Here is a 122,517-nt window from a genome sequence, read left to right as displayed (position 1 = left end):
CGACTAAGGCTGGGTTTCAAACGTTTCACAAAGAATGCCTCTTGACCCCTCTCTCAAACCATTTCTTCTCTCTGGTTAATATTTTAACTTCCTTGTCCAAAAGGCTATACCAGCACCGCAGAGAGGTGCTGGTATAGCCTTTTGTGTAAAGCTTGCTTTGTTTCACACTATGTAGTGTTTGTTACAGTTTTCCTGACATCTGATAGAATACACTACATTGCTCTGTTTGTAACTAGGGATCATGTCCTTAGGGTGAACTAATTTCTGTCTCAAGGTGTTAACCGGTTTCAAGTAAACTGGGATTTGTGCTGTCTGAAGATCCTCTGTAGTTTTTCCCCCTACTTCCTGCTAAATAAGGGAGAGACACTCCTCTTCTTCTTGTCTCCGTCTCCTGTCTATCTGGTCTCTTTGTTCTCTGGGACTTCTGCACTTTGTCCAGGACCATCGTGGGTACCCACATACTGTGAGGGCTTTCCGGACACGTTGTTGCACGTAGCCCTTCCCTCTGCAGTTGTGGGCACCTGTAGGGCTCTGTGTTGAAGTGCTTGATCACCCCGAGCTTGTGTTCAAGGGGATGGTTGGAGCTGAAGAGCAGATATTGGTCAGTGTGAGGTGGTTTTCTGTAAACCCCTGTCTGGAGCTGCCTGTTCTCTCCAATCGTAACATCACAGTCCAGGAAGGCTAAATGGTTGTTTCTGGCATCCTCACGTGTGAACTTGTTATTGGCGTCCACGGAGTTGATGTGTTCTGTAAGTCCTCAACTTGCTGTTGCTTGATTTTGATCCATCTGTCATCAACATATCTGAACCAGTGACTGGGAGAGTTGCCCGTGAAAGACGTCAAGGCTGTCTTCTCCACTCGCTCCATGTACAGATTTGCCACAATGGGGGATACCGGAGACCCCATCTCCCAACCATGACTCTGCCTGTAGTAATTCCCCCTAAACAGGAAATACGTGGTGTTGAGACAGATTTCCTGTACTGCCAGATTTCCTTGCTTGCCTCTACTGGTGGTTGGCTCTCACTGCGGTATTGTATCACTTCCTGTTCCGGAGCACAGCGGTGTTTTGCTGTATCTGTTAGCTGTTTAATCTGCACAGTTAGATGGATCTAGTTACCTAGATAACGATTTGTTTCACAGTGTAATCTTCACGTGCCTTAACTAAAGCACTCCCTCTGCTGAATCACCTCTAAATTATTTACACATTATTCACTTTGTGTGTTTTTAGGAATCTGCTAGCTTAGCGCAGCTACTAGCTCTTAGCCGATTTAGCATGGCGGCTTCTCCTGTCTCTCCTGCTCTTTTCTGCTCTGGGTGTGAAATGTTTAGTTATTCCTCGGCCTCCTTTAGTAGTAATGGTACTTGTAATAAGTGTAGCTTATTTGTAGCTTTGGATGCCAGGCTGGGCGAATTGGAGACTCAGCTCTGCACCGTGTAAAATTCTACAGCTAGCCAGGCCCCTGTAGTCAGTGCGGACCAAGGTAGCTTAGCCGCCGTTAGTTTCCCTCTGGCAGATCCCGAGCAGCCGGGAAAGCAGGCCGACTGGGTGACTGTGAGGAGGAAGCGTAGTTCTAAACAGAAGCCCCGTGTACACCGCCAACCCGTTCACATTTCTAACCGTTTTTCCCCACTTGACGACACACCCGCCGAGGATCAAACTCTGGTTACTGGCGACTCTGTTTTGAGAAATGTGAAGTTAGCGACACCAGCAACCATAGTCAATTGTCTTCCGGGGGCCAGAGCAGGTGACATTGAAGGAAATTTGAAACTGCTGGCTAAGGCTAAGCGTAAATTTGGTAAGATTGTAATTCACGTCGGCAATAATGACACCCGGTTACGCCAATCGGAGGTCACTAAAATTAACATTGAATCGGTGTGTAACTTGCAAAAACAATGTCAGACTCTGTAGTTTTCTATGGGCCCCTCCCCAATCGGACCGGGAGTGACATGTTTAGCCGCATGTTCTCCTTGAATTGCTGGCTGTCTGAGTGGTGTCCAAAAAATGAGGTGGGCTTCATAGATAATTGGCAAAGCTTCTGGGGAAAACCTGGTCTTGTTAGGAGAGACGGCATCCATCCCACTTTGGATGGAGCAGCTCTCATTTCTAGAAATCTGGCCAATTTTCTTAAATTCTGCCTTACAGAAACCTGGGTTACAGCAGGATGAATATGTTAGTTTAAATGAGTCAACTCCCCCGAGTCACACTAACTGCCAGAACGCTCGTAGCACGGGCCGAGGTGGAGGATTAGCAGCAATCTTCCATTCCAGCTTATTAATTAATCAAAAACCCAGACAGAGCTTTAATTAATTTGAAAGCTTGACTCTTAGTCTTGTCCATCCAAATTGGAAGTCCCAAAAACCAGTTTTATTTGTTATTATCTATCGTCCACCTGGTCGTTACTGTGAGTTTCTCTGTGAATTTTCAGACCTTTTGTCTGACTTAGTGCTTAGCTCAGATAAGATCATTATAGTGGGCGATTTTAACATCCACACAGATGCTGAGAATGACAGCCTCAACACTGCATTTAATCTATTATTAGACTCAACTGGCTTTGCTCAAAATGTAAATGAGTCCACCCACCACTTTAATCATATCTTAGATCTTGTTCTGACTTATGGTATGGAAATTGAAGACTTAACAGTATTCCCTGAAAACTCCCTTCTGTCTGATCATTTCTTAATAACATTTACATTTACTCTGATGGACTACCCAGCAGTGGGGAATAAGTTTCATTACACTAGAAGTCTTTCAGAAAGCGCTGTAACTAGGTTTAAGGATATGATTCTTTCTTTATGTCTCTAATGCCATATACCAACACAGTGCAGAGTAGCTACCTAAACTCTGTAAGTGAGATAGAGTATCTCGTCAATAGTTTTACATCCTCATTGAAGACAACTTTAATGCTGTAGCTCCTCTGAAAAAGAGAGCTTTAAATCAGAAGTGCCTGACTCCGTGGTATAACTCAAACTCGCAGCTTAAAGCAGATAACCCGTACGGTGGAGAGGAAATGGCGTCTCACTAATTTAGAAGATCTTCACTTAGCCTGGAAAAAGTCTGTTGCTCTATAAAAAAGCCCTCCGGAAAGCTAGGACATCTTACTACTCATCACTAATTGAAGAAAATAAGAACAACCCAAGGTTTCTTTTCAGCACTGTAGCCAGGCTGACAAAGAGTCAGAGCTCTATTGAGCCGAGTATTCCTTTAACTTTGACTAGTAATGACTTCATGACTTTCTTTGCTAATAAAATTTTAACTATTAGAGAAAAAATTACTCATAACCATCGCAAAGACGTATCATTATCTTTGGCTGCTTTCAGTGATGCCGGTATTTGGTTAGACACTTTCTCTCAGATTGTTCTGTCTGAGTTATTTTCATTAGTTACTTCATCCAAACCATCAACATGTCTATTAGACCCCATTCCTACCAGGCTGCTCAAGGAAGCCCTACCATTATTTAATGCTTCGATCTTAAATATGATCAATCTATCTTTATTAGTTGGCTATGTACCACAGGCTTTTAAGGTGGCAGTAATTAAACCATTACTTAAAAAGCCATCACTTGACCCAGCTATCTTAGCTAATTATAGGCCAATCTCCAACCTTCCTTTTCTCTCAAAAATTCTTGAAAGGGTAGTTGTAAAACAGCTAACTGATCATCTGCAGAGGAATGGTCTATTTGAAGAGTTTCAGTCAGGTTTTAGAATTCATCATAGTACAGAAACAGCATTAGTGAAGGTTACAAATGATCTTCTTATGGCCTCAGACAGTGGACTCATCTCTGTGCTTGTTCTGTTAGACCTCAGTGCTGCTTTTGATACTGTTGACCATAAAATTTTATTACAGAGATTAGAGCATGCCTTAGGTATTAAAGGCACTGCGCTGCGGTGGTTTGAATCATATTTATCTAATAGATTACAATTTGTTCATGTAAATGGGGAATCTTCTTCACAGACTAAGGTTAATTATGGAGTTCCACAAGGTTCTGTGCTAGGACCAATTTTATTCACTTTATACATGCTTCCCTTAGGCAGTATTATTAGATGGCATTGCTTAAATTTTCATTGTTACGCAGATGATACCCAGCTTTATCTATCCATGAAGCCAGAGGACACACACCAATTAGCTAAACTGCCTTTTACAGACATAAAGACATGGATGACCTCTAATTTCCTGCTTTTAAACTCAGGTAAAACTGAAGTTATTGTACTTGGCCCCACAAATCTTAGAAACATGGTGTCTAACCAGATCCTTACTCTGGATGGCATTACCCTGACCTCTAGTAATACTGTGAGAAATCTTGGAGTCATTTTTGATCAGGATATGTCATTCAATGCGCATATTAAACAAATATGTAGGACTGCTTTTTTGCATTTACGCAATATCTCTAAAATTAGAAAGGTCTCAGAGTGATGCTGAAAAATTAATTCATGCATTTATTTCCTCTAGGCTGGACTATTGTAATTTATTAATATCAGGTTGTCCTAAAAGTTCCCTGAAAAGCCTTCAGTTAATTCAAAATGCTGCAGCAAGAGTACTGACGGGGACTAGAAGGAGAGAGCATATCTCACCCATATTGGCCTCTCTTCATTGGCTTCCTGTTAATTCTAGAATAGAATTTAAAATTCTTCTTCTTACTTATAAGGTTTTGAATAATCAGGTCCCATCTTATCTTAGGGACCTCATAGTACCATATCACCCCAATAGAGCGCTTCGCTCTTAGACTGCAGGCTTACTTGTAGTTCCTAGGGTTTGTAAGAGTAGAATGGGAGGCAGAGCCTTCAGCTTTCAGGCTCCTCTCCTGTGGAACCAGCTCCCAATTCGGATCAGGGAGACAGACACCCTCTCTACTTTTAAGATTAGGCTCCTTTTTGCTAAAGCTTATAGTTAGGGCTGGATCATGTGACCCTGAACCATCCCTTAGTTATGCTGCTATAGACTTAGACTGCTGCGGGGTTCCCATGATGCACTTAGTGTTTCTTTCTCTTTTTGCTCTGTATGCACCACTCTGCATTTAATCATTAGTGATTGATCTCTGCTCCTCTCCACAGCATGTCTTTTCCTGGTTCTCTCCCTCAGCCCCAACCAGTCCCAGCAGAAGACTGCCCCTCCCTGAGCCTGGTTCTGCTGGAGGTTTCTTCCTGTTAAAAGGGAGTTTTTCCTTCCCACTGTCGGCAAGTGCTTGCTCACAGGGGGTCATTTTGACCGTTGGGGTTTTTACGTAATTATTGTATGGCCTTGCCTTACAATATAAAGCACCTTGGGGCAACTGTTTGTTGTAATTTGGCGCTATATAAATAAAATTGATTGAAATTGATTTATTTCCAAGAGTTTGGTCCTTTCAAGTAGAGACATCCTTCAGCAGCCTCACAGCTGAGATGGCCTCAGCAGTGGGGATGCAGGTGAACAACGATGTCACATCATGACACCATAGTTTCATCTACCTCCAGCTGTAGGTCCTTGATCTTGTTCACAAAATCTTGTGTGTTCTCCACATGGTGGTCTGAGTTACCCACTAGAGGAGCCAAAATCCACTTGAGGTACTTGGCCAAATTGTACGTGATGGAATCTGTGCCACATACAATAGGCCTGAGTGGCACGTCCTGTTTGTGGATTTTGGGGTGTCCATAGATGCACGGAGTGGCGTCCCCAGGGTACAGTCTGTAGTATGTCTGCCTGTCAATGAGTCCTTCTTTCTCCAGGTTTTGGAGGTACCTAATGATTTTCTTCTTATAGCCGCTCGTGGGGTCTCTCTTCAGACGTTCGTATGTGTTGGAGTCACTGAGCAAGTTGTTGATCTTGGCCTCGTACTCCGATGTGTTCAGGACCACCGTGCCTCTTCCTTCATCAGCTGGCAGGATAAGGATGCTTTGGTCCTTTTGCAGTGCTGACAAAGCTTTCCATTCTTCTCCTGTGATGTTGGACGGAGGAGGCTTAGCACTGTTCAGCACTGCTGTGACTCTTAGTCGGAGGTCCCCAGCTTCTGACTCTGACAAACTGTTATGCTTAATGGCTGACTCTACTGCAGTGATGTAATCTACTGTCGAATATGTTTAGGGGTCACTGAGAAATTTAGTCCTTTAGCGAGCACATCCTTTTCTGTCTGTGTAAGAACCCTGTTGGAGAGATTCTTTACCCAATTTTCCCTGTTGTCACTAATTTGTCTGGGTGTATCTTTAAAAATACTCCCACTGAAAGTACGCCTTTTCTGCACTAAAAGGTTGTGAAACTTCCTGATTTGCCGCTTCTTACTTTGTAAATGCTCAGCCATTTGAATTTTAACTATGAACTTTGTGATCTTATTATGGGCCTCTTCCCCCACTAAGGTTTCTAACATTTTGTGCAGACTATCCAGATTATTTTGGAGGTCTAATATTTTAAAATGAAGTCTTCTAATTCTAAGACCCAAAATCCTCCTGGATCTTTTCTGCTGTGTGACCTGCTTCTAGTGCCTTTTGCTTCATGCATTTGGGAATAACCTTGTTTTGTTTGCATCTCAGGTTAAATCTTAAGTGGTTTCTAAAGTTAGCTATCTTTTTAGCAGTCTTTTCCAGCTTATGTACCAGTGCCAGGGCCTCATGCCCACAGTTGGTCGCAGTGTTTCTGTGTAGGCTCTCAGTTGTCCAGGTGGTTTCCATAGTAGAGAAGCTTGAATCTTCGACTGGATTGGGTTGCTTGACGTGAGGACGTTTCGATTCAAATCGCAGAAGCTTCCTCAGCTAAAATTCTTGCTCTGGAAGTCTGACTTCTGTCTGATTCTTGTAGAGAAGAATAAAACAGAAGCCAACAAAAGCTGGAGTTTTAAACCTAACCAGACCCCTCCTACTGAGAGGCAGACTGCTATAGGCTAGTGACTAAACAATAGCTCTAATTAGCAACTATTGTGCTGTAGTTAGCACACCTAATGGCAGGACAGCTGTCCCTCTAATGATGGGATGGATGCCTTTCTGATGGCTCCCTTGATGACGTGAATGACTCATTACCATGAACAAAAGACTGAAACTCCTTTGACCTGTGTACCCCATTGTAAACAGGGGATAAAGTGTGTCTCAGACCCCCTCCCCGGTTAAGGCTGGGTTTCAAGCATTTCACAAAGAATGCCTCATTGACCCCTCTCTCAAACTATTTCTTCTCTCTGGCTAATATTTTAACTTCCTTGTCCTCAAACGTGTGGTTAGTGTCTTTAAGGTGGAGGGGAACCGCAGACTGAGGTCCACTGGTGCCCTCTCTGTGGTGCTGGTATAGCCTTTTGTGTAAAGGTTGCTTTGTTTCACCTATGTAGTGTTCGTTACAGTTTTCCTGACATCTGATAGAATACACTACATTGCTCTGTTTGTACATGATCCCTAGTTCCCTAGTTCTGGACCCACGCCATTCTACTTCATTATACATGTTTTGCTGAATTTATTACCACCCTTGAAAAATGTCAGCTACCTCTTTTATAAACACTACCAAATCTAAAACCTGTGGATAGTGTTTATAAAGCCCCCATCACACATAGCAAGGATGTGCCGGAGTCATGCCCGATATGGCAAATATTTCCATAAGCCGACGCAGTCAGGAGGAAAAGAGGTGTAGTCTGCAGTGTCGAAGCACAGACAGACTGCCTCGTCCACACCTGTCAGATCGCTTCCAGAGTGCATGCTCAGTAGTGTTCGGAATAATAGTAGTGCTATGTGACTAAAAATATTAATCCAGGTTTTGAGTATATTTCTTATTGTTACATGGGAAACAAGGTACCAGTAGATTCAGTAGATTCTCACAAATCCAACAAGACCAAGCATTCATGATATGCACACTCTTAAAACTATGAAATTGGGCTATTAGTAAAAAAAAAAAAGTAGAAAAGGGGGTGATCACAATAATAGTAGCATCTGCTGTTGATGCTACAAACTCAAAACTATTATGTTCAAACTACTTTTTTAGCAATCCTGTGAATCACTAAACTAGTATTTAGTTGTATAACCACAGTTTTTCGTGATTTCGTCACATCTGCGAGGCATTCATTTTGTTGGTGTGGAACCAAGACACCCATTTCAAGGGCATGTCCTCTTCAGCATAAGGCAACATGACCTCTTCAAGTATTTTGACATATCCAAACTGATCCATGATACCTGGTATGCGATATATAGGCCCAACACCATAGTAGGAGAAACATGCCCATATCATGATGCTTGGACCACCATGCTTCACTGTCTTCACTGTGAACTGTGGCTTGAATTCAGAGTTTGGGGGTTGTCTCACAAACTGTCTGCGGCCCTTGGACCTAAAAAGAACAATTTTACTCTCATCAGTCCACAAAATATTCCTCCATTTCTCTTTAGGCCAGTTGATGTGTTCTTTGGCAAATTCTAACCTCTTCTGCACGTCTTTTATTTAACAGAGGGACTTTGCGGGGGATTCTTGCAAATAAATTAACTTCACACAGGTGTCTTCTAACTGTCACAGCACTTACAGGTAACTCCAGACTGTCTTTGATCATCCTGGAGCTGATCAATGGGTGAGCCTTTGCCATTCTGGTTATTCTTCTATCCATTTTGATGGTTGTATTCCATTTTCTTCCATGCATCTTTTTGTTTGTTTGTTTTTTGTCCATTTTAAAGCATTGGAGATCATTGTAGATGAACAGCCTATAATTTTTTGCACCTGTGTATAAGTTTTCCCCTCTCCAATCAATTTTTTAATCAAACTACGCTGTTCTTCTGAACAATGTCTTGAACGTCCCATTTTCCTCAGGCTTTCAAAGAGAAAAGCATGTTCAACAGGTGCTGGCTTCATCCTTAAATAGGGGTCACCTGATTCACACCTGTTTGTTCCACAAAACTGACGAACTCACTGACTGAATGCCACACTGCTATTATTGTGAACACCCCCTTTTCTACTTTTTTTTTTAACTAATAGGCCAATTTCATAGCCTTAAGAGTGTGCATATCATGAATGCTTGGTCTTGTTGGATTTGTGAGAATCTACTGAATCTACTGGTACCTTGTTTCCCATGTAACAATAAGAAATATACTCAAAACCTGGATTAATCGTTTTAATCACATAGCACTACTATTATTCTGAACACTACTGTACATGGCACCAGATCCATATTGAGGTTCCCTCGGGGCCACTCAAATCATTTCAAATCCTGTTTTACCATCATCAGAATATGTAAATTACGGTTAGATGGTTGCCAGATTGCACATAGACCACTGTCAGATAGGTGTCCCATCTCGACGGCACCCAGAGGGTTTTGAACATGTGCATCACACTCGGGCCACCGGCTGATTTTGACCAACTGTGTCTACTTCCGCAGATGGCTGCAAGAATGTTTTGGAACTGAAATCTGACACCTTTCAGATGTGCGCCGATTCATAAGTAAGACGCCACTCTGCGTCATTACGGCTATGTGTGACGGGCGTATAAACATTTTAATTTTGACAATATCTAGGCCAGCGTGGCCTTCTGCTCTGATGGCACATCATGATATTTAAGCTACAGTGTGTAGGACATTGGCGTGTTAATTAGCAGAAGTGGAATATAACACTCATGGTTATAGCCTGAGCCACGCCACGCATTCTGAGCAGACTGCAGCACTGACCAGTTCTTACTCTGTTCCATACAGAATAAAATTCCTAGCACAAAGACCATCCCGCATCCTGCTCACCTCATTAAATAAAATACAAAACCGAGTCGAAGGGTTGCTTGAACCAGCCAGTTGTAGTACAGTGCAACTGAGCCCCGGTTACACATACACATCGCTTATCTTAAGAGAAAACCAAATCCCAGTCACCAAAGAAGAAGAGCATGAAGGGAAATGAAACAGTGACTGGTGATGGCATTATGCAATTTGCAACCTCACCAGTAGAGGACAGTAAATCCTACACCCTGTAGCTTACGATTACCCCCCACACACCCGATATACTAATCGTATATCGGGTGTGTGGGAGGTTTTGTGTAAGAGTAGTTCACAATCACACACAGATTTAGTTTGTCAATGATATAATATATTTGTGAGGATACTTTTTAACAAAGACATAATCTCGCAAAGGGAAATGGTAATTAAAAAAAGTGTGACATTCAGAAGAATCAACTCTTTTTTCACCAGGAACACAGCGGTAAGAATTCAAGCAGGAGGATGTGTTGCATTAATCCAGTTCGTAGTGAGATTAACCCGTGATGATGACGGTGTCTCCGGTACGGGCAAGAGGACGTGCAAACTTGCCCCGACAGACAGTACGGCTGCTGCAGCACACACGGTGAGGCCTCGTCTGAAGAGCAGCTGATTGGTGGATAGATGCCCACGCTCCATGCGGGGGGCCACATGCCCGCACTGTGTGTCCGAGCTCAAGTCACGAGTATCAGGGCTCACAGAGACGTCGGCGTCCATATCCTGCAGAGTTTTATTTTGTCCCGTTCTTTAACTGACATGTAAGAACAAGTGCTCTCAGGCAGTGATGTCGAAAGAAGACACCATAAACCTGTCCATACTGTCCACTGAAGACTCCACTCGAGCTCAGTATAACGGACCACTTACGTGCTCGCTGTGTGCCATCTGGTCAGCAGTGCTGTTAGAGGAAACTGCGCTTAATGACGTGGTGTTTGTGTTTTTCTGAGCTCGTTTTACAGCCTGCAAACAAACATACAAGGGTGATTCTTTAACTACGGGCACTATTGGCCTTGTAAATGTAATTTCCACCACACCATTGCCTTACAATATAAAGCGCCTTGGGGCAACTGTTTGTTGTGATTTGGCGCTATATACATGTGCTCTGATGTCACTGTTTATCTCCATAGAAACTACCCAAACAATCTTTCATACAAACTGTTTAAAGGGACATTACAGTGTTGTGGTGGAAATTACGGCAATAGTGTGGGACAAATACATTTTGTTTAAAAAAAATCACAACAGTTGTATGACATTGAATTATGTTTTGATTATTTTACTGATATTTTATTCAGAGATATTTTAAAACATTAGAAAAAACGTTTCTTTACCATTCATTTTTATCATTGAAGATCAAAAGTCTGGATGTGGGACAAGCACAAAACGGCAATATTTGCATATAATGATGCTGAAAAAAGGTGAAAAAGTCATCATAGACTACTAGAACAAATTTCTCAACACACTTTCATTGTAAAGATAACTATAAAAGTGTGAAATTTCCCCTTTTTTCTGTTTTTCATACAATATGATCAATCAATCAATCAATTTTATTTATATAGCGCCAAATCACAACAAACAGTTGCCCCAAGGCGCTTTATATTGTAAGGCAAGGCCATACAATAATTACGTAAAAACCCCAACGGTCAAAACGACCCCCTGTGAGCAAGCACTTGGCGACAGTGGGAAGGAAAAACTCCCTTTTAACAGGAAGAAACCTCCAGCAGAACCAGGCTTAGGGAGGGGCAGTCTTCTGCTGGGACTGGTTGGGGCTGAGGGAGAGAACCAGGAAAAAGACATGCTGTGGAGGGGAGCAGAGATCAATCACTAATGATTAAATGCAGAGTGGTGCATACAGAGCAAAAAGAGAAACACTGAGTGCATCATGGGAACCCCCCAGCAGTCTAAGGACATATCCTGATCAAAAATGACTCAAAGATTTCTCACAGTATTACTAGAGGTCAGGGTAATGCCATCCAGAGTAAGGATCTGGTTAGACACCAGGTTTCTAAGATTTGTGGGGCCAAGTACAATAACTTCAGTTTTATCTGAGTTTAAAAGCAGGAAATTAGAGGTCATCCATGTCTTTATGTCTGTAAGACAATCCAGCAGTTTAGCTAATTGGTGTGTGTCCTCTGGCTTCATGGATAGATAAGGCTGGGTATCATCTGCGTAACAATGAAAATTTAAGCAATGCCGTCTAATAATACTGCCTAAGGGAAGCATTAACCTTAGTCTGTGAAGTAGATTCCCCATTTACATGAACAAATTGTAATCTATTAGATAAATATGATTCAAACCACCGCAGCGCAGTGCCTTTAATACCTATGGCATGCTCTAATCTCTGTAATAAAATTTTATGGTCAACAGTATCAAAAGCAGCACTGAGGTCTAACAGAACAAGCACAGAGATGAGTCCACTGTCTGAGGCCATAAGAAGATCATTTGTAACCTTCACTAATGCTGTTTCTGTACTATGATGAATTCTAAAACCTGACTGAAACTCTTCAAATAGACCATTCCTCTGCAGATGATCAGTTAGCTGTTTAACTACCCTTTCAAGAATTTTTGAGAGAAAAGGAAGGTTGGAGATTGGCCTATAATTAGCTAAGATAGCTGGGTCAAGTGATGGCTTTTTAAGTAATGGTTTAATTACTGCCACCTTAAAAGCCTGTGGTACAAAGGATCAAAGGACATAAGTGCCCGTAAGTCTAAGAATCACCCTCAAACAAAGACTAAACGTGCAGCTCTGCTGATCCAGATCATGGGAGGGTTTTCGCCAGCAGCTGACCTCTTCCGTCATTCTCTTCCAGTTTAGCTTGAAGATGACGATGATGTAGAAGGTCGACTACAAGCAGACGCAGATGAGGAGACCCAGCCAATAACCTGTGGAGAAACCAGCAGGGTGGTCTTCACCAATGGAGCCTGTACTCGTGTTAAAGGGGTCACGTTGCACTAAATCTGGTTTTACCTTTTGCACTCTTTGATAAATGTATGCCATTTATATAGCACTTTTCCATCTGCATCAGATGCTCAAAGTGCTTTACAATAATGCCTCACATTCACCCCAATGTCAGAGTGCTGCCATACGAGGCGCTCACTACACACCAGGAGCAACTCGGGGATTAAGGAGATTGCCCAGGGGCCCTTAATGATTTTCCTGTCAGACTGGGATTTGAACCAAGGATCCTCTGGTCTCAAGCCCAACGCTTAACCACTGGACCATCACCTCCCATGATTGTGCAGTTGCCAACATTTGGGCGTGAAATGGTTCATTTTAGGTTTCTGTAACGTATCCTATAACTGCTTGCTGTGGAAGACACGCCCACACCAGGCTGGTTTCCATAACCCTCCAAATGGCACAATTAAACACAAACACAAGCATTTCAATAAAAATTTCACATATCCTTAAATTTGAAAAAGCCATATTTAGCAAAACTGCAATACACAGACTTTTTTCTTTTGCTATTATAGGTCACATGATGTTCAAAAGAGATGACATGGTACATATGGACAGAGTAAGAGATGGAGAGCTTGTTTAAAAAGTCAACAGAATGTCGATATTTAACATGACTTTACCCTTCTGTTGGCTTGACTTTCGCATTCCAACGCTCGACGGAAATGCTTTCATCTTGCTATAACATTTTATCAACATTATGAAAATGTCAATTAACTTTTGTGGAAATCTAATTTAAACCCAGCTATTGTCTGTGTGAAAGATGGAGAAGTTTTCCAAAAACTCCAAGAATTTTGTGATTGAAGTACATCACTGTTTTATACCAGCGCAGCAGAATGTGTCCTGGTTAGTACTTTGATAGGACACAGTTTAGGAAGACCAGGATCTCCAGGTGAAACAGATCCCAATGTGGATCTGAGCTGGATTAAGTATTGTGACCCTGAACAATCGGAAGCAACGGAAAGACAAACATCAACGATAACATTAAGAATACACTAACGACTAACTACATGATGCTATCCAAGAATAATGCAATCCAGCAGCCTGACTAATGCAGTCATTCCCAAATGTAAGTACACAGTGGCCCACTTTAAAATCAGAGAATCTTCTGCAGCCCATCTAAACATCTATCACAGTTGTGATAGATGTTTAGATGGCGTTTAGATGTTTAGTGATTCTGTGATCTGTACAGTAGTGTTCAGAATATTAGTAGTGCTATGTGACTAAAAAGATTAATCCAGGTTTTGAGTATACGTATTTCTTATTGTTACATGGGAAACAAGGTACCAATAGATTCAGTAGATTCTCACAAATCCAACACGACCAAGCATTCATGATATGCACACTCTTAAGGCTATGAAATTGGGCTATTAGTCAAAAAAAAAAAAGTAGAAAAGGGGGTGTTCACAATAATAACAGCGTGGCATTCAATCAGTGAGTTTGTCAATTTTGTGGAACAAACAGGTGTGAATCAGGTGTCCCCTATTTAAGGATGAAGCCAGCACCTGTTGAACATGCTTTTCTCTTTGAAAGCTCGAGGAAAATGGGACGTTCAAGACATTGTTCAGAAGAACAGCGTAGTTTGATTAAAAAGTTGATTGAAGAGGGGAAAACTTATACGCAGGTTCAAAAAATTATAGGCTGTTCATCTACAATGATCTCCAATGCTTTAAAATGGACAAAAAAAAAAACACAAAAAAAAAAGAGAGATGCGTAGAAGAAAACAGAAAACCATCAAAATGGATAGAAGAATAACCAGAATGGCAAAGGCTCACCCATTGATCAGCTCCAGGATGATCAAAGACAGTCTGGAGTTACCTGTAAGTGCTGTGACAGTTAGAAGACGCCTGTGTGAAGCTAATTTATTAGCAAGAATCCCCCGCAAAGTCCCTCTGTTAAATAAAAGACGTGCAGAAGAGGTTACAATTTGCCAAAGAACACATCAACTGGCCTAAAGAGAAATGGAGGAATATTTTGTGGACTGATGAGAGTAAAATTGTTCTTTTTGGGTCCAAGGGCCGCAGACAGTTTGTGAGATGACCCCCAAACTCTGAATTCAAGCCACAGTTCACAGTGAAGACAGTGAAGCATGCTGGTGCAAGCATCATGATATGGGCATGTTTCTCCTACTATGGTGTTGGGCCTATATATCGCATACCAGGTATCATGGATCAGTTTGGATATGTCAGAATACTTGAAGAGGTCATGTTGCCTTATGCTGAAGAGGACATGCCCTTGAAATGGGTGTTTCAACAAGACAATGACCCCAAGCACACTAGTAAATGAGCAAAATCTTGGTTCCAAACCAACAAAATTAATGCCTCGCAGATGTGAAGAAATCATGAAAAACTGTGGTTATACAACGAAATTAATGCTGTGAAAAATAACGCATTATTAACGAGTTAACGTGGAACAATTTTAATAGCGTCAATTTTTTTATCACAAGATTAATGCACGGCGGGATCCAGTGTAAAAAAGAAGCTACACAATAAGCGCATCATATATTTCTATGAAGCGCGCACTGTTGTCTAGCTGTTGACCGAGAGAACAATGAACGTTGCAGGCAACATCTTAAATGGAAAGTTTAGCTTTAAAAGACTGGAGGATGGGTCATTTGATAAGACCAAAGTTATCTGCGCGTATTGTCGGTGTGAGCTGAGTTACCATCGTAGCACGTCTAGTTTGAAGTACCACTTGCTAGCTAAGCACAACGCAGATGCAGATGCAAAGCCTCCGCCTCCTCCTCCACGTGAAAACCAGATGAAAATGGATGCGTTTCGGTGCAGGCACATGGATGCCACAACTAAAAACAAACTTACAGCAGCCATAGCCAAATGGGTTGCCACTTCATGTAGGCCTGTTAACATTGTCGAAGATGAGGGTCTGATTGAGATTATTCGCATCGCATCGAACGACTGGACCTGCGAAGCTCCTTCCCGAGCCACTGTCATAAGCCGCATAGAGAATTTGCACGAAACTGAGAAGTTTAAGGTACAGCAGGCGTTGGGACAGACAAATACAGTTGAGCTAACGGGAGACTACTGGACATCCCTCAGTAACGAGAATTACATTGGAGTCACAGCACATTACTTCTTGCCACAGTGGGAGCTTCAGTCACATGCCTTAACTATTCTGAAGACAGAAGAGAGACTCTTTGCTGACACTATTACAGAACATTTCTTGAAAATAGCCAGAGAGTGGAACATTGAGCATAAAGTTGTCTCCCTGACCACGGATAGTGCCTGTAGCAAGATCTCTGCGTCCAGGCAGCTCCCCTTTGAACACATGCCATGTATCGCACACAGTGTGCACCGAGCAGTCACCGTTTCTCTCCACAATAGCCCGTTTGACAGCGCGTTAGCAAAGTGCAGAAAACTTGTGGGACACTTCAAGCACAGCCCAGCAAATGCTATAGAGCTTGAGCAGCAACAACTCGCACACAATCAGAAAAAAAGAGCCGCTCAAACAGGAAGTATGTACACGTTGGAATAGTACTCTGGAAATGATAAAGCGAGTCCAGTGCAATGCTGCACCTCTGAGAGATGCACTGGCCCTACACTCTACGAGCATCCCCATGCTGACAGCTGCTGAGCTGGAGAAACTGAAGAAGCTTGAGGCTGCGTTGGAGCAGTGCAGGTATATATATATATATATATATATTTATCATTTTGTGTGTATAGGCCTATCTGATTCTTTAATAACCATAATAAGTATATATATCAATAGAAAAGATAATGTGTGTGGTTATGTGTGTGTGGGTAAACAGTGTTCATGTTGTGTGTTGGGGGGGTGTGGCTGGACATTTTGGTGTTCTTTTCTTTTCTTTGCTCTCCAGGTGGTATGAAAACTGATTTGTCTGTGGAGAAGGTGCTGGCTGAAGAATCCTTCACCCTCATCAACAGTATGTGCAGCACCTGTGGATGGTGCTCACGTGCAGCCTTAAAGACTTTCAGCTGAAGCACATAATGAGATGGCGTTCTGCATTCGTGCAGCCTTGAGGACTTTCAGCTGAAGCAGATAATGAGATGGCGGTCTGTATTTAAGCTTTATGTAAATGAGCAGCTTCTCACAACAGGTGGAGGATCAGTTGTCCGCACGCCACAGCAGTGAGAAGCGAGCTGCACAATTCTCATCACAATTCAAATATACTGCGTAACAAAATACCAAGTTACTATCAACAAGTAGTCAAACAATTAATCACCTCTGATGTGTGCTGACAGCATGTGTCCCTCACCCTTCCTGCTTCACAGGCACGATGTGTCAAACCCAGCCGTGGTCCTCAGCATCTCACAAACGAACATCACAAGGTCGAGTTCCCGGCAATTCTGCTTGAATCACACATGGCTTAAATGCAGAACGCCATCTCATTATCTGCTTCAGCTGAAAGTCCTCAAGGCTGCACGAATGCAGAACGCCATCTCATTATCTGCTTCAGCTGAAAGTCTTTAAGGCTGCACATGAGCACCATCCACAGGTGCTGCACATATTGTTGATGAGGGTGAAGGATTCTTCAGCCAGCACCTTCTCCACAGACAAATCAGTTTTCATACCACCTGGAGAGCAAAGAAAAGAAAAGAACACCAAAATGTCCAGCCACCCCCCCCCCCCCCCCCCCCCCCCCCCCACCCCAACACACAACAGTTCATGTCTTTGTGTGTGACATATTTTTCCTGTTCCCTCCTATTACTGTAGGCTGTTTGCCTGGTGTCTGCATGTGTTTGAGTGTGGGAATGTGTGAATTACAACACTAAGGAGTTTCTTTATATTATTGCAGGTATGTGTCTGAACTTCTGGGAGGAGAGAAGTTTGTTTCTTGCTCAGTGGTGCTGCCAGCATTATGTCATCTGTCCCAGGTGATGGATGTCAATGAGGAAGACTCAGCTTATATGGTGAAATTTAAGGAAACCTTCACAGCAGAAATGAATGATCGCAAGGAGAAGACCAATATCACATGGCTGAGAGTTGCGACAGCACTTGACCCAAGGTTAGACTGTCACCTTACATTTTTTTTTTTTTAAATCATACCTGTACCTGTGCTTGTTTGATCTAGTTTCATGTCACTTAATTTCCAGGTTTAAGGACCTAAAGTGTCTCAGCAAACCTGACAGGGTTCATGTGTGGGAAACTGTCCGCACCTTGCTTCAAGAGATGGAGATGAATGTACAACCGGATGAAAAATTCACCTCTGAGCCAGCTACGAAGAAACCAGCTCTCATGATTGCACATGACTCTTCATCTGATGAAGAAGAGGACAATATTGAGCGTTGTATAGAGCGCTACAAGGCAGAGCCTCCTATTGGCATAGAGGACTCTCCCCAGAAATGGTGGTTCACACATGAAGCATCACACAGTGAGATGGCCTGTCTCGCACGCAAGTACTTAGCAACACCTGCCACATCAGTACCATCAGAAAGATTGTTTTCATTGTCTGGACATGTTCAGAAAAAACGAGCTTCCCTGTTATCTGAAAATGTCAACAGACTTGTCTGTTTAAGTAACTGGCTCAAAGCAAAAAAATAAGTACCATAGGCTTTTAGGTTGGTTTACCTGTTGGGAAGCTGAGTTGATAAGTGCAGTATAGCCTGACTGTTAGTATAATAAATTTAAGAAAACAGGTTTAACAGCATTATATGCTAAGTTCAAGTTCCCAATAATAAGCACTTTGCCATTTTATTTTAGATCACCCTGTTTTTGTGGGGCTGTTTTTGTGACTAAATATAATGTGTTTTTTTTATCCGTTTATTGATAGTGTTACTTCAGATTTGAATAACTGTAACACATCATGTTGTGGTTTGCAATAAAAAACATTTACGCACAGCATGCCTATCATTTTCTTATGTTGAAAGCAGAGACTAAAATGGGCGATTAACTGTTAGAGTAACTATGACATTTATCTGATTAATGCCGATTAAAAATTTTAATCGATTGACAACACTAAACTAAATACTAGTTTAGTGATACACAGGATTGCTAAAAAAGCAGTTTGAACATAATAGTTTTGAGTTTGTAGCGTCAACAGCAGATGCTACTATTATTGTGAACACCCCCTTTTCTACTACTTTTTTACTAATAGCCCAATTTCATAGTCTTAAGAGTGTGCATATCATGAATGCTTGGTCTTATTGGATTTGTGAGAATCTACTGAATCTACTGGTACCTTGTCTCTCATGTAACAATAAGAAATATACTCAAAACCTGGATTAATCTTTTTAGTCACATAGCACTACTATTATTCTGAACACTACTATATATATAAATGATTTGATAGATTTGAAAACTGAAGATGTTTTTAATGACCTCTCCCAGCCCAACTGCAGTACCGTCACCAGCCCACCAGGAGACTGCAACCCACGCTTTGGGAATCACCGACAGACCGAAAATGTGCCCAAAATTGCTATGGTCCCATGCTGCATGGATGGAACGATGTCAGAACACAGAAATCCATGAATGTCAACGGAAAAGCTGAATATAACTTTTTCCCTGAATAATTACCTAAACCTCGGAGCTTCACAACAAACATTAAAACCATGCTCATTGGAAGGCCGATGCCATAGTAACCCATTATTATTATTATTATTAATATACAATTGCAAGAAAAAGGTAACTCACCACAAGACCATCAAATAAATGAAGGATGCAGTAAACATTCATCAAGTTACAGATCAAACCGATGATCTTCCTGAAATCATGTCTTAGAATTACAATTCTATCAGCAGTGTGCTCGTGTTGCTGTAACATTAAGAGTTGGTGAAACGTGCGCGCAGCTGCAGACTCACTGATCAGAGGAGAAGATGAAGCCGATCACTGTTTTAGTGGAGCTGAGCAGCTGACCTTCAAGAAGTGCAATGGTGACTGCAAAACAAAGGCCTGGAGTCTGAGGTAGGCAGGCAGGCAGCTCTTAAAAAGGAAACGAGTGAGGGAAGCCACCAAAATACCCATGTGAACACTGAAGGAGTTTAGTCTGCTGTGGCTGTGACTGGAGAAACATTGTGCAACAGCAAAGGATTTTCATGCAATAAAACATTAAATTCTAGGCTGGCACATGGGTGAGCACATCATTTGATTTTAGTTACAAAAGTTAGAAGTAAAATCAGTTACCTCATTATCTCATTTTAAGACCCAATCTTTCACATACACAACACAGGATATGTAGACCTCATCAGTTCTTACCAGAGGTCCAGTCATGCTCAGGATGTGCTGAAGTTCTTCTCTGTGGGTTTGAGGGACCCGGTGCCATACCCACCTACAGCAGGAGAGCTTGGCACTGGAGGTCTCCATGGCGACAGGATGAGATGCCATTGCATGTCGTTCTGCTACTGACGTTGTCTCCAGGATGTTGTAAAGGGTGGAAATATTGCTGTGGTCACAGCTGCCGTGGAACTCAGCCAAGGCCAGCTGAAACATCTAACACTGTGAGAAGAGACAAGAAAAACAGCCACCAACAGAGAAAAGCAAAAGTTGCCATAGGAACAGTCATTTTTGTGCACTTTACTCTAAAAAAATCTTTATTCTAATTTATCTGAACATTTAATTCAGATTTTTTTAACTACATATAGTCGATCATTCAATAATTTGCCGAATATGAATCAAAGAGGATCTCTGATAAAAAATATTTGTCTCAATATGAACGTTACTTGAGAAAGAAAGGATAATAATTTGTTTTAAAACTTTGAAAAAACAAATAGTGAGACTTATCATCCTCTTTATATGTGTGTGGCGTAAGAGCTCCCGTTCGTCCATTCGGCGTAGGAGCAACTTTGGTGCATATAAACTGGACAAACCCTCTATGATGTCACCCGTAGCTTTTCTCAAAAGCTGGTTTGAAGATCAAATGGGGCATTTCCAAATGTCATCGTCTTATGAGTGTGTGACTCTGCCCACGTGGGTAAGAAGAGCAGCAGCTAAAGCTGACAGGCTTACTTTATGATTCTAAAAGCTTTTTTTTTTTTTGGGTGGGCTGGGTTGTAGTTTTCTTAACAGGTATCTTAGGTGCAGGTGTGAATAATTATTACCAGCATTCTGCCTCAAATAATGGAGTTAATTTAATTAATTTAATTTAATTTATAATTTAATCATCTTATAACGCGCCAAATCACAACAAAGTTGTCTGAAGGCATCTCACACAGAACAGTTCAAAATAAAAATTTAAAATAAGTGAGTAAATAAAAATAAAATTCAAATACATAATTAAAAACATGAGTAAACTAATAAAACATAAAAAAAGCTCCATCTTTCATTGTGCCAGCTCGAGTTTGTTGGTGATGGGGCTGTGCAGTGGCCATGTCTCGCTGCCATATGTTATCACAGGTAGGATGTACTCGTTCATTACTTTCCTCTTGATATTTTTGATGTTGTCTACCTTCCCAAATGCTGTCCATCCTAATGCGATCCTTCTTTTGATCTCAGGAAGAAGGTCACCATCTCTTGTAATTGTCTGACCCAGGTAGACATTGTCTGTCCACCTCCTCCATGGTTGTGTTGTCTACAGTGACTGCTGATGGGGTGACGTTCTATCACCAATCTTTCATGCTTGGGCACACTTTCCACCACCTCATCTAACTCACTCCAGAAATCTTCTCCTTCATCTTGCACCCTGCCTTGGGGCATATGCACTGATGATATTTACCATCACCGCTTCAATTTCCAACTTCACACTCAACACCCTGTCAGACACTCGCTTCACCTCCAACACACTCTTAACATACTCTTCCTTTAAAATGACCCCAACACCATTTCTATTCCTATCCACACCATGATACAACTTGAACCCACCGCTTATGCTCCTGCTCTTACTTCCCTTCCACTTGGTCTCTTGCACACACAATAGGTCTACCTTTCTCCTCTCCATCATATCAGCCAGTGCTCTCCCTTTTCCAGTCATATGACCACCATTCAAAGTCTTGACTCTCACTTCCACCCTTCTAGATTTGCTCTTCACCAGCTGTCTGTAGACATGTTATCCTTCTCTTCTTCTTCACTCAGCAGTATAGTCCAGTCATTTTATGAAAAAAAAGGGGTCAACCCGGAACAAATTGCAACAGAAATGAATTTGGTGATATTTGAAACCTGAAACTGTTTTATAAAACATACTAAAAGTCTAGAAAGATAAAAAAAAATTGGGAACACTCCCAAAATCCAAGATGGCTGTCCGAAAACATGCAAAAATTTTGTTTTTCCAAAATAACTCAAAAAATATCAATATTTAAGCACATAAATGTATTGATGTTAAATATAAACTTGGGTATTGTGGACATTTTGAAACCAAAATTATGTCTCTATCTGTAACGGTTCTTGAGATACAGCCTATATGTAGTTTACATACATTTACATACATTTTACTCTTACATCACTTACATCATTATCACCAGATCAGGGTCGGCAAGAGGGGGTCTGTTGCTCAAAGGTCTCCCCCTTCTGCCAGCAGACTCCAAAACCTTGTCTTTTAATGCAGAGCCTAGGACATTCAGCAAAGGGTGGACCTGTGTCAGGGGGCGACCCCTCTCTGGCAGCAGGTTTACAAAATACTTTGCATCTTTTAATGCACCACACACATGACAAATGGGGAAGGAGGGGAAGGGGAAAAAAAGAAAAAAAAAGAAAATAATAATAATAATAATGATAATGATAAATTAATAAAAAAGTTAAGGTAATTCAGTTAATAAAATAATAAAATGAATGTAGCATAATTGTTGTGTGCTGGGGTGTTTGGCTGGCTTGGTTTTTGTTTTTCTGTTTCTCCCACCAGGTGGTATGCATTCAGGACTGAGTGGCTGAGCATCAGGACCTCACCCTGAACACCTGAGGCTTGTTTTCACGTGCAGGTCATCAGGACTCACAGCTGTGGTGTATTCTGTCTTGATCAGAGCTTGCTGCATTTAAACTTTGAATGCACAGTGTGTGATTGCCAGAGACTCGACCTTGTGAGCAGACGTGTGAGATCGACGTCAAGAGAACAATCTCACCATTACGGACGCAGAGACCGCTCCAGGTTTGACGCCACAGTCTGTGAAGGAGGATTGGGTGAGGTCTCACGCTCTTCAGCACACTTCCTGAGGTAATTTGGTTTTGGTGACTTTTATGAAGTAATGACAGTAGATTTTGTGTCCCTCACACCTTGTGTTATTGAGCTGTCACATTATGCAAATTGTGTAATCAGTTTCTGCTGCAGTGGAGATGTGAACTGAGTTGTTCCGTGCCTGCAGGGTGAGAAGCTGATATATATATTTAAGCCAGGAAGTGTTTGCTGATTGTGTGCACCTTTGAGCTGTGTCTCTCTGGGTGGAGAGTGTTGGACTCACCTCATGTTTTCTTTCTTCAGACTCGGTTTGTCGCGGCCACCTGGGGGGTGTCGGCGGGGTCCCTGGGTCCGAACTGCTGTGGCTCCGGACCATTTGCGCCGCTGAGAGCGCGCCGTGTTTTCACCTCACCAGACCGCGGACATTTTTGGTTGTTTATCACTGCACTCATTATGATTATTAAATTCTGTTATCTTTTGAACCGTGCTCTGCTTATTTCATGCTGGGTCGGTGGTCCGAACGCGTCCGACACATAAAAATTGTGTGTATTTTGTGTATATATATTGAGACAGAATTAACATCGACACACACAAGAATAGTCCTTTTTAAATAGTCATTTTCTGAGTAAGTGTATATTTATGTGTTAGCGGGTATGTACGTATATATGCACGGCTCAAGCAGAGGGTCACCTCCTAGAGCCTGGTCTGCTTGAGGTTTCTTCCTAAGAGGGAGTTTTTCCTCACCACAGTTGCCTAGTGCTTGCTCTGGGCATCGGCAGGGTTAATATGGAGTGACTTGGGCCACGTTTGTTATTTGGCGCTTTATACATAACATACTTATACATGAATTGAAATGTAATTGAATATTGAAGTGTATGTCTGTTATGTAGTGTGTTGTGAATTTGTGTATATGTTATGACTGTTATAATTGTTGGACTCATTCTAGCAGGGGTGGGCATTGATAAGCTTTGCTTCTGCCCACACCCTTTCGGACTCACAGGCTTGTTTATATAACATTCATATTATTGGTATGGTTCTGTTCTTTCGGATTTGTGTGTGCCGAAAAATCCATACATACACTCAAGGATGGCAATTTGGTTTGTGTCCTATTACATTAAAAATATTGCAGTTAAGGCCCATAAATATATTGAAGTTGAATATAAACTTGTGCATTGTGGACATTTTGGCACCAAAAAAATAGCTGTAGCTATTACCGTTTTTGAGATGTGGTATAAAAATACATCTACAATCGACAAAAATTGATGAAATTGAGCATTGTTATGTTGAAAACTAAGTACCATTTCTGAAACGTTCATCTAAAGAAGGTAATCTTTTTGAGTCAATATTCACTGGAATATGAATAGAGAAGTTACTCATATTATGTATAATAGAGTGGATGTCAATGCACAAACCAGGGCCCACTGGTGACACCACTGCTGTGTGGGACAACCTGGAGAAAGCCTCAATTCTCTCAGATACAGGCGCTTTTGTGATAAGGTTGCAACAAAGACAACTCATGTGCAGCCACAGTGTTTGCCACCCGCTTCGGCAGCTGCCAAGTTTCATAGTCTGTGGAAATTGTGACTTGCTGTCTCTACTGGTGGTTGGCTCTCACTGCGGTATTGTATCACTTCCTGTTCCAGAGCACAGCTGTGTTTTGCTGCATCTGGTTAGCTGTTTAATTCTGCGCAGTTAAATTGATCTAGTTAACTAGATTACGATTTGTTTCCCACTGTAATCTTTACGTGTCTTAACTAAAGCACTCCCTCTGCTGAATCACCTCTAAATTATTACACATTATTCACTTGTGTATTTTTAGGAATCCGCTAGCTTAGCGCAGCTACTAGCTCTTAGCCGGATTAGCATGGCGCTTCTCCTGTCTCTCCCCGCACTTTTTCTGCTCTGGGTGTGAAATGTTTAGTTATTCCTCGGCCTCCTTTAGCAGTAATGGTACTTGTAATAGTGTAGCTTATTCGTAGCTTTGGAGGCCAGGCTGGGCGAATTGGAGATTCGGCTCCGCACCTTGGAAAAATCCTACAGCTAGCCAGGCCCCTGTAGTCGGTGCGGACCAAGGTAGCTTAGCCGCCATTAGTTCCCCTCCAGCAGATCCCGAGCAGCCGGGAAAGCAGGCCGACTGGGTGACTGTGAGGAGAAGTGTAGTCCTAAACAGAAGCCCCGTGTACACCACCAACCCGTTCACATTCTAACCGTTTTTCCCCACTCGACACCCGCCGAGGATCAAACTCTGGTTATTGGCGACTCTGTTTGAGAAATGTGAAGTTACTAACACCAGCAACCATAGTCAAATGTCTTCTGAGGGCCAGAGCAGGTGACATTGAGGGAAATTTGAAACTGCTGGCTAGGCTAAGCATGAAAGGTGAAGATGAAGGTGACAACATGCCATTGCAAGAATGGGGAAGGAAAGTTTCTGATAGTCAGGTTGTCCCAATCATGACTGACTTGCAAGCAGCACCAGATTCTCTTCTGCATGCTGTGAGATGTAACTGCATACTGACTGTAGTACATTGCGATGTACATGTCGCCAACTTAATTGCTCAGCAGCGTGTGGCAACTGCAGAGGTACAGGGGTGTACAAATGCAGGCCAACTCAATGATAACCAGGATGATGAGACTGAAATTTGAACAAGTAAAATTTCAAATGTCATGATGTACACAATACTGATTTGTCATGATGTACACAATACTGATTTCACCTGAACTTTATTATTATCATGCTTCATTGGTTTTAACTGTAAAATTAGTGTGTGATTACATCTGTGTCATTAAAAAGTTAGTGCAGCTGACAAGCACTAAGAATATTATTATTACATTCTTTAAAATTAATATTTCAGAACAGTTACTTGGTTTCATAACATAATTTCACCATTTTTAGCCAAGTGTAGATGGCATATGTGCTGTATCTCAAAAACTGTAAGAGCTACAGCCATTTTTTGGTGCTAAAATGTCCACAATACACAAGTGTATATTCAACTTCAATACATTTCTGGGCCTTAACTGCAATATTTTTAACGTAATAGACACAAACCAAATTGCCGTCCTTGAGTGTATGTGAACTGCAAATAGTAGTATCTCAAGAACCGTTACAGGATAGAGGCTTAATTTTAGGTGTCAAAATGTCCACAATACCCAAGTTTATATTAACATCAATACATTTATGTGCTTAAATATTGATATTTTTTGAGTTATTTGGGAAAAACCTGTTTTGCATGTTTTCGGGTGGCCATCTTGGATTTTGGGAGTGTTTCTTGATTTTTTATCTTCTAGACTTTTAGTATGTTTTATAAAACAGTTTCACCAGTTCAAATGCCAACAAAATCATTTCTGTTGCAATTGTTCTGGTCAACCATAAAATGACTGGACGAGGAGCCCAATTTCTGCCGGCACCATGTTGGGCAATGACACCAGTGGCGACTGTTGTTAACCTGGGCCTGGACCATTCTGCAATTTGATTTGTTATCTGCATCTTTAAGACGAAGTTGTTGTTTTGTTTTACACTAACTTGGGCAAATGTCAGTTTGAGGCAAGTTGTCTCAATGACTGGTACAACTTGTCAAGTGATATAACAATATATATATATATATATATATATATATATATATATATATATATATATATATACACACACACACAGTGAGGAAAATAAGTATTTGAACACCCTGCGATTTTGCAAGTTCTCCCACTTAGAAATCATGGAAGGGTCTGAAATTTTCATCTTAGGTGCATGACCACTGTGAGAGACATAATCTAAAAAAAAAAAGAATCCGGAAATCACAATGTATGATTTTTTTAAATAATTTATTTGTATGTTACTGCTGCAAATAAGTATTTGACCCCCTACCAACCAGCAAGAATTGTGGCTCACACAGACCTGTTAATTTTTCTTTAAGAAGCCCTCTTATTCTGCACTCTTTACCTGTATTAACTGCACCTGTTTGAACTTGTTACCTGTATAAAAGACACCTGTTCACACACTCAGTCAATCACACTCCAACCTGTCCACCATAGCCAAGACCAAAGAGCTGTCTAAGGACACCGGGGACAAAACTGTAGACCTGCACAAGGCTGGGATGGACTACAGGACAACAGGCAAGCAGCTTGGTAGAAGACAACAACTGTTATGATTATTTATTAGAAAGTGGAAGAAAAACAAGATGACTGTCAATCTCCCTCGGTCTGGGATTCCATGCAAGATCTCACTTTGTGGGGTGAGGATGATTCTGAGAAAGCTCAGAACTACACAGGAGGACCTGGTCAATGACCTGAAGAGAGCTGGGACCACAGTCACAAAGATTACATTAGTAGCACATGATGCTGTCATGGTTTAAAATCCTGCAGGGCAGCAAGGTCCCCCTGCTCAAGACAGCACATATCCAGGCCCGTTTGAAGTTCACCAGTGACCATCTGGATGATCCAGAGGAGGCATGGGAGAAGGTCATGTGGTCAGATGAGACCAGAATAGAGCTTTTTGGAATCAACTCCACTTACCATGTTTAGAGGATGAGAACAATCCCAAGAAAACCATCCCAACTCTGAAGCATGGGGGTGGAAACATCATACTCTGGGGGTGCTCTTCTGCAAAGGGGACAGGACGACTGCACCATATTGAAGGGAGGATGGATGGGGTCATGTATTGTGAGATTTGGCAAACAACCTCCTTCCCTCAGTAAGAGCATTGAAGATGGGTCATGGCTGGGTCTTCCAGCATAACAATGACCCCAAACACACAGCCAGGGCAACTAAGGAGGGGCTCCGTAAGAAGCATGTCAAGGTCCTGGAGTAGCCTGGCCAGTCTCCAGACCTGAAATCAATAGAAAATCTTTGGAGGGAGCTGAAACTCCAAACCTGAGAGCTCTAGAGAAGATCTGTATGGAGGAGTGGACCAAAAACCCTGCTGCAGTGTGAGCAAACCTGGTTGAAAAACTACAGGAAACGTTTGACCTCTGTAATTGCAAACAAAGTCTACTGTACCAAATATTAACACTGATTTTCACAGGTGTTGAAATACTTATTTGCTGCAGTAACATACACCTAAGATGAAAATTTCAGCCCCTTCCATGATTTTTAAAATCGCAGGGTGTTCAAATACTTATTTTCCTCACTGTATGCATATATATATATATATATATATATATATATATATATATATATATATATATATATATATATAAATCCCTTGGAGAGAGAAGGAAGCTTAACTCCATCAAGCTCCACCTCAACAGAAAGCTGACAACTGTCATGCAACCTCATTTTATTACCACCAAAATACAATACTGATCCAGTTCTATTGCGCCCTCAGTTTCCATAACACACTGTTCATGCACTGCACTGGAAACAGCTGAACACATTCACAACAGACACATAATTCAAGGTCTATTTATTATTATTATTAATTTTCTTTGATATACGAACATGATACTAACAGGCTTTATAATGTGAGTGGTTCATGATCAGGCACAGTTACCTGTCAGTCACATTCATGATGTTCTGTGATCACTGTCTCTAAACAACTTGGAGATAAATGGATATAATTAGAAAGCGTACCTTCACTGGCTTGAGAATGCATCGGGGTCACTCAGGAACAGCGAGAAGAACTGGCACAGGATAGGGAAGTGTGGGATGAGCTGCCACCGGATAAGCAGCAGAAAATGAATGAATGAATCTTCTCTAGACCAAAATGAGCCAACACACTATATTTCATGATGCCACAATCCCAAGAAAAATCAAATAAAAGTACAAGAAAGCAGGTTAAAACTTATGATGTTATTTCTCTGAGAGCTTTTAATTTTAAAGTCCTTCACTGTAATTTGACATGAGGGGAGCTGAGTAGTTGGTGGACTGATTAACTTTACTTCATCCATGGCAGCAAGCGTGTGAAATGGCAGATCCCTCCGAGGGACAAATGTTGTCATGACAGTCCCTCGGTGGTGAGGAAGCTGGGACAAATGTACAAACTGGGAAAAAGGTGAAGTACGGGAATTTATGAAACACACACACACACACACACAAAAAAACACCACCATGTCCATTCTGTGCCAAATGTAATAAAAAAAATCAGATTGTTAATTCCCAGTCATTTGTACATACATAGCAACACAAAAAAGTTCATCCAAAGTGTGTGTGGCTTGTTATATTCCTGAAATAACTATTTGAAGGATGTTTAACTTTGACAAAAAATCCTCTGCTCGCCTACATGTTTGTGTTTTTAAAGAATCGCTAAATCTGAGAATGCCGCCACTGTACCATAGTTGTTATTGTTATCAATATTATTGTCAGAGTCTGTTGTCTTTGTTCCCAATTAAAAAGGGGGGGGGCATTACTTGCACATTTTGCATTTATTCTTAACAGTATGACCAACCTGTGATTAATACAAGAAACATATAAGAACAAAAGAAAAAAAGTTATGGAAAGTACACTTAAGAATTCTCAGAACAGGCATCATGGATGAAAACGTCTCTGCTTAAAAAAACAAAGTTCACGTCATAGATCATCTACACCTGTTATCCTGATTACAGCTCTTTGAGGCTGTTTGCTGAACTTTGATTCTGGATGTTTGATCCCGAACTTTAATTGTGTGTTGATATTTAATCGTAATTCTTCATTTTTGACCCTGACCTTTGATCATGTTGATCTTTAATCCTGAATACTGCTCTTTGTTCCTGACCTGTGAACATAATGGCATTTAATCCCCAGTCCTGATCAAATCCTGAAATACCAAAAACAGAAAGATCCGCACCACCACAGCGCTCCCATGCAAAAAAGCTTTATTAGTAGAGACGTGACGTTTCAGGCAAACTGCCCTTCCTCAGACACCAATGATCTTGATCCTGACCTTTGATAATGATGAAATTTTAATCCTGAGTGCTGAACTTTGGCACAGTCCTTAGATCACGTTGACCTTTGATCCTGATTACTGATATTTGATCCTGACCTTTGATCATGATGACATTTATTCCTAAATTTTAATCTTTGACGCTAACATCTGATCATTTTGATCTTTAATCCTGAATACTGCTCTTTGTTCCTGACCTGTGATCATGATGGCATTTAATCCTCAGACCTGATCATTGCTCCTGATCTTTGATCAGTATGATATTTAATCCTGATTCCTGACCTTTAATCCTGAGATTTGATCATGATAACATTTAAACCTCAGTCCTGATCTTTGATCTTAAGCGTTGACTGTTGACATGTAATCCCACTTGATGATTTTTTACCCTGATCTTTGATCATTATTGTTGACATGTAATTCTCCTTCCTGATCTTTGCACCTGTTGGTCATGTTACCCTTCATTCTAATTTCTGCCCTTTGATCCTGACCTGGATTGTTGACCTTTAGTTCTGATCACTGCTCTTTCATCCCGATCTTTTATTGTGACACTTGCTATTCATGGGGAGGTGATGGTCTAGTGGTTAATTGTTGTGCTTGAGACCAGACGATCCTTGGTTCAAATCCCAGCCTGAATGGAAAATCACTAAGTGCCCTTGTGGAAGGCCTTAATCCCCTAGTTGCTCCCAATGTGTACCGAGTGCCTTGTATGGCAGCACCCTGACATTGGTGTGAATGTGAGGCATTATTGTAAAGTGCTTTGAGCAGCTGATGCTCTTTGATCCTGACCTGTGAGATCACAATTTTGACATTTAATTTTCAGCCCTGATCTTTGATCCTGATATTTCATCATACATGGACAAGTAAAAGCACAGTAATCGTTCTGCTGATTACTGTGCTTTTATCCAGACCTTTCATCCTGAGTGCTGACCTTAAGACCTGAACTGATATTGTGAATGGTGCCATTTAATCCTGATAACTGACCTGATTGCTCATATTTGATCCCAATAACTGAACTTTGATCCTGATCTGTTTGAATTTTAATATCCTGATCTTTGACTCTGAGTATTAACCATCACTCCCTATGCTGCCCATCTGATCCTAATTCTTGAAATTTGATTCTGAAATAGAATGAATGTATTCAGGATCAAAGTCCAGCATTAAGGATCAAAGTCAGGATCCACCCACTGAATTAGAGCACCTCAAAATTTTAATGGGTTCACCCTTGGCTCATACATAAATGCTTTACCAAGTTTTTATAAATTTTTGCATATGCATGCTAACGAACAAACCAACCAACAAACAGCGATCAGATAACTTCTTTGGAGGTTGTACAGAATAACTACACATCGGTTAAATTTGATCCATAATTATTAGTATTGACAAAACGCTGGGTTATTTAGTTGTCTGACACATTTTTTGTTGTAAAATAATTGATATGATCATAAATTGAAGCTTTTCATTTTTTATGTATGCATTTGCATTAACACTGAGTGGTGAATTGTATCAATGCCCAAACATGTAGACACCAGAGGTTCTGAGTTTAAGAAATATATTAACAAGTTTCTCGAGGTTACCCCGTTTCTTATTTCTGGACCAGAAGTGAGAACACAATCTGTTCAGGAGAACACGTGGTGTTAATTCAACCCATAGTAGCGTTGGACTGCAGGATCTCTGGTAAGGGCACAAGAACACGCATACAAACACCCACAGCCAGGATCGCCACGGCAGCACCCGCAGTCAGACCTCGCCTGAGGATCAGCTGGTTCACGGCCACGCTTCCCCTGATAGACCACCTGTCCCTCCTCTGGGACGTCAGCACTCATGGAGATGTAGCCGTTAACTGACTGTAGGCAGAGAGAGAATCAGACATCCCTCCTTTTAGAATTCATGTTTTAGAACCTGTACTGCCAAACGCGGGCAGCGTTTTAGGGCACTCACTAATGAATCAACTGTGAAGCCATCCAAGAAATGTTCACTGTTGACTGTGTTAAACACTTTCAATATAATCCACTCACATTTAGTTCTGTCAGTTATGCTACCACACCAGCGGATAAGCAAAAAATATAAAAATGTCATCATCTGGCCCTTTAGGGCCTGTTGGTATAGTTCTGGACCCTGTTCCTCTGCCTTGCTCTGGGTCTTCTGCATTTTTTTCATGTCATGTCAAATTTCCATGGTCATGCTTTGGTTCTAATTGGTTTTTCATTTACTCTCTGTGTATCATTTGTTTACCACATTTATAGTTTTTCTTTACTGTTTATTGTTTTGCTTCCAGTCTTGGTCACTTTCGTTGCTTTAGTCTTAGTTTTGTTCTGTTTTTCACATTTATTGTTTTATGCTTTAGTCACAGGTTTTGTTTGTTATTTATCTTCTTGTGTTTCTTATCCGATCAAGTTCCATTTGTTATTTATTGCACTATTCTATAACCTCTTATTTTGTTTGCTTATCGTTCATTTTCTTGTTAGTCATTTGCCTGTTTGCCACTTTATCATTTATTGTATATTTAGTGTATCACTTATGTTTTTCATATGTTGTTATCTGTTAATTCCATTTTTGCCACCAGTGAGTTCTAGTTTAGTCGTTGCTTTTATTTTTCTCATTGTGTTTGCACTCAGCCTTTCACTGTAGTCATTAGTTGTTTTTCCCTTATACTTTAGCCACTTGGTGAGTTCTGTCTTACTTAAGTTTATACCTTTTATTTCTGTGGTTTTCAGTTCTTTTTGTCTCTATTTGGTTGTGGGTGGGGACACTTGCACTCTTCCTCACACCTGTTTCACATCATGCCTGATTACTCTCCTGGTATTTAAGCCCTCACTTTCTCTCTGTCCCCTGCCAGTTTGTTGATTGTGTGTCACATCTTTGCCTATTGTCATAGTCTGTTGCCTCATTTTTTGGACCTTGCTTGTTTGTCTCGATCTCCGCCACGCCGTGAACCTGACCCCAGCTTGTGAAGTGAACTATGAATCTGCCTCTCATCTGTCTGTCCGCCCCGCTGACTGCCTTATTGTGTACTGAACCATTGCCTCTTTTTTGATAAAGCCTATTTTTACCTCTGCATCTCAGCCAAGGAGTCTGCATTGTGTGTCCTACCACTTTCTGTGCCACGCCACACCCAGCCATGACAAAAAAAAAATAAATCATTTGAAAAGAAATGCTAGTTTTTAAGTCTTTTGCACAATAATTTAGTTTTGGAGGAGGAGTCCAGCTTGGGCTTGGTGCAACTTGGCCTTTGACATTTTCGAGAATTTTTTACCTGTAAGTCAGACAATTTACAATTAATACAAGAGTAATCCAAGATTTCTGACATTCGCCAAGGGTTGACAAGGACTCAAGGACAAGAACTTGGAGCAGGTTTCTTTTTTGTTGGTAAAAAGGACAGTTCCCTTCACCCCTGCATTGATTTTCGGGGCGAAACGCCATAACAGTCTGCAACCGGTACCCACTACCCTTCCTTGATTCAGCATTTTGCTCTTTGCATGGGGCGACCGTATTCACAAAATTGGACCTGCGAAACACCTGTCACCTGGTGCGTATCTGGGAAGGGGATGAGTGGAAGATGGCCTTTAACACACTGTTGGGACACTGAGTACCTGGTCATGCCCTTCGGCCTGAGCAATGCACCAGCCACATTCCAGGCGCCAGTTAACGATGTGCTGCGTCACTTCCTCAACCGGTTCGTATTCGTCTATCTAGACGACATACTGTTTTTCTCTCCAAATCCTCAAACCCACACTGAACATGTCCGACTCGTTCTCCAATGGGTGTTAGAGAACCGTTTATTCATCAAAACCGAAAAGTGTGGGTTCCACCTCAACACTGTTTCTTTCTTGGGGTTCGGGTTCACAAACTTCTACCGGGGTTTTATCTGCGGGTTTAGTCAGATTGCAGCTCCCCACACCGCACTCACGTCCTCCAAATCCACCTTTCAGTGGACACCTCAGGCAGACGCTGCTTTTACTCTGCTGAAGAACCGGTTCGCAACCGCACCGATTCTTACTCAACTGGACCCAGATCGCCAGCTCGTTCTCGAAGTAGATGCCTCTGACTCTGGGCTGGGTTTGGTCCTGTCCCAGAGGTCAGAGAAGGAGAACCATATACATCCGTGCACTTGTTTTTCACAGCGTCTGACCCCCACTGAGAGAAATTATGACGTGGGTAACTGGGAACTCCTGGCAGTTAAACAGGCACTAGCCGAATGGAGACATTGGCTGGAGGGGGCCGCAGTTCCATTCATCGTTTGGACAGACCACCGTAATCTAGAGTACATTCAGTCTGCCAAACCACTGAACTCCCGGTAAGCCAGGTGGTCGTTGTTTTTTGGCAGATTTAACTTCACCATTTCTTACTGACCAGGCAGCAGGAACACTAAACCGGGTGCCCTATCCCATCAGTTGTCATCATCCAAAGAACCACACAACACTCCAGAGACCATCCTTCCCTGATCCATGATTGTGGGGGTGATGACCTGGGATGTTGAGCGAGCCATCCAGGAAGCCCTCACTCAACATCCGGATCCTGAGGGAGGGCCGCCCGGTCGCCTTTTCGTTCCTCCCGAGACCAGATCTCAAGTACTTCAATTCTGCCATTCATCCAAGCTGTCCTGCCACCCCGGGGTTCATCACACCCTGGAACTCCTTCATCGCCGCTTTTGGTGGCATAAAACAGTTTATACAAGCTTACTCAATCTGTGCCAGGGGCAAGACTTCCCACCAACCACCCGCTGGACTTCGACAAGCTCTCTCGATTCCCGGCCACCCATGGTCTCACATCGGGGTGGACTTCGTCACCGGACTTCCTCCATCCCAGGGTAACACAGTTGTCCTCACAGTCGTGGTTCGGTTTTCCAAGGCAGCCCACTTTGTGCCCCTGCTGAAGATACCATCAGCCCAGGAGACCACTGACCTTGTTGTCCTCCACGTGGTCCGGCTGCATGGCATACCCCAAGACATCATGTGACCGAGGGCCTCAGTTCATGTCGCAAGTCTGGCGTAGCTTCTGTGCCGATTGCAAAGCTCTGCCGAGTCCACACAAGACGGAAAGAAGAAGTAATGTGGTCATAAACCTCCATTCATTCTACCCAATTTCGCCACAGAAAAGAAAGATCAAGACGGACGTAAAAGACGGACTAAAATTGTAAGTTTCTTGCACATATTTATTTTGTCAATATCCTGAAACCGTGTGCTGTTTTTGTGCATCGGCGTATGACTGTAATGTCGCGCCATGAATGACGTGACACGTAATATTGCAAAACTGACATGTTCTATAAACAAACTGCATGCAAGCACATATTGTATGTCTGTCAACTTATCAAAACAAACATGACACCAAAGAGGTTATGTGAGACTCACCGTCATTGTCGTCATTATGAAGCCAGAGGAGTAGCGATTTCTCATCCCTGCTTAGCAAATATTCTGCAATATCCACAATTTCAGTCTCTGGACTTTGTCTAACCATCTGTCAGTTGCCTTCAAGGGGTCAGAAATTTGTTTGTCTCCAACTATCAACAAGGACCGGTCATTTTCGACAGCAGCGCGCTCTTCCTCCTTTGTCGGCACTTCTGTACCGATGCAGCACACACAAGCACAACCAGCTCTTCTTTCCGCTTCTGTCCACTGCTGTACGGAATCCTGGTTGTAACAGGCAATCTGCGGAGCTTATAAAAACACTTTAAATTGTCAACTTTCCAGCGGTTGAAATTATCCAAATCACAGCACTCCTTGCTGCTTTCTGCAGCCATAGCTTGTGGGTTGGTAGTCGAAAAATTTAGCCTACCCATACTGCACCGCACGGCCTGAGATGTGCACTTCGCTTATTCCCAGGTATCCTCAGCTACCGGACTCTCTCCCTTTGAAGCCTCCCTAGGCTAACAACCTCTTCTCTTTACTTCACAAGAAACTGAAATATCCATCCCTTCAGTACAGCTCTACCTCAGGAGGTGCCGTTGGGTGTGGAAGATCTCCTGTTCTGCCCTGCTGAAGACCCGGACCCGGACGCAGGGCCATGTTGACCGGCACTGGACATCCACCCCCGACTATCAACCTGGGCAGGAGGTTTGGCTGTCATCGCAGGATATTCCCCTCCAGACGGACTTTCCCAAACTGGCTCCCCGATATATCGTTCCTTTTGTGGTTGACCGTGTGGCAGTGGTGGGCACAGTTCAGCTAATCCGCTAACCTCTAATTACTGAAGATAATGTTTTCATTGTCGAATTAGCTTTTCAGATAACTTTGGAAACCATCATCGAACCAATTATCTTCCGATAAGTTTTGGTCCTATAATTTTTAGACCCCTAACATTTTTGCAGATGTAGCTTTTTGTAGTAGATGCGTAGTTCTATCCTCTACAAACAAAGAAGAGCTGGTTCTAGAAGAAACCACTCTGTCCTCTGCAGGCAAAAGAGAACTGGTCATAGAAAAGAAAAAATACTCATTTCTTTTGAGCCCATACTAATACGCTGGCAATAGCACCGAAGTTATCCAGAGGCATACAGTTTTAACTTATGGTTAAAATTTTAACCAAACTATTTTTGGACAAGTTATTTAAATTAATGACACGTCTGAAGTTTTATGAAGTGAAAATATCAGATATATGTTTTAGTTTTAAAGTAATGCACTAATTTTGCAGATTTTTGTGTGGACATAGTGTGTGCGCAGTGCATTATGGGTATTCACGACAGAAGAAATGCATTTGAGACGCTCTGATCAGGCTCCACACGGACAACAGCATTAAACTCTTTGTATATTGTGCCTAAAACTCTGCTTACCTGCCGGTGCTCCTCCACCGACAGGTAAGCTCTCAATCATACAGGCTGAGTTAATGCAGTCAGTTTAATTATACTCCTGTCTTTCATTCAGGCACAAGGAACCACAGTGTGTGCGGTGCACGTTCGAGTCGCCACCTCCTATAAAGGGGCTGTTGCTTTGTCCATATTTTCATTGGCCTTCAACAGCTGTGCACATTGCCTTGCAGAGGGTGGTTGGTGCACTGCACGGGACTGACTTTACCTGATCTGATTAATAAGGTGGAGTAAGGGTTTATTCCCTTGCTTTAATTTTATGCATGTTTTGGTTGTTCTTTTGTTGCTTATGATGTTTTTGTTTGCAGTGTTTGTTTGTATTTAATTTGTTTTTTTTCATTTGTGCCTCAGTCGGGCCCTTGCTTGGCCAATATTAATCAGAATAAAAGGTAAACAACTTAACTTTGTGCTAAGTGCAATATTGAAAAATTGGTTAAAGGTGAATAACTTAACTTGGTGCTAAGTGCAACATAAAAACTGGTTATAGCTGAACAATTTGAGTTTGTGCTAAGTGCAATATTAAAAGGTGAACAATTTAACTATGTGTAAAGCACCATATAATGCCTGATGTGTATGTGCCATATAAAGTTGTAGAAAGCAGTGTCATGAAATGTGTAATTTGTGAAATGTTTTATATATATTTTAAATCAATTTGAAAGAATAAATCTACCTTGTGATAAACACACCTCTCTGTTTCCCGTACCTAGCGCAGCCTTTTGTAACAAACTGGGCTTTGAATGGTCCCGGGGCCATATCCCCGGGTGGTGTTGTCGGTCCTTTTCTCTTAAATTGAAATTAAATTATAGTTCGTTTTTAATCAGAATAACAAACAAATAACAACCTTGCCCAACTCGACTCCAGCACATTTTCATTCTAACGTCGTACTAACAGCCTCCAGACAGCTTACAGTGCAGTGGATTTGTTTTGTGTGTGTGTGTGTAGATGTGTGTGTGCTTAGGTGTGAGCGTGTGTCTAGGTGTGTGCAGGTGCGTGCATGTTTGTGTAGGTGTGTGTGCAGAGTGCAATGGTACCAAACATATGGAACCAAATTTGCACTCTAAATGCAATGTAATACAAATGGGACGAATAATCCATGTCATGTGACATGCAAAGCACCAATCAAATGACAAGGATCCACTCAGCTAGTTATATAAAATGCTACAGTGACTGACACCGAACAGAAACAGCAAGAATGAAATAATCAGACAATCAGAACCAGAACAATGACATACAGAGGAACTGACAAAACAACTGGAATGAACTAAAATATAACAAATGCGGGATAGCAATAAATGACAAAGACAACCCGAGTCTGAGGGGTGGGACCGTGCCACGTGGGGCTGACAGAAGTCACGTGCAGCTGTCAAGAAGACTGAGCACGGCTGGAGCACAGGAGGGAGAGACGAAGGGAGAAAGACTGCACATGCGCACACATAGATGAGGACGACAAACGGAGAAACATCAGACCCGCTCCCGCACGAGCACGCACAAATGAGGAGGACAATGGAGGAATGGCAGACCCACGCACACTCACATTCACCCTTACGCCGAACACAGACGGAGAAGTCATGCCACGCACACGACTGACAGCATAATGACAGGTGACGAAACTCACATAGAAAAACCCCAGAGATAACATAAAGAACAGAGCCTGAACCAAAACCCCAACATCTGGAGCAGGTTTTCATCCAGGATGTCTCTGTACATTGCTGCATTCATCTTTCCCTCAATCCTGACTAGTCTCCCAGTTCCTGCTGCTGAAAAACATTGCCACAGCATGATGCTGTCACCACCATGCTCGGGATGGTGCCTGGTTTCCTCCAAACATGACACCTGACATTCACTCCAAAGAGTTCAATCTTTGTCTCATCAGACCAGAGAATTTTGTTTCTCATGGTCTGAGAGTCCTTCAGGTGCCTTCTGGCAAACTCTAGACAGGCTGTCATGTGCCTTTTACTAACAGTGGCCATTCTACCATACAGGCCTGATTGGTGGATTGCTGGAGAGATAGTTGTCCTTCTGGAAGGTTCTCCTCTCTCCACAGAGGAATGCTGGAGCTCTGACGGAGTGACAGTCACCTTCTTGGTCACCTCTCTGACTAAGGCCCTTCTCCCCCAATTGCTCAGATTAGACGGGTGGCCAGCTCTAGGAAGAGTCCTGGTGGATCCGAACGTCTTCCATTTACAGATGATGGAGGCCACTGTGCTCATTAGGTCCTTCAAAGCAGCAGAAATGTTTCTGTACCCTTCCCCAGATTTGTGCCTCGCGAATCCTGTCTCAGAGGTCTACAGACAATTCAACTGACTTCCTGCTTGGTTTGTACTCTGACATGCACTGTCAACTGTGGGACCTTATATGTAGACAGGTGTGTGTCTTTCCAAATCATGTCCAATCAACTGAATTGACCCCAGGTGGACTCCAATTAAGCTGTAGAAAGATCTCAAGGAAGATCAGTGGAAACAAGATGCTCAATTTTGAGCTTTGTGGCAAAGGCTGTGAATACTTATGTACATGCGATTCCTTAGTTTTTGCAAAAAATATCAAAAAAGAACAAAACTTTTTCACAGTGTGTAGAATTTTAAGGGGAAAAGGAATTTCATCTATTTTGGAATAAAGCTGTAACATAACAAAATGTGGAAAAAGTGCAGCTCTGTAAACAGTTTCTATCATGTTTGACAGGCAAGACGGGCTGGACACAAGTGCAGGATGCAGGTACACAGCTCAGTGGAGTTAAAGCGTTTACTCAGTTAACAGGCTGGAGTCGGTGCACAGAAAGGCAGTCCAAAAAGAGCAACAGTGACAAAATCATCAGGCTTAGATGTGGTCGAGGTACACAGGCAGGTAGCCAAAAACATGATGAGGCAAACAAAGGAAGGCAAGGAAATACAAGATACTGAGCTGGAAAGAGACACAAGGCGCTACAATCAGGTGAGGGAGTAAGGCAAAATGAGGATCTTAAATACACCCAGGGGCAGCACGGTGGATTAGTGGTTAGCACTGTTGCCTCACAGCGAGAAGGTCGTGGGTTCAATTCCCGTGGCCTTTCTGTGTGGAGTTTGCATGTTCTCCCCATGTTTGCGTGGGTTTCCTCCAGGTGCTCTGGTTTCCTCCCACATCCAAAGACATGCGGGTTAGGTGGATAGGAATCTTTAAAAAAAATTGTCCGTAGGTGTGTCTGTGTTTGTTTGTCTATTTGTGGCCCTGCGACTGGTGTCCTGTCCTGGGTGTACCCCGCCTTGTGCTCTATGACTGCTGGGATAGGCTCCAACCCCCCTTGGACTAAGCGGTAGAAGATGAATGACTGAATGAATACACCCAGTTGATGAGGTGCAGATTGAAAGCAGGTGTGCGGAACACACCAGAAGGAGGGTATGGCCAGAGAGAGGGAAACACCCACCACCAAGAGCCAGCAGAGACAGACAAGAGAGAAAGTGACAGACAGACTCAAACAGAAAAACCCCAGCAAGAGAATAAACAAAACAGAAAGAAACTGAAAAAACACAAAGCCAAGAAGTAAAAGTAGGCAAAACTCAAATCCTGACAGTTTCCAGATGCACTGTATATGCTGCTGTTCACACACACACACACACACACACACACACACACACAACACACACACACACACACACACACACACCACACACACACACACACACACACACACACACACACACACTGCCCCCTGTCTGCCCTCGACTGTGCTTTAATTAAAGTCAGTTAAAATTGTGGTCCACTATTTATTCCGTTTTTTGTTGTTGCTGCTGTTTTTAAGGTGTGTAATGTTCAGTGGGGGCAATAACAACACTTTCCAGAAAACCTTTTTGAATTTTAGTTTAACGGCCTGTTGTTAATGCACATTTCTGATTTACAATTTTCACAAATGATTTATCATATATTTTTGACAAAGCTAGTATAGTGATGTATGCAGATGATTCAACCATTTATACATCAGAGTGCTCACACAATGATTTAGAAGCTGCTTTAAATATGGAACTGCACAAGGTAGTTGAATGGGTAACATCCAATAAGCTAGTGTTAAATACAGTAAAGACTAACTGCATGATTATTGGCTCCAGTCATGTTATTATGAAACACCCTGTATTAAACATTAAAATTAATAATACGAGACTAAATCAAGTACAGGAGACTAAGCTGCTGGGTGTAATGGTAGACTCAAAATTATCATGAAAGAACATACAAATAATATTTTGTAAAAATGGGTAGGGGTATATTGATTATGAGAAAACATGCAAGGTTTTTAAGTTGTACAACATTGAATTATGTTATTAAAGCATTATTATTAGTATACCTGGACTATTGCCCAGCAGTTTGGTCAAATGCCGCTGGAGAAATGATAAATAAATTACAGATTGTTCAAAATAGGGCTGCTTGTATAGCACTTAAGTGCAGTTATAGGACTAACATCATGACAACGCATACAAACTTAAACTGGCTGTTAATTAAAGACAGACTTTTATATTCACTTTTATATTCACTGTTGCAGCTAATGGGAATCCAAATAAATAAACAACAATAAACAACTGAAAACAAGCACATTTAACCGCTTGGTGTCCACCCCTGCCCCAGTCATTGCTTTTAATGGACAATTTTTATTTTAAACACGGGAAATCTCCTAATTCTGCATTCAGCTGTGGTCATTAATCATCCTTTGTTTATGTGTATATGCAAGACTTTTCCCATATTTTATTACACCTTGGATCAGCAACTGGGGGGGGGGTGTTGTACAACCTAGGCTGCCTTTATTAGAGAGAGTGGAGACATGACAAGTCAAAAAAAATCAGTCATGTGACTCCTGGTGCCATCTTGGGTTCAAAATAGCGTTCGCTGTTTATCTATCATCATCTAATAAAAGATGAACAAACGCAGAACAAACACTGGCCACCACTCCAAAATACACCTACCATGTGTTGTTGACATTTTGTTTGCCTCATGAAAGACACGTGCGGTTGTTTTTTTGTTTTTTTTAGCATTTTCTTTGCTGTTAGCACAGATTAAGATGGTGTCCATCTCTCAATGCAGTAGATCAGTGGAATCTGGTAAATGTGGTTTTCTTGGCTTCACTTTTTTGTGAGATGGTCCCAAATAACTCATGGGTTAATGCAAGAGGGAACACTGAAATTTGATGTTATCAAATATATCTTCTTTTATTAAAAGAAATATACACTATAAACAGAACCATGAACAGAATCATCAGGATTCAAAAGGCATTCAACAGTGAAATTTGATGTAATCAAATTCATCTTCTTTTATTAAACAAAAGAAACCTAAACTATAAACAGAACCATCGGGATTCAACAAAATCAAACAGAAAAAAAATAGGCAACACAATAGACTTCCTATTCAAGAAGTACTTTTTCTGGCCCACCATGTAGTATCCAGAAAAACAAAGTACATGTATGTCACAGGTGGATAATTTTATACGCTGTAAAAACTTCACAGCAAAGACTTCCCCAGACTGTCCCGAAAGGTCTTTCCGATAGAGGTGGGCGGATCGATCCTAATATCGATAATATTGATACCAATGCTGGTATTGATATTGAACGATCCTCGTGTAAAAAGATCGATACCCAAGCTTTTTTCTCTCCTGCATGCACTGACTGAAGTCTACTCTCTGTCTGTAAGAGCAGCACTGCGCTGTGTCACACAACAAGGCGCAGTACACCCACCCTCTCTGGTCTTTTGTTGTTGCATTGTCACATGGCTCAGCAGCGCCAGCCAGCAGACATGCAGGTAGGCTCAGCCTGGCCTGCCCACTCAGTGCTCTCCTCGAGTCAGCCCTCGACCTCAGGAGATTTTAAGTTGTGTTGAGTGATATTTTTAAACTAAAATGTTGATTGTGATAAAGTATTTTGTTGTCACGTACAATGTTTGGCGAAATTCTATCGTAGGTCTTGGATCCTTTGGATCTATGAAGCTTATCGTTATCAGTATTGATATCGGCGATATTGGGCCTGTATTTACTTGGTATCAGATCAATACCAAAATTCCCGGTATCGCCCACCTCTACTTTCCGAGACCTTTCGGCGCATGCACATTGGTACGTCAATCGTATGCTAATCGCGTGAATGACGTAGTGGGTACTGACTTTGTGATTGGCTGAGAATTTACATACCAGGAGAAACAACCTATAAAATACTCGCTGGTTGCAATGGCAAAATTATCTTCTACTATTGCCGCCAAGGGTTGTAAAAGTGACCTTGTCTATTAATTAATTAACTATTGTTATTACTATTTTTTAAGAAGCAGGGACAGATGCCTTATTCCTTCTTTCTTTTTGTCTTTGTTAGATGTAGGGAACAATCCCAAATCACTACACTTTGAAAACAAGAAGGGGAAAAAAAAATCTATCAACCCCTCCCCCACCTCCACCCCAAAACAAACATACAACAGCAAGAAAACCCCCCAAAAAAGTGATCAAGAACGTGCAATATTTCCAGTGCTTTGGAATTCACAATCTCGCTTATAATAAGCAGATTTGGCAACATAAAGATGCCGCCACACCTCTTTGCGTCGTCATTTAGCGCCGCGTGTGTTTGCAGCTGATCTGGAGTCAGTTCGCTATCACGCGGATCGTTGAATCAGCAAATCAGACGGCGCTCGCTCACAGCAAACTGACGTCAGATCGGTGAACGGGGACGGAAGTGGGATCCCGGTTGGCGCGTTCGTGCAGTCAGTTGGCGCCTCAGCGACGTTTAGCGGCTGTTGTCTTCGGTGGTGGAGCAGTTTGCCGTGTTCTGCTGTATTTAAGTAATTTATTCTCTTTGCTGCTTAATAAACTCATCATCGAGCGACATGGTGAGACTGTCAGAGGGAGCGATATCGGTAAGACTTACCACGTTTTTCATTGTGCGAAAGTGCCGCAGGTGGAAATAATTTACTGCAAGTTTTGTGAGGAAACAACTCTTTATTATTAATGTCGGAATGTTTTGTTTAAATATTGTAGCGTTAACGTATTAACGGGAATCTTCGTGGCTGTGATTGTGGTGACTTAACTAATCTTAAATATTTTACGTATACGACCATTTTCTTCAACTTCCACCATAGATTTTCAATTGGATTAAGATCCGGACTATTTGCAGGCCATGACATTGACCCTATGTGTCTTTTTGCAAGGAATGTTTTCACAGTTTTTGCTCTATGGCAAGATGCGTTATCGTCTTGAAAAAATGATTTCATCATCCCCAAACATCCTTTCAATTGATGGGATAAGAAAAGTGGCCAAATGTCAATGTAAACTTGTGCATTTATTGATGATGTAATGACGGCCATCTCCCCAGTGCCTTTACCTGACATGCAGCCCCATATCATCAATGACTGTGGAAATTTACATGTTCTCTTCAGGCAGTCATCTTTATAAATCTGCGTGATGATTTACCCTCTTTTAAGAGTTTGATAATCCTCTCCTTTGTTTCAATTGACATCTCTCGTGTTGGAGCCATGATTCATGTCAGTCCACTTGGTGCAACAGCTCTCCAAGGTGTGTTCACTCCTTTTTAGATGCAGACTAACGAGCAGATCTGATTTGATGCAGGTGTTAGTTTTGGGGATGAAAATTTACAGGGTGATTCCATAATTTTTTCCTCAGAATTGAGTGATTCCATATTTTTTTCCCTCTGCTTGGTCTAAAAAAGTAACCGTTACTGACTGCCACAGTTTTTTTTTTTCCTGATTTCTTATAGTGTTTCTTAAAGCCAGAAAGTTGCCATTTGAAATGACTTTAGTTTTGTGTCATGTCTGTGATCTGCTTTTTTTTCTACAAAATTAAACAACTGAATGAACATCCTCCGAAGCCGGTGATTCCATAATTTTTGCCAGGGGTTGTATAATTTGAGGACCACTGCATTGTTTTGCACTTGTATTTTGTTGTTGCCAAATAAAACATGTACTTGCCCCGTTTACAACTTCTAAATACCTTTTATTGAAAAAGGGTCAAAATCCATTTGATATAACTTAATTGTTTAAAACAATGTGGATTTAACTGCTTTTACACAATTTGGTTGGACATGTTTCCAGTGTTGGACATTGGGTCCAACACCGGTCCAGTCCTCTACCGCAAATCATAACCTGTAACTGTAAGCATTTGACAGAAGTTGTCGACCAAAATGACTCAGAATACAACCCCTGGCTTACTTTTTTAGACCAAGCAGAGGGAAAAAATATGGAATCACTCAATTCTGAGGAAAAAATTATGGAATCATGAAAAACAAAAGAACGCTCCAACACATCACTAGTATTTTGTTGCACCACCTCTGGCTTTTATAACAGCTTGCAGTCTCTGAGGCATGGACTTAATGAGTGACAAACAGTACTCTTCATCAATCTGGCTCCAACTTTCTCTGATTGCTGTTGCCAGATCAGCTTTGCAGGTTGGCGCCTTGTCATGGACCATTTTCTTCAACTTCCACCAAAGATTTTCAATTGGAATAAGATCCGGACTATTTGCAGGCCATGACATTGACCTTTTGTGTCTTTTTGCAAGGAATGTTTTCACAGTTTTTGCTCTATGGCAAGATGCATTATCATCTTGAAAAAATGATTTCATCATCCCCAAACATCCTTTCAATTGATGGGATAAGAAAAGTGTCCAAAATATCAACGTACACTTGTGTATTTATTGATGATGTAATGACAGCCATCTCCCCAGTGCCTTTACCTGACATGCAGCCCCATATCATCAATGACTGTGGAAATTTACATGTTCTCTTTAGGCAGTCATCTTTATAAATCTCATTGGAACGGCACCAAACAAAAGTTCCAGCATCATCACCTTGCCCAATGCAGATTCGAGATTCATCACTGAATATGTCTTTCATCCAGTCATCCACAGTCCACGATTGCTTTTCCTTAGCCCATTGTAACCTTGTTTTTTTCTGTTTAGGTGTTAATGATGGCTTTCGTTTAGCTTTTCTGTATGTAAATCCCATTTCCTTTAGGCAGTTTCTTACAGTTTGGTCACAGACGTTGACTCCAGTTTCCTCCCATTCGTTCCTCATTTGTTTTGTTGTTTTTCTATTTTTGAGACATATTGCTTTAAGTTTTCTGTCTTGATGCTTTGATGTCTTCCTTGGTCTACCAGTATGTTTGCCTTTAACAACCTTCCTATGTTGTTTGTATTTGGTCCAGAGATTAGACACAGCTGACTGTGAACAACCAACATCTTTTGTAACATTGCGTGATGATTTACCCTCTTTTAAGAGTTTGATAATCCTCTTCTTTGTTTCAATTGACATCTCTCGTGTTGGAGCCATGATTCATGTCAGTCCACTTGGTGCAACAGCTCTCCAAGGTGTGATCACTCCTTTTTAGATGCAGACTAACAAGCAGATCTGATTTGATGCAGGTGTTAGTTTTGGGGATGAAAATTTACAGGGTGATTCCATAATTTATTCCTCAGAATTGAGTGATTCCATATTTTTTTCCCTCTGCTTGGTCTAAAAAAAGTAACCATTACTGACTGCCACAGTTTTTTGATTTCTTATAGTGTTTCTTAAAGCCAGAAAGTTGCCATTTGAAATGACTTTAGTTTTGTGTCATGTCTGTGATCTGCTTGTTTTCTACAAAATTAAACAACTGAATGAACATCCTCTGAGGCCGGTGATTCCATAATTTTTGCCAGGGGTTGTATAATCAGTTTCAGATCAACACACAGACAGGAGGAACAGCAACTTCAGTTGTTGATTCTGTGGTTGGACAACATTCCGTGCTGTCTTCGTCTTTCTGTCTTCTTCAAGGAGCCACCCAAACCCCAGTTTGTCTTCCCTCACCACATCCGTAAACCTCCCTTCAGCCAGTGGCTGCATCCTCAGCATCCTTCTCCTGAGATACCCCATGTTCCGAAACCATCTTAATCAAGCTTTTCAACCTACCATCCCTGGTTTTCAAGACCAGGCACCTAAGTGGCTCTATTCTACTCTTTTTAGATACTTAGATATACCTTAGTATACACTAGTAGTTCTATCTTAGAATTGGAATGTACAGTGGCTTGCAAAAGTATTCGGCCCCTTGGTATTTCACACATTTTAATTTGTTTATGGCGTTTCAAATACAAAAAGTACATCAGGCTTCTCAATATAAAAATTTCTAAAATTGTTTTCCTTAGACTCAAACTGAAAACAAATCTCTACAACTTGATATAAATTAATTAAAAATAAAAAAGCCAAGATGATGGGTTGCATAAGTAATCAACCCCTTTTGTATAGTACCTGTAAATAATCAGTTTGATTGCCAGTTTTCTTCAGACAAGTCAGGGGATGGATACATGAGCATTTCCAAGTTAATGAATACAACCCCTGGCAAAATTTATGGACTCACCGGCCTTGGAGGATGTTCATTCAGTTGTTTAATTTTGTAGAAAAAAAGCAGATCACAGACATGACACAAAACTAAAGTCATTTCAAATGACAACTTTCTGGCTTTAAGAAACACTATAAGAAATCATGAAAAAAAGATTGTGGCAGTCAGTAATGGTTACTTTTTTAGACTAAGCAGAGGAAAAAAATATGGAATCACTCAATTCTGAGGAAAAAATTATGGAATCACCCTGTAAATTTTCATGCCCCAAACTAACACCTGCATCAAATCAGATCTACTCGTTGACATTGACCCTATGCCATGACATTGACCCTGTGTCTTTTTACAAGGAATGTTTTTGCAGTTTTTGCTCTATGGCAAGATGCATTATCATCTTGAAACATCCCCAAACATCCTTTCAGTTGTCCAAAATATCAACGTAAACTTGTGCATTTGATGATGTAATGACAGCCATCTCCCCAGTGCCTTTACCTTACATGCAGCCCCATATTATCAATGACTGTGGAAATTTACATGTTCTCTTCAGGCAGTCATCTTTATAAATCTCATTGGAACGGCACCAAACAAAAGTTCCAGCATCATCACCTTGCCCAATGCAGATTCGACATTCATCACTGAATATGACTGTCATCCACAGTCCATGAATGCTTTTCCTTAACCCATTTCTTACAGTTCGGTCACAGACGTTGACTCCAGTTTCCTCCCATTCATTCCTCATTTGTTTTGTTGTGCATTTTTCGATTTTTGAGACATATTGTTTTAAGCTTTCTGTCTTGACGCTTTGATGTCTTCCTTGGTCTACCAGTATGTTTGCCTTTAACAACCTTCCCATGTTGTTTGTATTTGGTCCAGAGTTTAGACACAGCTGACTGTGAATAACCAACATCTTTTGCAACATTGTGTGATGATTTACTCTCTTTTAAGAGTTTGATAATCCTCTCCTTTGTTTCAATTGACATCTCTCGTGTTGGAGCCATGATTCATGTCAGTCCACTTGGTGCAACAGCTCTCCAAGGTGTGTTCACTCCTTTTTAGATGCAGACTAACGAGCAGATCTGATATGATGCAGGTGTTAGTTTTGGGGATGAAATTTACAGGGTGATTCCATAATTCTTTCCTCAGAATTGAGTGATTCCATATTTTTTTTTCCTCTGCTTGGTCCTAAAAAAGTAACCGTTACTGACTGCCACAATCTTTTTTTCTTGATTTCTTATAGTGTTTCTTAAAGCCAGAAAGTTGCCATTTGAAATGACTTAGTTTTGTGTCATGTCTGTGATCTGCTTTTTTTTCTACAAAATTAAACAACTGAATGAACATCCTCCGAGGCCAGTGATTCCATAATTTTTTGCCAGGGGTTGTTATGTCTTGAACTTTATTTGCATCAGAAGTACAAATAATATGGCACTCTATGGTAATCTGTGTGGAGTAGACAGTTCTCAAAAACTGAGTGACTGTGCAAGAAGAACAGTGAGGAAAGACACCAGACAACCCAGAAAAAGTTTTGGAGAAATTGTGCACAGTGCCGATTCTGCATTTTGTATCTCCAGTTATAAGCTGGCGATACAAGTATAAGCTTCATCTTTCAGGGTCCCAGCATGCAACACATGATGGCATAATTGCAGTCTCAGTGGTTACTGCATTCTCCATGTTAAGTGGCGTTAACGTGAACATGTTTTATCAATAAAATTTGTGTCCGAAGAACAGGATGGGAACACTTGCATATTCTTGGATGTCAACAAACTTTATGAATGATGTCCAGGAATTTAATTAAGTTGAACTTGCAGAATGTGCTGTAGAGAAAATGTTTTATCACAAGTTGTGAATGGTTTTATGTTTGTGTGTGTTTTTTATCTATAGTAATCCTCATAGGGTGTGTCTAATGTCAACTATATGAGCTTTAAAAATACGAGGTCTGTTAGAAAAGTATCGGACCTTTTTATTTTTTTCAAAAACCTGATGGATTTGAGTCACATGTGCTTGCATGAGCCAACCTTGAACCTTCGTGCGCATGCGTGATTTTTTTTCACGCCTGTCGATTGCATCATTTGCTTGTAAGCAGCCTTTGTGTGAGGATGGGTGAGTCTCTCGTTGTTTTTTTCTTTGCAAGGAAATGGCGGAACGACTGGAGCAGCGTGACTGCATCAAATTTTGCCAGAAACTGGGTGACAGCCAGGTGGAAACCTTTCGGATTATTCAGACGGCTTTCGTGACGATCCTCTGGGCATCACACAGATTAGGAGCAGTACAACCGGTTTAAAGACGACCCCACAATGGTGGAGAGCGTGCCGCGCTCCGGGTGGCCAGCAGCATGCTGAAATGACCAGATCATTTCCAAAGTGAACGCTGTGGTGATGCGGGACCGTCGTGTGACCTATCCAAGAAAATGCGGAGAGGTGGACATCAGCACTTTATCGTCACATTCCACTGTGACAGAAGATTTGGCCATGAAAGAGTGCAGAGAAATTCATGCCGATGGCTTTGGCACGAAGCTGATGGCGGAGCAAAAGCGCCACCGTGTTGAAGGCCTCACAGGACATGTTGTGACATGCCCACCTCTTCCACCATTCGGAAGATTCAGACGGCTTTCGGTGGGCTTTTCAGGTCGGTGACTATCCGGTTTAAAATGCATTGATGTGTTTATTTTTAAGTATGTATAATAGAAAACAAACTGTCAAAAAAAATCAATAAATTAGTTGCTGTGTATCTTGAGGAGTTGCAGCGTTAATTGATGGATGTTACATTTTGACATGTTTGCAGGATATTGCAAGTGGAATCAAGATCCAAAACCCAGTGCTTCAGTTATTGGTGAGTAACTCAGTCACATAAAAAAAATTATATTAATTATCTTCTGATGTATTGATTAGCTCCTCCAGGCTGACATCTTAACGTTACTTTATCCACTTAGGGTGCGTTTTATTAAACTCTGGTTTGTCTGTGAATCCATACATTATTGCTAAAGCAGCAAAAACTAATAAAATGTCTGTTTTAGTTGAACTTTATATCAAATTTAAACACATTATTTTTCAGAACATTCGTCGGATTGATGGAGGAAGTGGTCAGGCTCGTTTTCGGGTGATGATGAGCGATGGACGCTTCACTCTGTCCAGTAAGCCTCATGATCCTCTCTTATGTTGCCAGCTCATGTTATCAAAACAAATTTTCTAAAAACCTTTGTTTTTTTAGTATTCTACTTATAATAATAATTTATTAATTGATATAGCACCAACTCACAAGTAGCTTCACAAACATAATTTAAAAGCAGAATAAAATGAAATAAGATTAAAACACAATAAAAAAAAATTAAACATAAAAAGGTAAAAAGTAAAATAAATAAAAGGAATTAAAAAAAAGACACACAATCGTATAAAATACTAATGATAAAACAGGGAAAAGAAATGTGTTTTCAGCCTGGCTTTAAAAGTCTCCACATAGTCCGACTGTTGTGTCTGCGCAGGCAGATCATTCCACAGAGCTGGGGTGTGGTGATAAAAAGCTCTGTAACCCGCTGACTTTTTCTTCACCCTAGGGACACACAATCGGCCTGCACCCTGTGAACGCAGGGCCCGAGCCGGCACATAGGACTCAACCAGGCCGGCCAGATAGGGGGTGCCAGTCCGTGAACAATTTTATAGGCCAATAATAACACTTTAAAATCTGATCTCAAAGAGACCGGAAGCCAGTGAACGGATGCCAGAACCGGTGTAATATGGTCAAACCTTCTGCTTCGTGTCAGAAGTCTGGTAGCAGCATTTTGAACCAGTTGAAGACCCCTGATGCTGGACTGTGGTAAACCAGAAAACAAAGCATTACAGTAATCCAATCTAGAAGAAACAAAAGCATGAATCAGAGTCTCAGCATCAGCCATAGACAGGATGGGATGAATCTTTGCTATATTTCTTAGATGGAAGAAAGCAGTCCTTGTAATGTCCTTAATGTGGAGGTCAAAGGACAATGTAGGATCAAAAATTACCCCAAGTTTCCTCACTTTGCTACCATCAACATTAACGCTTGTACGATTGTCCGGGACAAGTGTAAAATGTGATCGGACGAGCAATACCTGTAAGTTGTTTTCTCATTTACATCATGTCTTGTCTTGCACCTCGCAAGAAAGCGTCTTCGGTTTTTACCGCCACTCTCCATGCAGTGGACAGTGGGAAAACATGATATCGCAGGGTTCTCCCCAGACGATGGGACAACGGCGCCACGTCATCAGTGTTATGACAGAGCCATCACACTCTGCCCTGCTCTCAGGTAGGTTTTTATAATACAGCCAGACTGTTTGTGCTGAACTGCTGGCTTCCCCGCCGGCAGAGAGCCGAGCAGCTCTGCAGCTGAGCGAGAACAGTGGGGAAAAAAACTCTGTCAAAAGTCTTCAAGTAGAAAGAGCTCATTCTGCTTGCATGGCTCCAGAAATTCATTTATAGGCTTTATTTTACAGTTAAAAGCCTTCATGTGTCCAGTGTTTGCTCAGATACAGTGTGAGAGTGAAGAGTCTCTCGTTCCCTCACAGAGAGAGAGGAGAGGGAAAGACGGAGAGAGAGAGGGAGAGGAGAGAGAGAGAAAGGAGGAAAGTTATTAGACGCTACAGCTGTAAAAAAAAAAAAAAGCAGTGAAACAATTTTAATAAACGATCATCTTCACCACACCGCCTCAGTGAAACAGTCAAGTGTGGAAAAACTGATTCAGAAAGTTTTTTTTATCCAGGATTCATCTTTAAAAGAGCAGATTCACCCCTTTACTTCTTCCAGAATTTTTTCATTTTCTTTTTATTGTTGTTGTTTATGCACCAATGACACCAGATCAAATTACTTGTATGTGAGAACTTACTTGGCAATGAATTTAATTCTGATTTGACAATCAAATCAGTCCAGATTTAGCTCTTGTTCAAACAAGACAATTAGGGGTTTTATATATATACTCAACAAAAATATAAACGCAACACTTTTGGTTTTGCTCCCATTTTGTATGAGATGAACTCAAAGATCTAAAACTTTTTCCACATACACAATATCACCATTTCCCTCAAATATTGTCACAACCAGTCAAAATCTGTGGTAGTGAGCACTTCTCCTTTGCTGAGATAATCCATCCCACCTCACAGGTGTGCCATATCAGGATGCTGATTAGACACCATGATTAGTGCACAGGTGTGCCTTAGACTGCCCACAATAAAAGGCCACTCTGAAAGGTGCAGTTTTGTTTTATTGGGGGGGGGATACCAGTCAGTATCTGGTGTGACCACCATTGCCTCATGCAGTGCAACACATCTCCTTCGCATCATCCGTGAAGAGAACACCTCTCCAACGTGCCAAACGCCAGCGAATGTGAGCATTTGCCCACTCAAGTCGGTTACGACGACGAACTGGAGTCAGGTCGGGACCCCGATGAGGACGACGAGCATGCAGATGAGCTTCCCTGAGACGGTTTCTGACAGTTGTGCAGAAATTCTTTGGTTATGCAAACCGATTGTTTCAGCAGCTGTCCGAGTGGCTGGTCTCAGACGATCTTGGAGGTGAACATACTGGATGTGGAGGTCCTGGGCTGGTGTGGTTACACGTGGTCTGCGGTTGTGAGGCTGGTTGGATGTACTGCCAAATTCTCTGCAATGACTTTTGGAGACGGCTTATGGTAGAGACATGAACATTCAATACACGAGCAACAGCTCTGGTTGAACATTCCTGCTGTCAGCATGCCAATTGCACGCTCCTCAGATCTTGCGACATCTGTGGCATTGTGCTGTGTGATAAAACTGCACCTTTTAGAGTGGCCTTTTATTGTGGGCAGTCCTAAGGCACACCTGTGCACTAATCATGGTGTCTAATCAGCATCTTGATATGACACACCTGTGAGGTGGGATGGATTATCTCAGCAAAGGAGAAGTGCTCACTACCACAGATTTTGACTGGTTTTGTGAACAATATTTGAGGGAATGGTGATATTGTGTATGTGGAAAAAGTTTTAGATCTTGAGTTCATCTCATACAAAATGGGAGCAAAATCAAAAGTGTTGCGTTATATTTTTGTTGAGTGTATATATATATATATATATATATATATATATATATATATATATATATATATACATATATATATATATATTTTTTTTTTCTTTTAATAAGTATGCAATTCCACTCAAATGTTGAAAAAAAAAAAAGCGAAACTGTCAACATGACATAAAAAAACTGCACAGATGCAGTGTCATTTTTAAAGAAGAGAGCAAATGTTATGTCCATCAGATATTGTGTTTTTAAACTTTTCAGTGACATTTATTTTCTTAACATGGACAGAAAAATACAAAAAAGAACTTTGATATTACAAAATAAGTGTAAATTTTTTTTTGTCTATTATTCTTGCTTTCAATGCATCTAAAACCAGTCAAAATGACTCTCAATGCGCACCGCCTTGGGCGATAATTGCCAACAGCATTGCTATACTAAAAATTTCTGGGGAGAACCCTGTATCATGTCTGCTCAAGACCATTGTATGGAGTGTGCGTTCGTAGCATCTTCTTGCGAGATCCTGTGGCGGGAAACATTAGGTAACGAACATCGCATCGATTAACACGCCTTTTGAAGAATATATTGAGCAGAATGGTCTTTTCTAAAACCTCCAAAACCAGGGCCAGATACCAGGGAAAACACCAGTCAAATGCAAAGCATCAACCCCTGCCAGTGTAGAAGCTATCAAAGAGGTTTGAAGAGAAAGGAAGACAGAGAAGTTGTGAGTAGCTGGACACACGATTATCTGTGGCTGGGCACAAGGAAGAAGGACAACACAATATACTGCCATGTCTGTCAGGATTTTCCTTCAATTGCGGACCAGTAAGGCATTTTAAATGTTGAAATAAAAGAAATTGATTTGCTTTATCAAAAAATATACTGGCAAATGATCATGCATTGAACAGTGATGAATTCAGAAATCACACAGGATTGCATATTGGCAGATGCATATTGGCATTTACCAATTATTTTAATTTTTTCCCCCAGTTATGAGCAATCGCAGGAGAGAAACATTATGAGCTATGTCTTGGTTAATAGATTAAAAGGTTAGAGGCTATGCATGCAATATGTAATAAAATTTATTTTTGGGAACTTAAATTTTACCACCCACACAGAGAAGCAATTTATGAAAAAGTGTAATTTCAGTACTTCTACTGTAGCATGCCCCCAGACACCCCTAGGTGACACGTGCCATTGGCGTATGTATCACGTGCCTTCGGCACATTTCACGCGGCTCACGCCTGCGGCGCTCACTTGTCCAGATGACCAGCTTTTCCTATCGGACAAGTAACCCTGGCGGTTTACTTGTCCTATGGACAGGTACACTAAAAAGATTAATGTCAATGTCTGCTTTGTCAGTATGATGTATAACACATGAACCTAGGCTAAGCGCTAGCTGATGAAATTGATGCCGATGTCTTGCTGGACCAAGAACCATCATTTCAGCCTTATCAGAGTTCAGAAGTAGAAAGTTGCTAGACATCCAACTTCTCACTGCTGCAAGACAGTCCTGTAAAGATTTTATGTGAACAGGATTTCCAGCAGCTATTAGCATATACAACTGAGTGTCATCAGCATAGCAATGAAAAGCAACCCCAAAATGCTGCAAAATGTTCCCAAGGGGTGCCATATACAGGGAAAAAAGCAGGGGACCCAGAAAAGATCCCTGCGGAACCCTGAACTTCATGCCCCTAAAATCAGAGGTAGTGTCATTGCCCAAAACACAGTGGGAACGACAAGACAGATAAGACGTCAACCACGCAAGAGCAGTTCAGTAATCCCGAAATAGTTTTCTAGCCTATCAAGTACAATATGATGATCAACGATGTCAAACGCAGCACTGAGATCCAGCAACCCCAATACTGTAGTAGTGTCCGAGTCCATTGCTCGCAGAAGATCATTAACTACTTTAATAAGTGCTGTTTCTGTGGAGTGATGTTTTCTAAAAGCAGACTGCAGTGGCTCAAAAAGATCATTCTCAGTAAGATAGTCCACAAGCTGCCGTGAAACCACCTTTTCCAGAATTTTAGAGCAGAATGATAGATTTGATATTGGCCTATAATTTTGACAGGTGGCTGTCCACGAATAAGAAATGCCACCGTATCAAACAAAAACTTTGAGTTATGCTTGTTTTTGTTCATCACTTCAGAGTAATAGGCCTGCTTCGTAGCCAATAAAGCATGCTTATAATCTAAAATAGCTTCACGCCACGCAAGGTGGAACACCTCTAGTTTGGAACTACGCCATTTCCGTTCCAACCCTCTAGCCTTCTGCCTAAGGTCACGCAAATGACTGTTGCACCAAGGTGTCTGTGCCTTGGGAAGGCATGGCCTTAATAGAGGAGGTACAGTCTTATCAAGTGTGGTTTTTAGCACTAAATTCAGGCTACCCACAAGACTGTCTACCAATTGAAAATTCATCAAGCTTCACATTTTGCACCAGGCATTTCAGAATAAGTAACTTGGAAGTTCCTTATTCTGAAATGCTTCATGGTGCAAAACGTTTGCTCTGACAGATGCCTCATAAAAGTTCAGGTAACGTAGCATAAGAAATTTAAAAAGTCTGGCCCGTTTCTAGTTCATTTTATTTGTGTGCGTCTTATGGGCCTTTCACACTGAATACGTCAGATGCGTCGAATGCTTCAAAAATCGGTCTAAAAAGCATTATTTTCAGTGAGACGCGTTGCTTTTTAGATGCGTCAGATGCGTCGCGTCAAAAGCCAAGCTAAACCGACGCTTCTGACGGGAGCGCGCATTGCCGCTTGTCAGCAGGCTGACAGAGTCAAAGTTCAATCCAGTCCAACTTTCGACGTTTTGAGCTGTGACGTACCTTTGCGTTGTCCAATTGGAACAGCGCGTCGAGCCAAAACATGGAAGATGGGTGGCAGAAACCACTAATCTCTACAAAATGGATCGGTGTAGAAACCACTGATCTCTACAAAATGGATCGGTACAGAAACCACTGATCTGTGCAAAACATACGTGTTACAGGACTGTTCATTTATGAAGCAGTTTTCTGAAGAAAAATCCTTTGAAATGTTTTTTGTTGTTTGTTACCTCAGAATTTCTGATTACTGTTAAAAAAAAAAAGTTTAGAACATTTGTAATTAAAATAGCTAAATAAATCAATAAATGGTTCTTTAGAAACCACCCGTTATTTCAGATTAGATAATTTCTTGTTTAACATAAGGAACCTCTGACATTTATTTTTAGACATATAAAATAACATGGAAATGTGTACATTTTTTTAAGTCTGGTAGATTATTTATCTCATTTCAACCAGAAAAACAGACACTGTAAATAAATACAAATGTTTATTATAAATGCAACAGGAAATAATTTAACAATGACTGCAGTGTGATTGTAAAGTAGGATTTCTGTGACATAAACCTCATGATTTTTTTTTTTTTTTAATATAGTCATTTCAACTTGTAATTTCACCAAAATATGTAATTGCTTTTAATGTTGTGATCAGGACAGAGTCATTTCTAAAATATGAATTTGAGCACAATAAGTGGAGAGCTTCTACCTGTGCAAATATCTTTGGACTTTGATTTCATGGAGATTTTTAATGATCCGTTGATTTATTGTTAAAATATAAAATGAAACAGCTTTTTTAAAAAAATAATAAAATAGTTGCTGTTGAAAGAGCCTTTTATTTAGAAGCAGGTGATGTTCTGCTGGATTCTCTGGACCAGATGAAGGTCTCTTCTGCAGCTTTGAACTCTGGTGGTGTTGCTGAAGACACTTTTGTCCTATTTTGAAGAGCAGAGATGTTTTCTTTCGACTGGACTTCGTGGTGTTCAGCTCATCAATGGAAGTTTGGTTGTCTGCACAGCAGATGTTCCTCATTGGGACAAATAAAAATATTTCTTTAAATATAAAGAAACACTAAACAGTTTATATATAAAAAAGGGAAAAAAACGTTAACGATGGAAAAAAAAAAAAAAATGCCCGAAAAAATAAGTTATTTAAAGTTGAGCTTTTGTGGTGTCTGAAAAAAGCTGTAGCTTTATTTGGTAAAAATAAAAAAGACTGAACCATTTAGAAATTACAGCGGTCACTCAGATCAACTGTGCTAAAAGGCTATGCTAACGTTAGCCGATCATTAAACTTTCACAGCAGTTCAGTAAACATCACGTTTTATTTTATTCTCACCTCAATAAAGCTGCAGAACTAAACTCTGTTGGGCAAACTGGGATTTGCATATATCCAAAAAGTGCCTGAAGGCCGGCTTCTCCGTGCGGGTCGGCCCGCTGTCGCGGTTCGATCGACATCCCACCAAGTCGTCAGTCCTCCCTCGGTCGGCGTCACTCCGAAAGTACCTGGAAAAAAAAAAGCTTCTCCCAGCAGGGTGATGGGAGAATCGCTCTACTGCTGTTTTTCAAAACTTTTTTGTGGTTCAGGCGACACAAATTCAAGATGGCTATCGCTGAACTTTTTCAGATATGTGGAAACAGCCAGAGTGTGACGTGTCAATCTCCGCCCCCTTGCCACTTCTGAAGCAACGCGTCTGACGTCATACGTCAGATGCGTTAAAAACGCATCTTGATGGATCGGAAAGCGTTGACAGATTGGCCTAAAGTATGCAGTGTGCAAGGCCCATTAGAGAGCACACGGGGATTAGATGTGAATTTCGAGATTCTGAAATGTAGCAGCAAAGGAGAGTGAATGTTTTTTAAATGCTGACTGACGCTGAATGATGACATGCTGCACTGCACTTATGAGAGAGAGTGAGATTGATGTGCGCTGTTGATGATCTCTGTGAATGAAATAGACTTGTTTTGTCTTTTAAGTGCTGGAGAGCATTATTGTACTTTAAAATGTGCCCTTCGACTTTATACTGAAGCAGCAGCGCTGGCTGGTTCCATGCTTCATTGGCGCTGCGTGTATCAAGGAAAGCGAGAGGAAAGAGCGATCGATATCGGGTAAAATTGTCCAAGACTTGTTAATGAAATCAGCAAAAATTTGATCGCAATCTCTGTTCGAGGTTGTTCAGGTTGGCCTGCTGATAGTGCCTGATTTCCATTAAACACGATGTTATACTGAATAAGGTGTCATGCTCTGGTAGCAGCTCTTAGCGGTTAGTTGAGACATTAACAGGAGACGTGTTGAGGATTTCTTGAGTTTGTTCGAACTTCTCAACTGTCTGCAAGTTCTGCTGTGATTAATTTGTTTACATCTCTGCAGACTTCATGCTCTCGACCCAGCTCAACGCCTTGGCTGAGGCGAACAGACTGGCACCGAACTGCGTCTGTCTTATCAAGAGGCACGTAGCCAATGAAACTGAAGGATGGACGGTAGGTTGACTTCCAGTTGCTCTTTTGTAGAGTTAGATATCTAGAAATGCTAGAGTTCTGAATCATGCAGAGCTAAGGCTTACTGTGGAGAGTTGTTTGCCATTACCAAATGGGGCAAGAGGTGAACATGAAGTACAGGTACCTAGATGTGTATTATTTTTGTATTTTTTTGCAAAATCTTATTCTATCACAGGCATCTGTCAGTGTGCCCCAGACATGTTGTTGCACTTGTACAGTGACTATATAGCAGCCTTATCTTATGCCATGTTGTTCTTAAGATCAACAAATGACCTGAGTTGAAGCCAATACTACCTGTGAAATGTGGTTAGTTTGTAGTTGAAATTAGTGTGGCCTGCAGGGATACTTGATGCAAAAAGTAGTTTTTCTTGTATATATCACTTTTTTTTTTCCTTCTATGTGGAGCTCACTTTTTTTAATACTGTTTCTCTTGGTGCAAGTTTAATAACGAACAGGTGCTTGGTGCGTCAGAGTGCACACAACAGCATGTGCTGTTACTTAAGGAAAAACTACAAAATCACTGGGAATCGCTCTTCTAAATATTTGCACACCTTCACTTTTCCTGGATTAAATTGGTGAACATGTTTCACAAGTGTTTAATTGCTTCTTAATGAAATCCTGATCAAATGCTAATGTTTTTTTTTTCAGATTTTTAGCCTCAGTGTTGGCACTCCATAAGGATGCCAATGCCAACACTTTTCTGAAAGTACTTCAAATATTTAGTTGATTTTTTTCATTTACGATTAGTGCTTTTATTGTGAAGCATGTTGAAGAAAGTGATTAGCAGCGTAAAAGCAGCAGTAGTCCACAGTGGTTCTTCATGTTCACACAGCAGGTTTTTGACTTTGAATACTTATTTACACCTCAAGCGTGTTCTTCTGATGGTAGTTCCAGAGGTCACAGTGAAGGTACCTACCCAGGCTGTTTGTCTTTCTACAGGCGGTTGTCGTTATTTTGGATATCGACATCATCAAGACCTCCGCGGAGATCGCTGGTAAAATAGGAGATCCCGTCCCGTATAGTGAAGGTAACAGGCGTGTTTTCGCAATAATCCAGGAGAGGTTTGACGGTTAAATGTGCATTGTAGTGACTAAACTGATGCAAATATCAAACTTTTCTTTGCAGGGTCAAAGTAAAGTCCAGCAGCCACAATCGGCTCCAAATCCTCCGGCTTGTCTTCCGCTGCAGCTGCAAAATGACAACACGGGTATTTTTATTTATTATTTATTTTGCTTTCCTTTTGTAACATAAACATGAATCAAAAAGGAGTGAATGTCAGATTTTAATCGTTTTGATCTCTCCAGCAAATGGGTGGGTTTGGAAGGAGGGCCAATTATCAGGTTTTTAAACTTCCAACAGTCATCCATCAGAGAGAAAGATTAAATCAACCTTATAATAGTGATATTTAATCAAAATCAATTTTATACTATTTTGTGAGCAAGAATTGGTTTGTGGGAGAGGGCGGGGCTTGGTTGGAATCACCCTGTCTCTGTTCTGCAGAGGTGACACAAAAAAACACCTTCCCGTGGGCTGCTAAAAGGGGGTCTTAGTGGAATCTATAACCCTGGGTTTGATTCCACTTGCTCTGCCTGTCTGCATCCTTGAACAAGACACTTCCTCTGTATTGTCTCAGTCCACCCAGCTGTAAACGGGCCACAGCCTCTGCTGGGGAAGTAACTTGGCAATGGTCCTGTAGTTCCATCCAGTGGACGTCGTAGCCTCTCATCCACTTCACACTAAGGAATCCGGGGATACCACAGCCACCAGTGAACCTCAGTGCCTGTATGGGGCTTACTGTACTCCGAGCCATAATTTAGCTGGGTTTTTTTTTTTGTTTCTTTGTTTTTTTTTTTTTTTTTTTTAAGAGGTGCGGGACTTCCAGGTGGCATGACTCCCCCCCAAAGTGAATACAATTTTGGCAGGAGCCAAAAACTACCCCGAAACTGCTTGAAGCTCAAAATTGGATCTGTTAACAAAGATATTGAGATGTCCACCAGATGGCAGCATTGCTTTGATACTGTGTGTGTCTGTGTGTGTCTTTTAATTATTTGTTCAGCACACCACTCACTGATATTTTTTGCATGAAACTGTAAAAACAGTTAGGTGATGACATTAATCTCCTCTTGGATTCACTTTTTAATGATTTTTCTGCAACCTTGGTGTCTGCACCTAATCTCACACATGCTTTTTTAATGGACAGTAGTGGCGATACAGTGAATGTTTGCACCTGAAGGAATGTCATTTGTCTTTTTTTAACATTTTTTTTTAATGCTGTGTGTCGGAGTGTGCTCCGCTGTTTTAGCGAGCAGCTTCCTCACGTCACAGCTGTTGGTTTTTCGCTGCATGCATTGGTTTAATTAAGTGAGGAGGAGCCCGTTAGTGCTTTGAACTCTAATCCTGTGTGTGAGGTGCACACTTTGGGGGTTGTGTGGTGATGTATGGCACTTGTTTGACTGCGAAGTTGTCATCTCTGAGGGTGACGAGCGGCTGCGGTTTGTTCAGCGTTCACACTCGACCGTGATTCTGTGAAATGTGAATCATCACGACATAAAACGCCGGATGGCACATCTCCACTTGGTTTGACACGTTCTTGGTGTTAGAGTTGAGTCAGCGGTGGTAAATTTACTTTAATTAAATCTCTTGAATGAGGTGAGATAATATTGTCAAACATTTGCAACTCAAAGGAAAGTGGATTTTTTTTTTTTTTTTTTTTACTTGTTTCCGCACACTGTGTTTGACTCTCACTGACTTCTCTCTTTGCTCTTCATAGGGTAACAGATAACTGAAACAGTCATTCACTTAGTGATACAAGTATCAGATTTGGCATGATGTTTTTCATAAATCCGTGTTTGAGGGGGAAGAAAATGCTCCAATCATATTGAAAAGTATAACACTTATTTGTCTGATCATAAATATTCCAAAAAGGTATAGTTTGGATTATCTATAACTGAATGTTATGGGGTAAAAATGGCAGAATGGTGACAAAGGTCAGTTTCAGTTTGTACAGGATTCAAAAGTTAAACTTACTCCAATTTTGGGTAAAAGGTGGTGCAAATTGTTGGTTGAGCTAATAAATGGGATAGTTTTGACTTGAATGCTTGGTTTGCAAAGTACATGTCAAACAATGTGGCATAACATCGGATTCTATGTGACATATGTTACCCTGTAACATGACAACTAAGCATGACACATTGTGCAAAACTATTCCTTTTTAAAACCCTGTTAACCAATAATTGCATCCAATTTTACAAAAATTGGAGCAACTTAAACTTTTGACTCCTGTACAAACTGAAACTGACCTTTTGTCACCATCTTGCTGTTTTTACCTCATAACTCCATAACATTCAGTCATACATAGTCCAAATGATACCTTTTTTGGAATCTTTGTGATCAGACACATAATGTATGGCTTTCAATATGATTGGAGCATTTTAAAATTTTTGACCCCTGTGTAATTCTTCTTTGACCCCTACCTGGCTGCCATATTGGATTTTCAAGTGGCCCGCACTTTTTTCTCAAACACTGATTTATGAAGAACGTTCATGCCAAATCTGATGCTTGTATCACCAAGTGAACAATTCTGCCCCAAAATCAATTTGTCTGCTCCACTGTCATGATAATTTGTTTCTCCAGCAGTGAACAGAGGGTCCAGTAGAGATTTTGTGAAGAAGGGTCCGCCAGCCACGCCCACTACTCCTGCAGGTGCCTCCAAAATTGTGCCCATTGCCAGCCTCAACCCCTATCAGTCCAAGTGAGTCTGTTCTCCAAAGCAGAGCCAGCGTGGCCTGTTAAATGTACACCTTAAGGACCCCAGCACACACAAACTCCATCAGACAAACCTGCCAGTGTCTCTGGCTGTGTTTTGGTCATTTCAAGCTCTAAGTTGTTTTTGTGTTGCTGGTCTTGTTGAACTGTCCTCGCCAGGTGGGCGTTCAAATTTTAGCATCTGTGCTTGGTGGCCAGCTTTGAATGGTGGACCTTCTTGTTGGGGAAAGTTAGAAAAATTCTTGAAAGATACTGTGCCTAAATATTGGTGAGGTTGTGGTGGTAGTTTGAAATTGATGCACCCATCCGTGTTGAGACAAAAAGTGGAGTGTGGAAGGAATTTGGAGAGGCACTGGAGAATGACGTTTCCTCAAAGTGGTTCTGACAAACAGCCAGACGACTCGAGAAAGGGAGGCAGTTCTTAGCCCAGGCTGTTTTCAGTGAGGTTGGAGAGCTGCTAACCTGAACCGGGGATGTCCTCAATGGTACTGACGTACGCTCCTTAGAGGAGGCACAGATGGAAGAATCATGCATCCTCTGGTGGCATCTCCCTAACAGACATCACTGAGGTCAAAGAACTCCTCAGTGGCACATCCCTCTGAGATGCTGAAGTCTCTGGATCTTGTTGGGCTCTCATGGCTGACATGCCTATACAGTGTTACAGTGGAAGTCTGGGACAGTACCTCTGGACTGGCAAACTAGAATGGTGGTTCCAATTTTTTGAAAGGGTACTTGAGAGGAATCACAGTTCTCAGCCTCCCTGGGAAGGTTCTGCCAGGGTGCTAGAGAGAAGTCTTAGACTGATAGTCGAAATTTGAATTCAGGAGAGTAAGGGGGTTTTTATGCTGGACATTGAATGATGGGACCAACTCCTTTACTCTCGGAAGGATATAAGAGGGGTCTTGGAAGCTTGCCCAAGTTAGTCTACATACATTTTGTGGACTTGGGAAAAGCCCTTCGACAAAGTTCCTCAGGGTGTCCTGTGTGGGGTGTACCAAGAGTATGGGGTACTGGGTCCACTGCAACGGGGGATCAGATTTTCTCTCTGATCACAGTAGAGCCAGTGTCTGTGTTCTCAGTATTTCACCAGACTGATTCCCGGTGGGTGTTGGACCTCTGCCAGGGCTCCCCCTTGCCAATAATTCTGTTTGCGATCTTCCTGGATGGGATTTCAAGGTGCAGTGAGGGACAGGAGGGTGTCCAGTTTTGTGCCCTCAGAATTGCTTCTTTGCTTTTTGCTGATGATGTGGTTCTGTTGGTTTCTTCAGACTGTGACCTTTTGACCTTTGATGTGCACTGGGTAGGTTTAAGGCAGAGTGTTTCAACACTGGGATGAGGATCAGCACCTCCAAATCTGAGACCATGGTCTTGTGTCGGAAACAGGTGGATTGTTCCCCTCTGGGTCAAGAGTTATTGCCCCAAGTGGAAGAATTTAGGAATCTCAGGGTCTTGTTGGGGGTAAGATGGAACATGAGATTGATAGGTGATTGGGGTTGTGCCTGAGGTTTCTGTGGACGCTGTACTGAACATTTGTGGGGGAGAAAGAGGTGAGCCAGAAGGTGAGATTCTCTATTTACCAGCTGATTTACGCTCATATCCTCACCTATGGTTGTGGAACATACGTAAAGACTGAAAGTACACAGTTGTGGAATAAAACGGTGGGGAATGAGGTTCCTCTGTCAGGTATTTTGGTTTACACTCATGGTCAGGGTAGGAAGATTGAAAATCCAGAGGGACTCTGAGTAGACCCGCTGCTTCTTGGTATCGAAAGGAGGCCTGCTGAGGTGGTTCGGGCATCTGGTGATAATGGTCCCTGGTCATCTCCCTAGGGAGGACTTCCAGGCATGTCCAACTGGAAGGAGACCCTGAGGAAAACCTAGGACACGCTTGAGTGATTGTAGTTTGCTTGGGATCACCTCAGGGTGTCCCAGGAAGACTTGGAGGATTTGGCCATATAGAGAAGTGTAGGATGAGCTGCTTGGTGTACTGCCACGGCGACTCTGACCCAGACAAGTGATGGAAAATGAATGAATCGAGGTCGGTAAACATCTGCAAAATGAATAATAATCCATGGTGTGTGTTTGGTAGGTGGACCATCCGTGCACGTGTAACCATAAGAGCGGCATCCGTACGTGGAGCAACTCTCGGGGTGATGGCAAACTCTTCTCCATGGAGATCGTGGATGAGAGTGTAGTTGTCACTGTTGCATAGGTCTCTCTCTCTCTCTTTCTTTCTTCCTTTTTGCTTTGGAGCTCCTGAGTCTTGAATTTCTCTGGGCTGTAAAATAGCTGTCTTGAGTTCTTCATTGTGCCACAGTGAAGATGAAGTAAATACTTTAAGAATGTGTAAATATTATGGGATTAAGAGGAATAAAAATTGGATCAATGAAATGGAGCAGTGCAAATTAAGTTTGTAATTTTTTTTCCCTGCAAGTTATTATAATGTTTTCATTTATTATTGTCAATCAATTGTCAGTTTTTTTTTTAATAGGTTTATACTTATTTGCATATTTTTAGTTTAGGTTTTTTTTTTTTTTTTTTTTTTTTTTTTTGTATTCTGGGCATGTTAAAGTGATTGAGAATCGTTTTCCCTTTGCTTTAATAATTCACTTATTTATGGTGAGGTGGGTGGGCGGAGGTATTCGGTGACGCTGATATCTTTGCTTCCTTTCTCACTGTGTGTTGTGAGACTTGGACGTTAACCAGGAGATGACTGGATGTTTTTGCTACGACGTCCCATAGGATCCACGGTGTCATTTTGTCAGACTTTTCTAACCTGTTGACACCTCACCGGAGTCAACAGTTAGACTCCTGTCAGGCGTCACACTTGCATTGTGAGGGTCCATCAGGTGCAGCGTCTTGACTCTGTAAGGGGTTTGTAACGGCATGAGTTAGCACATCGATGCCTCAGAATTGAGGACCTCAGTGGCCCCCAATGGGGTGCTCACCTATCACTTGGCTGCTGCACATAGGGGGCTACTGTTTGGAAGGTGGGGTTGGGCCAGTTGTCTGCCTGGGTGATTGCCATCCAGGACCCTGGCACCTTTTTTTCCTGTATGATCAACTCTAATTTGGTATTTTTGTGCATTGCCGAAGTGTACTTTTTATTACTGGCATTTATTCTTTTATTATTGGAGTTTTTCTTCTTTTGTGCTGTGAATCTATGAAAAGCACCATATACATCATAATAATAATAAAATAAGTCCCTTTGGCTGCTCTCTTGTTTTGTTTTTTCCACTCTGTTGATTTGGCACAAGTTTTATGCTGGATGCCTTTCCTGACGCAACTCCATATTACATGGAGGAGTGTGGCAGCGGTGAGGTTTGAACAGGGAACCTTTCGCACTGAAACTAAGCGCACTAACCATTTGGTCACCACCCCTACCTACCCTAATAATAATAATAATGTTTATTTAATAACAATGAACACGTGGTGTCTTTTTTTTTTTTTTTTTTTACCCCTTATACAAGTCACAGGACCAACTAAACCATTGGGGGGGAAAAAAAAAGTAATTTATACTCCAGAAAATGTAATTATTTTTTTCTGTATTGTGGCACTTTGGTTAATTGTACATTTAAAACCTAACTAACCTGCCTCAGTTGGTCATGATGACTAACTTGGCCAGCAAAATTAACTGCTTTGGAAAGTTGTTTGTTGACCTTGTTTTTGAACAGATGATGCATCTTATTTATTTAATTTGGGGAGGGGGGGTTATATAAATTTTAGTCTGTTACATTCTATAAATAATTTGCTCTTGTAATTAAGATGTGGGTAGTTGTGTGTAACGAACATTGTAAATTCCTTCTTTTCTCGCTCCTAGTTGCCTTTTTGTGACCACATTAATGTTAATTATTAACATGATCTTAATTTTAATGCAGTCGGAGATGAGAGTCACCGGTTTCAACCAAGAGGTCGACAAGTTCTACAGCCTAATTGAGACGGGCAAGGTGAGCCGTGGCCCCAAACTGTGATTCACTGCAGTCTCATTACCTACCAAAGCTGCCTCCTGCTGTGCTCTTAAAGACGGATTTAGCTGCTCATTGTTCTGTCAACATCTGCCTGTCCTTCATGAGTCCAAACTGCAGAGACGGAGAATTAGTTATCCGCCCGTATACCCCACACACACACACATTAAGCAGCTTATGATCGCCTGCCAGTCTTTGTTGAAACTGTTGCCTCCAAAACTCTTTGAAGTCTCACACGAAATGAATCTCTTGGACCAGGTCTACTACATCCTCCAAAGGCAACCTCAAGATCGCCAACAAGCAGTACACATCGGTGAAGAATGACTACGAGATGACCCTTAACGGAGAGTCCACCATCATCCCCTGTGAGGACAGCAGTGACGTCCCCATGGTCCATTGTGACTTTGTCTCCATTGGTGACCTGCCGACAAGGAGAAAGATTGCCATCGTGGGTAAGGAGCGCCGGTAGTCAGTGTGGGATTAAATCCACGACAGGCGTGAAACATCCCCTGAAATTTGTACAGTTCTACATTGTTGTGCTGTTTAAGATTGCTTTAAGCTTGTATGTATCAGGTAGTTTGCTTTTGTGTTTTTTTTTTTTACATCTCTGAAATGCACTGGTTCGTGATTCAGTTGTTAGTTATAGATCGAGATGGACTCACCCTGCTGTGATTAGATATTTTTACCCGTAATCACTTATGTTCATAGGGAGGTTGGTGATATTAGCAGAGGTGTCCTGCTATGTGTCTTAATAGCCTGGAAAAAGTCCAAAGGAGCAAAGTAGTGAAAAGATGCACTGTTCATTGAAAGCCAAGATAGGTATGTCCTAACTTGTCCTCTGACACGCCAAAACGGAGGCGTTCTTTGTCTCGCTCATCAGCGAATCGTCGTGACGCGTGAGCCTCTGCGCGGCTTTCCATGACAAAATCTCTGGTTAAAAGTGAAATCTGACGGAAAATGGCTGATGTCCAGCTCTTGTGATAACCAGAGAAAGAGCACACGACGGTCTCGTATCCACAGAGCCATCAGCTTAGAAATTATCCAGTGGTTTGTGCGTCGTCGTCGCAGCTCAGAGCGCGGTGCGCCGACCGTCCTTAAAGCGACAGTTAACACTCCTTATTCTCTGTGAAGCCCGCAAAATTTTCACCGAAAGCCAGATAAATTTTTCGAATGGTCTCCAGGTGCCAGTTTCTAACAGCTTCTGAAAAAAATCTGATGGAAAAAAGTCCTTTTCATTCCGCCATTTCCAGACAATGAAATTCCGACGAGGGGGCGGGACCACTCCTTCCCAAGGCGTGCTCACAGGCGAATGACGTCACCGACAGGCGTGGAAAAACTCACGCATGCGCACGAGGGTTCAAGCATGTCTGACGTAAAAACATATGAATGAAATCTAGTTTAAAAAATAAAAAGGACCTATACTTTTTGGACATACCTTGTAGAAGTTGTCATTTTTTTTTTGGGCAGGGGGCAAAAAACAACAAAAATGATATGTCCATGAAGGACTCATTTGGCTTGACTTGAACCTCTTGAGAAATTGTGACATCCCGTGTCCATCCATCCATCCATTTTCTTCCACTTTATCCGTAGTCGGGTCGCAGGGGCAGCAGCTCAAGCAAAGTCGCCCAGACCTTCCGATCCACACACACCTCCCCCAGCTCCTCCGGGGGAACCCCGAGGCGTTCCCAAGCCAGCCGAGAGACGTAGACCTTCCAGCATGTCTTGGGTCTTCCCCGGGGCCTCCTCCCAATGTGATGTGCCCGGAACACCTCTCCAGCAAGGCATCCAGGGGGCATCCAAAAAAGATGTCCGAGCCACCTCAGCTGGCTCCTTTCAATGTGGAGGAGCAGCGGCTTGACTCCGAGCTCCTCCCGAATGACTGAGCTCCTCACCCTATCTCTAAGGGAGTGCGCAGCCACCCTGCGGAGGAAACTCATCTCGGCCGCTTGTACTCGCGATCTCGTTCTTTCAGTCATGAGCCAAATGTCATGACCATAGGTGAGGGTTGGAACGTAGCTCAATCTGTAAATCGAGAGCTTTGCCCCCCCCGCTCAGCTCTCTCTTCACCATGACAATCCGATACAGCGACCGCATCACTGCAGACAGTGCGCTGATCCGTCTGTCAATCTCACGCTTCATCCATCCCTCGCTCGTGAACAAGACCCCGAGATACTTGAACTCCTCCACTTGAGGCAATGACACTCCACCGACCTAAAGATTAAATACAAACATCCTGTGTTTGTATTTAATTATTTCTGTGACATTCAGTTCTTTCACATTCATCAGCATAGAGATAAATGATTTTCTGTTTTTTATTTATTTTCATGTGACAGATGTCATCGGTGTGTGCAAGAATGTAGACGAAGTGACCCGCCTCACCACCAAAACCAACCGGGAAGTGTCTAAGAGGACGGTGACACTGATCGACACGTCCGGGAAGCTGGTGACGCTCACATTGTGGGGGAGGAAGTGAGTGTGTTCTCTGGAATGATTTAAATGGGTGGTGTTAATAACGATTAGCATTAATGCCACATTCTCACTGTGATGTTCTGAGAATAAAAACAGTTCTTAATCATCATGAGAACCACTTAAGGTTCTTTTTCTTTTGATTAGAGTTTATGTGGAGGTATTGAATTAGCACTCGCACATATTCAGGGACTATAAAAATGAATTTCCTGCACAGTTTTTAGTCCTGGAGTTTTCTGCTGTGTTTGTCATGTGACATTGCAAACTTTGAAGAAATCTGATGCTCAATAGGGGGTTTGCATACCCGCCATATTGGATTTTGGTCACACAGGAGTTTGTGGGAAATGTGTTCCTGCTGCGGGCCCACAGACACGCTCGGTAAGTAAAGAAAAGGCTCAGAATGCCACGGTTTACTGGTTGTGTCCCTGGATGCTTCAGTAACAGTCTCAAAGATAAACATGTGAACTTCTATGTTTTTTCAAAGAATGTAACACTAAAGCCCCCGTCACACATAGCCAGAATGTGCAGGAGCCAGCCCGTCACGGCAAATATTGCCATAATCCGACGCAGTTGGGAGGAAAAGAGGCGTGGTCAGGTGTGTCAGAACACATCCGGATTACCTCGTCCAAACCTGCACAATGGCATCCAAAGCACATGTGGACAACAATTTAGATGACACAGACTGCTGTCAGATGGCCATAAAAGGTGCTGAAGACTGCCCGATGTCCAAACATCTGGATGTGCGCTCCACTGGACAGCTTTGTTGAATGTTTGCTGGCAGTGTGCCATGCTGTCCCTAGCATCAGACGCAGCCTTTCCAGCAAACTTTAATTTCTTTTTTTGTGTGTGTGCTTTTGCTTACTTCAGCAGCACAACACAACTCTGGACACTGCGGTGGTTGGATTATCACATGGGATTTATTTTTGCCGTGGTTGATTCCAGCAGCCAGGTGAGAGGATTTTAACCACAGGCTGTGGTCCGGCTCCACATCCACACTACACTCCTGGACCGCTGTTGGAGGTGAGATTCATGTTTATTAATGCTGTCACGGCCTGGCACAATAGTTCCATGTCATATCTCCTACAGAGTTAGAAGGTGATCATATATTGCAACAGTGAGATCCATTCAGCTCCGAGCATGGCACGTGCAATGACGCGTTACTGCGCACCACGGAGAGGCGCAGCTGCCCGTGTTATGAGGGAGACAATGGTTCACATTATTTACGTTGCCCATGAGAAAGAATGGACAAATATCTGTACTGTAAGGTCTATTGTGGTTGTGGATATAACAGCCTGTTCAGATTTGCAGCGGTGTGCGCACAGTAGCACACGGTGATTTCGGTTTGCTAGCCACTGTATCATGTACATTCACTGTACATGATAATAATTCATAATTATTATCATGATGAAGAGTGCCACATACATTTCAACAGTTCCTTTGCGCTCTGGGGGGTCAGGTCATACCAGCAGGCTTTGCTGTGCAAGATCCATCTCAAGGTTCCCTCGTATGCACTCAAATTGTTTCGGATCCTGTTTTGCCACCATCAGAATATGTAAATTGCGGTTAGATGGTCCTCAGATTGCACATGGATCACCGTCAGATAGGTGTCCCATCTGGATGGCGCCTGGAGGGTTTTGAACATGTGCATCACACTCGGGGCTTCCGGCCAATTTTGACCAACTGTGTGGACTCCCACAGAACTTTTTGGAACTGAAACCTGACACTTCTTGGATGTGGGCCCAATCTTCATTCTGACGCCATTCTGGCTATGTGTGACTATTCTTTATGAGGAGCAAGTGGATTCTTAATATTGGAAGGACTGGAAATAAGAGAATGTTTAGTAAGTTCAGGCCAACATCAATCCACTGAGTGTGCAGCAGCTAGACAACTTGCATAGTAGACACAACAACAGGTTTTCCATCAAAACCACCAATACAGTAGTTTTGCCAGCAATGTGTGGCAAAATCAGCTGCCATTTGACGCGTAACTAGTAAATCTCTCCCGAATCCTCCCATTTGTCCTGCTGCTCATTAATGCAGAAACCACTCCTTCCTTCCTTCCTTTCTTTCCACGGAGGTTCCGAGTTCCATCCACTGAGAAATGTGTGTGCTTGGCTCAGCACAGAGACGATGCAGCTCACACTCGCTCATCTTAATGGTCTCTGAGATGCGTACAAGATTGTCTCCATTACAACAGGGTTTTTTTTTTCCCGATGGAAAAAGGTCAATATTAAAAATTTTATGAACATTTGATTTAAAAAAAAAACCCTCTAAATATGTGCATTTTACCCCATCACTCACGAGGTAATAACTCGTCAAAGCAAGTTAGTTGAACTTACCTCTATATCAGGTCCTTTTTCTTGCCTTTTAAACTTGAAATTCTGCACTTTAACCATCTTTTTAATTCCGCTACTGTTGCTGCCTCGAATGGTGAGTTAATAACAGCTCCAGGTACATCTTCTGGGTTCAAAATTGGCTTAAAGTACCGCATCCCTCTTTGTTTACATCCATGGAGACCGGGTGTAGACATGCAGATTATCCCATGATGCATTGCGTTAGGGCTACTTCCAGACATGCGCACTGATACATGCAGGCCCGCTATTGTAAACATGGTTTACATGGGCAAAATGGGGACTGATAATAATGAAATGGGGGTAAAAGGTAATGAAATGGAGCAGAGTTTTTTGTGAGATGTGCTCAATCCATGTAGTAGGGGCAGGTGCGCCATCTGGAGTTTGAGAGATGAAACTTCAATTAAGGAGTCAGTCTGCTCCATTTCATTAAGTTTTACCCCCATTTTGTTATCAGTCCCCATTTTGTCCCATTTAGCCAAAAAACTTAATAAAAGTGCATTGAATTGAATCATATTTTGGGTCAGTCTGCTCCGTTTCGCTATGTTTAACTCCTGTTTCGTTATCAGTCTCCATTTCGCTCATTCGCTTAAAAATAATTAAAGAAGTGATTAATTGGCTCATATTTGGAGTCAGTCTGGGTCAGTCTGCCCCATTTCGTGATTATTAGGCTCCATTTTGCTCCATTTTGTGTTTTAGTATAGCAGCACTTGGGCAAATGATTCCACCAGAGTAAGCTGCTTTTTAGCAGGAGTTTGCGCTCTTGTTCCCTTCGTAAAGTGGCATTTCTCCCACGTAGCTGGGTGCCTCTGTTATAGATGCTGGAATAAGTTTATTGTGCGGCTGCGTTTTGTTGCAGTGGGCTTTAGACATACTTTGCAGCGTGCAGTCACGTGTTCCACGTCTGTCGCCGCAAAACCAAACCACTGATGAAACGCATTCTCCATTAGCGGTTAGCCGTGTTTGTTATTGTGTGAAGGAAACGGGACGGGGGGGCTACGGGGACAAAAAGGTGCACCGCAGCAAGAGGAGAAAAAACTCAAATTTTTTATTATTTCTGAAATAGTCCGCAACAAAAAACTCAAATTAATCGATATATCGCCTAGGCCTGATTTGCGTTGTTCTAGATTAGTGTGTGGGAGTCACCGTGTCCATCTGTCTGTCCAACGCAGCTCCTCAACTAAATGTCACAGTGTGAGCACCGTATAAAAATGTGCAAACCAGAAAATAACCGGTGGAAATGTCTTTGAGGGGTTATTTAGATTTTTATTTTTTAATTAATTTTATGTTTCAATTACATGTACATAGGTTGGCCAGTGTGTTAATTCAGCTGTTCCATCCATGAACGATTTACCAACATAGATATACAAAATATGCAAGAAACTAACTGGAGGGGGTATATTGATCGTTTTGTGAGCTTGTCGATGGATCTGTACTTTTGATTTATAAAGTTATTTCAAAATAAGCAGCATGGAATATTTCATACATTGATGGAGCTACTTTTAAAAGCTTCTGAATGACTAATGGGGAAGTTTGGCTGATAGAACCAGAGTGTTCGTGCAGGGGAAAAACATTATCTCATGAATTGAGTCCTGGCTTCCAAAGCACAATTTTTGTATCTCTGAGGGTCAGGTTCTTTAGGAGGAACCATCTCCAAAAGAGTCATGGGACCATGAGGAACTGTTCAGTCTGTTATATAAGAAGCTTGGGAACCTCTGTCCAAAAGGTCCAACAGAACCTCGGGTTCCCGGTTCAGGGACTGAACCCCCAAAGAGCCATGTTTGTTTGACAGATAGTTATTCCAAAGGGGGACTTGCTGACGTACACAAGTTGTCTAGTTTATGAAGAACAATGGCAACGGCAAAATAGGAAGTGAAGGGTGATGCGTGTTTTTCTTTTCTTTTTTTTTTCTTTCTTTTTTTACACTCTCTGAAGGCTTTAATGTTCCCCTTATTGATTGTGTATGTATTTGTATTGAGAGTGAATGAATTCCTGAACTGACATTAAAATGGATAGCAACAAATGAAACCCACACTTGGAAGAAAAGTTGTTACTTTTTTTTTTTTTTTAAGGCAGAGAAGTTTGACGGCTCTGCAAAGCCCATTGTAGCCATCAAAGGGGCCAAAGTGTCTGACTTTGGAGGCCGGTCTCTCTCTGCATCCTTCAGCAGCACTGTGATGGTCAACCCGGACATTCCTGAAGCCTACAAGCTCAGAGGCTGGTAAGTTACTCGGTATCACAGAAAGCTGCTTTAGTACAGCGGCATGGAAAAGTTTATTAGTGAAAAACGTTCAGGCTTCCCCACATTAAAATTTCAAAAGTTAAGCTTTTCAAATCCACAGTGTAAACAAATCTCTGCATGACATGAATGAGTTTAAAATTATGCAGCACTTAAACGTGTAGTATGCGACCTTGACATTCAGTGAAGTCTCACCAAAATCTCACCAGTTTATCTTTTATCTGCTTATGCCACGTTTAATCTATATACTTAACCAGATATGACCTTGAGTTTGACCTTTCAGCATCAACCAAGGTGAAAGGTCAGTGCTTTGTATCAGTGACTATAGGTGCATCTGTGCCCAAAGTCTTTGAACAGCCATTTTTGTGCTTTGGCCTTCCAAGGTCACTCAAGGTCAGAAATTCTTAAAGTTGAGATATTTTGCACTGCCCCTCCACTAGTGGTGTAAAGGACCATAGTTCATCTGTGATCTGGACAAACCACCACGTCGTACTTAATGTTGCATGCGGAAAGTATTCACAGCACTTCACCTTTCTAACATTCTGTTATTTATCAGCCTTGTTCAAAAATGGAGTAAATAAATTTTTCCCTCAAATTCTACTCACAACACCCTATAATGACATGATTTTTTTTTCTTCATTATTATTATTTTTGCTAATTTACACATACGTAAGTATGTTCAATACTTTGTTGATGCAGCTTTGGCAGCAATTACAGCCTCAAGTCTTTGACTTCATAATTGGTTTGTGCTCTGACAAACACTGTCAACTGTGGAACCTTGTAGACAGGTGTGTGTCTTTCCAAATCATGTCCAATCAACTGAATTTACCCCAGGTGGACTCCAATTAAGCTGTAGAAACATCTCAAGGATGATCAGTGGAAAGATGCACCTGAGCTCAATTTTGAGCTTCATGGTTGCTAGTTGCTTCCGGTGTGTAGCGGGCGCCTTGCGTGGCAGCAGACTTGCATCGGTGTGAATGTGAGGCATCGATGTGTAAAGCTCTTTGAGCGTCTGATGCAGATGGAAAAGCGCTATATAAATGCAGTCCATTTACCATTCATGGCAAAGGCTGAATACTTAGGTACATGTGATTTCTTAGGGTTTGTTCTCTATAAATTTGCAAAAATCTTAAACTTTATTCACATTGTCATTGTGAGGTATTCTGTGCAGAATGTTGAGGTGGAAAAAATGAATTTCATCCATTTTGGAATAAGGCTGTAAATTAATAAAATGTGGAAAATGTGAAGCGCTGTGAATACGGTCCGGATGCACTGTGTGAGCTGTGGATTAATTGATTAAAGTTTACATAATAGTGTAAATTTGTGGATTTGCTGTCATGGTGAAGTGTTTATAAAAGGGATTATTATGTAAATGTTGATGCAGAGTTGCAGTGAATTCAAAGTGAGAGCAGAAGAAAAAGCTGCCACCGGTTCGAGGTGGCCTGGTACGTCTGGGTCCAAAACACAGAAGGAATGACTCCAAAATATCAAACGTTCAACACAGTGGGCCTCATGTATCAATGTTGCGCACTTGTGGCGTAAATTTACGGCGTAAACTTGAAATACACCAAAGTCGCCGTAACATGTATCAAGCAGTGCGCACCTGCCCATTTCTGGCGTACGCCTGACGTGATCTTGATAAATGCGGCGGGTGGAAACGATCGTAATTATAATAAACACGCCCATAAATATTCAGACTCTGCTTCAGACACACCCTCATTTTACGACACGGAAGCCGGAAAGACGGCAATGAAAAAGAACTCCACCAATCACGACGCGTGCCAATAGAGCGTCAAAAGCGGCCGTCGTATCAATTGTTTTGTAGTATATAATCAGTAAAGTGTTACAGTGGTCCCTCATTAATCGCTGGAGTTACGTTCTAAAAAATAGCCCGTAATACGCGAAACCGCGACGTAGTCAGTGTTATTTTTTTACAATTATTATAGATGTTTCAAAGCTGTAAAACCCCTCACTACGCAGTTTATACACTTTCTCAATCAGGCATGAACATTTCCTCACTTTTCTCTCGTGTGTAAACACTCTCAAAGTTCAAACCTTAGTAGGAAAATAATACCAAACTGTTTTCAGGCCCAAACATTTGTTTGAGAAATAAAAATAGAAAGTTTTCCTATAAATAATTATGATGGCATTTAGAACTAACAAATTTAATTTTAACGATCAACGAACGAGGTCGGACACATAAGAAATTATTAATAGTGACTCACAGATCACAGTATTTTACAGATCGGGCCTCTGCGAACTGACGCTGCGCCTTTTCCCACTCACATCTCGCTGCAGCAGGTGTTTGTTTCCGTGTGACAAACACAGTTATGTGTAGTTGTTTGCGCTCTTTTCTCTTCTGGGCAACAAGATTCTTATAAACAGATACGCAGAACACAGAACACTGTATTAAAAAAAAAAAAAAAAAAAGGCATGCAAAATTGGACTAAATACTCTGCGAGACTCCGAGGCCACGACAGGTGAACGGCGTTATAGCGAGGGACCACTGTATTCTCTTTTCACGTCAGTAATTCTTGACATGTGGATATTTGCTCGCTCAATTAATAAGACACGCCTAATCTGTCAGATTTCTTTATTTTTTAAATGTATTTCTGTATTTATTTTATTGTGACAACCGAATGGAGACGACAAAACCTGGTTGCAGCACGGGCGAATTAAGGGAATGACGAAACTACAGTTGTTGTTATCAATTTCATTGTCTAAAACGATCACACCACATGAGGTTAAGCTCAGCGCTGCTCTGGCTCCAGGCTCGAAGTCTGGAGAAAAAGGCGAGCAGCGCTTTCCTTCCTGTCAGCGCCACGGATCGTGCTCCATAACAATCCCGCAACAGCGGAATTTGTATTGATTATTATGTAGTATAATCAGGAAAGTGTTATGTAACATATGCATTGATTTGTATAATGGCACTGTTTAGCATGTTGATCATCTTCATTTTTATGTGGATTCCAGCGCTGGTTCATTTTGGTGTATAATTTACGCCACCTCTCGACCTGGTGTATATTTTCAGTGCAGCGTACGCCAACGACCACATTGATAAATGCCAAGTAGCCTAGCCGTTTTGGCGTACACCCCATATACGCTCAAATATCACCGTACGCAATGTTGATACATGAGGCCCAGTGTGTGCAGCACCGTCTCAAGCTCTGCTGGAAACAAAGTCGCTGAGATCTGACAGAACTTGCAGGGGGGGGGGATTTTGCAGGGCTGATGTGGCGCTCAACGTTCTAGCTGAATAGTCTCTCCCTTTTTTTTTTTTTTGGTGATTTGAGTGTAGTGTAGTGGCCTCGTTGAATGGAACATTCTTTGAACTCATGAAATATTCTTACCAGTGCATGAATGAAAAAACATTCATTATTTGTTTTATATTACACCTAAAATAGGTTCTTTTCATTTGATATTTTTTAAATTTATAAACAAGAGAAAATGGACTTACATTTTGGGGTGCATCACTGGTCCTTTGAAGTCAAGAAGTTCCAAACAGTCCAACAGGAACTCTAAATAGCAATGCAGTCCAAAATTGTTCTCGGTCAGCTTGAAAAAACACTCAGTTAAAAAACTATCCAATCCAAAATTGTTCATTATAATAGTGAACTCCAAACACTGAATTTCATGAACAAGCGGCATCGCTGTGTAAAAGGTTGCGAGAGCATGAGTGTGAGCCCGCTGTCCGTCAGTGCTTGATTGCTGCGTGCACACAAACGCAATATGTTGTGTTTTTACGTTAAAGCTGGAATACCGGCAATCTTCAATAGATAAAATATAGTCTGAAGTTTAATATATATAAACTACATCATATTTAGAACCCATTAAAATTTTTTGGGGAATTTTTAATTCGTGGTATCATACATAATTTGAGGGAAATCCATACCGTATTTCGCCCCAGTGAATGTCAGAACCTGCAGACGAATTCAAGTTGGAAGTGCATCTGCGCTTGCACAGACGCACTTAATAACTCAGATAATAACCGGAACTGTACGCCGTCAGACACCAGTCACCAGGCAGCTCACTTGTCCAAAGGCAGCGCTGCAAAATTCTCCTGAGTTCGATTGCCAGTCTTTTGTCGCAGTTGCTCCCATGATCTCTCACCGTCGTTGAACTTCTCTTTTTCTCTCGCTCCAAATGACGTCTTTTCTTCGCACTTTCTGTGTATATCGCCGGTCTTCCTCGCTTTCTTCCACTTCTACTATCTCTCTCCTCCATCTTGCCTTCTTCATGCATCGCAGCTAGCGATGAACATCCCCCCCCCCCCCCCCCCCCCCCCACGTGACCTGTGACGTCACCCCGATGGCGTCCTGGCTTTTGAATTTTTGACACATGCCAATAATTCAGAATTTGCTTCGATACGGACGAATTTTAATCACGTTCAGACTAATATTTTGGGAATCCTTTATGTTCACACTAACGAACAAAATTACTTTGGTCTCCATCAAAATTCTAACAATCGTCTCAATTTCAATATGCTTCCTGGCACTCCAGCTTTAAGGTGGCCGCGGCGTGCAATGGTGCAATACAAAGAAAATTGCAAATGATCAATATCTCGTGACATACAAACCACCAATCACATAACAAGGATCTATTTAGGTGTGACATAATGTGATTTAAAAACGGTTCTTACATCGGTTGTACCCTTGATAGAGTACATGAGTGTTATTTGAAAAGAGTTACTCTAATAGTTTTTGTAAAAAAAACAAAAACACCTAGAACAGAGAGTCGCCCCTTTGAGTCTGGTCTGCTTGAGGTTTCTTTCTCAAATCATCAGAGGGAGTTTTTCCTTAACACTGTCTCCTGTGCACATGCTCTAGGGGTTGGTAAGGTTAGATCTTACTTGTGTGACGCGCCTTGAGGCAACTTTGTTGTGATTTGGTGCTGTATAAATGAAATAAATTGAATACAGATTTTAACTAATTTAAATTTGCTCCTGATTCTGTATTTGATCCTTGTGTTGGTTTGTTTGCTGCAGAGGAATGTTTGACCCTCGGAGGTCCGCACTGAGCAGTAGTTTTCTGCAGGTCGGCTAATCAGCTGTTTAAAAGTCTCAGACGTGGGGAGACCTGATCTGTATAATTATTTTAAAACCAAATCAAGTGGAGAGATTAAGGAAGATCAGATGGTGTCTGACCTTGGACCTCATGCTGTGCAAAACATTTAGTGAATAGCTGCTGCAGTGATTTGGCAGCAGGTCTTGCCTCATGAGGAGGCGGGAAGGTTTCGGCGGCGTGACGAGTGACAATGCACGCAGCGTGCGCTTTACAGTCAGCTGTTAAAGAGCCAAGTGTCGGCCACATTATTTGCTTTAAAGCCTTTCAAGTGCAGTGTCGTTTTCTTTCCTGCGCTCCCAGCTGCAGAGGTGTCATGATGCTGATGCGGAGGTGCGTTAATTCGACTTCTCTGGTGCAGACCTCTGGGACGGCCTCTGAGTCGTCATGTGCATGGGCTCGGCGCTGCCACTCAGCGTTTTTTTTTTTTTTCCTGCGTGCCTGCGTGTGGTGTCCTTTCACTGTCGCACTAATTGCAGAGATGAAAATAGATTTAATTTGCTCAAATTGGTGCGTGGCCCTGATGAGCGTCAGTCACTCTGTGGGGGGGGGGGGTCTTGTTTAAGCTGTATGAGGTTTCAGACTTACTCCATGGATATTAAATCAGTGTTATTGAAAGTGTTTACTTTCTCCCCTGTAAGTACACTGTGCCGTGGGGCCACTAGGTGGCAACATTGGCACATTGGGAAATTGGCGTGCCCTCACTTCCTGTCTGCACCATCAGCTCGGACCTCAGCTGCACTCTGCCGTATTCATTCTCTGCCTGTGATGGAGTCGAACTCAGACAGCCGCCGTCCGAGCTGGCCTTTGCTCCGCCTTCACTGTCATGAATTCATGTTAAATGTCTCTCCAGAGCGCTGCATTCTTATAGGCTGTGTTAAAGAACACTAAATATACATATTGTTTTAGGAACTGACCTGTATGTTTAAAAGCGAGTGCGAAAGCTAATCTCTTTTCACGAATGATGATCACGCCTTCGTTTAGACACCACAAGACCTGAAATTATTACTTTATTGGCTAATTTTTAATTCTTTGAGGGGAAAAAGGCCTTTTCACTTTACGTTGTCATTTTCTTTAAGTAGTTTTAATGTGTTTGAGGTATTTGGGGGGGGGGGGGGGGGTTATGATCCTACTAAACAAAGTTGGGGGCGGGGCATTATGTTTTGACCCCATCCATCCGGGCATCTGTGATCTTTTCGTTTCCGCACAGTAACGAAACCTTTCATGTGATTTACATTACATTTCTAGGCTAGAGGAAGGTTGCTTTCCAAATTGGTTATTGCCCGTTATCTACTATGGTCACCATCTTGATTTTTATTGATTCCCGCACAAAACAAAAGAATACCTTGTCTGTTTGAAACCAGTTCTTGGTGATGTAGTCGGGAGAGCTAGAGGAAGTGTCCTTTTGAAAATGGGAGTAAATACACCACATACCAGTTGTAAAGCGCCAATCTTTCGCATGTAGAAATAGATCAAGGGCGGTCTATGATGCACCGGACTTTCCTGGTCAAAATCATTTCCGCACTTCATTATCATCTCTACTGTAAAATCATGCAGCAACTTAACATATGATCCAGGACATATTCCAAACTTTATGTTGATGATATTGGTTGGAAAAAAAAAATGTATTGAGAAATTGATTTTTGTTTTTTTTGTTTTTTTTTAGCATAAATGATTAATCAGTTGCAACACAAAGTCAATAAACTGATGAAAATCATCATACAGTTTTTCCTTCAAAGCTTTAATTTTTTTTTATATATATATTTGTTTGTCCGTCTATGGATGTCTTTTGGGATGGACAGTTGATATGGTCAGGTGTGGGAGTATGTGCTGGTGCTGCGCATTTCCACTGTACTGTAGAATCACCCTTGGTCCTGGATGGCAACCACCCAGGCAGACAACCAATGCATTCCACCACCTGAAAGTAACCAGAAAGGTGAAACATGAGCATCCTCTTGGCTTTCCCCAGCTGTTGGGGTACTCAAAACTGAGTCACCTGTGTGCTGGATCATTCAGAAATGGTCAATTTTGACATTTCCCCTTTAAGTGATACTCTTCATCTGAGACTCCTGAAGTAACTGTTAATTTGACAGTCATTCTAGAGGTATGGAAAGATCCTCCAAAGAGACCTAGTACCAAAGACATCCCATCAAAGCCTTTTGGTCATTGGTTAGCGTCCAAGTTTGATAATCATATGCACCACGACCCTCAAGACTTGGACCTTCTTTCTCCTGCAAAGGTTTTATATATATATATATATATATATATATATATATATACACATATATTCTTTAGCACTTCCTTCCTTCTTTCGGTCTGCAACATTCTAGGTAAAAGTATTGATCAGTCGAGATCAAAGTTCACACGGCTTCATTGGGACTCAATTCTGCCTTTGACACTGTTGATGGCTTTAATTAAAAAAAAACTGCTAAATCATTAGTTTCCGAGTTAATTTATTCAGCAGTGTGGGATGGGGTGATGTCCAAATACTTATGCTCCTGAGTGTATAACTAAGAGTGGGATAGGGTGATTGCATATATACAACCCCTGGCAGTAATTATGAAATCCTCGGCCTCGGAGGATGTTGATTCAGTTGTTTAATTTTGTAGAAAAAAAGCAGATCACAGACATGACACAAAACTAAAATCATTTCAAATGGCAACTTTGTGGCTTTAAGAAACACTAGAAGAAATCAGGAAAAATAATTGTGGCAGTCAGTAACGGTTACTTTTTTAGACCAAGCAAAGGGGAAAAAATATGGAATCACTCAATTCTGAGGAATAAATTATGGAATCACCCTGTAAATTTTCATCCCCAAAAGTAACACCTGCATCAAATCAGATCTGCTCGTTAGTCTGCATCTAAAAAGGAGGGATCACACCTTGGAGAGCTGTTGCACCAAGTGGACTGACATGAATCATGGCTCCAACACGAGAGATGTCAATTGAAACAAAGGAGAGGATTATCAAACTCTTAAAAGAGGGTAAATCATCACGCAATGTTGCAAAAGATGTTGGTTGTTCACAGTCAGCTGTGTCTAAACTCTGGACCAAATACAAACAACATGGGAAGGTTGTTAAAGGCAAACATACTGGTAGACCAAGGAAGACATCAAAGCGTCAAGACAGAAAACTTAAAGCAATGTCTCAAAAATCGAAAATGCACAACAAAACAAATGAGGAACGAATGGGAGGAAACTGGAGTCAACGTCTGTGACTGAACTGTAAGAAACCACCTAAAGGAAATGGGATTTACATGCAGAAAAGCTAAACGAAAGCCATCATTAACACCTAAACAGAAAAAACAAGGTTACAATGGGCTAAGGAAAAGCAATCGTGGACTGGATGACTGGATGAAAGTCATATTCAGTGATGAATCTCGAATCTGCGTTGGGCAAGGTGATGATGCTGGAACTTTTGTTTGGTGCCGTTCTAATGAGATTTATAAGGATGACTGCCTGAAGACAACATGTAAATTTCCACAGTCATTGATGATATGGGGCTGCATGTCAGGTAAAGGCACTGGGGAGATGGCTGTCATTACATCATCAATAAATGCACAAGTTTACGTTGATATTTTGGACACTTTTATTATCCCATCAGTTGAAAGGATGTTTGGGGATGATAAAATCATTTTTCAAGATGATAATGCATCTTGCCATAGAGCGAAAACTGTGAAAACATTCCTTGCAAAAAGACACATAGGGTCAATGTCATGGCCTGCAAATAGTCCGGATCTTAATCCAATTGAAAATCTTTGGTGGAAATTGAAGAAAATGGTCCATGACAAGGCTCCAACCTGCAAAGCTGATCTGGCAACAGCAATCAATGTTGGAGCCAGATTGATGAAGAGTACTGTTTGTCACTCATTAAGTCCATGCCTCAGAGACTGCAAGCTGTTATAAAAGCCAGAGGTGGTGCAGCAAAATACTAGTGATGTGTTGGAGCGTTCTTTTCTTTTTCATGATTCCATATTTTTTTCCCTCTGCTTGGTCTAAAAAAGTAACTGTTACTGACTGCCACAATTTTTTTTCCTGATTTCTTATAGTGTTTCTTAAAGCCAGAAAGTTGCCATTTGAAATGACTTTAGTTTTGTGTCATGTCTGTGATCTGCTTTTTTTCTACAAAATTAAACAATTGAATGAACATCCTCCGAGGCCGGTGATTCCATAATTTTTGCCAGGGGTTGTACATAAAACTCAACTTGTCCTCCACATTTAACCCATTGTAATTACAGTTGGACAATCTAACCACTAGGAGCAGTGGACAGCCACTGTCCAGCACCCGGTGACCAACTCCAGGTGTAGACACTGCCTTGCTCAGGGACAGAGGAAGGAACAGACCCTAAATAAGCATGGTTTTTGATTGATTGTGCGAGAAAACCAGAGTGCCCAGAGGAATCCCATGCAGACACGGGGAGAACATGCAAACTCAACACAGAAAGGCTGGGACCACCTTGCTGTGAGGCACCACTGCTAACCACTAATCCACCGTGCCGCCCACAGGTGATGTCCAAATACTTACTGACCCGAGTGTATAACTAAGTGGGGTGGGGTGATGCCCAAATAACTAGGTGGGTGGGGTGATGTCCAAACACTTATGGTCCCAAGTGCACAATTAAGCAGCGTGGCGTAATGTCCAAATACTTGTGGTCCTGAGTGTATAATTAAGCGGGGTGGGGTGATTTTCAAATACTTGCGGACCTGAGTGTATAACTGTGTGTATGGGGGGGTGATGTCCAAATACTTGTGGTCCTGAGTATACCTAAGTGGGGGGTGGGGTCTGTGATGGAGTCGTCACGGACTTGATGTCCCACTCAGCTGTGGCCTGATAGTCTAAACATTTTTTTTGTTTTTTTTTCGAATCGAGATGAATGTTGAGAGAAATGCAGCAGTTTTTGTCTTTTCAGGGACCCCATTATTTGGACAGTTGGTGTCTCAGCTGTTTCGTTACGTTATTAACGTGTCCCTCATTCAGATGTAAATGAATAAAAAGAAAAGGGGGAAAAAGTAGTTGATTTAAAGTGTTGTTTTTGGAATGTGTTGTCAATATGAAGTCCAAAGAACTGTCAGTGAAGCTGCTGAGCTGTTCTGCTCAAAAGCCAAAACAAACCCATCAGAGAGACTGAAAGGAGAAAAAAAATTAGATGCAGCCAAGTAAAGAAAATAAAATGTGGTGTTGAGCATGAGAAGATCCAGAAAATTATTTAAAAATAAATAAATAAATAAAAACCCTGGTAGATGGCAGAATTCCTTACTTAACTCAGGAAAACTGAACATCCTCTGAGACAAATGCATATTTGATTTGGCACAAGTTTTACACCGGATGCCCTTCCTGATGTAACTGTGTATTCTGGGGAGAATGGGTAGGGGTGGGTTTGAACTGGGAACAAGCACACTTAACCACATGGCCCACTGCCTCTTAAAGCCTTACATCTGGCGTGGGAACCGAACCGGCTTCTCCCACAGGGCGGTGCAGTATTATTCCCGATTGGCCTAGCGGGATAATCGATCCACTATCATGGAAAAAAAAAATTGCGATACCTGTATTTTTTTTTTTTCCTTCTTTTTCTCCTCCTCCCTGACATTTACTGGAGGCAGAAACTGGCATGTCAGACTTAAGCCAATAAAATAAAAATAATGTCTAGAAGTTACACAATACCTCTTTGATTTATTTTGTACAGATACAAAGCATCTTGTAAGTTAATGATGGGCTGCAGGTCATGATTATTTACATAATTAATTGATCGATTGGTTGGAGGTAGGAGTAAAGCAGTTCGTAGTAAAATAAACCAGAATGATTCACATTTAAGGAGCTGAAATGAAAGAATTTGGCTATTACAAAAAAAAAAACTCAAAATGATGAATTGATTATCGGTTTATTGCAGCTGTAGATGATGAGTATGGAGGGGCGGGGGGGCTGCTCGTGAATTGAAGTGAAGCAATGTGGAGGCAGCGTTGTGGCTGACAGTGGAACAGTGAGGAATTCTTATTTCAGTCTATGTATTGATCCAAACATTGTGCCGACTGCATCGTTGAGCCCTTAAAGGTGTTTAGTGATGCGAGTGTCTTCGGGCTGCAGCTCTGAGACCGAGGCGTTGGATTGCTGTGTTCCACTCGTTTATTTTAGTGATCCCGAAGTTTCCTCCCCATTTTTCACTCTTACAACCTGCATTAATCTGAGGAAAAGTCTTTGCTGTGACTCTAAGAAGAAAGTAAAACATCTTGTTTCTATGTAATTCAGCTGACCTGTTTCCTTTTTCGGTTTCGGGGAGATTGATGTTCAGCCACGGTAATCGCGTTTATCGCCGTCTGCAGTACAGTTGGTCATTAGGCAGAGCCGCGTGGTGGTTATGTTTATATTTAAATTGGTTACAAGTGTCACAGTTGTATGACACAATACAGCAGAGTCGCACAAACACGCGTCGTGTATGTTGTAGCTGTAGTGGGATCCTGTGTTTAAATGAAGGTCCAAGTCTTTGTGATCGTCAAGTTTTAGTCCATGAGCCAGTCTGTGAATTTTGACCTAATGGTAACACCGAATGGCCCAGTCACACAGCACACGACGATTCCTGAACGAAGGGAAAAAGTAAAAAACGTCACAATTCGTTGAGAAAAGGTGGACGAAAGAGCTTTTATCGCCGAACAGTCTGCGAAGCAAGAGCGCAAAAGGGACGAAAGAGGAAATTAACAAAACTGAAGCTCACGATCTCGATGAAACGCACCTGGAGCCACAGCTGGAGCAGTGTGTGTCTGCGTTCCAGGACTCGGCGCTGGGACGGAGCTCATAGCACCTGAGTCCTGGAGAAACTGCAAACAGAATCTGTGGAGATCTGTGTGCACGTCAGTGGACCACCTGCTCTGGTTCCTCGTCCAGAACAAAAGAGGGATCATCTCCATCATTATCAGAATCCACACTGTCTGTTGACACGCTGCGCGCTCCGTCTTCCTCCAATTTAAAAAAAACAAAAAAAAAACAAAAAACAAAAGTGCGCCATGGTCACTGCTGTATCACAGTATTGTGTTCTAAGCCATATATATTTATTTATAACAGAAAACTGTCAAAAGGGATAATAAATATAAATGTAACGATGATTGAATATATCAGAACAGTAAATTAATCAGTGCGTGTGAACGTGCGCATTGACTCACGTGCGGTTATTCCACCAGCTGATCACTGATTCATAACGTGAATTTTGCCTTCCAGAACAGCTCTTTATATAATCATTTTGATTCATCTGCCTGTTGCTACATGTACAGAAGGACTGGATTGTCATTCCTACACTCGGATTGTTATATTTAATAAAAATAATAAGCACACGCAGGAGCTCCTGCTGTCGCTGATGCTGCATTCAAGTACCGTCGGAAATTACACAACTTATTGTTGTTTCAAATTCAACAGTTGCTTGTGGCAAAATAATTATGTCCACACAAAATATTTATTTTGGCCTATATAAGGTGCCTGAGCCCATTGAAGCTGCTCCCCCCCCCACACAGATCAAAAAATTCCAAGCAAGCAGGCTGAGTTTGTCCTATAATTTCCGATGTACTTGAACACAGCAGCAGCCTCAGCGCTCACAAACCGGCTTCTGCGCTATGAAAACGTTCAGCTGCTCCAATGAAGTCAAATTAAACAATAACATTACAAAAACTACACAAACGCTTAAAAAACATCAAGAACTACAGCAAAACGAGACAGACGAATTGAGGTTTTCGTTGCCCTTCGTTCAAAATTTTCAACAGTTTAAAAATCCTGACGAAGCGCCCGCTGCAGGAACAAGGCTGCGCGAAGGTTAAACGATGTCAATGAAAGTCAACGAAGGTCCAGATTTCTTGTTTCGTCAGGTCTTCGTCACCCTTCGTTAAGTGCCCTGTGACTGGGCCATAAGGCAGACCTGGGCAAACTGCTGCCCGGGGGGCCACATGCAGCCCTTTGCATGTCTCTGTCCGGCCCTCATGAGGTCTGTAATTATTATTACATATATTAAAATTGTCAAGCTTGTGTGTTGCAAATCATTAGAGAGGTTTGTTTAGGTATATTTAAATATTTACGTATTATTACAATAATAAAAATGACCTATAAAAGCTATTAAATAGGTAATTTTTTGTAAAATTTATAATGGGAGACAGCCGAGTTATTGATGGTGTGGCTCTTGGACATAATTGAGGTTCCCTATGTGGCCCCTTGTAAAAATTAATTGCCCACCCCTGACCTAAGGGGGAAAAAAAACGACAATTAGAATCCAGCCTCATTGTATCATGGCCTACACAAAAATGTATGATAGTCCCAGGGTGGTAGCTGTAGCCAGGTAGGGGTCAATGAGGAATTACACAGAGGTCAAACTTTTAAAATGCTCCAGTCATGTTGAAAACTATATCACATTATTTGTCTGATCATTACAATTCCAAAAAGGTATAATTTGGACTATCTATGATGGAATGTTTTGGAGTTATGGGGTAAAAACAGCAAAAATGGTGACAAAGGTCAATTTCAGTTTGTACAGGGATCAGAAGTTAAAGTTGCTCCAATTTCAGCAAAGAATGATGCAAATTATTCATTGAAAAAAGGATCAATAAATGGAATAATTTTGACTGTGTTGAATGCTTTGTCTCCAAAGTAAAGGTCAAACAAGGTCAACATCCATGGAATTCTGTGACATGTGACATATGTTACCCTGTAACATGATAACTAAGCATGACAGATGGCGCAAACTATTCCTTTTTAGAACCCTAATAACCCTATGATCCCTACCTGGCTACAGCTACCACCCTGGGATGGCTATCATACATTTTTGTGTAGGCCATGATACACTGAGGCTGGATTCTAAGTGTCATCCCCCCCCCCCCCCCCCCAAGTGGTATCGAAAACCTGTTTGGCTGATGGACTATTCCCGTCTTCCAGTGTGCTTGTGATACTTGGTCACTAGGTTGCTTTTTCCGGATCCTTCGATAACACCAGAACGACTTTGTGTCAAACGGTTACTTATGGAGACTCTGTTGTGGAGCATCGCTTGCCTTGTGAAGGAATGTCAGCTTTGACATTTTGGCCACGTGGTGCGTTTCTGTTTGATCCAACATGTTGGTGCCTCAGTATGGAGGCCAAGAGTTCACTTGTGTTTCATTTTTCTGATAGATTTTTACTTTTGTAAGATGTCTCGATTAGTTGTCTGCCTGGTCGGTTGTGATGTGGTGGAAGCAGAATTTGTAGGTCTTGATTTTCAGTCGCTAATTCAGTGTTATTCCTACCTCTGGAGAATCTAATAGGTTGCCATTCCCTCTGTGACACGTACATGCTACACGCTATTACTTGACGATACCGACATTGCATGTATATTGACGGTTTTAGAGTATCCCAGAATCCTTTGCGCGCTGGGGAGGGAGGCTTGATAATGGCTCAGCTTAATGCTAACTTTAACATTGAAAATAACAGACATGCTAACGTGTTAGCATCGGTCCCATTTTTAAGTTATAAAATACATCTACCAACTGTTTCAGAAGACAATAACAGGTCGGTTTAACATAAAAAAGGTAAATATTACAGACATATTATATCACAGACATATGCGCTTTAAGGTTTTAGCTGGGAAAAATTAAGATAAAGCGAAATAAAACAAAGAACCAATGAAGCAGCAGATCGAAGATTGAAGCACTGCTTCATTGGTTCAAGGTTCAAACCAAAGCCGCGCTGCAGAAATGGTTGATTATACAGACCCTGCAGCGGGTCTGTATAATCAGTGTAGAGAAATGATCATTTTCCTAACAAACACCCCCAAAAACAACGGCCACTCTGAAGGACTGATAAGGGAATCGTTAAGCAAAAAGGCTATTGATGACAAGGGATCGAATCATTTCTTAAGGACACCCAAAAAGAACCGGTTCCCGACACACAACCCTAACAGCAACATGCTTTTTTTTTTTTTTTTTTTTTATACATATTTTGGTTGAACTCCAGTGTTGCTAACAAGTTGTCGCAAACCCTTGTTTACACTGACAAGTAATCTCAGCCTCCCCAGCGAGAATATGATTATGTGCGAGATTTGACACTGCAAAGGTGTCAATATGCACACTCACCATCTCCAAATACCGCAGTGCCATACAGCATGTTCAACCTGTGGAAGGACCAGTATCCTGATTTATCCTTCTGCTAGTTCACATATGAGAGTGTCTATAGGTGGGTTTCAGTTACCCTTGAAACTGCACAATTTGAAAAAGCAAAAAATGCACTTTTTGAAATTGCACATTTGAGGCAAAAATTTCAAAAAAAAACTTTTTCATGTTGTCATTATGGGTGAGTAGAATTTTGAGGGGGGGAAAAGGAATTAACTCTAATTTGGAATAAGGCTGTAACATAAAATGTGGAAAATGTGAAGCACTGTGAATAGTTTCCTGATGCACTGAATGATGCATATTGTTGAAAAAATTGCAATACTCAGTGTAATTTACTGCAGGTCTAACACTAGAGCTGACAATTCAGCTTGTGTTACCATGTGGTTTAATCTTATATTTACGTCACCATGTACTCATAGATCAGTGGGAGATACTGATGCTGAATTTGTAGGGGTTTTTTGGGGAGGGGTCGGGCAAACCTGAAAAAGATTTCACTTGCATGAAGCGTTTTTCTTTTTTTTTTAGTTGAAAAGCCATATTTTACAAAACTACATCAGAAGCACCTTTTCCGCAATTATAGATCACATGACATACAGAAAGTCACATGGCACTGCAGGGAGTGGACTGTTAAGAGGGTCCATCGTAACGTGCAAGGGGTTCTTCTGCGACACGATACCAATTTAATGACTCGTGCAGCTTTAGCGCCTGAGCACTTTGACGCCTGAGGTTGTGCATGTAACAATGTTCTGCTGGACAGTATCTATGCTCGGTCTTTTGGATCCCACCGCCCCCGCCAGTGTCAGGATATCTTTGTTTAAGCTCCTGCCTGAGCTCAGTCATAATTAAAACAAAGTGGCACAGGTGCTCGGGTAGGAAACTGATGCCATTGTAAAGAATTGCCTCCATTTGTCAGTCGGAGTGGAAAATTGGCAGCCTGTGTGTTGCTCAGGGCAAATCCTGGGATATTTTCAATTAGTTATGCCTGCAGGAGCACGACGCTCTCTGGCTGTATTTATAGCCCGACCTCCCCATTGTGCGCTGCATTTCCCTGTGGCTACCTGATTAGGAAACTCCATTGGTCTGTTACCATTTTCAACCACTTTTCATCCCCTAAACTGCTGCTTATCTCACCTCATCTTTCTTCTCACCTGCTTTCTCTCTTCTTCCCGTTTTAATGAAGTCATAGGAACGCTGGGTGAAAATGGTTTCCAGTCACAACCATAATCACCTCCTCTGTCTCAGATTTAATTCAGAAGTATCTTCATAGGACTTCCTGCTTTGACAAAGAAACGTTTTACAGTGCATGGGGAAAGTATTCACAGCACTTCACTTTTTTCCACATTTTATGTTTGTCATTCCAAAATGGAGTAAGTTAAATTTTTCCTTCAAAATTCTACTCACAACACCCCATAATGACACGAAAAAGGTGAAACAGCATCACAAACAATATTTTTTTTAAACTTTTGCAAATTTATTAAAATTAAAAAAAAATTGCCCATTCCTCTTTGCAGCACCTCTCACTCAAGCTCTGTCAGGTTGGATGGGGAGCGTTGGTGCACAGCCATTTTCAGATCTATCCAGAGATGTTCAATTGGATTCAGGTCTTTGTGAATGTCCTTGAGTGGCCCAGCCAGAGCAGAGTTGTCCTGAAGCCACTCCTGTGATATCTTGGCTGTGTGCTTAGGGTCATCGTCCCGCTGAAAGATGAACCGTCGCCCCAGTCTGAGGCCAAGAGCGCTCTGGAGCAGGTTTTTATCCAGGATGTCTCTATACATTGCTGCATTCATCTTTCCCTCAATCCTGACTCGTCTCCCAGTTCCTGTTGCTGAAAAACATCCCAACAGCATGATGCTGTCACCAACATGCTTCACTGTAGGGATGGTGCCTGGTTTCCTCCAAACATAACACCTGACATTCACGCCAAAGTTCAATCTTTGTCTCACCAGACCAGAGAATTTTGTTCCTCATGGTCTGAGAGTCCTTCAGGTGCTTTTAGGTAAACTCCAGATGGGCTGCCATGTGCCTTTTACTAAGGATTGGCTTCTGTCTGGCCACTCGAACATACAGGCCTGATTGGTGGATTGCTGCAGAGATGGTTATCCTTCTGGAAGGTTCTCCTCTCTCCACAGAGGAATGCTGGAGCTCTGACAGAGTGAGCATCCGGTTCTTGGTCACCTTCCTGATTAAGGCCCTTCTGCCCTGATTGCTCAGTTTAGACGGGCGGCCAGCTCTAGGAAGAGTCCTGAACTTCTTCCATTTATGGATGATAGAGGTCACTGTGCTCATTGGGACCTTCAAAGCAGCAGAAATGTTTCTGTTCCCTTTCCCAGGTTTGTGCCTCAAGGCAATCCTGTCTCAGATGTCTACAGACAATTCCTTGGACTTCATGCTTGGTTTGTGCTCTGACTCCCACTGTCAACTGTGGGACCTTTATATGTAGACAGGTGTGTGTCTTTCCAAATCATGTCCAATCAACTGAATTTACCTCAGGTGGACTCCAGTTCAACGGTAGAAACATCTCAAGGATGATCAGTGGAAACAGGATGCACCTGAGCTCAATTTTGAGCTTCATGGCAAAGGCTGTGAATACTTATGTACACGTGATTTTTTTTTTTTTTTTAATAAATTTCCAAATATCTAAAAAACAAAACAAAAAAAAAACTTTTTACATTGTCATTATGGGGTATTGTGTGTAGAATTTTGAGGGGAAAAATGAATTGAATCTGTTTTGGAATCAGGCTGCAACATAAAAGAATGTGGAAGAAGTGCAGTGCTCTGAATATTTTCCAGATGCACTGCACATGGATCAGTATTTTTCTTTTTAGTCACCTCAATGTTCGGAAAAATTGCTTCCATTAACTATTTTGACAACCACTTCAGATAGTTAAGTGGATAAGGAGCTGGCCTGCTAATATATAGACCTGGGTTTGAATCTCACTCATGCTATCCATCTGTCCTTGGACAACAGACTGTCACCCCAACTGTAAATGCATTGAATGAGACTAGGATTCAGGATTTGCCTTGGCTGGGGCAGTAACCTGCGTTGGACTGGCGTCCCATCCAGTGGAAGTCATAGACTCTCATCTGCTTGATGCTGCGGAATCCGGAGATCAACATCGGCACCAACAGGCCTCAGGTCCTGTATAGGACTGACTGACTTCTACATTTGCTTGTGTTATCAGACATGAGGGTCACCCTGCGTAGGAAACTCATCTCGGCCGCTTGTACTCGCGATCTCATTCTTTCGGTCATGAGCCAAATCTCATGACCATAGGTAAGGGTCAGAACGTAGATCGATCGGTAAATCGAGAGCTTTGCTCCCCTACTCAGCTCTCTCTTCATCACGATGGTCCGATACAGCGACCGCATCACTGCAGATGCTGCACCGATCCGTCTGTCTATCTCACGCTTCATCTTCACTTGCTACCGGCAATGCGAACCAAGCTCCTGCTGTGGTCGTACAGGGACCGGATAGCCCTTAGCAAAGGACCCCAGACCCCGTACTCCCAGAGCACCCCCCCCCCCCCCCAACAGGGTGCCCCGAGGGACACGGTCGAACGCCTTCACCAGATCCACAAAGCACATGTGGACTGGTTGGGCGAACTCCCATGAACCCTCGAGCACCCGATGGAGCGTGTAGAGCTGGTCCACTGCCGCGACCAGGACGAAAACCACACTGCTCCTCCTTAATCCAAGGTTTGACTATCGGTCGAATTCTCGTCTCTAGTACTCTGGACTAGACCTTACCGGGGAGGCTGAGGAGTGTGATCCCCCTGTAGTTGGAACACACCCTCCGGTCCCCCTTCTTAAACAGACAGACCACCACCCTGGTCTGCCAGTCCAGAGGCACTGTCCCCGACTGCCATGCGATGTTGCAGAGGCGTGTCAGCCAAGACAGTACCACAACATCCAGAGACTTAAGGTACTCAGGACGGATTTCATCCACCCCAGGAGCCTTGCCACCGAGGAGCTTTCTAACCATCTTGGTGACTTCGGCCTGGGTAATGGATGAGTCTGCCATGAGTCCCCAGTCTCTGCTTCCTCTTCAGAAGACGTGACGATGGGATTGAGGAGATCCTCGAAGTATTCCTTCTACCGCCCGACAACATCCCCAGTCAGGGTCAACAGCTCCCCACCTGCAACGTAGACAGTGCTGGTGGAGAGCTGCTTCCGCCTCCTGAGGCGTCGGACAGTTTGCCAGAATTTCTTCGAGGCCGAATTTTGGTGCACATGAACTAACCATGTGCACCAAAATTTCTATTGGGGGGAAAAATAGCCTAAACCAAGCTTAGAATAGTATTGGACTCCATCAAACTTAAATATCCATGTCAGTGCCATGTCCACAGGGGGGCGGTGTACTTGCAGGTACAATGAGAATGAACTCTCATTGAGACACGAGCTGTTTGGTGTTCAGAGGGTTAACTACGACTGCAGGTTGTCGTCATATTTTCTGTTCCACAATCGAGAAATAATTCTACTGCACATCATCATATTCACCTTTAAGTAAAAAAAAGAAAAATTGTGCTGTTTGTCACCCTTCAAAAATATGCAGTTATTGTGCCACAGGCGCCAGTCTTGAATCATTTCATTTGAAATTCTAAAAGTCTATGTGACTTGTTAGAAATACTGAAACAGTGTGGCCCATTCCGTTTAGTGATGCTGCGGTTTTCTGCATTTACTCTTATATTTACACTCTGAGGCTGATAATTGGAACATAAAAGTTCAGTGCGCCCATGTGCTGCCATAAAATTTAGATGCTGTTCTGTGTAAAGTGGAAGAGCAGGAAAAGAAAAAGGTTTCTTTCTTGTATGTCTGTCGTTCTTATGTCTCTTTAATTGTTTGATGTGAAACTGCAGTTCTGTTTCTTTGACGTAGGTATGACCAGGATGGCCATGCCATAGAGGGAGAGTCTCTGACGGAGGCCAGAGGCCCTGGCGGAGGCAACACCAACTGGAAGACTCTGTCCGAAGTCAAGAGTGAGCACATGGGACACGGGGAAAAGGTACCGTTAGCTTCAGTCTGTCTCACCTGTAATCTGTCAGTGTTGATCATTCAGATTAGATAAAATGTTATTGATCCCTTGGGAGGACTCCCTCAGGGAGTTGAGATTCCTGCAGCATTGTACAACCCCAAAGTTGGGATGTTGTGTGAAATGTAAATAAAAACAGAATACAATGATTTGCAAATCCTCTTCAACCTATATTCAGTTGAATACACCACAAAGACAAGATATTTAATGTTCAATTTGATAGACTTTTTTGTTTTTGTGCATATATTTGCTCATTTTGAAATTGATGCCTGCAACACGTTTCAAAAAAGCTGGGACAGTGGCAACAAAAGACTGGGAAAGTTGCTGAATGCTCACAGAACACCTGTTTGGAACATTCCACAGGTGAACAGGTCAATTCAAATCAGTGTCATGATTGGGTATAAAAGGCGCATCCCCAAAAGGCTCAGCTGTTCACAAGCAAAGATGGGGCGAGGGTCACCACTTTGTGAACAACTGTGTGAAAATATAGTCTAACAGTTTAAGAACAATGTTTCTCAATGTTCAATTGCAAGGAATTTAGGGATTCCATCATCTACAGTACATAACACTATGTAACAAATTTTTATTTTTGTTTTGTTCCTGGGTACACAGTATGTTTTCCTAATCTGTTATGCCTTAAATAAATAGAAAATAGCTGTTATTCCACAGAAACTTTGCTTCTGTGATCAGGACATTGATATTTTGAAATTTGTCTGTTTTCAAGAATATGAATAGACGCGTTCTGAATGTCATTTTTCTGTCATTCGTGACACATTCCTGACATTCTTAATGTGACTTAACGTATCTGAATAGGTTTCTTAATAGTGTGTGTTGGTGCGTGATATTCTTGATATTTGTGGAGCATGTTTTTGCCTGTCAAAAAATCTTCCACGAATGTCACACACCACCCTCATTTCGTCTCACGTCGTGGAGGTCGCAACTGAGCGTACTGATCCGTCTTGATGAATAGTGATCCTTAATAGAACGTGACAACGTTCGTAGTGGTTTCTGTGATGGTTCTTGGAGCCCAAACTCACGTTATTACGAACTGACACGGAAACTGTCAAGTTTTGACACGACTTGTAACGTGGCGTCACATTTCACTGCGCGCCACGACGAATCAGTTTTCTGTCACGTGTGCACAATTAAACTCGGCTCCAAATGTCATTCCACAGTTCCTGCTGAAGCTCCTCAGGATGCTCCTGCAGGTGTTCTACCTGCTGTTGTAACCGATGAGCGGGAGAACGAGTCTGAGCCAGAGGAACCAGAGGAGCGAGACTCACGTGCAGCCAGACATCTCTGCACCTCCTCCAGTTCGGCGGAGGAAGAAGCGTGCGCACAATTAAACCCTGCTGCACCGCATTCAGTTTGATTGCTGACACCAAGTTGGCTAAAAGTCTAATTTCAGTGCTCTTCAGCGCGCTCCTGCAGGTGTTCCACCTGCTGCATGTGCCTGATGTTTGGGAAAACTGTGCATGCAGTCACAAAGTTCTTCTGAAAAACTGGAGCGATCTGAATTCGGTTGGATGAATATGGGTGTGTGTGTGGAGACAATTCACCTCGTTCACAATGTGACAGAACGTAACGATGCGCTGTTACGTGCAATAGCGCGCAACAACGTGGAACACTATTCTTGACCGTGCGTAATGGTTCCTGATAATTCTCCAGCAACATGTGCCATTAATCGTAACATGTGGTAACAGGTTGCAGCAGTTCCTGAGGACACCTGATGCCTCTGCCCCGAATCATCACATTCGTGATTAGCGGCCAAGAATGTGTACTTCGTGGCATTCGTGACTTGTCGTTATGTGTAAACGCAGCATAAAGGATCTTACCGCGTGGGCTCATGAACACTTCAGAAAACCACTGTCAGTTAACACAGTTTGTCACTACATCTACAAGTGCAAGTTAAAACTCTGCCTTGCAAAGTGAAAGCCATACATCAACAACATCCAGAAACGCTGCCACCTTCTCTGCGCCTGAGCTCATTTGAAATGGACAGACGCAAAGTGGGAAAGTGTGCTGTGGTCTGAGTCCACATTTCAAATTGTTTTTGGAAGTCATGGACGTTGTGTCCTCTGGACAAAAGAGGAAAAAGACCATCCAGATTGTTACCAGTTCAAAAGCCAGCATCTGTGATGGTACGGGGGTGTTAGTGCCCATGACATGGGCAACTTACACATCTGTGATGGTATGGGGGTGTGTTAGTGCCCATGACATGGACAACATACACATCTGTGATGGCACCATCAATGCTGAAAGGTACATCCAGGTTTTGGAGCAACACATGCTGCCATCCAAGCAACGTCTTTTTCAGGGACGTCCCTGCTTATTTCAGCAAGACAATGTCAAGCCACATTCTGCACGTGTTACAACAGTGTGGCTTTGTAGTAAGAGTGCGGGTACTAGACTGGCCTGCCTGCAGTCCAGACCTGTTGCCCATTGAAAATGTGTGGCACTTTATGAAGCGCAAAATACGACAACGGAGACCCCGGACTGTTGAACAACTGAAGTCTTATATCAAGCAAGAATGGGAAAGAATTCCACCTACAAAGCTTCAAAAATTACTGTCCTCAGTTTCCAAATGCTTATTGAGTGTTGTTAGAAGGAAAGGTGATGTAACACAGTAGTAAACATACCACTGTCCCAGCTTTTTTAGAACGTGTTGCAGGCATCCATTTCAAAATGAGCAAATATTTGCACAAAAACAATAAAATTTATCAGTTTGAAAAAAACAATTTGCAAATAAAAATACCAGACATACTAGTTTGCTGGCTACTGCTGCTCCTCTCCTTCCTGTCTTCCTGTTAACTCCTCCTCCCCCTGAGTGAGGAGTTGTACAGTCTGAAGGCCTGAGGGACAAAGGAGTTTTTCAGTCTGTTGGTCCTGCACTTGGGAAGGAAAAGTCTGTGGCTGAAGAGGCTCCTCTGGTTGTTGATGACGGTGTGCAGAGGGTGACTGGCATCCTCCATAATGTCCAGCAGTTTGTCCAGTGTTCTCTTCTCTGCCACCGTCACCAGAGAATCCAGCTTCATGACACCCACAGAGCCAGTCCAACTGATCAGTTTGTCCAGCTTGGATGTGCTGCCCCCCCACATGGTGTAAAAGAGGACGCTGGCTACTACAGAGTGGTAGAACATCCACCGGAGTTTCCTGCAGAATGTTAAACGCTGGTGCACCAGATATAATTAAAAGGCAGCTATTTCCACAAGTTGCTGGTTACTTTTAAGTCCACAAAGGACTCGCGAGGAGCAATTTGAGAGGTTTTGGGTCTGACCCAGGAAAATCAGGGCATGGTTCTCCATCTTTTGCATTCTGAGAAACAAACATTTCTTGAGAATGTGTGTAGTTTTGAGTTGCTGGGTGAACCATGCCTTGCTTTTTCTAAGTTGGGCTCAAAACTTCTCAGTCAGCCCACCAGTGGTCAGAAAAGCCACTGTACTTTGGCTGATGCAGTAGTTAGCTGACTTGACTAAACTCAACTTTCATGCTGAGATCAAATGCAGCACACAAGCTCCAGAATGACATCACCACAGTCACCCAAAGTCCAAAATGTGGGAATGTAAACCAACTGAACCGGTTTACACACCATACTTTGTTTCGCTGATGTTTTGTCAAGGCCATTTGATACGTTTCAGCGGACGCTGGTTGACGTTTCATGGTCTGCTAAGTGCAGTTTAGCCCCTTCATGTCCACGTCTCCTCTCCTGGATTCTACATCCTGACGACAGCCATCTGCCCGCTGTCAGCTGAAGAGTCGTCTCCGGCAATTAGCTCCCTGCTGCTGTAGAGCAAAAGTTTGACCCGCTGCTCTAGCGCCGCTCGCTTCACCTCAGCATGATGTGTTGAGAGCCGGTCCTGACAAAAGAGCCAGACCTGTCGCGCGCATGCAGGCATGAGGTCACACCTCTTTAAGAACCCCAATGCAGCGTTCCCATCTCCACGTGTTTGTGTCAGAATGTGGAGTTTTCCGTGTTGCTCTCTTGCCCTCTCTGACAGTCGGCGGCCGTCCTACTGTTGTTGGCGTGACATTGAATTTGTAAAAGCCTGTGACATGAGAGAAATGAGTTCAGCGCGGCACCCTCAGTCAGCCGCACGTGGCTTAAAGCTGTATTTACTTGATTAATTAGACCTCCTTTGGAAAAGCTACACAGGTTAATATGGAGGCTGGTTTGGAACATTTAAAAAAAATAATCTAATGGGATGTTTTCCTCTTTTTGAAGGCTGAATGGCTTTTTATTTGCCCTAAATGAGGGCTGTTGCGTCTTCATAAAAGTTAATTGGGGTTGAATGCATGGTGCACATTAAAGCTGTGTGGATGACATGGAGAAAGTAAAACATTCTAAATACAGCAAGACAGTTTATTTTTTCCCCCTCTGCCAAGGAAGTTATGTGGTCATCTGTTCCTGTCTAACAGGATTACACCAAAAAATACAGAACAGGTTATAATGCAACATGCTGGAGGGGTGGAGTCATAGGCCAAAGAGCAAGATCAAAGGCCAGTAGCAGGATCATAGATCATGTGTAAGCAATCAGAAACATGGGTGAGCAGTCAGGATCAAAGGCCAAGACCAGAATCAGAGATTAGTGATCAGGATCTGAAATATGGGTGAGCAGTCAGGATCAAAGGCCAAGACCAGAATCAGAGATTCATCATCAGGATCGCAGGTCAGCAATCAGACTCAAAAGGTAAGGGCACAATCAGAGATTTGTGATCAGGATCATAGGTCCATAGGTCGACAGTCAGGATTAAATGCCAACCACAGGATTAAAGATCGGGCCACAAGACAGTAGCCACAATCAAAGGCCAAGAGGAGGATCAGCAATTACTGAGCAGGACCACAGGTCACCAATCTGTAGCCTGAGTGAGCCATTAGGATTAAAGGCCAACAGCAGGATCAAAGATCAGTGATCCAGATTAAAGATCATGGTCACAGGAAAGTAGTCGTGATCAAAGGCCAAGAGTATGATCAGCAGTTACTGACCATGACCACAGGTCAGCAATCAGCAGGATCAAAGATTTGTGATCAGCGTCCCAGGTCAGTGATGAGATTGAAGATCAGGATCACATATCTGCAATCAGCAACACATGAACAATCCGGCTGAAAGGAGTGTGTTCACGGTACCATGATCGTCAAACCATAGATGTCCGTCCATCCATCCATTTTCTTCCGCTTCATCTGACCTCCAGCTGATGGACAAAAATAAGTATAAGTCTGTGGGGTGGGGGGGGGCTATGAGAATTAAGCTGAGAAGTTCGGTGTAGTTAAAGGGTTTTAGGTGCTCGTGGGACCTTTCATAGGTTTGCACAAGTATTTTTTTGTAAACTTAAATTTACTAAATTGACCTAATTGCTAATTAGCTCTGTCATGCGTTCTGATTAAAGTTCTCTTGTTTTCACCCACATTTGTTTAATAAAATGTACGTGAGGAAATTATTAAAGAAACTTGATGAAAAGGTCGAGTCTGGAGTGGAATAAAAAACAGTCTTCAGAGTAACTGCTTAAAGATGTGAAAATAAGAATTGCTGTCGTGTGCGTGTGTCCTGTTTTGCGCGTTCCACCAAACGCTGACCTGGTATTGTTCCTCCCCGGGGCGTCCGTGCAGAAACTCATCTGCCGCCGCAGGTTTTCCTTACAGAGGATTCCCTGTGATTAACGGAGCGCGTGTACAAACGTCATGAAGTCCATCAGTGAATTAGTCAGTGTGTCTGTAAAATTTTGGTGTGTGACTCCGTAAGAATTGCTGCATGTTCGGCTCTGAAAGTTTGGATTCTGACTGGTGCAGGTGAGGACCAGTGAGCCTCCTGTTCTGGGGTCACATTGGGATCTTTTAACATAATTAGTATGTATTTTGCATATTAAATAAGAATGCTGGCACTGTAGAACTTTTCTGGGTTTGTCCTGGCAATTTTGCTAATTGCGGGGGTTCCTGGTGTCCACTAGTGGCCTGTGTGTGTGTGTGTGTTTTGTTCTTTGTTTGTTTTTTTACCTGAGGCCGTCAAATATGGCCGCCAGGTATTGCAAAGGCTTTGCGTCCATCCACCTGTCCATCTGTCTGTGTTCAGCGTAAGTCCAGTTCTGTTACTGCCACAGTCTTCAAGTTGACAGGAAACATTCTTCGGACAGAGACCTTGGACAAGTTCAAAGATGGGTAACCTTGACCTATTTTAAGAGGTTAAAGTCACATTCTGTTTCAATCTGTTCAGTTTTGTTTTTGAGTGGCGGACGTGACAGCCAATCAGAGTAGAGCTGCACTGTGATGTCATTGGCTGGTATCGCCAAAATCCCTTAGTTTTGTGTGTTTACATACATGTTATCATTTATTATGTAAAAGCTAGTGAGAAAAACACTTATAAAACTGAAAACTCTGTTTTTGGAACCTGGTATCACCTCTGGAGTCATTTAAGACATTTTAAGATTTAAGACTCAAAGCTAACTTCCTATGGCATTAAATTTGTCTCAATACCTGCAAATGCACAGAGGATGATCTACAAATATTCCTTAATTTGCGTGACTTCTGCTCGTTAAATCATAAATATCATTTTTGATTGATTGAGGGGCTTTATTGAACATGTACAAATTGTGCGTAAGACAATAGGATCTTAGATCTTAATAGTTAAACTGCATATTTTGAGGAACACGATGCTCATACAGCCGAGGGTATTCTAGCATTGCATTATATTTTTTCTATTTTTTAACGAGTTTTAGCTAATGCAGCTATGATGCTAGGAGCTAGGCTAGCTCCTGCTGTTGCAGGGCCTGTGTTTTAAAGCGTATTCAGTTTTAAGATGTAAAATGCATGACAGCTTGCAGAACAAACTGAATAAATGAATTAAGAGTGCAGATTTGGTAGGTTTTTTCAAATATTCATTATGACTTTTTTTTTTTTTTTTAACTGATTCAGTCCTTTGGAAACACAAAACTGCAGAAGCCTTGACTGTTTAAAATAATTGGTGTGTGTGTGTGTGTTAATGCTATGACTGTGGCTCTGAGGGGGTCGGCTGGCACTCTGTTGCTCCCTAACCCTGACCAGGTGACTCCGTCCTTGATCCACTGCGTGCAGACGTCTCGTCTGCTCCGTTCTCACAGCTGTCCAAATGAATCTGCCAGTATGGGGTTTTTTTTGGGGGGGGGGGGTGGGGGGGCACTGCATGAGGAAACTGTCAGAGGAGAGGTGAAGCATCTCATCTGCATCCTCTTAGCTTTTCATTTCATCGTTATGTCAACATCCAGAGCTGCGTTTTTTTGGTTTGTTTTTTATTTCTCGCTCTCTCAGCCACCGTGAATGTCACGGCAGCACTTTACGGCGAGAATGATTTCTTAAAGGCTGTATATATGCTGACACTTTTGTCGTATTCTCTGTTTTTAAAAACAGCAGCTACCTCAGTTGTGTGTGTTTGTCGGATCCATTAGGGTTGTGCTCTCTCTCTCTCTCAATTGTGCATCTGCTTCACAAATTCTGCTTTATGACTTTAGTCTTTAACTACCGTTAGTCAGGGACATGGTGACAGCGAGTGTGTTTGACGTCTTCATTTGTTGTTTTCTTGCCAGGCCGACTACTACACCTGCGTGGCGACGGTGGTGTACCTGCGGAAGGAGAACTGTCTCTACCAGGCGTGTCCCAGCCCGGATTGCAATAAAAAAGTGGTGGACCAGCAGAACGGAATGTTCCGCTGTGAGAAGTGCGGCAAAGAGTTTCCTAATTTCAAGTACCGCCTCATCCTTTCTGTGAGTGACTCGCTGCTGCGTATGCACACACACACACACACACACACACACAGGTTGTTTGTTCGGCCCCAAAGAGATGCTGCTGACTCAACACTTGTCAGCCGTCTAGTGACTTATAGTCGGCGGCGCGTCTCGTTGTCCTAGTTTAGTTTCTGTTGGGGCGATGCTCGCTTCCCACGGTGACGTCGTCCTCCTCCCTTTTATTTATATTTTTTCTTTTCTCGTTCTTGCAGCAGGTCCGTTTGCTCTTCTTTGTGGAGACCTGAAAGAGGAATTGCATTTTATTTTATAGATGGCACAATGGCGCCCCCTGTTGTCGCATCTAACACTAAGGGATGCTGGTTCTTTTCCCACATCGTTGGAGATTCTTATGCCACGTCCCTTCAAATTATGTTCAGTACATCTGAACGTTTATTTATTTATTGGTGATCAGATTTTTTCCAAAGTGGATTCAGTCTACATATATAGAGGTGGTTTTAACATGTGATTCAAATCACTTTTGTTTTTTGTTTTTTTGGTTTTTTTGCAAAACCTTTTCAGTGTGTCTCAGTCACTCACATAGGATTTCAAAGTGTCATGAACAATAGTGACGTAGTTCTGGAGATGTTGGAATAAGTGAGGGAGGCAAAGAAAACGATCAAAAACAAGTGAGCATGGTGGCACAGCTTTGCATTCTCCTCCGAAGGTCTATGTCACAACTCCACATAACCATTTCAGCCAGAAACCAGCAACAGTTTGCTCTTGGCCATGTTTTTCCTGGGTGCAGCCTGTTACCATAGCAACCAAAGTGGATCAGTCAATCAGTAAAATCTGATTTGAATTAGATTTGCAATAAATCTGGTTTGAACTGGCAATGTGAACAAGGCCTTCTGTGCCTTACTGTATTTTCTGTACAAGTTAAGTCACAAAGTTCACCTAGAAATAGTCTGTGGGGGGTTTTTTCCTCCCATGCTCCCCCTGTTGGTCATGTGATGTTTGCTGTGTCTTTGTGCAGAATATGAGCCAGCAAGTTTTAATAATTGCTTCATTGCAGAAGTACGTGTTCCGTCAGTTTAGTTTTATTTATTGCGCACCTTCTTAAACAACGCATCATATCGTTAGTCGAAAATCAGTCTGCAGAATTCAGCATGTATTCCTGGAATATTGTTTTATTTAGGTACTTATTTATTTATCTATTGTCTCTGGTGTCAGGCCAACATTTCAGATTACGGGGACAACCAATGGGTGACCTGCTTCCAGGAGAGTGCAGAGGCTATTCTGGGCCAGAACGCCATGTACCTGGGACAACTGAAGGAGACTGTGAGACGCCCGGTCCTGAATATAAGACAGGCTTTATAAAGCCCAGAAAAATTTAAATTTGTCAGCATTTGAAAAGAACATTTCCAGCTACAATTAAAGGTCTTTTAAACGTTTAACTTTTTTTTTACCTTTCTGTTTCAGAATGAGTCCGCCTTCGATGAGGTCTTCCAACACGCCAACTTCAACACTTTCATCTTCCGTAACAGAGTGAAGCTCGAAACCTATAACGTAAGTAAAGTGTGACTGTAAGAACGGGATAAAGATGTTTGTGTTTGTGGACTACAAAAACGGAGGTGCACGGAACAGCACGTTTGACGGTTTACCAAAGGTACCGAGAAGCAACAACCTCTACAGAGCGCCGTTGGCTTCGGGTGACTTTGTGAAGGCCGCGCACACAGATGAGTCGGGGGTCACCGTTTCTCATGGCCACACAGGAAGGAGTTTGTTTTATTTTCGGGAAGCACATAAAAGAATTGATTGAGCTGGGACTCTGAGCAGGATGCGTGGAGTCGAGCCAGGAGTCGACTCAGCCCCCCGCCGCACAGAGGAGGCCACTGTGTCCTCCGCGTTCAGCTCAGCGTCCTGACTGCCAATGGCAGCTCCGCAAGCGTGCGCCGGCTGCTGCCTCCAGAACCCATATCGCTTCAGCGGAGACACCTGCAGCCACAAGCCAACCGTTGTCAGCTGCTCGGTGTGCACAGCGGGTTTGATACGGCTCGGAATCGGGAGGCGTGCACTGACAGGTAGCCGTTACTGACGCCTTCCATCCTGTTTTTACAGCGACAAACGGGAGCACAGGGGTTTGAGGGTTTTCCTCAAATTTGTTGCCTTTCCAGATGTGGAGCACACCAATGTTTACGCCACTTCTGAAGGGCTGGATTAAAGGATGGGGGCTAACTGGTTTGCTGCTACTGGTTAGCATAACTGCATATGCTAACATAAACTGCTAATGTCTGGCTGCATGTTTTACTTTTTTTTTTTTTTTTTTTTAAGCCTTTTTGAAGTTAATGTACTGTACGATATGAATAGGCAGGGCGAGTGAAGCTTTGGTTCAGGAATTGAGTTTAATTCTTGGTTCGAGCTGCAGCGACTAGTCGACTATTAAATGAGCTATTTTGGTAATTAATCATTGAGTCATTAAAAAAAATATCCAGAATCTCTGATTTCAGCTTAAGCATGGCTGCTTTCTGGTTTATTTTACTAGTTTCTTGACTCAAAGTCACTAGCAGTAAACTGGAAGTCTCTGGGTTGTGGACAAAACAGGACATTTCATTATGATTATGAGAAGAATCATTACTTGCAGCTCTAGTAGCAGTAAAAGTAAAGCGAATTCCAACCTACAGTCCAAATCTCTCAGGTATTTCAAATGGTTCTGCCGTACCAAATAGGAGCAAGGTTGGAGGCCGAGGGCCTTGATCAGTAACTTTTCTGTTCTTGTGTGCAGGTCATCAGAGAATTATAAAACATGAAAATTCAAAGTGTTTTGTTGTCTATCGTACAGAAATTCCACAAATCTCCAGCAGCGCACGATGCTAACCTGGCACCACCTGGTGAAAGCTTGGCCCTTTCCCTGTTCTGCACGGTGACGCCAGAGGTTGGCAGAGTGCCACGCGGCATTCCCAGTTATAATGTGCTAGTACAAGAAGCTACCTAGAAACAACTCTTTCTTCTGATCCTTGCCTCCAGTTCACCAGAGAATTTGAGTTATCTTGTACATGGATTTGATATATATGTATAACACTAGCATGTTGCCCACAAGGATCCACATGCTCTAGATTGGGTAGTGTTTATAAAATAGTTATCTTGCATTTTTCAAGGGTGATAATAAATTATGCAAAGTTTGTATAATGAGTAAGAGTCCAGAATTTTTTTTAGAACCTTAGACCTCAACAGTTTTTAGAAGAACTCAACTCTTTTCATTCCTGTTAATTATGTCATTTTTAATGTTAATTTATTATCTTAATGTATTTAGAAATTGTTTCGGTTCTTATCATATACAATTATTATTATCTTATTATTTTGTTATTACTTCTGTTTTGTCATTTGATTTTTAAACAGACCGCAATAGAAATAAGTGTTTTCACTTTCTTGTGTCATCCATGTATTTTTCAGCGTATTTACAATTATATTATGTACTTACATTGAACATATTAAATAAAATCACACATGCACGCATACACAGACACCACTTTGCTTTTAATATATAGATGATTTACCGCCTCCTGCTGGTATGGCGTGTGAGTCCAGAATGTAATTTTCAGTGTTCATTGTTTTGTGTTGTTGGCTGACATCTGCAGTTTCTCCAAAAATATTAGTCCTATCAATGTTCCGTTTTGGTAGTGTTCATCCTTGACCCAAAATACATAAGCATACCAAACGGCAAGTGTCAGCTCTCCCCAGTTTGTCCATGAGTGAAGCCATATACACACACACACACACACGTCACATCGCTATTAATATATAGATGCCCGAGACTGCACCAGGAATAATCTGGGAGCATTCCAAAAGCATTCTGCTCAAAATATTGGGAGGCCAGTTGAATGTATGATTTTTTTGGGGGACAAAAAGGCAAACTAAACTTAACTACATTCTATCAGCATACACAGGCTCTGCATGAAGTCCAAACATGAAATTGTGGAACACAGTGAGATTTCGGAAACTTTTATGGCCCAGTCACATGACATACGACCATTCCTGAATGAAGGGAAACAAGTTTTTTAAAAAGTCAGAATTCGTTGCGAAAAGGTGGACAAAAGACTTTATCACTGAACAGTCTGCGAAGCAAGAGCGCCAGAGATGAAAGAGGAACTTAACAAAACCGAAACTAATGCAACAGAAGCTGTGGAGATCTGTGTGCACGTCGATGGACCACCTGCTTTGGTTCCTCGTCCAGAACAAAAGAGGGATCATCTCCTTCATTATCAGAATCCTCACTGACGACATGCTGCGCGCTCCGTCTTGCTCCAATTTAAAAAAAAACAAAAAAAAAAAAACAAACCCTCTGGTTGCCGTGGTCACTGCTCTATCACTGTATTACGTTACTAAGCCACATATATTGATTTATAACAGAAAACTGCCAAAACAGGGAATAAATATAAGTGTAAAGATGATTGAATATATCAGAGGAGTAAATTGATCAGTCCGTGTGAACACTGCGCATTGATTCCCCGGTCGCCTAATGGCGACTTCTGCTCCTACTGGCAATTAGGATGGGTTAAATGCAGTAGACACATTTCATTGTGCAGGGAACATGTTCTTCTGTGCATATGACAATAAAATTTCTTTGAATCCTTGAATGTGCAGTTACTCCACGAGCTGCAGCTGATCCACAACGTGAATTCTTCCATCTTTTGAATTATCTACCTGCTGCCACATGTACAGAAGGGCTGGATTGTCATTCCTACTCAGTTATATTTAATAAAAAATAAGCGCACGCAAGAGCTGCTGCTGCTGCTACCGCTGCATTCAAGTACCGTCGGAAATTACAAAACGTTTTTGTTGTTTGAATTTCAGCAGTTGCTTGTGGCAAAACAATTGAATGACAGCAAAACGAGACATGGATGAATTGAGGGGTTCGTTGCCCTTCGTTCAAATTTTTCAACACTTTAAAAATTGTGATGAAGCGCCAGCTGCAGGAACGAAGCTGAGGGAAGGTTAAACAATGTCAACGAAAGTCCAAATGTCTTGTTTCGTTTGGGCTTCGTTGCCTTTCGTTAAGTGCCTTGTGACTGGGCCATTAGAGTTCTCTGGGCTCCTGCACGTGCTTCCAGTTTAATTGAACAAAGTGCTTTTTTTAAAAAAAAAAAAAAACATTGTGAGCACTTTATATTTAACTGTAAAGCCTTCAAACATGAACATATGTCTCAGCCCAACAGAAGCCGATTTAGACTGGGGCAGCAGTCAGACTGTGTGTAACCTCAGTGTGAATGAACAGAATAAAGCCTGTGGCAGGAATGACCTTCTGTCTAGACGGCTGTGGAGGAGGTTTGAAAAGATCACGCCCAAACATGATTGAGTCGGCGTCGTAATATCAGTGGAATGTTTCAGTCTGTGCACTTTTGGTTTATTCGCCTTTTTGTTTTAGGGCAAAGCATGTCTGTGATTCTTGGGTGGATTTGTAACATTTTGAACTTGGACACTTTTGTCTTGCGCTCGATTCTGGTTTTCACTCAGTTAATTTACTGTAGGGCTGCAGAGTATTGGGTGCAGCCCTTTCCCACATGTCATAAAAGGCATGAGAAATTTTATTTTATTTGACAATCTGGATAAAGAAATCCTCACTGATTTATTGGGCAGGTTTTAGTCAGTCAGTTAGTTGACTTTCAGGATCTTTTTGGTCTTCAGCATGCCTGAAATAAATAGAACTAGACTGCTAGCTACAGTATCCCAATAAAGCCACAGATAAACTGGTTGGAAAATCTCTGCAAGTAACTTCAAACAAATTGCCTGTTTTTTTTGTTTTTTTTTTGCCTGTATCATCAATTCTGCACCAATTCCATAACTACTGATGCTGATTTTCTTCTTGCAGCAATCTTTTTTCTTTTTTTTTTTCCTTCTTCCTTTAACTTAGTTTTTGCCCACTTTACTGAAAAGAGCTTCTTTCAGTCAAATACAGGAAAAGGAAACACGCGGTTGTTCAGTTCTGACATTTCACAATAATAAACGTTTAAGATATGAGGTGAAACTTTCTCTACAGTTTGTTATTGACAGGCGCCACAAGTTAGTGACAAGTTGCGGTTAACGTGCCGTGTCTTTATGTGTAACTACCAGTAAATTAAAAAAAAAAACAGCGAATGCAAGAATCTTTAAATTGGTGTAAATTACATTTGTCATTTTAGTCAGGCAGCACAAAAGCTGTTGGGTGGCGTGTCTGATTTAATTTTCCTTCCTTGATAGCGCGCCTGCCCAGTGATGAATCGATACATGGTGCAGGCCCAGTTTTACTGCACTGTATGAATGGATTATTTTTTTGTTTGTGTGGTTTTTGACAGGATGAATCCCGGATCAAGGCCACAGTGATGGATGTGAAGCCCATTGACCACAAGGACTACATTAAGAGGCTGATTGTGAACATAAGGAAGCTGGCAGCACAGTAGGAAGGTGTCGGATTCATGTGTGCTTTAGCGTGGTTTCCCTTTATTTTCCTTCTGTTCAGAAAGTGTTTTTTCTTTTTTTTTTCTGTGCACTAATGGTGTGCATGTCTGTGTACTCGCCAAATAATAATCGATCAGCAGAATGCACAAAGTATTTGTGAATAAAAGGAATGAGGAAGAGTTTTATTTTTAGGGCAAAGCGCCTGCAAAGAAACTGGTGCCTGTCTTAAATCAGTGGTAATTGTTTCCTGCAGTCTTGCGGGGACTCGGAACAGCCACTCCGTGCACTCTGCCGTGCATGCAGACCGGCCAGACCAGCCCTGCACATTCCTGATAAGACCTTTTATTCACTTTTTTTATTTATATATATATGTACATATTTGGACTCTGCCTCACTAATCTTGACAAACACAAGCACACAACTCTGTGTAGCGCCGGGCTACCAGCAAGGTGCCATTTATTTAGGTAGAGACCAGGTGTTCCCATTTTCAAAGTCTGTAACTGTTTGTATGAGTTTTGAAGTTATTTTTGAAAATAAAGATTGTAGCCCAGTTTATTGTTGGCATTTATGTTTGTCCGTCGTGTGTTTGTGTTAAAGTACTGCTCATGTCAGTATAGTAACTACCTTCACCTGTGCTTTTTAGGAATCACTTCATCAGTCTGATTTTAATCTATAACTCGTAAACTGGTTTTTGAATTTATGTGAAACTTCACACAGTGGTAGTACCCAATATGAGGATGTGCATGCAGGAAAATAATTCAAGTCCAACATCTACAAGGGGAGAACTGGACTTTTTTTTTCTTTAACTGATGCAACATAGGGCGTTGATAATCTAAATGAAACTTGTACTAAACAGCTTCATTGTTTAGTACGACTTCACACAATTTTAGCACACTGTGTGAAGATGTACATGAAGGGAAATAATTCCAGCATCTTTTAAGTAGAGGTAATTGGATTTTGGGGGGGGGGGTGTCCCCCTTACATTTGTCAATTGCATTTGTAAACAAACATGTTTTGGGAGATATCTTAAGTGACTTGGTTACAAATGTGATGTAAATGAAGGTTACAAATGATCTTCTTATGGCCTCGGACAGTGGACTCATCTCTGTGCTTGTTCTGTTAGATCTCAGTGCTGCTTTTGATACTGTTGACCATAAAATTTTATTACAGAGATTAGAGCATGCCATAGGTATTAAAGGCACTGCGCTGCGGTGGTTTGAATCATATTTGTCTAATAGATTACAATTTGTTCATGTAAATGGGGAATCTTCTTCACAGACTAAAGTTAATTATGGAGTTCCACAAGGTTCTGTGCTAGGACCAATTTTATTCACTTTATACATGCTTCCCTTAGGCAGTATTATTAGACGGTATTGCTTAAATTTTCATTGTTACGCAGATGATACCCAGCTTTATCTATCCATGAAGCCAGAGGACACACACCAATTAGCTAAACTGCAGGATTGTCTTACAGACATAAAGACATGGATGACCTCTAATTTCCTGCTTTTAAACTCAGATAAAACTGAAGTTATTGTACTTGGCCCCACAAATCTTAGAAACATGGTGTCTAACCAGATCCTGACTCTGGATGGCATTACCCTGACCTCTAGTAATACTGTGAGAAATCTTGGAGTCATTTTTGATCAGGATATGTCATTCAAAGTGCATATTAAACAAATATGTAGGACTGCTTTTTTGCATTTACGCAATATCTCTAAATCAGAAAGGTCTTGTCTCAGAGTGATGCTGAAAAACTAATTCATGCATTTATTTCCTCTAGGCTGGACTATTGTAATTCATTATTATCAGGTTGTCCTAAAAGTTCCCTAAAAAGCCTTCAGTTAATTCAAAATGCTGCAGCTAGAGTACTGACGGGGACTAGAAGGAGAGAGCATATCTCACCCATATTGGCCTCTCTTCATTGGCTTCCTGTTAATTCTAGAATAGAATTTAAAATTCTTCTTCTTACTTATAAGGTTTTGAATAATCAGGTCCCATCTTATCTTAGGGACCTCGTAGTACCATATTACCCCAATAGAGCGCTTCGCTCTCAGACTGCAGGCTTACTTGTAGTTCCTAGGGTTTGTAAGAGTAGAATGGGAGGCAGAGCCTTCAGCTTCAGGCTCCTCTCCTGTGGAACCAGCTCCCAATTCAGATCAGGGAGACAGACACCCTCTCTACTTTTAAGATTAGGCTTAAAACTTTCCTTTTTGCTAAAGCTTATAGTTAGGGCTGGATCAGGTGACCCTGAACCATCCCTTAGTTATGCTGCTATAGACGTAGACTGCTGGGGGGTTCCCATGATGCACTGTTTCTTTTTCTTTTTGCTCTGTATGCACCACTCTGCATTTAATCATTAGTGATCGATCTCTGCTCCCCTCCACAGCATGTCTTTTTCCTGGTTCTCTCCCTCAGCCCCAACCAGTCCCAGCAGAGGACTGCCCCTCCCTGGGCCTGGTTCTGCTGGAGGTTTCTTCCTGTTAAAAGGGAGTTTTTCCTTCCCACTGTAGCCAAGTGCTTGCTCACAGGGGGTCGTTTTGACCGTTGGGGTTTTACATAATTATTGTATGGCCTTGCCTTACAATGTGAGGCGCCTTGGGGCAACTGTTTGTTGTGATTTGGCGCTATATAAAAAAAAAATTGATTGATTGATTGACTTGTAGAAGACAACTGTGGGAGAAACATGATGCCCGGAAAGTGGGCAAAATACAGGACAAAAAACAGCAAAGTAAAACCGGCGTCACTGACCAAACGGTCCCCCTAAAAATCGGTCCCCCGATGACATTCACGGATTATCTCCTCGTTTCTGCTTCAAACTGCACACCAGTCATTTATCTCAGCGATAGATAACTGAAGCTTTTGTACAAAAATCATTTCCACATTAATTCAGCGTTATTACATCATAAAAGGCGGTAGAAGCGATCAGAGCGCCACGGCTAAACGAGCTGTTAGCTGATGCGTTCACTGCGTGTCAGACATTTCAAAGCGTCAAGGAATTTTGCCTCGTTTCTGCTTAAAACAGCCTTGTTTCTGCTTAAAACTGACTTTAGAATGATTTAAAAGGCTTTACCTTTATCATCTGATGGTTAATAATCCCATTAATTCGATTGTTTTGGGTAAAGAGACTCCATCTCAGACATGCTGCTGTGGTCTGAAATGACGCATGCGCAAATGCAAAAGTCAGACCGAATTTTAAGGGTGAACCGTTGGGTCTGCTACACCAGATTTCATGCCTAGGGATGATATTAAACCACCCCCCCTTTGATACTGTTTGAAACAATGACCAGTTAATGTCCAAAGTGTAGGTTTGGTGACCACCAAGGTCACTGCACAGACATATAATAACATCGCAGAATTTCAAGAATCAGCATGGGCAGAAGCTGAAACCTGTTAAAGTGCCTTGACACTTACACAAATTTGATCCACCCACTCATACGCAATCTGCCGTCCAGGAGAGTAAACTCGTTGCAAACTGCGCGGCTTTGTCCAAGTGCGCAAAGAAAATTTTGAAATGTTCAAAATCTTTGTCACGCATTATGTGAACTTCACATGAACATTGCGCAAACAAAAAATAGAGTGCGACTGATTGTCAGCACACCGCATTACAGTGCAGCTCATCTGAACGGTTCTAACGAGATGTTAAATCCATCATAAACATAATTTAACAACTCATAAGAAGGAATGAACATGCAGCTGTTTTCCCAAGCTATTACAATATAAACATAAATAATTACCTTTTAGACTGTTCCAAATGTGTTCTTCACCTCATGAAGCACAGGGGGGAGAGAGAGAAAAGCTGCAGCTGAAACAATCCTTCTGGAAGCAATTACAGGTGTTTTCAACAGCCAAACTGATGATTAATCTACAAACTAATTATTTTATGTACGCAATGTCCAGTAGCGCAAAGCGTGGCATCCACCTGGGAACACAGCGGGTGGAGTTGTCACGAAGTGCACGAGAGTACGGAGCCAAAATGCGTGCAAGTGTCAAGGCACCTTTAGTTAAAGTCTAGCGTCGGTCACAGTCATCAGATGGATGTCGATGAGCCTCTAACAAACTGGAGGAGTTATTGTCAGTTATTGGCTCCTATGTTGGCTGTCTAAAGTGCGCAGTGAAAGTACATTTGGGGAGCAGGGTTTAAAGTTCTCCTTCACTATGATGGATTTCTGTCAAATGGGCTTCCTGAAGGTAGCATTTGCACTGATGCTGTCCTGACGCAGAGTCAAGGTTGGACACAAGATATAAAATTTACCACATTCAAAAATCAATTTTTAGAATGTCACTTTAGTTTTTTCCCTGGCAATGAGTCATGTCCATGAGGAGGGGCGCCATGTGTTTGTCAGCACACAGCGAGCAAACAGTTTTGCAAACATATTTTTAGACTTTTTCAAAGTCTACCCAGGGTGTCCTCGCTGTGGTTAAACTAAGAACACGATCTAGAACGCATTAACAGACACTTTTCTTCACCCCAAAATACACCTAAAATCTCTTTCTGAGGATGGCATGACATAAATGCACTGATAAACCCTTCTTACCTCAGTCAAGTTGCGCTTTCTGCATAAATGCACAAATTCTTGATCGTTCCTGCTCAGAGACTGCAAGCCAGGGGCAAATCCAGACGGAAAGCAGCTGTTGTGGGTGACGGGGGTGCCCTCCACATCACCCCTTGATTAAAGGTCCACTTTTGTAGGCATTTTTCATACTCCTACTACTTAACTAAAATGTTTAAATCCATATCAATCTGGGTTTTACTATAGTTCTGGACTAGGTTTAGTTAATTTAACTTTTCTGCAGAACTAAAGTGGGATGTGAAGCAATATCATTTTTTAATGTAATGTCTAAGCTCAGCATTACTGGGTCTGTTTGTGGTTCCGGCTTTAAAATCAGATCAGTTAGGAAGTGCGAAGCCAAAAATATGATTACGGCTCTTGTGTTTAGTAATCTTATCAAACAAACATGTAGTTTGGTGGTATCAATTTTAGTTTAAGGCAAAGAAAAACCGAAAATGTGCAAAAGAAAATATGATACATTAAACAATACAACTAAATGGGGTGGGAGGAGGATTGGGGGAGAAAATAGTTTTCAAAAAAAAAACTCTCCAGAATGCTTCCCTGGACATCAAAAACCCAAAATATTGAGCAGCCTCCTGAGCCCCTGCAAACAAAGGTCCACTTTCACCAAAAAAGAATCCCCCCGCTCCCCCATTTCAGATCCTGGGTAAAGGCCTGAGATTTTAATTGGTACTGAACAATGTAAAAGCATTAGAAAAGTTGTCCCCTTAAAATATGTTTATCCTGAAGTATGTAAATATTCTTTATATTAAAGCATTTATATAATATGCTGCATTAGAATCTTAGCAGGGGCAACTATTTGCTGTTTTCTTAGTTGTCTTCACCTTGTTTTACTTTAAATGCTAGGATGTAATTGCAAAGGGGTTTATGTAAATAGGTAGATGTGAACAGCTTATGATTTGGCCGTGGGGGGGAAAAAAGAGATCCCCCCCCACCTTTTGCCCAACTCCACTTGGCTGCGTAAAAGTGTGTGTGGTGTTGAGTATTAAAGTGCAGCGCTGAAAGAGGTATTTAGTCCATCATGGCTGTCAGACGTGGCTTGCCTTTGTGTAACTCCTTGGGGTGACGCATGTTGTGATTTGGTGTTGCATAAATGAATGGAGAATGAGCAAAGTTAATAAATCATGCTGTCAAACTGAAAGTCCACACTACTAAAGAGGGAATAACCTTGATAATCCTCTCTGCACTTGTTTGCACTTTGTGTGGCATCTGGAACTACAGTGAGCAGGATGAATAGGCTAAGGTAAGGCAAACTATGTTTTAAAAATGTATAGTTTTTGAAACTTATTTATATTTAGTGAGGTAAACATGAATACATTTAGCAGCTAAATGTATTCATGTTTACCTCACTAAATAGGAGGTAAATTTTAGCTCCTTGCCCATTTTTGTCTGTTCGTTGACAACAAGAAGCAGTATAAAGTTTTTTGCACGTACAATAACCGGCTGTGCTGGTTAATACAGTGGGGTTTTTTGTTTGTTTGCTTTTTTTTTTTTTTTTTTTTTTGCTTCTTGTTGCTTGAAGCAAATTCATGACTTGTTTTTGGACAGATGTGATTAATGTGCCTGTGCAACATTTTATTACAGAAAATATGGCAATGACACTTGGAAATGTGTAGTGCTTTGAATGTACGTAATCTCTGGGAATTCCTCAAGACTTGCAGGCTGCGTGCATTTGCTCAGACCGGACCGTGTACATGTATAAGAACACTGTGTGGCCACGTTTGGCAGAACAGCCAAATGGTGCTCTGCTCGGCTGGATAACTGCTGGTGTGAAGTGTTTCTGGTAGATTGCGTCTTCAAATGGTTGCAGGAAATTTACCCTGACAGTTAAACGTCTGGCAGGTGGGGAAACCGGTCGTTACAATAAATGTTGCAATTAAATAAGACAATAACTGGTGGCTTGTGAAAACGGTGCAGATTCAATCTGCAGATACAAAGGTGTGTCCAAGTTAATTGGATTTGGATGCAAATGCAAATTGTGCTTCTTAAGAACTAGATTATAAGGACATAAAGTGAGCACATGTAATTTTCTCTGCGGTGTTGGAGAAGAAGCACTTTGCTGTGATTTGGTTTCGATGGCTGGCTCTCACGTCTGTTTTTGTTTTTCCTTTAAGTGGAAACAAAAGGTCAGGCTGAGGACGGGGCCGATTTGTACCAACCTCTTGGTAGATTGAAGCAATCGCTGTTCCATCAGTTTCATACCTTAAACCTCTCAGAAATTTAACACAAAATTGCTAAAAGGCTTTAGTGTTTTTGAGTTTGAGGTTGAAAGTTGTTTGAGGATGCAAAAAAAGGAAAGGGGAAGGGGGCCCCTGAAAGTGATCAAATTTAACTTTACATGTACTAGACTGTGGGATGTGTACTGTTAAGTACTTTAAACAAAAACCCTCTCTGTCTATCTCACAGCAGGTTTCCGTCAACCTCCAAATTACTGAAGTAGCAAACTCAATATGCTTTGACAAACACGTGTTTGTCAAAAGAGGTTTTAGGTTCATGTGATGTGGTTTTTCAGGCGATTCGAAAAAGCCTTATTTAAAAAAACTAATGGAAACACTTTATACGTGATTACAGGTTACACGACTTACGAAAAGTGTCACGACATTCTATAATACACGCAGCGGTCCATGTGGACGGAGTGGGAGCCGGAGAGCTTGTTATGATATAAAAGGTGACATTACGTAGCCTTCCATCACTGTGACCGCTGGGTTTACTGCTCTCAGGAGAGTCTTAGGAGAATGACAGCTGTCACGAGAACTCAGAACCCAGCAGTAATATTCCATCAGTTAAAGCAAAATCTGGCGTTTCTCTGTGCTGGTTTGTCAACATTCTGAAAATGTTGCAAAATTTTTGTGCGAATCTATAATGGAAACCCAGATTGTGAATCTGGCTTTGTCTCTCTGACTCTGACACTCTGACTTTCTATCTCTCTTTCTCTCTCTGACTTTTTGACTGACTTTCTCTCTGACTGACCCCTATGTGACTTTCTCTGACTCTGACCTCTTTCTGACTGACTCGCTGTCTTACCCTGATGTTATCTCTCGCTGACCCTCTGACTTTCTGACTGTATCGTTCTCTGATTGTCTCACTCTGATTCTATGGGACTGACTCTGTCATGTTATCTGTCTTCCAGACTCTGGCTCTCTCTGACTGCTGTTCTCTCTCTGACTGATGTTTTGGCTCTGTGCCTGACTGACTCAATCCCTTACTCTAACGTTTTCACTCGCTGACTCTTGACTCTCCAACTGTCCTTCTCTGACTCTGACTATCAGACTGACTCTATCATTCTTTCTCTCTGACTTCCTGACTGTGACCCTCTGACTTTCTCTGACTGACTCTCTCTGTGACTTTCTGACTCTATCTGCCTCTCTTTGACTTTGTCTTGCGTTCTCTGACCCTTTGACTCTGATTCAGACTTTCTTTGACTCACTCTGTAACTCTCTCGCTCCTCCATACATACATCTGTATCAGAGCGAGAGTACAGTCTAGGTCTGCCCTAGCTGTACAGTGTACAGGATTTCAATTTAATGAAAATAAATTTAAAATTGAAATTGAATGTCCTTTCAACTTATTTCATCACAACAAAGTTGCCTCAAGGCGCTTCATATATGTAAGGTCTAACCTTACCAACCCCTAGAGCAAGCACACAGCTGACAGTGGTAAGGAAAAACTCCCTCTGAGGAAGAAACTTCAAGCAGACCAGATTCAAAGGGGTGACCCTGCTACATGGTACAGACAGAAATTACAAAACAATTTACAAAATGAATATGTAGTAAATTTTGCTGGGACACAGGACAGGAGGGTTACAGAAACAGACATCGCACCCATCTCTGGATGACGCAGCACCTCAAACAGAAAAAAAAAACAATCAGGCATGACAAAGGCAACAAATACAGTATAATTTGTCAGCATTAAGCAATAAGAAAAACATAAGAAATACTAAGGTGATCGCTGGCCAGTAGCCCTAAGCTTCACTAAAAGACCCAGAATTTAGGTAAAGTTGAGGCCACAGCATGCTCCGTTTCTTAATAAAATGAATTTAAAAGAGTAAAAAGCGTAGTACTATACCATGCCAGTATGCTAGCCATACGAAAGCGAAAATAAGTGCATCTTAAGTCTGGACTTGAAAGTCTCTACAGAATCTGACTTTTTTGATGCAGGGAGATCATTCCACAGAACAGGGGCACAATAAGAGAAAGCTCTCTGACCCGCAGACTTTTTATTCACCCTAGGGACACAAAGTAGTCCTGCACCCTGAAAACGCAGAGCCCAGGCCGGTACATAGGGTTTAATTAGGTCAGCCAAGTAAGGAGGGACTAGTCCGTGAATAATTTTATAGACTAGTAGCAGAACCTTAAAATCTGATCTTACTAGGACAGAAAGCCAGTGAAGAGATGCCAGAATGGGTGTAATGTGGTCAAACTTTCTGCTTCGTGTCAAAAGTCTGGCAGCAGTATTTTGAACTAGTTGGAGAGCCCTAATGCTTGACTGCGGTAAACCAGAAAATAGAACACTGCAGTAGTCCAATCTAGAAGAGATAAATGCATGGATCAGGGTCTCAGCATCAGGCATAGACAGGACGAGACGAATCTTCGCTATATTTCGCAGGTGGAAGAAAGTAGTCCTCATAATATCTCTAATTTGGAGGTCAAAGGACGACGTAGGATCAAAAATTACCCCAAGGTTTCTCACTTTGTCAGTGTGATGTATGACATATGAGCCTAGGCTAAGCGTTAACTGGTCAAATTGATGCCAATGTCTCACTGGACCAAGAACCATCATTTCAGTCTTATCAGAGTTTAAAAGCAGGAAATTGCTAGACATCCAGGTTCTTACTGATGCAAGGCAATCTTCTAAGGATTTTATGTGGATGAGATTACTAGCAGTTATCAGCATGTATAACAGAGTATCATCAGCATAGCAGTGAAAGGTAACCCCAAATGCTGCAGTATGTGCCCAAGGGGTGCTATATAAAGGGAGAAAAGCAGGGGGCCTAAGATGGCCCCCTGTGGAATGCCAGATTTCACTTCACTAAGGTTAGATGTAGTGTTATTGTACAAAACACAGAACAACTGGTCAGGTATGACATCAACCATGCAAGGGCACTCCCAGTAATCCCAAAATGATTCTCAAGCCTATCGAGTAGATAGACTGCAGGATGTACAGCTTTTTGTATGTGTGTGTGTGTGTACATGCATGAGTGAGTGAGTGATTTTTGCACTATATTAACCAGATGCATACCCCTGTAAAGCCCCATCGGATGCCTGTTTCCAGCTTTCTTTTTTATTGTAATGACGTTATTCATTTGATCTCAATGTTTTTACATCCTGCATGCTGATCTTTGATCCTGATAGTCCTGTCATGAAGGGTCATGTGTCTTCTCACTAATGCGGTTTGTCTGTCTTGCTTTCATTCTGCAGTCACAATCAAGAAGCCCATGCTGACCTTTGATTTTGATCACTGACCTAATCAGCAACAAAGATCAAAGGAGGGACCAGGATCAAAGGAATTACACTCAAAGATCAAAGGCAAGATCTACCCATTGATCTAGATGGACACCAAAATGTAATTAACTCTTACTTGATTCAGATCCAGCAAACATCATTTTGAGAGATTTTGCTGGCTGGTTGATGAATTGCCAAAAGGAAGGGGGGGGCCTTCTTGGCAGAACTAATTCATGTACAGTTCCCATTTAAGTTTTTTCTTTAAATCTTTGTTCCATCTTGTGTAGCTTGCAGGAGGCTGTGGATGTTTGTCACGGCATAATTGCTTTATATTGACTGCAAAATTAGTAAATAGCTCTTAAGCTCATGTTTCTAAGGCGTCGACATTTAACAGAATTGAAAACCAATTACGTTTGATTCAGCTGAATATTTCCTCTGCTTTCCGCGGGCCCAATGACGTTTCATTTTGGCACCATTCACTCGTGTGTTTGTGCACATGTACGTACGGCGATACATAATCCGAGTGCATGATTTCCATACGTGCTGAAAGCACGCTGGGTTTGTGTTGCAGCTGTCACTTTTAATTATTTCAATTTTTTTTGTTTTGCTTTATTTTTTTATGATCAGGCTGGGCACCGCAGGGGTGTTTTGAAGGTTGCTGTCGAATATATTTCACATACTCATTACATTGAAGAGAAAAAATAGGGCAAACATCAAAGGTTCTGCGTGTCACTGAAATTACCATTCCTCGTACGGTTTCCAATATCAAAATAACTTTGAAGTTTCGTGTTGCTCTTTTGTAAACCTCACAAAGAAACTGACGTCCTGTGTGCTTAGATCCACTGATCTTCATTCTGTATGTACAGGTGAGGATGACCTTGTCCTTGTTCTTGTTAATTGGATGACCCACTGCTTTGAATGAGGGCAGCTTATCAATGAATACTGAGGACTGGTATCAACGCCAAGTTCTCTTAAGTGTCGAGGCAAAAAAGTTATTAGAAAGTACCAGAAGACAAAATACTAGTCTGTCAGAGCTCCTTTGTGAAAATAGCCATATCCCACCCCTATCCAACCCTCCCCTCCCCAGTCCTTTGGTCTCTGAATGACCTGAAAGCTTCAAAGTGTTGCATCACTCAGTGTACTCTTTAATACTGGGCTAGCATTGACAATTATTCAATTTATTTATTTGCAGTAGCGTAGAGGGTGTAACATAGACTTCAATTTTTTCAATTTACCTTCATTTATATAGTGCCAAATCACAACAAGGTTACCTCAAGGTGCTTCACACAAGTAAGGTCTAACCTTACTAACCTCCAGTGCAGCAGTGGTAAGGAAAAACTCCCTCTGAGGAAGAAACCTCAAGCAGACCAGACTCAAAGGGGTGGCCCTCTGCTTGGGCCATGCTACAGACATAAATTACAGAACAATTCACAAAATGAATATACCGAAAATGTTGCAGGACAGCTTCTGGAACAGACACCACAGCCACCACTGGATGGAGCCGCACCTCAAACAGAGAGAAAAGAAAAAAAAGCAGAATCAAGCATCAAAATGACAACAAATACAGTATAATTTGTCAGCATTAAGCAACAAGAAAAACATAAGAAATGCTAAGGTGATCGCCGGCCACTAGCCCTAAACTTCACGAAAAAACCCATAATTTAGATAAAGTTGAGGCCGCGGCACGCTCCATTTCCTAATAAAATGAACTAAAAGAATAAAAAACGCATAACTATACTATGCCAGTATGCTAGCCATAAGAAAGGGAAAATAAGTGCGTCTTAAGTCTGCAGTTGAAAGTCTCCACAGAATCTGACTTTTATTGATGCAGGGAGATCATTCCACAGAACAGGGGCACGATAAGCGAAAGCTCTATGACCTGCAGACTTCTTATTCACCGTAGGGACACAAAGTAGTCCTGCACCCCGAGAACGCAGAGCCCAGGCCGGTACGTAGGATTTAATTAGGTCAGCTAAGTAAGGAGGTGCCAGTCCATAAACAGTTTTGTAGGATAGCAGCAGAACCTTAAAACTGATCTCACTGGGACAGGAAGCCAGTGAAGAGATGCCAAAATGGGTGTAATGTGGTCAAACTTTCTGCTTCATGTCAAATGTCTGGCAGCAGTATTTTGAACCAATTGGAGAGCCCTAATGCTGGACTGCAGTAAACCAGAAAATAGAACATTGCAGTAGTCCAATCTAGAAGAGATAAACGCATGAATCAGGGTCTCAGCATCAGCCATAGACAGGATGGGACGAATCTTTGCTATATTTCGCAGGTGGAAGCAAACAGTCCTAGTAATTGAATTGAATTTATTAGACACCCATGTAACAAAATTTCACTCATATACAACAACAAAACTCATAAACAAAGTAGTCAAAGAAAAATAAACAGTAAGAAAAAAATAAACAATGTACACGGTACCTAAAGGCGTAGGCAGAAGCAAAGCTTATCAACGCCTACACCCGTCCATGAAGTAAAATCAAACCAGGCATATGTGCCTGTTCATAAACGTTTATTTCTAAACAAAATCTGAACAACATAATTGCAATTAAAAGAAAACAAATATTTCCCAAACAGCTCCCAATACAAGCTGGTTACCACCTACATATTTCAGCAGAAAAGGTTCAAGTATAACACCTTCATACAACACAACTCAACCACTTTCATCGAATACATATTGGAGAATACGATTTCTTTGTATAAATATTTGAACCGGTTGATATCTGGACATCATTTGAGTTTCTCAGATTATTCCATTTTTTAGGACCACAAATGGAGACACAAAAGCATCTCCTGGTTGTCCTAGCACAATTTTAAAATGATACAAACTCCTTAAATTATACATTCCTTCTCTTTGCATAAAATATTCTTGAATTCTAAATGGTAATTGCTTATTTTTCACTTTATACATCAATTGAACAGTCTTGAATAAAATCATATAAAGTTTTAATATCTTCGATTTAATGAACAATGGATTGGTAATATTAGTAATATTTCTAATGTGGAGGTCAAAGGACAATGTAGGATCAAAAATTACCCCAAGGTTCCTCACTTTGTCAATGTGATGTATGACACATGAGCCTAGGCTAAGCGTTAACTGGATGCCGATGTCTCACTGGACCAAGAACCATCATTTCAGTCTTATCAAAGTTTAAAAGTAAGTTTCTAGACATCCAGCTTCTCACTGATGCAAGGCAATCTTCTAAGGATTTTATGTGGATGAGCAGTTATTGGCATGTATGACTGAGTATCATCAGCATAGCAGTGAAAGGTAACCCCAAAATGCCGTAATATGTGCCCAAGGGGTGCTATATAAAGGGAGAAAAGCAGGGGGCCTAGAACGGACCCCTGTGGAACCCCAGATTTCATGTCAGTAAGGTCAGAAATAGTGTTATTGTACGAAACACAGTGAGAACGTCTTCCCTTACAGTTTGGTATGAATCATGGTTTCAAGGTCATGGTACATTCCTGTCGTTTTTTTCCATGTTTGTTTTTAGCTACTTTTATAGCCTATGCATTTAAACAAGCCAGCTGAGGGGGTTTGGACATCTGGTAAAGATGCCCCTGGGAAGACACAGAACTAGGTAGAGAGATTATGCCTGGGAACACTTTGGTATCTCCCAGTCAGAGGTGGTTAATGTTGCCTTGGAAAGGGAATTTTGGGGTCCTCTACTGGAGCTGTTGCCCCTGCGATCCGGTTCTGGATAAGTGGTTGAAGATGAGCGAGTGAGTACTTGTATGGCCTTGTGATTCTTTAACACAACATCACTCCAGCACAACACTCCAGTATAAAACAAATGACCAAAGTACATTATAAATCAACATTCACCTTAGTGCTCGTATTCCTCGGCCCACAGTCAGTGCATACTGTACAGGTGATGACTTAAAGGGAATAAGCCCGGTGAATGTGCAGCGCCCATAAATAGGTAATAAAAGAAAAAGTGCACATGTCCTTTTACCTAAAACCACTAAAGTGTACAGTGCATGGAGGCTCCCGGGAAGAAAACGTAATATGGTTAGATGCATAGTTGTTTGGGTTCATCAAAAGGCATCCAACACTTCAAATCTGAATTTTAGCATTCACTACCCCGTTTAACCCCTAGTATACTACAAATAGAACAGGAACAGTTGTGTCATGTTAAATTACATGCAAACAGGTTGCATTACAAACATGCTGCTGACTTCCAAGTACAACACTTTTTTTTTGTCTTAAACCTTTGGGTAGGGCAGCAATCCGGCTACCCCATGTCTCAAATAAGTATGTATTTAGCAAAGTTTAGTGGCTGATCCAGTCACCAAACATATTAGGTGCCCTTCTCATCCCAAAGCTGGAGGGGCCGAACATCAAAGTCTGAGTCCTCATCAGATGCCGGGGGTGACACCTCCAGTGGCGTCGATGTGCCGACTATCTGGAAAACCCAACTGTTGTCCAGCGGTGTTCTGGAGTGGGAGACCTTGAGCTTGTCATGGTGTACAACTTTGACCTTTGACCTTGGCCCCTTTTGGATCTGGTACACCAAGTCATCAAGTAGGCCCACTATAAAATACAACCCCAATTTCCAATGAAGTTGGGACATTGTGTAAAATGTAAATAAAAACAGAATACAATGATTTGCAAATCCTCTTCAATCTGTATTCAGTTGAATACACCACAAAGACAAGATATTTAATGTTCAATTTGATAGACTTTTTTGTTTTTGTGCAAATATTTGCTCATTTTGAAATGGATGCCTGCAACACGTTTCAAACAAGTTGGGACAGGGCAACAGAAGACTGGGAAAGTTGATGAATGCTCAAAGAACACCTAATTGTAAACAGGTGAGTGTCATGATTGGGTATAAAAAGAGCATCCCCAAAAGACTCAGCCATTCACAAGCAAAGGTGGGGCGAACATCACTACTTTGTGAACAACTGCTTGAAAAAATAGTCCAACAGTTTAAGAACAATGTATCTCAACATTAAATTGCAAGGAATTTAGGGATTCCATCATCTACAGTCCATAATATAATCAGAAGATTCAGGGAATCTGGAGAACTTTCTACACGTAAGCGGCAAGGCTGAAAACCAACACTGAATGCCCGTGACCTTCGATCCCTCAGGCGGCACTGCATTAAAAACCAACATCATTGTATAAAGGAAAAGTGTAAAAGGAAAAGTGTGCTGTGGTCTGATGAGTCCACATTTCAAATTTTTAATCATGGACGTCGTGTCCTGAGACAAAAGAGGAAAAAGACCATCCAGACTGTTACCAGTGCAAAGTTCAAAAGCCAGCATCTGTGATGGTATGGGGGTGTGTTAGTGCCCATGGCATGGGCAACTTACACATCTGTGATGACATCATCAATGCTGAAAGGTACATCCAGGTTTTGCAGCAACACATGCTGCCATCCAAGCAATGTCTTTTTCAAGGACGTCCCTGCTTATTTCAGCAAGACAGTGCCAAGCCACATTCTGCACGTGTTACAACAGCGTGGCTTCGTAGTAAAAGA

The 122,517-nt window shown here is 41.8% G+C and overlaps 1 protein-coding gene and 1 long non-coding RNA gene across 2 annotated transcripts; one reads left to right on the top strand and one right to left on the bottom strand.

The window, feature by feature from the left end:
- Positions 1-10,522: 10,522 nt before the first annotated feature.
- On the bottom strand, positions 10,523-19,162 carry LOC117509108. Its single transcript, XR_004560248.1, has 3 exons — positions 19,096-19,162; positions 12,439-12,533; positions 10,523-10,613 (listed from the first exon to the last, which is right to left on the bottom strand). It is a non-coding gene; the product is annotated as an uncharacterized LOC117509108 (long non-coding RNA).
- Positions 19,163-42,955: 23,793 nt separating this feature from the next.
- rpa1 (replication protein A1) lies at positions 42,956-107,015 on the top strand. Its single transcript, XM_034169160.1, is given in 19 exon segments — positions 42,956-43,107; positions 49,354-49,401; positions 49,624-49,702; positions 57,784-57,893; positions 58,851-58,938; positions 59,038-59,118; positions 61,548-61,662; positions 63,765-63,787; positions 63,790-63,866; positions 65,554-65,622; positions 65,899-65,910; positions 65,912-66,092; positions 67,974-68,113; positions 72,529-72,677; positions 92,736-92,862; positions 100,441-100,617; positions 101,809-101,916; positions 102,058-102,144; positions 106,908-107,015. Coding segments are annotated over 19 exon segments (1,806 nt in total). The 5' UTR covers positions 42,956-43,077; the 3' UTR covers positions 107,013-107,015.
- The last annotated feature ends 15,502 nt before the right edge of the window (positions 107,016-122,517 follow it).

The sequence above is a fragment of the Thalassophryne amazonica genome, chromosome 4, assembly GCF_902500255.1.
Source record: "Thalassophryne amazonica chromosome 4, fThaAma1.1, whole genome shotgun sequence".
Lineage (NCBI taxonomy): Eukaryota > Metazoa > Chordata > Actinopteri > Batrachoidiformes > Batrachoididae > Thalassophryne > Thalassophryne amazonica.
The sequence above is the reverse complement of the archived record's forward strand: the minus strand, read 5'-3'. Positions and strand labels throughout refer to the sequence as shown.